General features: G+C 30.4%; 8 protein-coding genes, 1 long non-coding RNA gene and 1 pseudogene across 18 annotated transcripts; 6 read left to right on the forward strand and 4 right to left on the reverse strand.

The window, feature by feature from the left end:
- Positions 1-121: 121 nt before the first annotated feature.
- On the reverse strand, positions 122-11,440 carry LOC111032928. 3 transcript variants are annotated; one of them, XM_022313413.1, is made up of 11 exons: positions 4,131-4,284; positions 3,835-4,010; positions 3,094-3,234; positions 2,939-3,028; positions 2,791-2,867; positions 1,828-2,717; positions 1,314-1,494; positions 1,108-1,244; positions 918-1,042; positions 667-855; positions 122-465 (listed from the first exon to the last, which is right to left on the reverse strand). In XM_022313413.1, exons 1-11 carry the CDS (start codon positions 4,267-4,269, stop codon positions 145-147), a joined length of 2,466 nt encoding a protein of 821 aa, XP_022169105.1. In that variant the 5' UTR covers positions 4,270-4,284; the 3' UTR covers positions 122-144. The 3 variants fall into 3 exon arrangements, with proteins under 3 accessions (XP_022169105.1, XP_022169106.1, XP_022169107.1); XM_022313414.1 differs by lacking the exon at positions 4,131-4,284 and adding an exon at positions 11,041-11,440 and having other exon boundaries at positions 123-465; XM_022313415.1 differs by lacking the exon at positions 4,131-4,284 and adding an exon at positions 9,804-10,165 and having other exon boundaries at positions 123-465.
- Positions 11,441-24,300: 12,860 nt separating this feature from the next.
- Positions 24,301-27,604, forward strand: LOC111032929 (importin subunit beta). The gene has a single exon (XM_022313416.1). The coding sequence runs from the start codon at positions 24,536-24,538 to the stop codon at positions 27,107-27,109; it is 2,574 nt and encodes an 857-aa protein (XP_022169108.1). The 5' UTR covers positions 24,301-24,535; the 3' UTR covers positions 27,110-27,604.
- A 2,061-nt stretch (positions 27,605-29,665) lies between these two features.
- Positions 29,666-37,506, forward strand: LOC111032931 (zinc finger protein 43-like). Of its 8 annotated transcripts, none has more exons than XM_022313421.1 (9): positions 29,666-29,987; positions 30,801-30,944; positions 32,807-32,996; positions 33,074-33,247; positions 34,006-34,293; positions 34,358-35,104; positions 35,217-35,468; positions 36,792-36,944; positions 37,034-37,506. In XM_022313421.1, the coding sequence occupies exons 2-9, from the start codon at positions 30,899-30,901 to the stop codon at positions 37,413-37,415; spliced, it is 2,232 nt and encodes a 743-aa protein (XP_022169113.1). In that variant the 5' UTR covers positions 29,666-29,987; positions 30,801-30,898; the 3' UTR covers positions 37,416-37,506. The 8 variants fall into 8 exon arrangements, with proteins under 8 accessions (XP_022169113.1, XP_022169111.1, XP_022169112.1 ...); XM_022313419.1 differs by having other exon boundaries at positions 29,667-29,987; positions 32,826-32,996; positions 37,034-37,415; XM_022313420.1 differs by lacking the exon at positions 29,666-29,987 and adding an exon at positions 30,164-30,715.
- Positions 37,507-38,501: 995 nt separating this feature from the next.
- Positions 38,502-43,236, forward strand: LOC111032932 (probable ATP-dependent RNA helicase DDX52). The gene is made up of 11 exons (XM_022313426.1): positions 38,502-38,820; positions 38,900-39,088; positions 39,162-39,313; positions 39,397-39,500; positions 40,075-40,147; positions 40,223-40,423; positions 41,157-41,247; positions 41,326-41,448; positions 41,513-41,739; positions 41,805-41,951; positions 42,938-43,236. The coding sequence occupies exons 1-11, from the start codon at positions 38,740-38,742 to the stop codon at positions 43,134-43,136; spliced, it is 1,587 nt and encodes a 528-aa protein (XP_022169118.1). The 5' UTR covers positions 38,502-38,739; the 3' UTR covers positions 43,137-43,236.
- Positions 43,237-82,644: 39,408 nt separating this feature from the next.
- LOC111032921 (peroxidase) lies at positions 82,645-115,940 on the forward strand. The gene is made up of 13 exons (XM_022313405.1): positions 82,645-82,803; positions 110,551-110,662; positions 110,816-110,942; positions 111,030-111,202; positions 111,336-111,512; positions 112,985-113,178; positions 113,534-113,729; positions 113,815-114,160; positions 114,241-114,397; positions 114,472-114,642; positions 114,739-114,937; positions 115,008-115,113; positions 115,208-115,940. Exons 2-13 carry the CDS (start codon positions 110,551-110,553, stop codon positions 115,332-115,334), a joined length of 2,085 nt encoding a protein of 694 aa, XP_022169097.1. The 5' UTR covers positions 82,645-82,803; the 3' UTR covers positions 115,335-115,940.
- On the forward strand, positions 111,519-112,490 carry LOC111032923. The gene is made up of 2 exons (XR_002604351.1): positions 111,519-112,157; positions 112,240-112,490. It is a non-coding gene; the product is annotated as an uncharacterized LOC111032923 (long non-coding RNA).
- A 4,002-nt stretch (positions 115,941-119,942) lies between the features above and the next one.
- Positions 119,943-121,793, reverse strand: LOC111032933 (annotated as a pseudogene).
- Positions 121,794-125,129: 3,336 nt separating this feature from the next.
- LOC111032934 (hydroxyacid oxidase 1) lies at positions 125,130-127,742 on the reverse strand. The gene is made up of 9 exons (XM_022313427.1): positions 127,242-127,742; positions 127,023-127,174; positions 126,463-126,583; positions 126,224-126,358; positions 126,037-126,159; positions 125,808-125,940; positions 125,616-125,732; positions 125,378-125,489; positions 125,130-125,306 (listed from the first exon to the last, which is right to left on the reverse strand). The coding sequence occupies exons 1-9, from the start codon at positions 127,376-127,378 to the stop codon at positions 125,239-125,241; spliced, it is 1,098 nt and encodes a 365-aa protein (XP_022169119.1). The 5' UTR covers positions 127,379-127,742; the 3' UTR covers positions 125,130-125,238.
- A 121-nt stretch (positions 127,743-127,863) lies between these two features.
- LOC111032936 (60S acidic ribosomal protein P1) lies at positions 127,864-130,531 on the reverse strand. The gene is made up of 4 exons (XM_022313429.1): positions 130,302-130,531; positions 129,339-129,495; positions 129,175-129,264; positions 127,864-127,997 (listed from the first exon to the last, which is right to left on the reverse strand). The coding sequence occupies exons 1-4, from the start codon at positions 130,374-130,376 to the stop codon at positions 127,984-127,986; spliced, it is 336 nt and encodes a 111-aa protein (XP_022169121.1). The 5' UTR covers positions 130,377-130,531; the 3' UTR covers positions 127,864-127,983.
- A 417-nt stretch (positions 130,532-130,948) lies between these two features.
- LOC111032935 (protein archease-like) lies at positions 130,949-134,552 on the forward strand. Its single transcript, XM_022313428.1, has 4 exons — positions 130,949-131,236; positions 133,454-133,478; positions 133,643-133,847; positions 134,096-134,552. The coding sequence occupies exons 1-4, from the start codon at positions 131,185-131,187 to the stop codon at positions 134,273-134,275; spliced, it is 462 nt and encodes a 153-aa protein (XP_022169120.1). The 5' UTR covers positions 130,949-131,184; the 3' UTR covers positions 134,276-134,552.
- Positions 134,553-144,179: the final 9,627 nt, after the last annotated feature.

Genomic DNA, 144,179 nt, shown 5'->3' on the forward strand with positions numbered 1-144,179 from the left:
ACGCATTATAACAAAAATAAATTAGAATCAAAAAAATATTCATAACTCTTAATTTGAACGGTAACAAATGATTAATTATAATGTTAAATTATTGTGTTTCAATAAAAGTGTATTAATGTGTTTAATTTCATAATCAAGATCATGTTATGTTACCTCATATCCTAATTTTTTGAGAAACAGTCTTAAAAGTGGAGGCTCGTCGCCGAAAAATTTAGTTAGCTTCTTCACTTTATTCGGACTCGAGTTGGTCTGTTCCGGACAGAGAGATTGAAGAACTCGAGGAACAGAATGTGAACGTATAGATAACATGTTCGTCTGTGTCCTTAAGGCGGAAAGTTCATTTCGAATTACTTCCATTTCTTGAATCATAAGATGTTGAGTTCTCATTTCAGATGAAAGGTGTGCGACACTTCTCGCCAGGGTGACTACATGCGATTCCAAACGTTGAAAACGTTTATTAATGCCCTGAAAATGATTTTTTATTGTTATTTATTTGTATAAGGTTATTGGTACAATACACTTTTTATTTTAATTGATTGATATTTACTTTTAAGAAAAAAAAATGATTACTATATTATATTATTCTATTCACATTATGTACATCATTGACATAATATAATACAATTCACATTATTATATTTTTGAAGTTTGATGTCAAAAACTTACTTTAATGTCCTTGACAGATTTCTTCCGATCGTCTGTTGACCTGCGGTGTCTCTCGCGGTAAGGCCTACTGCTTACCGATGATGGAATTGAAGACATACTACCATACATTCGTCGTCGGTTAACTCTAGGGTCCGACGGCTGATATCTAGGACCACCGCCAGATTTACGAACCCCAAGTAATTTGAGTACCTGTACACGTGGTTTGTGGTTTTAATATCAAATAGGGTGAAAATGAATATTAAATTACTAACCTCTGAATACATAGTTTCTAGTCCTTCTAACTGTTTCCGTATTGTGCGTACATCACTGTTGACAGTTTCGTCGTCACTGCTTGCTTCTTCGTCAAACATTGAGTCCATATCACCAACACTGCTTGCTATGATAATTATATTTTATTTTATTAATTAAACTATTTTTATACTTTGATTATCAAATTCTTACATTGAAGTATTCTTTTTAAATCTGGTCTCTTAATAGTACTTGTTTGTCTATGGGATTTTTCTTTTGGTACCCTGTTTGACCAGGGCGTTCTTTGGTTTGAAGCTTGGCCTCGAGATTTCACTGAATACTCGGTTCGGCTATAAATGATAAAATTTCATATATTAATTGCGAATGAAATTTGAAAATAAATTAATAATAAATCTTACTGTTTGTGTATGGGTGTTTGCATATCATCAGATGACCCATCAGGAGATAGTGGTGGTAATGGTGGAGTTACAGAAGATACACTATCGCTTAATGTTGATTGTACACTAACTTTAGACGGATCGAGAATCTGACGTAATTCGGTATCTACGTAATCCATCCATTCACTTTGACCTTTTTTTCCTATAAAACATTAACTTTTTTGATAAGTTTTAAAGTTATATTAATTTATTTAGAAGTGGATTACATATGTATAAAACCTAACATTTAACAAAACAAAAATCTTTTTTATCCTAAAGCTTAAAAATATAACTACCTATTACTTGTAGTATTACTTTTTTTACCTAGATAAATATTTAAAATATATATATACTTATTATTTATATTATTGCAAAAACAACTGAGTATAAAAATTGACAAATTCGAAATTAAAAAAAAAAATTTAATTAAATCATAATATTATGATGCCTCATATATAATTATGCAGAATAAATAAAAATATATTCACTTGCGTACCTTGGTTTGTCGGTAATTCGGATGATGATTCAGGACTAGTTGCAGAATTTTGGGCTTTGCCACTACTATACACCGTACTACCGCGTCCAGAATCAGATTGTCCTCCGCCACCCAATCTCCCATCTGAGCTAGCCCCGCTAATTGGGCCACTGGCAGCCCTTTGTTCTTCCAGTTTATCGACGTCATCCAATGAACTTGGTTGGGACTTGAAATCGTCACGTTTAGAAATTTTTCGGGCAAGGTACCTGTCACTCGAATATTGCACATTGGTTTGGCCGTTCGGTTCAACAAGATTATCGTTTGACTTTGATCTCGAAAAAGGCACCGACGTGTCTTGACCTTTAACCGGCAACGGAGTCTTAAAACATTCTTGAGTTTGTGTAGGAACTGGGAGTCTTTTTTTTACGTATAAAGGACTTTGGTTAATCTGTCCATAGTTAGATTGGACTCTGACTTCGTAATTATTTCTGTTGACATCGCTATAAGTTACAGGATCTGGTTTCCTCATGTCAATTACTCTGTTAGTTTGTATAGTATGCGGTCTATCATACGTTCTCGATGGACCGGAATTTGTTCTGCATTGGTCTGGTGTTTGATATACGTTTTGATTAGGCACGCTTATGGCTAAATTTTGCATTTGATTATTAACTGCTAAATACACCCCATGCTGAATTAGTTGACTGTGAGGGCTCAGCGCCGGATCGTCTAACTTCGCTGGAGTTGGCATTGGTGCTTCTGCATTATTCAAGTTTGTCTCTGATACTTGTTCATTTTTAGACTTTGAAAATCTTGTTGTTATCATATCTTTAATGCGAGATGAAAATTTCTTAGTGTTATTTGGATCTTCGGGTGTAGAATGTGATGGTCCAGCTGTATAAGTATCGACACGTCTAAAAAATAATTTAATAATTCACAGTTTATGTACGAACTATTAATAATATTGTTTAAACAATTTAATCTTACTGTGGAAATCCATTAGAGTCATCTCTAAATATCGGAGATAATTCTGTTGGAGGATCCAAAGACTTTATAGGTTCAGCCTGAAAAAAAATATCATAATAATATTATTCACGAATAATCAAGTCATTACGAATTTAAATGTCGTACTCACCTTGTAAACATACTGTTGATTTACATTGTCCTTTGTCATAGCATAATGATGTGGTGTATGATATTGATGGTTATTTTGAGGAACATTGTTCTAAAATAGATATTAATTGTTTAGTTGAAATCATTTTAATCTTAAATTAATTTCAGTAAACATACTACGTTTGAAGATTGCTCTGACCATGCAATTTGTACATTCGGCGTGTCAGGTGCAACAGATTTTGGTCTTTTTTTGTACTCATTTAAAATAGGTATTTTTAAATTCTTGTCTACGTTACTCAGGACTACTTCCCTTTCAATCTGAAAGAAAAATATATCTGCGTTTAGTTTTCATTCTAAGATTTAATAGCTTACAATAGATTTTCTTTTAATTAAAAACAAGATCATATTTTTTTATATATAATAATATATAAGACGAAGTATGTCAACCTTCATTACTGTTATTTAATTGGTTGTTCTGCTTTTAAAAAATTCTAACGTAATAAATGCTTCAAGACTGTTCAACTTATTAACGTTTACTATATTTGTAATGCATTTTTTTTTTTGACACGTTCTCAGAAATTGCAGTATTTGTACATCAAACAAACACGGAAACACCGCACAAATATGACCTAAGCACTATTGTCACTTTTAAATTCTTTAATAGTATAAATACATTTAAACTTATCTTACTGACACGTAACTTTTTACGAAATTTTACATTCGCATATCAATAATAGTATATCTTGGTCACGTCAACGTTCACATGTTCTAATCTCTCACCAATCATACGCAATGATATTGCACAGCAACTTTCCCCAAACGGCCTGGGAATAATTCCCACGCATTATGTCCGTGTTCCCATGGCGAAAGAAGAAATAAACCGTTGGTGTTAAAATTAAGGTACATTGTTTAGCTCACCGGAAATTTACTGGAATGCGTATGGATCTTGTTACTAGATCCCGGCAATGGCGTCGACTCGTTGTACAGCGGATACGGAGGCATCCTATACGGTGGTGGCCCAGGCGTTTGTTGATAATTCTGTGGACTCTTCGCCGGTTTTGGTGGAGGTACCGGCTTGGTTAGTCCTGTAACCCCTGTGAACACACATTAATAATATATATAGATCAGTATTAGTACCAAATCTGAACTCCGAGTTGTCACTCGTGTGTGTGTGTGTGTGTGTGTGTTTTTGTAATAGAAATAATATTTTATACATGGCGGGTACAAGAGGGTTTCCAGCAAGGGATCGGAAACCGACTTCCTATCCCGACTTAGCCGTTTCACTTGTCGGACCGTAGTCCTACCCGGGCCTGGCCGAGCGGTTGCGGCGGACGGGTTGGCGCAAGTGCACATCGCCGGGCGGACAAGCGTACGGATCGACTATTCGGCGCATAATGTGTAGCATATGATATCTTATGTCACAGACCACGAGTTTTAACATAATATACAACGAAATAAGTGGCCCGTGCCGCGTGTACAAATTTAATAGTGCCGTATTCTTGTTATCACCGTTGCGAGACCGATTTAATTATGCACATCCGTTAAGAAAGGATTCAGCAAAATCCGAGCAAGCCCAGCATACCTAGTCCATATTGTTCTACATTTTTTTTATCCTTGTTTTATTTAAAAAAATATTATGTGACCAATGCCTTATGCAAGAAATTAAAAGAACATCGAGGAAAAAATTATAACTCCATACAACAGCCGTTTAAATTGACTCGTTGTTAATTGGCTCGGCCTTAAAAAACCACCTGCTTGCGTAGTGATGATCGTTATAAAAAACTGTTATTCATACACATTTTTTCCACAGAAAACCGTTGAAAGCGCTGCCACCTCTCTCTCTCTCTCTCTCTCTAAGAAGTAGAAAAATAGTAATTATTATATAAACGTTTATACAAAAATCACATCAGAATAATATCTACTGTTAATAATAAACAAACCACAATAAGTGCATATAGATATGTGTATGAAACGGTGCATGACGGATTTGTCGGAACGAACGTAAGGATTTTTAGCGGAAGTTCATTAGTTCCACACGCTACTATACGCTGCAGTATTATGTACCTATAAAATATTATAGGAACTCACGCAACCAGAAATCCGGAGGAGGGCTTGTATAGAGCTTTCTTGCAGCCCAGTACTATACGCCGCATGCGTGCACACCTGTTGAATGTCGCGCATACATTATATTTTTTATAATGTTATATTATTATTATAACCACTCTGAACGTTAACGGTCTCATATTATAATAAACATTATAATATTCAATTGAACGTAGGTATGCTGTGCATCACCGTGGACTGCAATATTATAATGATGTATATACTGCAGCAGTAACCGAGTTCGCCGGCATTAGAGAGAGGGCTAGGATATCCTCTGCACTTGGAAATACACAGAATCGATTTGTTATGAATTATAATCTTTATATCGACGATTGACAAGAATACATCAGTCGATGAATGGCGTTAGAGTATATTATAAATTATAATATAACATACCACAAAAACGTATCATTAAAACGGTTCTATACAAATATACATCGCGATCACGTACAACGGCCAGAGTCCATAGTGGTATTGTATATTATATAGTACGATAAATTAGACATGGCTCGTTGATCGGGACCGCGATGATGTGTCGAAAGTCGAAACGTTACCTATACCCGCCTATTTTTTCTTTATATTATGTACGGAACGTAAATGTATTATTATTTATCACCGTATAATTTATACACACTTGTTATTCCATTTTAGTTCGATCTTTATATTATTGTCTAGTATTTAGTGCTCTATTTCCGCAATGATTACATGAACTTTTGCAAAAAGAAACAAAAAAATATCAAAAACATATTAAACGCCATTTTCATAAATACACTGTTGGCATTGGCATATACAGTGGTGGCACAGTGCGACTGGCTAAGAATCCAAAGAATGGTATTTTTTAATACACACATTTCTCCCTATACTTTTATACTAAGATTCATTAATTGCAAAAAAACCACCTGTTTCAGTGTTTGAAAAAAATGACACCATGTTTCAAACGACGATGGGGTGATTACGGATTCTCAACGGCTTGAGAAAACCCGCTGGCAGACGTCTAATTGTCTATTGTACACGTAACCCCTCGACTTCCGGAACGATATATATTATTTTTTACTTCATAAAGAACAATATAAAATAATAATAAAAAATATAATTCGTGTTACAGGTGTGCCAACCGTCCGGTCAGCCACCTGCAGTTGTGTGAGTGTATATATATACATCTATATATTTATATGTTTGATCAAAACAAGGTCTGTTTAACTGTTATTTAACGATTATATACATATATAATTGTATATATATTATATATAAACACACACACGTACACATATTATTATATATTATGGTGCATGTTCACGAAAAGGATAAGGTGTGGAAGCAGAGTAGGAATTGGTTATTCTGTAGTGGTTTCAAGGTGAGCAAATACCTTAGCGGCCACCACCGCTGTCTCTCTCATTCGGTTCGCTCGAGGCGTTTCTTCCCCACCGTCATTTTTTTATATTTCCATTACCATCGCACACACACACACACACACACATATATATACATATGCATTTTTATTGTAGTTTGATTACACACACGTCCGATATGATAAATCGCATTGTGTGCTTGTCGAGAAGTGAAATTCATCAAAACACGCACAATACCGCACCACCGTCGGGCGCCTTTCACCGGTATACGACAACGTAGGTATACGTACTATATGGGAGCAGATCGATTTAAAAAAAAACACTTATTATTGATAGCATCGAGTATGATCGGTAGCGTCACTATTGGCTTATCCATGGACGAAAACTCGTTGCTGTTACGATTTTATAACAAGTGTAAATCGGGTTTTTAAAAAGACGAATATGTACATACATGTATATGAAACTACTCTACGTGCAGGCCTTTTCGTCATCATAATATGATCCAAACAGTTTTGTCGATATTATACTCATACCTACACAATACAGTGAGCTGTAGAACTGTAGTATCTGTGATTTCTCAAAGATCAATTTATTTATGATTTCCATAAAAACAAAATCAATAGGTTAGGTACCTACTGATTAATTATTCCTCTAATTACATAGAAGTATAAATATTTTAATTATGCAATTAACTAAAAGAACACAAGATTCTCCTTGAGGTTAATCAACTTAGGTTTACTTTTCAAAATATTTTACATAAATATCTTGTAGAGAAATATGCATAAAATCGTTTAAAAGCTATGCGTGTTTCGTTGGGTCGTGACCATTTTTTAAATAATAATAGCTTTATAGTCTCTAATTAGAAATCATTTTTAAACTAGTTTCGATTTCCCTTTAATTTAAGACTCATAGGTATCTTCAAATAATAACATCGGTTGGAGTTTGGACAGCAAACAGCTTTAAATGGTTTTTATAATCGCCAAAAATAATATAACTCTATTTCAAGTTTCAACCTACACTCAGCTTGGTAAAGCATAACAATAAATGTTATTTTTTTAACATTATACACAATTATATATGTGTATTATACATTTGGGCTGAAATGTTTAATTGTATGAGTATAACTATCTACTTGTACATATTATTATAATTTATTATGTAAAAACCGTACCATACTTATTATACCATAATACATTTTACGGTGTAATACAGAGCTACAGAGAATCCCACAATGGGATTGAAGCCACGATATTCCGAGTTTTTTATTTACTGTTATAAATGCTTCAATTGTAATTTGGGGATACGGGAATAACACAATGACCTACAGATATTTGAAGAATTGCAAAATAATTTGATTTTAAACATTATCTCATTCAACTATTGCTGTATTATATTATTCTCACAAACCTATAGTAAGTCTTATGCGGGTTACTTATAATTTGATTTAATAGTCAATTGAAAATCACAAGGTAATAATATTTAAAGACTCTATAGTTCATTCCGTTGTACGTTTAAAATTATTATATTGTCAGTATCTTTGATATTACCTACACCTAAATTAAATTAGGCATGCGTTGAGTTAAACAAACTAACGTGTATAATACGAGGAGTCCAATAGATTTTAAGTGTATTAAATTACATATTAAACATTATTTTTGTTCCACAGACGCCAGTCAGTGTTATTATTATGAACATTCTCTTTTTACATTATGATCGACGGTCACGCAACTTTTAAAATATGTTTTTTGAAAAAGAAAATGATAATTGCCGGTTTAGGGATAGAGGTACAACATCTGCGTATAGATTCTCATCGTGCTAGCTATCTAATAGCTATAATTACAATCCCGTGGAAAACTTGTACATTTGATGAGGCTTATAGAAATTGTGCAACAGTCTATATTACACGATGGTATTGAGACTTTGGAACGGAGAACAATAACATGTTATATGGGAACACAATTAAAAATTGGCAGGATTTCGAAAGCTAGTTGCACGAAGGCGTTTTACTATTTTGGGTATGAGCAAGGGAATACTGTTTCTACATGTACCTACGAAGATTTTTGAGATAAATAATTTTGTTGATGGTAAAAAATCGAACGAAAGGTGAAAGTTATATCTTTTGGCGTTCTTACGTGGGTGTTACCGAGTCATTAAAATTGGTTTTATTTACAATAAAGTGCAATTGTAAATTTTATTTGGCCAAAAAATATATAAGTAACATTAAAATATTGTTGTAAGAAACGTACGCTATCAATACCTAATTAAATAATGTGATACTTATATATGCTAATTACTACTTACCTGACTGTGGTTTAAAAATCAAAACAAATCAAATAAGAAATTTTTTAATAATTAAAATAATCCATAAATTTGTGGTCAAATACACAGATGTATGAGATGATTGTTTTCATCGTTCGATATATTTTTATAAGTATAATATATAGTATAATATTGTATTTCTTAAGTATAATCTATTTATCATACATTTAAAATAAATTTGAATTATTCCAATTAACCACATCAAACATATAAAATATAATCAATGCCTTAGTTTGAAACGTTGAATGTCCTAAACATTTAAAACATTTAATTGACTTAAATTGAAAATTACCATCAATTATAAATTAATTCTACATTCGTTTGAAGAAGGAAAGTTACCAATTATTACTTATTTGTGAATACGGTACCTAGATCGAGAACGATAAAAATAAATGTTTTGATAAATACTACACAATATATTTTATAGTTCACTAGCCAATTGAAATATTGATAGTATAGATACAGATATTAAATACGTGTAATAGGTGAAATAATGAGTAATTTATTCCCGAACATAAAATAAATATTTAAAAAATTCAAAAAGAGGCCTCGAGTACAGCAGTGGTTATGGGTCAAAATTCGGGGATGTTACATATTAAATTGTACATATTCTATTTATTATTATGACTATTATGAGTTCATGAAAATATAAGTAATAACATTAAAATATAAAAATATAAAAGTATAAAAATTACAATTGTTTTTTTCAAAATAGTATTGTTAATTTTTGATTTAATCGCTGGATGGTACACTCTTCGTATTTTATCACTGTTAATTTGTATTATATTATATTATATTAAACTTTAATCATCATATTTGCTTATTGTACTGAACCATAGATTGTAAATATTATTATTATTATTTGTAAACAAATAATCTTGTACAGGTGCATAACTTTTTATACTTAACGTATTAATCATGTTTAATGTTAAAATTAATTTTTTTCAATAATGTTTATAATATTATTTTTCATTTTTTAATTAAATATTATATTGGATCTAATCTAAATAGTTTGACAATGTTATGATGAGTCATGAATTGAGTATTTTCGATTATAAATATTGCCACCATATACGATTCAGTATAAAAATAAAATATATATTTTTGTTAACATACCTTTTTAACAAACTGTATTCAGATACCTTTTAACAACGGAACGAAGTAACAAACGACCAATGTCCACGTCATAAACGAATTGTCCGTTTACTACACTTGTTAAGATGACACTGGCCATGGAAAAGGGTTACATTTTTATTGTCTGCGAACAATGTCCTACAGGGTTTTGTGAACCCTGAACACGCGTGGAGAGTGTTTCAAAGATTTATGGTGTGAATAATCGTAAAACCATAGCTCCACACTCAAAAACTGTTCAATATTCATCGCTGACGAATGTAGCAACAGACGAGAATATTAAACAAGAGCGCATGCTGACTGTTGGCATTGGTCACTAACAAAAGAGCATTGTTCACAAAATAAAACAAATTAATGAGTCAAAAGATTGAATATTTTAATTTAAAAACCCCAAACATAAACATTGTAACAATATAGAATAGCGGTAAAATACAAAAATGCAGATTATAATGTACGATCCATGTATGTCTTACATATTAAATCGTAAATTCGTAAAAATATATAATTTAAATTATGATATAAAAATGTGAATCTTATACCTGCATACGGCATACGATATTATACGATGATAAAAACATGTAAATAAAAGTCAACCTTAATATTGAGATAGTATAATAAAAGTAAGTTGCACAACACTTAGAAAATACTGGTTTGCCGCTATAATTTGTGACCAAATCACGTAGCTACCTATACTGTTTTTTATGCGCGATGGAATTCTGTGTAATAATATTTAACGAGAACTGTATCTGGGCATGTAATTCATTACATACGGCATTAACCTGCGAGGAGCTCATTTTATTTGCAGAAACACAGGACTGTGTGCAAAATGTTTATATTATATACTATAGGCACGTTATTACTTATTAGTTATTCTATAGAACGGAAATAATGACTGCTGCAGAGATGTGCACTCCAGATAACTGGAAACGTCGAACGATTTATACCCGTCGGATGTTTATTACTGTATAAAAGATACACACATTAAATTATAATACGTGTACCTATAGCCGAGTATGAACAATATAATATTATAAATTTATAAATAAACATATATCGTGTACATATATCCCTAATGTCCTAAGGTCCTAATGCCTGTTTGTCGGCGAGTCACTATCGGTAAACATAATCGGGTTTCGCGGATTTATGGAATAATTGTATGCTTATAAATGGTGTGTTTATTTATTTGGGCACATGAGTTTTAAAAATATTACGTAGGACTCACCTATGTCTATGTGGCTACCCTCCAGTTTTGGATTGATCGGTTATCCAATTCATGAACATAACCACGGGCAAGACCAAACGTTAAATGTCTAACGCGATCGTGAAACGATTTTCGTTCGCATGCAGCACTATAATAATAATATACAATATTACTATCCACTCCGAGTCTAACGACGGTTTCGTTCTATTTTCCGATAATAACAATAATACGCTAGCCGAAAACGAACGAGAAATTCTTTAAAGAAAAAACCAACTCGGCACATCCACCGGGATCTCCACTGATGTGTTATGAACACCGAACTGTCCACCTGTTACACACGGCTGCGGTGGCGCGCAACAACGTTGTATTATAGCCGGGGCCGCGTTTCCACTATCGTTGTCGGCAACGACCGTAAAGATACTGACACTACGGCATCGTCTGGCGTGGGGGGACGGACTACTATATAACATGTCTATATACTATATACATTACTAGACGTCTATGTATAATATATATACCTATATATTATACCGTACACATATGCGTGTACGGTGTATAACCGTTTTACCTGTTGACCGGCGAGCACATAATATATAATACATAATATTATATACATATACGCACACAGGTGTCTGACAACGTAATAATATAATAACGACGACCCTGATCAACGGTTTAGTGTACACCCCTTTTTCGTATTATTATCAGATACAACCTGTGGTCATGGGAGAGCGGCCAATTTTATTTTAATAGAATTATCGTCGTTATACATTTATACAACATATAGGTAGGTAATTAATTTGTATTTTTAACGGTCAAATTGTTCGACTATGTACGCTTAAGCTATAATGAAAAGAGTTTTTGTTGTTGATTTTGTTGTTATTGACTAATGACTTTAGACTTCAACCAAATAAACCTTTTTGATCTACACGAGCTTAAGTTTATACACAGAAGGTCGGAAACAGTTTCGCTCGATTTATATATGCGGAAAAAACTGGAACGTCTCGTATATAGCCATATACTCATATTCTCGAGCACCGAGAAACGTATTACGTACATATAAGTATGGATAATATATTAATATTAGTAGGTATATTGCGTAAAATTATGGCATGTGTATATATAATATACACTATCAACGGACTGGAAACAACGATAACACATTCGTCATTCGTGTTTAAATTATTATACCAGAAGTATTCCAATTTCAACTCGGAGTTCTGAAGTCAGTTTAAAAACATTTTAACACCAATTATTGGAAAAAATAGAAAACAATTCGCACGTTAGATACATCGGTGTTTGAGGTGAGCACCGAAGCCTGCAGATACCTAGTGTTCAGTGTTGGAGAGTAACTTAACCTAAGATGTGAGTGTAGTAAAATTACTTATTAAGTACATATTTTGATAGTAATTTAGTTAAGCACATTTCATTGTAAATAATTTAAGATACTTTTTTAAAGTGCCTGTAATTACTAAATTACCCTTACTTTAATTTTTTTTAAATACATGAAAAAAATTGATTAATAATGTGTATATTTAAACAATAAATATATCATATAAATATGATTTTCTGACAGCAGAATTTTTGTAATGACTATATGACGAAAAAAACGTATTTTTAAATTAGTAATATTTGTGAAATGCATTGTTGTTTAAAATAAATAGTAAATTGTGTTAAACAATAATTATTTTCTTTGGTTCTTATATATAAATTTTATATAATTTTATATTGTTGATTATCATTACTAAGTTAGTATAACGAAAACATTATAATTAAGCTCCAGTGATATTTTTGAAGATAAAAACAAAATGGAACTTTAATTGTGATGAAGTTACTCAAAAGTTATATAAATTTATCAAATAAAAAAGTAATTTAAGCATAATGTAATTACAATTTTATACAATAATTACAAATTAGTAATGCAATTTAATTACTAAGAAAATTTAACTTACCAAACACTGCTGGTTGTCATAAATCCTGCACAACATTATGATTAATTATTTATCGAGAATCGTATACACATTCCTTGTTAAAAATAACAAATTATTTCAAAGAGATTAAATAAAGTATGGGTGTAACTAAGAGGTCCCTTAAAAATATCAGCGTACTATTTGTTTTTTCTTTCTAACCCACGTAAAACATAGCAAATTGTGAGCTTAGTAGAACCAACCTTATGTTATAACTTTTAAAATTACAGTGAATTTACCCATCATCGTGTTTCCCTACGTTGGCTATTTCATGATAATTTAATTTTTATGTAAGTTATTAGCCTGTAATTTAATACAACTTAAAAATGCTTATTAAATGTATAAAAATTAAAATATCGTAAAAAAGCCAAAATAAGAGCACACGTAATGTTCTTAGCTTAAAGTTTTATAAGGTGAATTCACTCTAATATTAAAAGTAATAACACAGAGGGTTGGTTCTATTAAACATAAATTTGGCACGTTGCGTATGTGTCAGAGAGAGAAATCAAATGGACATCCTCATAAGAAGTCATGTAAGACTTGTGTGCTTATCCTTGATATTATTTCATTAAGTAGATAGGTATATTAATATTTATACAACTTGATAAAACCTATATGCCTTTATAACTTTATGCAACTTTTTATTATTACCATAATTCATAATATGATTGCTTCGTTATAAATAGACAATAGTACCTATATTTAATAAATTAAATTGCATAACTCGATGATTTGAAGTATAAAATAAATAATAATATCAATCATACATAATATTATACTGTATGTGTGTTCACATAGTGTTTAAATTTGAGTAGGTAAAAATGTTCAGTCATTTACGTCAAACACTTATGTATGATATATTAACATCTATACAATTAATATTAAAGATTATCAACCAACACACTTTTATAATCAACATGACTAAAAAACAATAATAACAAAATTATTGCTCCATTTAATCACCTAAAAGTCAAATTTTTCAAGGTATTTTTATATTACATAGTTACCTAAAGACCTAAATAAAATATAAATTTGTATTTTTAAGATGTTACTATAGTATTCTATCTTAAATCTTAATGTAAGTTATTTTTTATGACGCGAGTACGAGACCTATTGTTTCGCGTCTTCAAATTATATTATATTTATCTTTTATTTCAATCAATATTTGAATAATAAAAAATCTAGACAGTCAGCTCATCTACATGCTGTCTTAGGTAGGATGAATTTGAACTGTTTTATTTTTTGTTTTACTTGTATTCTTTGTTCCAATAAACTTTTAATATTAGTATATTATTGCCAATAGCTATAACCAGATACCAACAATAATACACTCATTACAGAATAAAACTATAATTATTACTATATTGACAAAATGGTTTCATTGAAAAATAATTTTTTTTCTGTAATATAGCAAGAAGTTTATAAAATAAATGTTGTTGTATAAAAGGAAAGTCCAAGGATGAAATATTGTCTTATCGAATAATACATGTATAAACCTCATTTCAGTGTAATGCTCGATAAAATAAATATCATGAGGTATTTATTTGCAATTTGCATATTGTATTTACTATAAATAGTCTATAAATGTTATTATAGAAGTCTATAATTGTTTTATAACACAACACTGTCCAATTGTGCAATTATTGACGTTGAGAAAAAGATAAATTTCTAAGATGCATGATCTTTTTTTAGTGCTTTCTTATTATTTATCATGCATACATCATATCAAAATTATATAAGACTAGTTTTCAACTTCAACCTTGTACTAATGTCCCCAACACGAATACAATTTTGTTTGGGATTCTTATAGAAATATTTAATTTTGTTTTAACAAATAATAGCTATTACTAGAACGCAAATTTTAACTCAAATTACATTTTTTCTGAATGTCCTAGGTTCTAGTTCTAGAACCTTTTGCTTAACAACCACAAAATTTGTTTTATATTTTGAATATACATTATACATATTAAAACAACTTAATTTTGCATTTTTAAAACTATTTATTTTAAGAGTATTAATTGTAATTATCAGTACATTGTTGCTACATTTTATACGAATGGATAAAATACCGTAGACTACACCACTAAAAGAAAAAATAAATTAAATTGGTATTGTTTATTTTACTTCGTCTTATTTTTTTAATAATATATTATTATTTATGTATAGGTACTGGAAAATAAATTGCTGTCTTAATGGTTAACCAACCTACATTTTCATGGGAGATAATGCATATACAATATATATATACAAGTACCTACATAGTATTTGTAGATAGGTTGCACAATTTTTAATTTTTATCAATCACAATAACATCAAATTACGTAAATTTAAATAATACAAATACATTTTTGTTTATACATTTTAATTTAACAAAATGTTAAAAACAATTTTTTAGATAATTTTTTTAAGTGTTGTACCTAATGCTATAAGTTCATTAAGTAGAATTTTAGATTCGGAGCGGAGCGATTAATGTATTGATTTTAGAATGATTTGTGTTTTTATATTTATTTATTTATTATTTTTTTTTTGTATCACGGTTTCTTGCAGTAAAAGTGCTTAGATTTTCTTCTACAGCAACTTTTCTGATAGGAAAGTGAATCTAGTTGGTGCAATCGGCAGGTCAAAATCTAAGATTCCCAAAAGTTTTCAAAAGCAACATTAAAAACAAACAAAAAATTAAGGAAAACGGAAATTTTTAAGCAGAACCATTTTTCGAAAAAATTGATTTTGGTTTTTAATGTACCTCTAACAAAAATGACCGTAGACACATGACATTTGCACTGAATATTTGTGTAAGCATTTTCTATACACCATACTATTTTCAAAATATTTTGATTTGTGTTGAACTATTTATAGGCATATGAAATTTTCGATTATTATTTGTTTTTTTTAAACTCTAGTCGATAAAAAAATGTTTGTTCTGTCAAAAACCTTGATAATGTAATACAAGGTTCCTTGTAATTTGTTTTTAATGGAAATTAAAAAAAAAGTTAAGGGTAAATCCGTAATAATTTTTAATGAGCGTTTAAAATTAGAATTTTGTCAAAATTCATAGAAATCACGAAAATTCACTTATTATATTTAGTTAGGAATTCATAAAAAATTTTCTATTTATATCTAAGATTTAAAAATGTAATAAAAGATTCTTTACAAGTTTGTCACCTTTATCAAAAATAAATTTCTACCGGAATATTACTGTAGACACTTGAAATCTACACCAAATGTTTATTTCATCAATTCATATACTTGATAAAATTTTAAAAATATTTTGACTCGTTTTAAGCTGTTGACGGACATTTTCAATTTTCATTTTTTTCATTTTTTTTTTTTTTCTATAAATGTCAATAAAATTGTATTGGTTGGGTAAAAAAGCAAGAAAATTTAATACAATACTCTTGATAACTTGTTACAATAACTGTTGAAAAATATTAAAAATACATAGGAACAATTTTTTTTATGTAAACATTTAAAGTTCAAATGTTGACAATATTTATCAAATTGAAAATTGAAAATTATTTTATAGTTAGAAATGCATAAAATTTTCAATTTTTACAACTAAGAATTGAAAATTTAAAACAAGGTTTCACTTAAGCAGTTTTTTCCATAACTAAGGAATCTAAAAAATATATGAATACTGTTATTATTTAAAAACTTTTTAAGTTCAAATTTGGACAAAATTACATAATAACACAATAATAACGTTTATCATTTTGTCGTTATTATCGGTTGCAAAACAGCCCAATTTTACTAGGTATATTTAATATTCTTCCAGCATCACTGATAATTCAAGAATAATACTAATTCAACTTACCGGCTACCATATTAATAATAAGAAATAACAATATAAAATATCCTAAACTGATTTATCGTCTCCGCTCAGAATCGTTTTTCGTATACAATGATTTGATAACATTGAATTCAAATTTAACACAGTGACCTCTTATAGACACCTAATATACAGCAGAGTGACATCCACTAACCCGCTTTTTTAAACTCATTTTTATTGTTCTTCAAAATACATACCCTATTGATGAATAACGAAATAATTAAATATATTTAATATAATACATCAATAAATTGTAAATAAAAAATATGATAAATGTACCAACTAATTCTTTGAAGTTATAGTTGAGTGTATAATTTCAATAAATAGATATTTTAAACACTGCACCAAAATTAAAATATTAAAATATCAATCGTAATAAACATTGTGTGTATTTTAAATAAATGTATAAAATTACATGTAAGTACACGATCTACAATGTGGTTAAGATTATTTCACACTTCAACGCAAATGTAGGTACTTACTCATCTGTTGAACAATTACACCGTCTAACTGACAACTGTTTAACGAATCCTGTATAATAAAAGAGCAGTCATGGTCAATGAACAGTATAATGTCAAAGGTAAAAATAAACGTTTTATATTTCACTAGGTACCTCTTATAATATAATATTACGATGTGAAACTGGCTACTGAATTGGTGTATATGATATGTCGATATACCTACCTGGCTACCTACGTCTACGTGTGTAGTTTATTTATGGTGTTGCCTAGTACTGGTGTATAATTTATTACCTACTAATTAGTATATTTATATCATTTTATAATTAATCATTATTATTGATAATATATACATGAGGTTTATTGACGCGTAGGCCCAGATTGGATTGACGAACTATAAATGAAATCTCGGTGATGGATTGCATAAAACGTATACGAAAATAATGTGTTACAATAATAAACCTACACAATAAGTACCTAAACTAAATTCAGTAACTCCATACGGCATTGAGGCAGTTGAAAATTGATTGGTTACTTCATTGTACAAATATTAATTATTATTAAAGTATTTATTTTAAAGTATTTAAATCTTCTCTCGACACTATTTTAAGATGGAAGATTGATTAAAACTTTATTCGATTTCTTCTTTCATCGTGCAATATTTTCCTAGACTTAATAACCTTCCCTACTAACAGCAACAGCAAAAAAAATGAAAATACTCAAAAACTGTGACGATATTTATTTTATACTACAACGAATTTCCACTCAATCAAAATTCTTGAACATTTAATACAAGATACATTTTAAGTTCTTATTAAAACTATTTTAAAATATTAAAGGTACCTACATAGGCCCTATTTTTTTTTTATATTCATTTAAAGGAAAATCACTCACTTTTCTACGTTCTATCCCATCAAACCACGTGTGGACGGTAAGTCGGTAACAATCCATAAAAGGCTTCGCTAGCAAAATACATTATTTTAATATTATTTAATGTAGTATTTCTACTTCATGTGTTTATGATTATAAACTATAATTACTCTATTATATAAACTGTTTCACTTAATTTATTTTATTATGTTGCCTATTTACACCACAAACCTATACCGGATGATACTTTTAATAATAACAATTCCTCACTAACGGAAATAAATTCCAATTACAAATAATTCAGTTATTTATTTGTTTAAAATACAGTTTTAATTTTTAAATATAATAAAATATAGTAACGATAAGTGGGCAATAATAATAGATAGGCTTATAAGAACAAAAATATAATACCAGAATTATGAAATCATTCTTAAAATATGTATAAAATCTTATGAAGTTATTTTGTTTGAATATTCTTTCCGTGAAAACAAATTGAATGCCAAATAAGTATTAGGGCGGATCCAGGGGGGTGGCACTGGGGGCAAGTGCCACCCCTGTTGGAAAAAATAATATTAAAAATTTTAGTATTGAAATCTACGTATCGTCGTTAATCTATAAAATAAATGTTTGTAAACACTATGAATGCGAACATGCGACCTTGCGATCAATGTTCATTATCTAAGGTTCGATTCTTGGTAGTCGGTATACATATGCGTTATCGTAATTCTGTTCGTTATTACTAAATCTAATTGACCGATGCGGGCTTACGGAAATACACAAGAGTCCCCCCGTCTCCGTCACAGCAAGTTATTGTATGAGATTGTCATACGAATATACGAGCCAAATTTGGCAAAGTCGAAGAAATGAGCAAACGAATTTTGAACGAAGAAGATTTAATAATTAAATTAAAAGGAGAATTACAGGGATGGAACCAACAGTGGCAAGATAAAAATTCTGACATACCAAATTCAGCTTTAGAGTCTCTAATAAAATGTGATAAAAAAATATTTCCACTAATTAATATACTTCTCACAGTTTTGGCTACTCTACCAGTAAGTGTTGCTTCGGCAGAGAGGAGTTTTTCGTCATTTAGAAGGATTAAGAATGAGACCTAACTACCTAAGACATGGATGCGTTGTAGGATGTCAAAAGACAGAATATCAGATTTTGCTGTTATTCATGCACACAAAACAGAAGATATAGACATAGATACTGTGATTGACAGATTATCGAAAACAAAGAATAGAAAATTAGATTTTATTTTATAAATGTAATAAAAGCATTAAGTTGAGTTCCATTTATAGATAAATTATAAAAAATAAAATAATATTTTATAAGATATAAAAATAAATATTAAAAACATACATTTTTATCATATTGTTTTTTTTTTGTGGGGGGGGGGCTTTATCTTTATTACATAATTTTTCCTATAAAGTGCCCCTACCGTAAATACAAGCTAGATCCGCCCTTAAAGTAGTGCAAAATCAAAATGAGAAATTGAGAACGAACTCAGTTTTATACAAAGACAATATTGTAGTAACTAAGATTGTACCAGATAAAAAAAATATTAATTTTTTTCAATAACTACTATATTAAATATAATTGCAACTTACCAGTCATCACATCAACGTTTTTAAAGCAACAGGTGTTGTATTATTTCACAAGTCTTCCCAAACTTCGCCAAACTATGTCCTAACTCCTAATTTTCGGACAAACTTCAATTAATAACTCACAATGTAAACCTACAATTTGTGGTAATATTTCGCTATATTTAACTGTACCTTGTATGTTTTTTGTAACTAAAATAAACTATAATATAACTCTATATCAAAAAAGAAAAAACCTTAACTTGTGCACCCCTTTGCAAATGTGTCTAGAAATAACCCTGCCTGGCTCCCTTCCACCAACACAGCAGCTGCTACACTGGCAAGTGGCAACAACGATCTATAAGATTACTAGTTACTACCTTGATTGACTTTATTTTAATCAAAGGTTAGGTTAGGCTTCGAGTCGTTATCCCTTGGTATCCGTTTTCCAGCTTTTAGGTCGGATAATAAGTGCTGGCAATGATATATTTTTATATTCGGTCAACGCGTTCTGACGTTAATGGTGGCGCTATCTGCTGTTCAGAACTTTCCAACGTGTCCATGAAGAACCGATCATGATTACACTCATTTTAGCCGCTGAATGGTACTGCCGTATCCAATTTTTTTTTGTATACAAATCTTTAAATACAAACTCATTTTAAACTTTAATTTAATATTTATTAGATACCATATACATGATTTACGCCATACTAGGGAAGCTCCTGGAGCTTAGCCACTCCCCCTAAAAGTCAAAACTTGTAATAGCTCCACGAAATAAATTATTATTTGAAATATTAATAAACCTTTTAAAATTCAGCTGTAATTCTTATCATTTTTTTTTTTTTGAAAACAAATTGAATTACCTATTTCATTTGTATTCAAAGGTTATAATTATTTTGTATTGCCTATCTTAAATAATAAATAACATTAGTTGTATGCCTGTATTCGTTTTTAAGGAAATAATTTATTCCGATTACTTTGATACGATTATAATACATAATTTTACAGTAAAAGCACAGACAGGACCTATATTATTATTGTGAAAAATGAAACTTGAATAAATAAATATTTGTTTTTTTTATAATTTTTGTTTATTTATAAATGAGTATATGGGGAACTCCTCATGAACCACAATCACCTCATCTCCCAATAACTGGCCTCAAAAACACTTCCAGACAGCCCCACAAGACGTCTCAAACGCAACTGGTGCAGAGATCTGCTTAACCTTTAAAATACATTTATATAAGTCATAAAATTTTTTTTTTATTTAACTCTTTGTAAAAGGTGACACGACTGCGAGTCTTCCTTCATGCCACTCAGTCATTTTATATTATTCTTATATCATATTTACTTATTGTATATAATATATACGGATTGTAAATTTTCAATAAACGCCATTTAATTAAAAAAAAAAAGAGTATATATGGGGGATCCGGGATATAGGCATGACGCACCCACGGGTTACCTCTCGTGTAATATCAGGTGAATACTAGAACCCACTCCCAACATTTTAGCCCTAGTTGCGAGACTATGGTATTGCTTATATCATTCCTATGATTTGATAATCTACCATAGTTTATACTTTATAATATTACATTTAAATCCATAATTATTGCATTAGTGTTTTTGCTTGATTTATAATTGGCTTTTTTTAAAATCATAATAAGTTCATAAAAAAAATTGTTATGTGTTGTACATTACCATCGAAATTCGTCATGTATTTTATCAATTTCCGAAATTATACTACTCGTACCTGCCACTGAACTAAATGTATTTCAGACTTCAGTGCTACAGGCAGGAGTGCAGGACCGTATTTAAAATTGTTTAGCCTGGGGGGAGGAGGCACTTACCACTCTTTTTTTTCAAAATATATTAGGTTCTTTTGGTTATAAATTTATAAACTTAAGGGGGTTCACAGCTCGCCGTGTCGTGTAGATTTGAATATACTTATTAAATTTGTAGGTATAACGTGTGGTCAGCATTTTGTTGCCTATGTATTAAATATACCGAACATTAAAAGACACAACGAAGTGTAAATCCATATTTGTAAAATGATTGCAACGTTTTTTAAAAATTTTAAGTCATAAAAATCATTTTGAAGGTAATAGCTGAGTGCTGAGATGTCACTTTGATACCCGGTATCCAAATTAGAATTCTGAATTTCCATGTAAGTTCCAAGATAAATATTGTGGTTTAACCATGAACTAAGATAATTATTATCTTAGTTTATATTGTCCTAACGTCTAGCACTATCGTTAAAGCTATGCGATGGGCAAGGTGTATATATTTATACATCCACCTTGGCGATGGGCTATGGCCTATGAGTGATTACTAAGTAGACATTATCAATACATCTATTTTTGAGAAAGTTTCCAATACCTCATAATAGCGGTGACTGATGAGCTAATGAGTGATGACTACAACATCATCATATAATATCGTAATTGCCTAGGATGTTTGCTTTGACTAAAATTCTAAAAACTTACTCTATCTCGTCTCACGTTTTTTTAATGATATTTTAGTTATCTTAAAGTAAAATAACCTAAAACAAAAATCATAGAGTTAATATCACAGATTAAATAAAACGTTTTATTTAATCTGTGCTAATATTTTTAAAGGTTTGACATATAGATATAATTTTAATTTTTTATTATTATTTGATTTTAAAATTAAAAACAATTATAAACTTAAATTGATAGCCATTTATTTGTTTTGAGACAATATTTAGCAAGACAAATCGTTTATGAGCCTCATAAGTATTATTTTCTATAATTTTTGTTATGGGTAATTTTACTCTAAAATAACCTAAAAACAAAAAAAATATTTTGTGAATGAGGTTTTAGACTCCCTGCAGGGGCGCAATTTCAATAAAAAAAGGTGGGTGTGCTGAAGCCCCTTTATTTTTTTTCATATTATCTTATGGTTGTGGATGCCTGCATAATGACTATTAAAATGAAAATAAATATGAAAAATATTGAGGGTGCTCAGCACCCCCCCAAATTTAGCCTATGTTTTAGAGATGTCAGAAAATTATAGAATTAAACCTCGTTAAAAAGTACCTATACTAATTACCAAGTGCTAAATCCAATCTATGACTTGCGGTTATACCCATCCAGGTTAAATTATTTTACAAAGCTAGGTAAACTGACATCGATTTGTCCATGAACTGAGGTACACTAAAACTGAGTTACACTCTAAATGAGATACACCTATATAGCCTATTTTTAATATAGGTAATATATTAATATGTAGGATTTGGCACAAAAATATAGTTGTACTCAGACGAAGCCTGGATGTTCAGCTACCTACTAACCTACCTAGTTATTACATAATATTGTAAGCAATGTATTTGGGAATAATTATATCTTAGGTTAAATACTTAAATTTAATATTGTCTGTGGTGTTGTCCTAATACCTACAAAATAATAGTATTTATTTTAATTATCACATTGTTCAAGCAGGCATTAGTATTTAGTATACAACAAAATATTATGTTGTCATGGTAATTTTTATTACCTATTATTATTTTTTTAGTTATAGATATATAGTTATTTCAATATCACGATGATTATTTTTTATATTTTAAAATACTTCAATATACGTAAAATACAAGTTTCAAGTCACCAGTGTGGTATCCATAGACATGGAAAACAATTATGTAATACATACAACAATTATTACAGTAAATCGTTTAAAATGTCATGACTGTACCATTTAAGAATTTAGTATAACCATTGATTATAGAATAATCTTAATTTATAAGTTTATACTAAATATTAAACTAATTATAAACTAATTAAGTAATAAACTTATTTAGTATTAATTTAAATGTATTCTATATTTATTCTATAATCAATGGTACAACGTTTGTGTGTCGGGTGTCCTATTCCTATGTCTCACTGACTCCCTGAGCCTCGGTCTCCCTTCTTCGTTTTCATATTTTGTTTTAGTAAAAATATTAGGTAATTGATTAAAAGCTTGCAAAAGTAGGTAGACATTTTAATAGCTTTTAACATTCGTTATTGTATATAGGTAGTCATTGTAGTTTTTCAAATTATGTACCTATGATAAAATGTTTATTTCTGAGAAAAAAGCTTAACAGTTTAAAACAATGTTCTTGATTAGTTGTTTTTTAATATCTATGGTTATAAGATTATAAGCTATAAGTTATAACTTATAACAAATACGAAGTACTATAAATCACAGTACATGACACTCGCGGTCAAAAGCACGAGACACTATCTCGCCCCTCAAAAACCAAATGATTGCCTATGAGTATGGGCTACGGTGGTTTTGACGGTTTTGTATATGAATTACTTCGACACTTTTTGTAATATATGTGTTTAGTGTACTTAATCTGTTCCAAATCTGTAACCTAACCAGCATTGCGCGTGCGTCACAGGCCACAGTCGTCAGTCTCGTCGTCGGTGGTCCGCGGCAGTAATCCCGCCTTCTGCCAAAGCCGGCCGTCGAGATGATAACATGATATCATGGTTTATTGGTCCATGGTTTATACCCACTGATAATAGTTGAAAACTTCTGTTTGTTTTAGCATTTTGAGGTTATACCAATACCGCAGTGCTTCAATAAATGGCCATGACTTTATTAAATAATTGTGGACAATAATATTTTGTGAACGCACTCCATGGTTTAACGTCCGACACTTTAACGTATTCTGTATTTCTGCGGTAACATTAAGCTTTTGCCGTTTGTCGTTTACTCGTTTAGTTTTGCGCCGGACGCTAAAATAGTCGTAGTGTATCATTTTTGCAAACACATCGCACCCGCTTGTCAAGGACGTTCGCCAACATGAGTGATGAAGAAGTTGTTCAAATTACCAGCCTTTTGGAGCGCACGATTTCCACCGATAAAGAAGAATTAATTCAAATACAGAAATTCTTGGAGCATGCAGCCCAAACGAATCTCCCAGGTTTCCTCAAAACTTTATCCAATGTCTTACTTTATTCTGTCAACAACCCTGTCGCTCGCATCGCCGCCGGCCTTCAAATTAAAAACCACATTACATCGAAAGATGAAGCAGTTAAGGTTCAGATGAAACAGCGTTGGTTGTCTTTCACTGAACAAGACCGTCTTTTTATTAAAGAAAATATATTTAAAGCTCTCGGCACGGAAAGTCGGCCTAGTTCTGCGGCTCAGTGCGTCGCAAATGTAGCTATTATTGAATTACCATTAAACCTCTGGCCTGGTCTTATTGCTTCGTTAGCAGCAAATGTCACTGATCCAAACTCGTCTGATGTTCTCAGAGAGTCTTCTCTAGAAACTATCGGGTACATATGTGCTGAGACAGACCGGGACGTATTAAAGGCTGAGTCTAATACTGTTCTGACAGCTATTGTTCATGGAATGACCCAACCAAATAGCCATGTTTGTTTGGCAGCTACTACTGCTCTTTATAATTCTTTGGAATTTACAAAAGGAAATTTCGAAAAGAAAAATGAACGTGATTATATAATGGAAGTTGTATGTAAAGCTACCCAATCAACTGAAACTCAAATTAAGGTCGCTGCACTTCAATGTCTTGTTAAAATTGTTTCTTTATATTATGAATACATGGAACTGTATATGACAACATTATTTCCAATTACATTGCATGCTATTAAATCAGATTTGGACGAAGAAGCACTTCAGGGTATTGAATTTTGGTCTAGTATAGCCGAAGAAGAGGCTGAAATTGTATATGAAAGACAGTGTCAAGAACAACCCAATGACAAAAAACTTATGCTATACGCTGAAGGTGCGTTGGAATTCATAATACCTGTTTTAATGGAAAAACTTACCAAACAAGAAGAAGGTGACGATGATGATGATTGGAATCCTTGTAAATCAGCTGGTGTTTGTATAATGTTGCTAGCTACTTGTTGTCAAAGCAATATTGTTGCACATGTAATTCCATTCATAAATTCTAATATCAGCAATCCAGATTGGCGTTTTAGAGATGCTTCAGTGATGACACTAGGATCAATACTTGGTGGTCTAGACCAGATTGCATTAAAAAGTCTATTAGAACCTAATATTCCTGTTCTTATACATTTGATGTATGATTCTAGTGTGGCAGTTCAAGATACATCTGCATGGACATTTGGCCGCATTTTTGAGTTTGTACCTGATTTAATCATTAATTCTCCTTGTTTAAATGATGTACTTGGAGTGTTTATAAAAGGTCTTAAATCTGAACCCCGTGTAGCCACAAACATTTGTTGGGCTTTTAGTAGTCTTGCGCAAGCCACTGGAGAAGATATGAATGTCTTGACACCATATTTTGATTACATTGTTCAAGGCCTACTTGAAACCACTGAAAGGGGTGATGGTATGAGATCTAATTTGAGGTCTGCGGCATACGAAGCTCTTATGGATATGATCAAGTGTGCACCTGCTGATTGTTATGAAACTGTTAAAAGTACAACGTTAATCGTTCTTAGTCGGTTGAACCAAATTATCAATTTACAATCCATGAATGAAGATTGTTTGGACATGCAAGGATTATTATGCGCAACATTACAAAGTGTTATAAGAAAAATGAGTGGCGAAGATGTAGAAAAAATTGCTGATGCCATTATGAATGCTCTTCTGGTAATGTTGAGTACTAGCAAAGATAGTGGTTTACAAGAAGATGCATTAATGGCTATAAGTCCTCTGATAGAAAATATTGGAAAAGGATTCAATAAGTATATGGAATATTTCAAAACATACTTATTTATTGGCTTACAGAATAATATGGAATTCCAAGTTTGTTTAGCTGCCATTGGTTTGGTAGGTGATTTATCACGAGCTCTTCGTGAAGATTTAGCTCCGTATTGCGATCAAATTTTTGCTTTACTTTTTGAAACATTGAGCAATAATACTGTTAACCGGAACTTAAAACCACAAATTCTGTCGTCATTTGGAGATATAGCTCTTGGCATTGGTTCAGAATTCAAGAAGTACCTAGATCATGTTTTGAATGCTTTGGTTCAAGTAGCACAACTTCAGTTAGATCCCAACGATGCAGAAATTGTTGATTACTTGAATGAACTGCGTGAAGGTGTTTTGGCTGCTTACATTGGTATTGTACAAGGACTGAAAGGTGAAGGATATACACCCAATCAAGATGTTTACTTACTAGAAGCACACTTGCCGTTCATGGTTCAATATATGATTTCTATTTGCTCTGATCCTAATGCACATCCAGGCATATTGAAGAGTTGCTGTGGTCTTGTCGGAGACTTGTGCACAGCTTTTGGTGCTAAAGCATGTCCGGTTTTAGATAACGGAGAAGTACATGAGCTTTTATACAAAGGACGTCAATCCACAGATGTTACTGCCAAAAGTCTAGCCCGTTGGTCTGCGAAAGAACTTCAAAAAATCAAGACCTTTGCAATGTAAAAAATATATGATTTTAAACGTGAGGCTCTATTGATCGTTTGTCTTCTCGTATGATTGTCTTTATTTAGTGCCTATGTAATTTTTATGGTATAAATGGAACCAAAACGTGTCTGTGATTTTGTATAACTGTATGAGTAAATGTGCTACTCTGTATTCGTATTCCTACTAGTGTACGGATTTTAAAGTTAAGTGAGAAATTTTTTTTTTATTTATATTAGTATACATCGATTGAGCTCATTTACTCGGCTCGTATGACTGACTGATTATCAAATAATATTTGTTAAATATTTAACTTGTATATAATATTTGTTTATAATATGAAAAATCTTAAAGTTGTTTCCGAGTGTCCGTTTTGTTCCGAGTGCGTATTTTTGTATGAATGCAATATTATTTATTTATATATTAGGTATCTTGTATTTGTTTTTACTGCCTGTCCGTCTGTCATTGAGAATAGTGTTTAAACATTAATTAAATAGAATCTTTCATGAAAAAAAATAAAGAGTTATTATTTATTACTGTAATTAAAAATGAAGTCTTTTTTGTATTAATAGTATTTTTTTTCTCTAACATTTAATTTATTTTAATTCATTGCTAATAATTTTAAATGTTTTTACTTAAATTGCAATTTTTTTTCAATTTACAGTTTGGTTGTTTGTTTATTTTATTATTGATAAACACCAATTGATCGTTTCATTTGGAATTAAATTGACTACAAATTATGTGTAACACTACATGAGAATATATATTATATTAAATTAATACAAAATGTACAAAATGTTTTTTTTTTCAAACTAATAGTACAAAATAATAATATAGACAATAGATTGTTTTTTCTTAATCATCTATTAGAGATCAAAATGTATGAAAAAGTTCTTTGTAATCCTTAATAATATGCACATGAAAAAAAAATATATAATATCATATTATATTGTCTCCAATTGTGCATTTGTCTTATACTATATAATCATTTTTGAAAGTCTAAACACAAATACAATTATACAAACTATTAAACTGTGTTGAAAAATGCAGTTCAAACCAAGCTGTAAAGATATACCTTTCTATTTTTGTTAAAACATAGTTGTAGAGTACAACATAACAATATTACAAATTTATTTGTGTTTAGTTGACGTGTTGGAGAGGGCTCTTCAATATTGACGCTTTCACAAAATAGATAAAATTTATCCTGTAGTGCTTATATGCGTACAATAATTCACAATAATTAATTATATAATATAATCTAACATAAACTATAACATTATTACTATATGAAAGAGCTATTATTGAGGCCATAGACATAGGCAAATCTGTGTCTCAGGCCGGTTGAGCCATGGCCTAACTTAATAGTGACTGTATAACATACTGACTTAATACAATTTTAAATTTTAATAAATAATAATACATTTTTTTTCATATTTATCATTTAGGTATCTTAATAAAATTTCCTAGTTTCACCTATGGCCATAGATTTCGAACCACAATAATATTACGTCAAAACCACTCAGTTACGCTGCCAACTTTTTTCTCGCGGAAAATATATCTATTTTTGAATAATGTGGTTCGACAGACTCAATCCTGCTGAGTACTGATCTTGTCTTGTACTCTTGTCTCTGTTCACAGGCGAGTAAAAATTAAGTAATAATACAGATTAGAAAGTTTTATTTAATCTGTGGTAATAACTAATAAGCGTTATTAATTCATAAGATTATTTTATTATTAAATTTTTTGTCTGTTCATTCATAGCCAAAGACATATTAAGACGTTGACAACTCACGACTAATAACTAAATAGTACCTAATAATTATTTTACTATTTACAAAATTTCATGAACATTAGTTATAACTCTAATGTAGTGATACACATGCATCGTTTATTAAGTCTAATACTCTAATGTCTTTTAATTTACAAGTTATAAATTATAATACGATGTAATTGTAGTTATCAGCTAATGTTAATTATAGACAACAGTGAATAGTTAATAGTTATGCTTATGACTTAAGTCTAATAGTCTATAGTGTATGACATATCACATATGACATAATATGCCTAAAGCCTATGGCGCTCTTATCCTTGGGCCCCCGCCACCAAGGCTATTCATGATCACGACCGCGACGACGTGTTTAATTATTTGGCTACTATAATAAAAAAAAACGGTATCATCACGCCAACTGAATGGTAAAATGTTTGTTGGATACACTGTGATGTTTAGTTTCTATTGTTATAAAATATATCTTAACTATTATATGTTCGTGATCAGCTTAACTAACTACTCTTAAGAGGGCGCAATAGTAAAAGTAAAACATAACCAACGCTCCAAGTTAATATCACTAATACATTCTTACTCTATGGTTAATATAAACTATTACCACGATTAAAAAATAAAGATATCTTAGTGGTTATTTCTTACTATATAGTGATGGGGCGATTATTGAAAGTGAATCGATTTAAATCGGAATGAATAAAATCGATTTAGAAAAAATTGTTACCAAGAAAATCGATTCACGATAAACATCTGAAATGAAACAAATATTAATATTCGAAATGTAGTTTTTTTTTAGTCATGAGATGGCGTGCTTTGATGTGTTATAGCTCTACGCCTCTACCATGTGATGGTAGATACCATGATAGAAATAATAAATACGTGACATTGGCACCCGGATGTTTGAAATTCAACTCAAAATCAGCAACAGTATTTTACACAATTTGTACACATTTTTAATCACAATTCCAAAATTTGAACCCCCCTCCCCATAAAACCCAAAATCAATTTGCCCATATTGATGTAAATGGCCTATCGACTCGACAACCACATCAGTAATAGTTGTTATACGATGTGTACAACATTTTGAAAATCCGGGTGCCACCTTCATGCACCGGCTTGGTAAGGCTCATCAATCATAACTCATAACGATTAATTTATACAGATTACATTAATAATTTTTTATGAATTATTTGAATTAGTTTTATAAATTGAACCGAATCGTCCATCCAAAAATCGGTTCAAAACATCGATTTTTGGATTAGAAAAAATCGATTCGTTTAGCATATCACTATTAGTTATTACAATAATTTACAATATTACTTAACAGTTATCGTTACCATGATCGTTACGTTAATACTTATTACAAATGTCAAATCTCAAATAGTACTTTAGTGTTTAGTGTTTAATCTCACGGCTATAGTAACAGTAGGCAGTAGCCGTGTTTCTACAGCTAATGCCAAGTACTGTGGATAGTATTTGTTTTTAGCCTGTACTCTTACTTCTTAGTTTATACTTAACTCTATTGTGGATTAATAGACATAACTTATAATATTATTTCTTTTTTTTTTTAAATTGAAATTCCAAAATCGCAATTTACTTGAAGAATGTTGTTAAGAACTACCTATTTAAATATTAATGAATTTTGTTGGTCTTCAAAATATTTTACTCAATACAAAAAGTTTTTAAATATTTTGTATATTGATGATAATAATATATTAATATGATGTGGGTGATAGGTATTTTGTTGTTGTAAATCCGTCATAAACAATTCATTTCATTTATCAAATATATACCTGCTTTATACATCCAAAATAAATATATTATTTAACTTATATTGAAAATAAAAGGTAATGTAGTACAGTTTTAGGTAGTGATTGCAGTTAGATTTTTGTGTTAATATTCAATCTTTTGATTTATGAATTATCTATATAGAATCAGTGTAATTGATGTTTTGAAAATGACGGAGGTCAACTATCGGTACATAGCGTTTGAAAATGATCACACGTATTTGAAAACTAATAATTTTAGCGATGACAATTTTCAATTATTGCAGACCAGCATTTCTACAATTGATGAGTAAGTTTTAAATCTTTGATGTATGTGACTTAGAAAATTAACAAATTGCATAATTAATGTACCTAGTTTAATATCTATTCTTTAAATTGTGATATAGGTAGCTAATCAAACCTAGGTATAATATCTACATTAAAAGCAGGAACCCTATTTATAATATTTCATTGTCTTAAGATAAATGGCCCATACACAAATTTAAATATAATAAATTAGTAGAACCAAACATAAACCCAGAACACAGATTCTAAAAACACAGTCTGATTTTACATAGTAATATCATCTTATTATTTTTCCACTATTACTGATAAGTGATAAGTTAAGAATATTCAAATGCAATGTTTTTAGTACAAATTAATGAAACCTAACTTAAGACTAAGAGCAACCTAATTATGATAAAAAATATATCATAGACTGCAGGCTGTCTCCACTCAGAACCTTTAATCATATAAAATGATAACTATATCATTGAATTCAAATGTAACTCTTTCATTACCCAACATGACCAAGTCAATGGCATCATTTGGTGGGAGAGGGCTGAAGGTGGGCAAATACCCCTATATGATTATAAAATAACTCCAATGTTGGACTGATTGTTGGTGAAATAATATAACTATAATTTTTCTAATTTTGAGGAAATATATTGTGTAAACACTGGACAACTATATTGTCACAATCACTCTTGAAGTTATCCATGCTTTCAAAAAAAAACTTCTATAATAGGAGGTATCTATTTAAAATGTTAAGATTTTTTGATTACATTTCAGCAGTTTACTTTCATATTGTAATTTAATTAGTTCTATCACTCTAGAAAATTATAAATTTATACCACAGAGGTAGGTACTATAATTAATTAGCACCTCCATATCTTTTTTATTATAAAATTAGGTGATTTTTGCCTCAGATACGTATAAAGTTATATAAGGTGAGAATTGTATTGAGATAAAAATGTAAGTAGAAATTTGTACTTTGTACTATTATATGATACATAAAGTATTTAAGTATATATTATGTTAATATAAGTACATATTATATAGTGTTATAAAGTTTGATGACATTGAAACATTATTTTTTTTTTTAATTTTATACTGAAAAGTAAATAAAAAATGTTTATAATATAAATAAGTCAATATAATGAAAACAGTTTCTTTTAATTTACAGGTTAAGTAACAACCAAACATTCATTGGTGCTAATTGGTAATATTATACTATTATATTACCAAATTAGATGTACTAAATGGTGTTTAAACTTAATATGATTTTTAATATAATTGGTCACGACTTCAGACTTGATTAGATTATCCTATACTTTATGTATAAATTATATAATAGTACAAAGTGTTTGCAAAACTAAAGTTTGGCCCGACTATACAAAGTGTCCACATTCTGCAATCTTATTTTTAACCTACTGTTCAAAGTGACCTAGAACCTTTCAGATATGTGGGCTAGTCAAAACATTTGTCTCTTCCTATTCAAAATTGAAATGAATATGGTGTCACTGAACCCAGTCAATGATGAGCTACACTCCAGGCCTACAATACAGCAGAGTGGTTACCTACTTGCCCACTTTCTTAATTATTGTAGTTAATTTATTAATTTGAAGTGATACCTATAATATATATTTGATAGCACTATGGTGTATTTATCTGGGATCTGGTATCCTTTAAATTAGAATATTATAAAAGGCCTACAAGAGATTAGAGATCTTGTTTTTAAATTCAATAATTGTCAATTCAATTAAATAATGGAACCTAGAAACTCACATCAGTTATTCAGAATTTTGTGTGTTCTACTCATTAAGATATTGTTCATATTCTTGGAAAAAGATTAAATGTTTTATTGAATACAAGGTACCTACTTATTATTAGAATTTATTTTTATTTTTAGACCCGAAAATGATGGAACTGTGTCATCAAAAACTTCACCTACTAGAAAACAACAAATTAAAGCTTGTAAAAATAAAACTAATCCAATAAAAATTAATATGGATCTACAAAAATCAACATCATTTTATTTTCATAACACTTTACATTTTCCATTATCTACAGACTTTAAGATGCAAGTATTAATATCTTAAATATTATAATTTATATTAACATTGAAATTTGTACTAATGTATAGGTTATTATTTTTAGATCACAAAATACATTACCTATTCAAAAAATGATTACTGGTAGCAGTTCAAGTGCAAGGCCTATACAACCAAAAGTATCAAATACTTCAAATATTGTTCCTGTTACACAAACACAATCAAATGCACTACTTATTCCATCACAAATTAATTTTTTAAAAACAAAATTACAAAATATGTGAGTAAATTGTAATATTATTTCATATTTTAAATGGCTGTTGAAGATAAAAAAAAAAATTATTATTGTTAAATTACTCGCACATCTTAGGTGCTCATGTTCATAAAATATATAGTGGTTTTGACTTTTTTTAAAAAATATTTGATAAATCTTAAGTATTTATTTATAATTCTACATTCATGTTATGCCAAATTTATTAGAAATATATATGATATATGTTCATGCATTGCCAGCGATGTATATTAAAATTCATATTTATGCAATTTGTCAGAGATATATAATAAGAATCTTTCAATGCTAAGATTGTTAAATTGAGTATTTTTACAATCATTTTAATAGATCAGCTTTATTGAATGTATAGAGTCATAAAATTAGAGGCCGTAGAATGGGCAGGCCTCGTGTGTATGAAACAAAACAACATTAAAAAAGAAAATCCTCTAGAATACTCTAAACTAAGACTGCATTAGAAAAGATTTTTTATATAAATCACCGTTGAAGATTATGGAAACCAAGACTATAAGGAAGTAGCAGAAAATAGAGACAAGTAGTAAAGGATACTTTAATAAGACCTGTTTTAACTCTAAATTATATAAATTTATATGCTGCAACAGTAATCCTGCAATATTTTATATTATAGCCTAAATAGGTTGTAATAAATAAACACTAATAGTAAATGTCATATCGTACATTGAATTATGAAGGCATCAAATATCAAAAACATATTTCAATTGTCTATATATTTATAAATTTATTTTCAGAACATCCGAAAATACACTTGTGAAACCTACATTGCCACTGATACCACAGTTGAAACCTTTTATTAAGCCTATTAAGTCAATAAAAAACAAAATTGTTTATGATTATAAAAACAATACATGCACAATTGAATTAGCTACAAATTTATGTCAGCGCTTATTGAGTGGAGAAAATATGTTCATGTGTAAGAAATGTGATAAAGTTTACACAGAACATAGAGATTTGTTGGATCATTATATGATTCATGGTAAATGTGAAACAAACCCAATAGTTCAAGAGAAAGATAAAAGGTAGTATTGAATAATATTCTATCAATATTTAAATATTTAAACTGACAATAATTGTTATTTTCAGAGAGAACATACCAATCACTAATGTAAAGAAAGAAAACAGAAATGTTAGTAAAACAATTATTAATAGTGATAAAAATGTTGCCAAACAAACTATACCAGTTATTAAATCTACATTAAACTCTAAAAAAAATAAAGTTGTTTTTCAAGGAGAGTGCATTATGTGTCATTCAGTATTTCCTGATCTTGGAGAACATATAAGAACTGTTCACCAAAATGACTTAGCTAAAAATAAAGTTAATACATTTTGTTGTACAACATGTGGAATAGAGTTTGATATTAAACAACAACTACGTGCTCATGAGTTATCTGCGCATAAATCTGCTAACGTATATACTTGTGAACATTGTCTTAAACTCTTCTCGTGTAAAGAAGACTTAGATACACATATTGAAACACATTATAGTGACATTATGAAGTATTTATGTCCATATTGTGATGCTGGTTTTCCTAATTCAAATGGATTAAGAACTCATCTCATTAATCATATTGGTTACGATAGTCCTGAATACTCAACTTCAGAAACACCAGTCTATCAAATTGAATATAGCCCAACAAGACCACCTGAAAAACTTGATCAGTTAATTTCTGAATTAGATAATGTTCCAGAAGATATCGATGATGTTTATATAGAACAAGTTGATGACGATAATTATCAAGTCAGTTTTAGAAAGGGTGATGAAGATAATGCATCATCACAAATAAACTTGCTTATTGACGATAAGCATGAAGTTGATACAGAACTAAACAAGTGAGCATTATTTTTTTTGAAGAAAAACTTTAATTTTACTATTGATTTGTAATATGTTGTTACATACTTTGATGTTAATAATTTCTTATTATTTTTTAAAATGTTTGTTTAGTTCAACTTCAGAAGATAATAAAAAAATTATCATTAATGAACACCAAACATCATTGTTAAATAAAAAGCGAATAAGTTATACAGTGTGTAGAATATGCATGATTATTGTAAGTTATTCAAGAATTGGTAGACATATGAAGAAAAAACACAATAATGCTGCTCCCTACCAATGTGAAATATGTCACGCTGAGTTTAATCGAAAGCACATCATGGATGACCATAGAAGAAAACACACAAATAATAAACCTCACAAGTAATAATATAAAAATCATTCTAATGTACCTACCATAATGTTAATCGCATAAATATTGATAAAATATAAATTTTTAAAAACGTTTCACAATAGAAGGTTTGTTTAATAAATACCCAGACAAAATGTATTAAAAATTATATAACAAACTATTTAAATGGACAACCTTCAAAATAGTGTCCTTAAGCTTCAATACAATGCTCTCATGGCCTTGCCATTTTTAAAATAATGGTACAAAAACCGCAACTTAGATTTCCATGTTTCTAGCCTTTTCAGCGTACTTTCTCTTAATCTTTCTAGTTCTTGGTTATTGAATACTTGATTTACTGTCTGGCCTGTAGGTACAAACTCATTATGAACTAAACTAAAAAAATACCATGAGCATTATTTTGATGTTTGACCGTATCCTATGACATTTTTTTGGCCGAGGTCAATTTGCCTCTAAATTTTGACCTTTAGTGAAATTTGCTGTCTTCCATTGTGATGATTGAACTTTGGTTTTGGAATATTATTGATATACCCATGTTTCATCAACCAAAATAATTGAATTTATATAACTTAAGCCATAAGACACCCAATTTTTTAGTTAAAAATATACTTCAATGCGATGTCCCATTTGTTCCCCGGTCAACAATTTTGGCACTAATTTTGCAGGCACTTTTCATACTTAATTCATCTGATAAGTTCGAATGACTAGTGCCGATTAATATGCCGACTTCATTGGTTATTTCTCCAAACAATAATGGTTAATCGTCTAATTATAATTAAATAAATATCTAATTTTGTTTTGAACAATAGTAATGGTATCATTTTGTTTTTGATGCTAATGAACGCCCAGGACGATGGTTTACATCAATGGATATCTGACCTCCTTTAAAATGTTTAAACCAGTCCAAAGTTGAACAACGGCTTAGTAAAACATCTCCAAAAGCCAATTTAATCAATTCAAACGTTTCTGTAGCATTTTTACCAATTAAACAAAATTGAATTCAAGCGTGTTGTTCTGCAATATTATCCATTGTAAAATTGGTATTTTTACAAAACGTCTAACTTTGAATGCGCACTGTTAATGACAGATTAGAGATATTAATTATTATTATATACTGGAATAATGGTCATTAACTTTTCTCTCAAGTTTATTTAGGCATAACAACATACCGATGACATTAAAAGTTTCTCTGTAATAATTTTAGTCTGGGTATTTATTAAAAATACCTCGAGTAAAAATTTCTTTCTTGTAAAACATCTAGGGAATCTGCTAGGGATATCATTATATAAACAAACTATTGAAGTTTACCATTATAAATAACATGATTTATTTTTTAGGTGCACAGAATGTTCTAAATGTTTTACCTACAAACACCACCTAAATCGGCACATGATGATAGTTCACAATTCTGGCACATTAGAAAAACTATTCAAATGTTCTGTATGTGATAAAGCATTTTCATTTAAGGAGTATTTGACACTACATGTAAAGTATGTTTATCTGATGAAATATACTTAAATATTACATATGTCATATTTAATAAACAATATATTTGATGTGTGTATATTATATTCAATAGTAGCCGCCATAAGGGTAAACATTATATGTGCCAAGTTTGTGGAAAAAGTTTTTCTACCAATGCTGCATTGAATAAACACCAGTTGTGTCATACAGACGAACGACCATTCATGTGTGAACATTGTGGACGGACATTTAAATGTAAAACTCATTGTGACACTCACAAAAAAAATATGCATCCTGGGGATCCACAACTAACAGCCCCACCAGAAAAATTTGAATGTGAACTTTGTAAAAAACTATTTAGCACAAAAGTATACCGCGATATGCACCTTAAGCGACATAATGGTCAAGGTCATCAATGTGATATATGCTATAAACTGTTTGTTTCCAAGGCACACATGCAAAGGCATATTAAAATAATGCATCGAAATACATTGTGAATCGTTATTAGTTATAGTTTTATTTTTGTTTAATGTTTGTTTTGTAAACATTTGTATTACTTCTTAAATACATTTGACTATTTCAATTTTATTTGAATTTAAATAATTATAAATGTTTATAACAAAAAGTAATTATACTCTGTCCAGGGACAGAATATGCTGATTCTGTGCATCCTCACTGGACATCCTGCAATCGAGAAGGATTTCACTATGGTAGTGTGTTGTGTGAGAGTGCACGGAAGAATCAATACTTGTTAGACTACTGCGTGTTCTTTTGTTTGACAGGATATAGTGTCAAATGTTATTGTTATATGCTATCCTATGTCCTGATCCATTTATTTTTTCTATTTTTCTCATCATTAATTATGTATAGTAACATAATCATTAATTAATCTACATAAGAGATTTTCTGAATTTTTATATAATTTGTCATTATAAGTCAAATTGTATTATTTTACATAATTAATAACCATATTAAGCAAATAGGTGAATTTTAAACAATACAAATTAATAATTCTACAATTAATAGAAGTCACTGGCTGCCAATTTATCAAAATACCTGTAAAAATAATTGAGTGTTTTTAAAACTATAGTGTCAAAGATCCTAATATATGTATGCCTCCCGGGTAGGTAACGAACTCGATCTAGGTCGCCTAGGATTGGGGGACATGGCGTCTACAATAATTATTTTCATCGTTTGCCCCATTATATTGTCTTACATAGACACTTAGTATTTGTTCATATACAGGCCTATAATATGTGTACCTATATTTAGACATTTAGTTACATTACATATTTTAGTTATGCTAATTAAATTTTTTATAATTTTTATTATAATATGCATAAGTGTATTGTTTTGGAGCCAGCCTCGGATTTGACCACCACGCAATCTAATGGAGAAATTAGTGTGCTATGTTATAGAACCAATTTTTGTGCTCTTTTATCTCTAGCCTTCATGTGGTGTTACCCCATGGCTTAAATATTTAAGCCATGTGTTACCCTATGGGTAATATTACTCTATGGTGATAACAGCCTGCTGATACAGTTTTGTGGTTATGATAAACGATTTTATGATAATATTATTATTTAAACGTGCCTGAAGCGTGAAACGCGTTTATAGCCTGGCAGTTGAGAGTTAAATTTATATAATAGGTTGGTTGATAGTTGAAATGTGTTAATTATTATACTAGTATAGTGAATAGTGATATACCGAATTTCTCAAATCTTGAAATTTCCTTTGGTTGTCCGTCAATCACTTGCAAATTGCTCGTAACTCGTGGGCCAATCTCATGGACCAGTGACAGCGGTTAACAAACATTGAGCGATGGACTCTTTCGATATATTCAAAAAGCTGTCCGTTGGCGCAAAATTCAAAAAGCCAGAAAAGATTGCGATTAACCCCGAGGTAATCTATAGATAATTTGCAAATGACCATGTTCACATTTTTAACCTAATGTCTTCTTTCCTTTATCCATATCACAAAGGATGATAAATCCAGCTCAAAACAAGTTAAAGTTAAAACAGTTGGTGAACGTGTTCCTGAAGCGCTTTCAACTTTTGACATGATGAAAAAAACTTATTCTTTGAGTCCAGTGTTGATGGAAAATCTTAACAAGTCTGGTTACACTGTGCCAACGCCTATTCAAACTCAGGCTATACCAGTTATGATGCAGGTGAGTTACAAGTAACTGAAATCTGGAGGGTTTTATGAACATAGGCACATGAATTAATTTCTTGTTTTATTAGAAAAGGCAAATATTTGCCTGTGCCCCAACTGGTTCTGGAAAAACTGCAGCATTCTTAGTACCTATCATTCATCATTTGAATAAACCAATAAATAAAGGATTCAGAGCCTTAATTGTAAGTCCTACAAGAGAGTTGGCTAAACAAACATTAAGGTATGTACAATAACGTTAGGAAAATTAGTAGGTACAACCTGTGTATTTATTACCTAATATTTTGATTTTTTTGTTTTATTCAGAGAATGTACAAGATTGTGTGAAGGAATTGGACTACGAGCACATACATTCACTAAGATTAATAAAGACAAAGAAAAGTTTAACCCAAAATTAGCTCAAAAATTTGGTAATGATTATATTAAATACTTCAAATTTTAAACATTTTATTGGTACTATTTTTGTATGTGGTCTACCAAATGTTTTGTTATTTAATTATAAAATCAATAGATGCATAAATGTAAAAAAAATAATGTAGGCACCTATTAAATATAAAAAATAATTTTATTTAATATAACATTACTTAATAATACACAAATGTATAAGTCTCACTTTTTCATATATACTTACCTACATATACAAAATAAATCCAATATCAATATTTTACAACTTTTATTAATTAAAAGAAAATTATTTTATCGATTTTATACCTCAGAGCCTAAATGCTCTAACCTTTCAATCCATCCACAGTATTACAGAGTATTCTCAAATCAGTAATTTCATATTTTAAATGTAACATATATCTGTGTTCAAACAATGTTTACAGTTTAACAAGTACAGTCTGATTCTAATATATTGTCTTAGGGTTTTCGTTAGAGTTCTACTTAAATGCACTTAATCTAGTGGTAGACAAATGTACTGTATATCTAAGTTTGAGTTATTAAAAGCTATACTATTTGTATTTTTGATATTAAATATTATAGATATCCTCATAGCAACACCTAATCGACTTGTGTTTCTACTGGAACAAGAACCACCAGCTGTTGAACTTAACAAGTAATGTTGACTGTACATTTTTTGCTACGTTAAATAAAAAAATAAATATTTTAATAATGATATTTCACGTAATAGCATTGAGTGGTTAATAATAGACGAATCAGACAAATTGTTTGAGACTGGAGTTCGTGGTTTTAGAGATCAATTAGCAATAATTTATAAGGCTTGTGGTCCTAATGCTAAACGTGCTATGTTCAGTGCTACGTATACAGTAGAAGTGGCAAAATGGTCAAAGAAAAATCTTGATGGTCTTATAGCAGTAACAGTTGGTAATAGGTATGTTCAACCAATTTATTTATATGATTAATATATTTCTGTAGTGGAATTATGACTATAATTTTTAAAGTATAAAACATTTCCATGCTATGACTACCTTTGTTATATTTCTTCTTTCAGAAGCAATTCAAATTTAAGAGTGATTTAGTAATAGTACCAACCAATTTTCAAATAACTAGGAATTTTCAGATTACCTTTCTTAAATATATCGTAGGCTCAAATTGTGTCATATAGGATGTTATCCAATTGTGCATGGTTAAACAAATTATAGCTTGTTCATATTTCATGTTCATTTGAAGTTTTCCATGTATCCATACATTATAGTTTGGTGTTTATCTATTTTACCATATCATTAACAGAAAATTAGATAGTTATAATTATGATGTTGGTTATAAAATATCATTTTGGAAAGTTCATTACAATAATGTTCTAATATTTATTTAAAAATCCAAAGAATTCTATAATACCCAAGAAAATAATAAACTAAATTCAAAAATAATAATTTCTCTTAAATATTATACTTATGAGATCATTGGAATTTTATAGAATTATTAATTTTAAATGTTATGATTTTTATTATGACTTTAAATTAAAATATATATTAATCATTTATACTTAAGTGTTATTACTGTTATATAAATGTAAATTGTCCTTGTCACAATAATTTGTTTTCGTCTATATAAAGTATGCATTTAGTTGTTTTAAATGTTTAATGATTATTGTTATTGTACAGGAACACTGCTACCACAACGGTCGAACAAGAACTGGTATTTGTTGGCAAAGAAGAGGGCAAATTAATTGCGATGAGAGATTTAGTGAAAAAAGTAAATGTCATAACTTATAAGTCAAAAAACACTTATCAATGATTTTTATGCCTTATATGTTTTTGAATTATGTTTCAGGGTCTATCACCTCCAGTTTTGATATTTTTACAATCTAAAGAACGTGCAAAAGAGCTTTTTAGTGAACTAATTTATGATGGAATTAATGTAGATGCTATACATTCTGATAGAACTCAACAACAAGTGAGTTATAATAATTAACAATATATGTATACATTTTGAATAATTTAAAATAACCTATTTTTAGAGAGACAATACTGTAAAGGCGTTTCGGGAAGGAAAAATTTGGGTCTTAATTTGTACAGAGCTTATGGGTCGAGGTATTGATTTCAAAGGTGTAAATTTGGTAATAAATTATGACTTTCCATCTTCGGCTATCTCATATATTCATAGAATTGGTAGGACAGGACGAGCAGGGCGTTCTGGTAAGGCTGTTACATTTTTTACAAATGATGACAAACCAATGTTGAGAAGGTAAATTTGTTTGTTTTTATGTAAAAGACTTAGCTTATTACATAAATAATTTGTTTTTCCTACAGTATTGCTACCGTAATGAGGGATTCAGGATGCCCAGTACCAGACTATATGTTAGAAATGAAACGATTGCATAAAAACACTAGAAGAAAATTAGAAAAACAGTCTATTAATAGGAATGAAATTAGAGCAAAACCACATAGATATCATAAGTAACTAAAAATTGATTAACTATAAAACTAAAATTAATATTTTCTCATGCCAATTGCGGATTTAAGGGGTTAACTATAGTTGAAAAATCCATAAGAGAAGTCTCATACAGAATGTATCAGTAGTATACCTACCTACAACTGTTTTTTTTTTTATTAACCTTATTTAACAATAGTAAATTATATTGCAATTTTCAATATAAAATTTTTAAATTTAAAATTTCATTTTTTGAGGTAAAATTAAAAACAAAATGAACACTATAATTTAGGTGGGCAGCTCCAATATACATATTAAGAGAAGCTTTCTGTCAGGATTTGCCAATTAAACAACCTTTAAATCCGCCACTGTGTAAGGAGGAATTTTGGCAGTATAACAACCTCCTTTAGTCTTGTTATATTGATTTTTTCTTTTAAACCTTGTAGTAGACCACACTTCTGCTCCAGTACAGTAAACTAGTAACACGGTTTCACACTGATCCATTTTTATCTGATTAAGTCATAACATGATTGAGCACCAAATGATGTACATTATATTATGTAATAAACATACAATTTCAAAATTGTTAGCATAAAAATGTATGATTAGTTCCTAAATTCCCTTTTAAATCTGGGGCTCATGACTGATAACGAATTATCATGGTGGTTTTGGTTTAAAATTGTTATTCGCTTTTCAAAACCAAAAATAATCTCTTTTTTTAATAGTAAGTTGTGGTGTACTTAATATCATTATTTAATATTCATTATAAAAAAAAAATTGTTAACAAATAATTAAAAATCAAGCCATCTCAATATTATGTTCATATAATCTTGCAATGGTTTTATCAAGTTATATAGGGTCGGTGTGCAATTATAGTACTCATTTAGTGCAAAATTGTGCTGTTCCCCTTTTTCCGGAGGATAAATTACAAATGTTCTAGTTATATTGCTAAATCGAAACACTTGAATTTAATTTCTATATATTACAAATTATTAAAATTTTTTGTTTTTAGACCTAATGCAGATATAAAAGATCCAGCATCATCTAAATCAAAGAAAGAATCAAAAGATAAAAGTAATAATGTAAAAGTTAAAAAAAATTTAGTGTCAATTATTCATGTTGATCAGAATTCAAAAGTAGACAAGAAACGAAAATTAAATGTTTCCAAAGAACGTAAAGTTGTGAAAAAAATTAAAAAGTCATCTGTATAAACAATTATATATATATTTTTAATAAATAACCTTACATTTTATTTGCATGCTGTGATTAAGTTATTATTTGTGAATTATTAATAAAAGATTATTATAGCAGATTCAATCCATTACTTGATGTTAAATCGTCAAAATATTAAGTTATGATTTAGTGAATGTATCATATAATGTGTTATATATGGTTTTAAAACACATTACTACATTTTCCCAAAAAAATGCTTATTAAATGTTCATTTAGAATTAAAAATAATACAATATACTAAATACATTTTTTTATTTGCAAGCACTATTAATTTTTTGAATAAATGTATTTGCGCAAATGCATTATCTATTTAAGTATTTATAAAATAAATAGTATTTGGATAAAACATTATCATATACTAGTTACACAGAGCTTTTGTTTCAGAAAATCCAAAACTTGAATTTTAACTTATAACACCATCCCCATTTATAACACTATAATAGTACACTATGTGTCTACATCAGTATCTATTTGAAATAAATGCAGGGTGGGTCCAAGGAGGTCATTGGGGCACACCCTCTCACCCCACAAGTTCCTAAAAATAAGTTTGTATTATGTATAACATATTAACAAATAGCATGTATGTAACATATTGGAACTAATTTTTTCCTTTTATATACTTCTATTATGTATTATGTTACAATCTTGGCAGCCCCCCTTCCCTAGAAACCTTTGATCCGCCTCAAAATAAATGTTATAAATAAGAATAAAAACATTTAAATTATTTAGAAAATTACAATTCCATTTCTACTTAATTTTCTAAGCGTCTTTTGGAGGATTTCGAGAATATAATTTAATACTTACTACTTATTATTTATTTTAAAGGAAGTTTTAAAGCTAAATTTGAATTATTACTCTCAGAATTATGGGTGTCATTAATGGTCGCGGAGCTATTTTATTTTATAATGCACTCGGATATTTGTTTATGAAGTGTTTAATAATGATAAAAATGTTAAACTATATTGGTATATATCCATATCCACACAAATTATCAATATTATTTCGAATAAATAATAAATCATAAAGAATACCTAGTTTTAAACATTAAAAAATATGTATTGTAATGTGAAAGTTAAAACATTTGCAAATTAATAGGATGTACAGTTTCAGTTTATTATAATTTAGAATTTGATAGTCAGGTACATATTTAGTACTTAAAAATCGACGAATTTATGCATTGATTATTTCAGATCTTGTTCACCGATTTACTGCAAATAAGTAATAATACGAATATAATAATGTTTGATAAAATATAGCCGAAAACAATCTTTTAGGTAAATATCTAAGGGGTCATCATCTCGTGCCACAAAACTATACACAAAATTATAAGTAGAAATTAAGAAATTATAATACTATTATGTAATAAGTTCTTCGTTATGTAATTTCCATCATTTTATTTAACAACATATTTTAAATGACCCTGTTTTGATGTGTGTGTGCACCAACTGTGTATACTATTACTACAGTATTTCTATAAATTAAAATTAACTAGATAGGTACCTACCTACCTATATTTTATAATATTATAAAAGTTTATTAACGGCGATCGTAATAAAACAATCACGATACAAGATCACGAATTTTTACTATTATTATTAATATTAATAGAATGGAATAGGTAGGTATAATATAATATGAAAGTAATAAAGAGCGAAATTGTATTTTCATTTTAAAAGATGTTGTGTTATAGAAATTATATTATTATGTTTTGCCCTAAATTAATATACGGTCTTAGCGAAATTGATGAAGGTATTGCTGCAGGTTTCCACATTAATATATTAAATCGATATCAAAATTTTTAAGTAAAAAACTCCTTATTATATTTTAAGCACGAAAAAAATTAAATAAATAGAAAGTACCGAATTGAAATAATTAGGTACCTATACCTACACCTACAAATGTACAATGTTTTAATAATATTATATATCTACGATGTACCGATGATCACCTACGGATAGGTGCCCCCCCCTTCTTCAGCTTTTTTATTAAAAAAAATATTTTAATATATGCTTCAGTTCATCAGGCAATTAATTCAAAAAAATATGTTGTCACATGGTTCTAAATTTCATTTAATATTCATATATGATATTATTTAGATAGGTATTTATTTATTATGATTATGAAGATTGATTAGGTATTTAGGTACCTACTATTATAATACTACAACTGTCTACAACGAATTATACTGTAAGCACCTCTTAGGCACCACCATTCTTAATATTTGCTAATTATTCATATTACTGATTACACATAATATTAGGTGCGAGTAATGAGAGAAGCATATAATATTAATGATTGATAATAGTTTAAAAAAGAGCAAGTGGTAATAGGCCGTAGGCGTAAAGGCTTATAAAGTTATAAACCTAAAACGGTGTTTTTAAAAAGTAGTTTTGAATTATTAGATTTTAGTAAAAGTTGTCAAATAGTATTAAATACTATTTAATACGATTATTATAAACGGTTCGGTAATAGTTATAATTATATTATGACAGCTTGTCAAACTCGCGATCGCGAACAATCATAAAAATATATTATAACAGTAAAGTTGTCAACAAGGTCAAAGCAGGGCGAGATTAACGTTACTATAATTAATAGGTAAATATTTGTTGTTAAATAAAACTATAATATATTAATATTATGATGGATGAATTACATTTTTTAGCTAGTACCTACAGTTTTCATTAAAAATGTTAACTATAAAAAATTACTGAAGTAGGTATAATGTATGACCGTACCAATCTGGAGACTGGACCACTGGAGTCATCCCACTTCGACCACTGTAACGAGTAGGTACATACCTGCATAAGCACATTGCACCTATATCTACGGCTATACATAAAAAAAATAATTATATAAACTATATTAGATTTTGTACACTTTGAAAGTCACAAACGACTACGTTTGACTAAACATTATCAGAAAATAATTATTATGTAAGTATATTATGCGGGGTTGCGCAAGCGAAAAAGCACCTGTTAAATAACATAATAATACTTATTTTTTTTACGTTCTTTATAACACGCTGTACGCATGTAAAGTATATCAATTCAGGTTAACTTTTAAATATGTAGGTAAAGTCATTACTCATTACTCATATTAGTCATTAATAATTATTACCAGTGTTCGAATTGGGAACAATTACGTAGAGGTGCTAAATCCAAATATTTTGAAACTGCATTCCAAGCGAAAAAATTATTTAACACAGATTCATGGAGGGATTTAGTGTTTGGGACACCCTCCAGACCTCCCGATTTTTTAAATATTTATTATACTTACTAAGCACACAGTACATTTCTAAGTTTTATAAATTAAGAATTTAAATCATGATGGTGAACATAGTCACATAGTCACATATATATTATATGTATTTTTATGTTCATCTAAATATTCACCTATCCAATTTAGTTGTCAACAAATATCATTAAACTGACGGAGTGGGCAGTCTTTAGAATTTAGATCACATACCATAGTGTATGATCTAAATGGCTGCCACAACCACACCGGCGTGACTATATACATATATAGGAATAGTAGAAGACGTGTTATTAAATAGATTCACATACTGGCCTGAACTAAAATTAAAAAAATCTAAATTTATAAGAAGTAGATATTACATTTTTCAATTAATCTATTAACCATCATTGATAATCAAAGATTTTAATACCTACACATTTGATAAAAAATTAATTCGGACTTAGGTTGTGGAGTCTCCAAAAATTGATTCCGTTTCCAGTAAAAAATAATAGTTGGGGCACTCAAACATATTAATTGTTTAGAGGTGCTCCTTAGCCTCCGTTCCCCTGAGCTGCACCCTCTCAATTAGAGCACTTACAAAACAATGAATAACGATAAACGAAGTATAATGGGCACCCACTGCGTAATATTATAGTCTGCAGACAAGTATAGGCAACAATTCAATACATATCCATTTTATTTTGCATGACAATTTTTGCACACTTGGTAAAATCGCATATATTAATAACTGTAAACGTTCAGATTTAAAAATATATTATTTCTTATCGCGTATGTAATAATATTGCTATAATAATAACAATAATAACGGAGCTGCAACTCATGTTCAGGATCATAGGAATTAGGATTATATGAAACTTAATTTGAATTAGACACGTGCAATTTCCGAGCGCGGCAGTGACGCCTACCACCTGCAAGCAGGGGAGTGGGTCGAGGAGTACGCGCCGCACGCACAATAAGTCAGTTTAAATTGCTACTGTTTTGAGTGCGTTTTATGTAACAAAAATTAGGTAGGTACCGTTATCTTTCTCCAATCGGCGCTGTAACGAAGCAATATGAGTTCTGAAAGTATGTACTGGAGAACGGATAATCCATACCTACACACACATATTATAATATATACAATATAATGTAGGACTGTAGAATGTAGTATTGTTTTTAATGGGACGAAATTTAGGAAAACGAATTTCAAATATTTCAATCTTATTATTACTACGTATTTAGCAGTGAGGTATCTACCAACCTAGCTCATTATTAGTCAAGTAATCGACAGGTGTGGATAAAAGAGGCTAAGAACTTTACCCCCCCCTTGGACTTCATATCTATTAATAAATTATATTATGTAACATAATTATACATATATGAATTTTATTGACAAATAAATGTAGACCTTCATTTAAGATGTCTAGATCCACGTCTGGTAGTCGGTGACCAGGCTAGGTAACACAAAGTACTTCAAGCCTGAATAAAAACCAATTAGGTGTATTTTTAAATTCACAAGAATTTTTACACAGTTACCGTGGCATTTTACCAATTGCGCCTAAAATTACACTTTTTATGTGCCAATGGCGCTCTACACATTTCATTGTCGATAGACCAATCGCGCTCAAAACATTTTACACTAGGTACCTAAGGAAAATGTATTAGTTAGTTATAGTTATTGAATAATAAATGAAAACAATAACCGATTTTTTGTGAGTATTAATACATAATATAATATAATATAATATAAATAAATCATTTTTTTTTTAAATTCAAGTTACAATTAAAATTTGTTTAGCATAATAATAACACACTGATTTTAAAAATTCTTTCCTGGTAATCTCCCCAGATTTGTATTTCTCAATAATAGAACTGATTATTAATTTTTTTGTTAAATATGCTTTATAGTTTATTTTAAATATATTTATCATGTTCTGTACTATGTATTGCAATGTACGTAGGTACTTGTCTGTGTTTCAATGATTGCTTTTACGAAGACAAACTTATTTCGATGGAAAGAATAAAAGTTTGAAGAAAGTGAAGAGTGAAAAGCTTCACGCGCGTTAGTTGTTCGTTCAGAACTTATTGTATTAGACGCCCACAGGAGGGAAAGGTTTAGTAAAGACTAAAGGTTATACAAGCGCAATTGGTATACTGACCCTAATTAAAAATTTTATGTTAGGCGCAATTGGTCCATGCCCGTTACGCCACATCGGGATCGCAATATGAGGGTAGAATAAATAGATTACATTGTAACAAAAATTATTTCGATAAGGAAGGTGTCAAATATCAATGTATAAATATGCTTTTAGCGATCGTTTTGAAAATTGATGAATACTTAATATGCATACCTAATAAATGCTATAAAGGACGATTCACTCGGGATGCTTCCCCTTTTATACTCATTTAATAACAAGTGCTTGAATCTTGCATATCTACTTTATTTACATACCTTTCTATTATACCTTAACAAAAATATCGACAGCGGACAATAATTTGTTCTATGTGTCCATAGTAATATGTGTAATGTTTCAATGTTTGGTCACCCACTCAAGCTAACAAGGGAACCAGATATTTATTATATTTTTAACAACATCTGACATCTGTGAATATGAACTGAAACGCCCTTAATAATAAATATTTAACCATTATTACTAAATAAATATACATATTATTACATACGACATGCATTATAATGCACCAAACCATACAGGCCACATGATGATTTACTAATGCTTGGTGCATGCTGCTCACCACCATATTTTTCTTATAAAAATGAAATAATTCAAATCTTTGAAGTAAATATACTTTGAAGTATCATACTTTTGAATTTTTTGTAGGTACTACTCGAGTGTCCTGTGGTGATCAAACGTCTGTTTTTCAAATGAGAACTTTCTCCACCTTAATTTACTAAATTATTAGGTGGATAATTTTTTTTGAAAACTTTGATGTACTTAATCAAAAATTGGAACTAGTAGTTTCTCAGTTATTAAAATGTTTATTCTAAGCAAGATTATGGTTCTTACAAATGGTTTTATAAAAATATAAAAAGTATGCAATATTGGAACTAGTGTTTATTATACTTGGACAATTTATACAAATTATTGATGATAATACATTAAAATAAATGTTTAAAATGTTTAAACCACCATAACATTCATATCGTCCAAACCCATTATCTTTGACCAAATATTCTCAGTACACGAAGTTAAAAAATTATTTACAGTGGAAAACCCTGTGGACTCTCCGACTTAATCTATAGGGGTGAATGCAAAATCAGTATTTGATCATTTGATCATAGCAATGAAAGGTTGATAATTATTCAAAACAAAAATAATAATAATAATACCTAATAGAGAAAAAGTAATAATAAACAGACTCCACATCGGACACACTCAACTAACGCATGGATACCTCATGCCAAAGAATGAAAAACCTATGTGCACTACTTGTGGTACCAAATTATCAGTCAACCATATTCTCACAGAATGCCTCCAGTACACAGAGGAACTCGAAAAACTCAACATCCCCAACACTCTTGACGCAGAACTCGAATCGAACGCAGAAACCACCTACCAAATTTTAACTTTTTTTAAGAAAATCTGAATTGTTCGATATGATTTAAAATACTATATGATTATTTAGAATAAGCATTAGAAAAAATAATGATTTTAATTAATATAACGACATCAACCGATGGCCGTTGTCGCCGATGTCTTGTTTGGACCAATAATAATAAAAAAAAATGGTAATATTGTTGTATGCATTATGCAAAATAATACCTAAGTACCGAAAAAGCAATATGTTTATATTATGTAAATTATGTAATACATTTTTTCTCGTAAGTTTAACATTTTTAAAATCCTTTTATTTCGTCTGTTTGACCGAAAAAAGCGGAACAGTAATAACGTCACATAATACATAATCATATGATTATCTTTAGATGCTATTACGAAAAAATGACAAGAAAAAAAACGGCCATAATACCATAATACCTTGTCACACTATACTGCAACTGTGATGACTGTAGCATAATGTGTGGCGTGATGTAGCAGTTGGATTATTATATTTTATATATAGGTAGGTAATGGACCTAAATCTGAGTGAGGAAAAAATTGCCACACACATGTCCAAGGCCTCTGGATTTTTGGAAAATGTGTGCTAAAAGGATTGATGCGATTATAATAGTATATGATTTACGACATCGCGAACAATAGATAGTTTCCAAAAAAGAGATTTATGTAGATACGCGCCCATTATTCTGCAGCGGATCACCGAAGTCGACAATGACCACTGAAGATGATATCGATATGATTTTTGGAAAAAAAGGGAAATTGACTTATAATTGATCAGTAATATACATTATATTCATTGAGCAAGTGGGTGACCCTTTTATCCTTTGAAGCTTTAACTACCTATGTATTTATTAAAATTCTGAGTTTCGGGGATTTTGTTTTTTAAGTAAATACCTATACTTAAAGTTCATATCATTATTTTCAGATACTTGGGTTTGTTACAGCATTTCGCATTTAAAGAGTATATTTTGGTGATACAAATTATTGTTTATCAGATGATTTAAAAAAAATAAATGTTGATGAATGTCAATCGCAATTATTTTGAATATACATGGAACTTCAGTACATTTAAGAGTTCTAAGAATCATACTTTAATCAAAATCATTATTAAATGAATAACGAGCATGCTTAATGATTCAGAAATCACTCTATACATTTAATATATTATGATATTTATAGCTTCACTTCCATCCTAGATGGTGTAACAACATTATTAGTGTCGGTCGTTAACCCAAACTATATAATATATATGAAATAAATAATAACCGTGAAAAAAATGGTACCAAATTTTGGTAGTTACCTACCTACCTAATAAACAAAATCCTTTTTATCATATTACGATTATATTTTGTACTGTACCTACTTAACCCAGATTAAGAGGATAATAAGACCAACGTCTTATGTCCCCGAAATGTTCTCCGACTTATTTATTTTGAACATAACTTAATGTAAAATTACAAAATGCCAATACATCGTAGTATTATATTTGAAATGGTTTTAATGTTAACAGTTTTCCAGAAACGTTTTCAAATAATTGTGGAGAATGCTTTCTTTTGATCGCTATGATCTACATTATCATTGAATTGTCAAACGATTTTAAATATGATTTGCCCTCTTTACCTAAAAGTTCAAGTGCGAACATACATTTTTTTGTCTTACAAAGTTCTTAAATGTATTATTTAGGATAACAAACTTAATTAATTACCTACCCAATCAATATGATATTTTATTTCAGATAGATATACAGGTTTCTTCCTTCTTTTTACTCACTAAATAAACAATTTGGAGCTAATCCACCTCATACTTATTATACCTGATTGCATTGCAGAACAGTGTTGCTCAATACCTTAATATTATGTTTGAACGTTAATTTCCTGCGATTATCACTGAACAAATTGTTGTGTGTTGAAAAACTTCGCTTGACTGCGTCAACTGTATTTAACGGGGAACGGGGCGTATTTCATACATGCAATATCACTTGCATTTAAATCTTCTGGTTGTTAATTGTTGACATTCACTTCTCCTTCATCAAAAACGTTTGATATTGACAGAGTACGCATTATTTGTAAACAATAATTTACAAGGAAATCGGATATATTTTATTATTTTATAGCCTCCAAATATATATAAAATAATATGTTTTCGACTTTTATCCATTTAAACTGTGTCCTATCTTTAGAGCTTAATACTATTAAGAACGATGATTATTAAAAATGTCCTATGGTTTTTTTACATTTATTTGAAGACCGTCTGTCCTACTTTCATATTGTGACTGCTATTGCAATATTCATTGGGGCCATTTGAACACTTAAAATGTAAACCGTTTTAGCGAGCCAATTTTTTATCATAATAAAGAACTCAAACATTGAAACATTTTTGAAATTTGAAAATATCAGTGACTGATCAAATGTCTAGTGTATATGCCACTATAATATTATTATACTCAATTATAGTGATTGGATCGTATTTTGCATTAACTGCTATCGAAACTCCTCAAATATTGAAATGTTAATAATTGCACATAAGTACATAGGTAACTAGGTAAGTACACAGTGATTTAGGGCTATAATAGGTTTAAGTATATAACTACTATTGATTAAATTATTACATAAATATTATATTTAATCAATAGCACAATACAATACATGGCTACGTCGATGGTCATTGAATTTGCTTCAATTTTTTCCCCTTGATAATTAGCTGAGTCTGCGAATCTCGGTAGAAATGACCTTTGGAATGAATACGCAACTATACGCAAGTAGGAACGAATACTAGCAAGGTAGTTGGTATAATTAATAGTATGTCAATAAATCGGAAATGGCATTCAGAAAAAGTATATTACACCCTGACATCAAACAATTAATACCTATAGGCAGTAAAAAAAAACCAACGGCCAAAAGATGTAACTAATAACCTAAATAAAGAAACATGGCCCCCTGTATTATATGAAAAATATTATATAATTTGTCGTAGGTTTCATAATAGGCATAGTTTTTTTTATAAGCATTATTGTTCAAATTTTGACAAAATTCATCAAAATCTCTCAAATGTGCAAATTATTTTGTAAAAATATGTAAACGCAGTTTTTTTTAAATAGATATTTAGGTCCAAATGATGACGAAATTAGATATTTAAACTGAGAATAATGATTTTATTTTTTCGGTAATTTAAAAATATTAATCGTGGCTACTTGGCATTTTAAAATCTTATTATTGTATTGAATACACACAATGTCGTCTTAAAATACAATATATTTGGCTGGTAATTTGTATTACTATCTAATGTCTAGTAGAAGAATAAATTACTTCAATAAAAATAATAACATTAAGTATATACTAAGAAATATTTTTGGCTGACAGACCATTTTCGCTCATTTTCGTATACCTACATCGATTTTATATCATTGAGTTCAAATTTAACTCATCCTTTACAGTAATCCCTCTAGACACAAGACACATAATGTATATACAGCAGAGCTGCACTGACTTAAATATTTGCTTTTTTTAATTGTTGTTTTTTTCCGTGTTATTTTTTCCCCTGGGTAAATAGTTTACAGATTGCCCTTTATAATAAGTCTAAGGGTGTTTCGCCAAAAAAATAAAAATGGCCTACCTTTTTAGTTTTTACAAATAATATAGGCTCGTCGAAAAATAACTGAAAATCCTTAAATCCTCAAACGGCCTATAACATATTATATATTAACTACGATGGTGAAAAACAATAAATGTGTAATATGACATTTTTGAGACAAAAACAATTTCTACACGTATTCGAACGATCCCAAACAATTTACATAATCCTAATTATGAATATTACCTATATTTTTTATGATTTTAAATTCTGAAATCAGAAGTAATAACTTCTAACAATTCTTAATATACAAATCAAACTATTTGTATAATAAAACAACAGTTTTAATAGAAATGAAAATCGCACTCCATGAGCTCTAATAAATTATTCTATGTTTTTAGTCCTCGTAGAGTTTGTGTTGTGATGTACCAGATCCATTTGGATCTAAATTCAATTATATATAAACCAGACAATTACCTACTGGAGCCAAGAAAATAATGGGTAGTTTTGTTACTAAACATACACTGCATCAGCATCACATTTGTTAAACATCAATATAATTTTTATTTTAAATTACATATATTACTACAACATATGTTTAAAACATACCTAACGTCCCAACACTATTTCTACATTTCATAGTACTTACACAGCTACACATTAGACATAACCCTTCATGCCAAAAAATTGCATGAAATATTAATATCTAAAAAAATTTCCCCTTTTATAATAGGAAAATATTTAAAAAAAAACCGAATACATAACAATAAAGAAACTATATATTGACATAAAAACAATAGTATACATATAATTATTTATTTCAATATTTTTTTAAGGTATAGGTAAGTACCTACGTATTTAAAATACGGCCTTGAAGCGTGAGACATAATTCGTCTTAATAATGGTCGTTTTTTGTAATATGAAGATTATGATTTTATTAAATCGGCTATATTTTTTATACAATACAGTAACTGTTTATCAATAGTCAGACAAAAATATATTCAAATTTCATTAATTTTGATTATACGGACGTTGTACATAGGCAAGACAGCATACAGCAAGGAAAGAGAAATCACTTTTAAGGCGTACAAAAACAATAGGTATTGTTCATAACAAAAGCACTTATTAAATGGTAAGTATATTATTTTTTTGTTTATAAAATTAAAATACATACATGATTACTATAATTTATAATTCATATGTCTCTATTTGTTGTAGGTTTAAAAATTGTGTGTTCAATTGAAATGATATGACAAAACTGTTGTCTATTAAAAATTCAAGTCCTGAAACCTTCAATTACAAATTTTATCGAAATAAATCTAAAAACAATATCGTAATAAATATTTTGGTGGTCGTTTTCCTATGTAATTACATATTATATATTATGTTAACGTGGGCCACTTTAAATAATAATAATAGTTTATTTATATACTTAAACAAGTGAAACATTTAATATCTCACCGCGAGAAAGTTTCTCTGTGGGATGAAATTGTCCAGTAGGTACTACTTTATGGAAACTTACTACAGAGTAGGCTGCACAGGAAAGGTATTGCAATACCAATAACAGTACCTAGTACTCACTTGTATAATACGAGTGGTGAGTGCTGTACTGCTGTATTATTAATTTAAACATTTTATTTGGGCACTTAGTTATTTATTCAACCGTTGTAATATTTATAGTTAAGTTATGGGAATAGGTATTTTTCGAAACAACGTGATATATACAAGTATATTGAACTGATTTACTACAATTCTAAACAGAAATCCAAAAAATACCGACCGTCGAGTCTTATCACAGTGCTCACATGAGCCGATTTAATATGAGTATATGAGTAGACGAGTACAAACTCAATAACCGCCGTTTTTTAGTGCATAAAATAACGATAAACGAATTTCGGAAAAAAATCCATTATGAATCATGGTTAAACTTTCGGCAATTTAAACAAAGTATATACTCTAAATAAACACGAAATAAATTTAACTCCAACTGACCAATTATAGTTTTTATTTGATCGTCAGTTGCCCGAAAAATGCAATAATGTACCTGCAGAATTACACAGAGAAGTGTATTTGGAGCTGACTATTTGAAATAATCGAGGGTACAACGACTTTATAATGACCCTACTAAGCCGAATATAATAAACCATATTACTATAGAAGATAAGTGTAATATGTTGTATGTAGAATGTAGTTGTAGTTAGTGGTTTATTTAATTCAAATTTAAAACATTTGTTAGTTTACAATGTTCTATCTCTCGTACTAAATATTATACCAGTTGACCCAATGAACATGGCTCATTATATCAAAAACCATTAACATTTTTATAAAAAATAGAAAAATAAATTCAAAGCAATGAAATTAGTGGCGATGTCTTCCGAAAATCAATCGCTCATAGCATTAGAAAGCACTGTAATAACTAATATAATCATCACTAATATTTTTTTCATTTTACTTAATTTTATACAACATTTATAATGAGGATTTTTTTCCAACTAATACGAAAGACCACTGCACTCATCATCTCTATAGTTGGGTATTATAGTAAAGCATTAATCCAATTTATAGAAAAATTAACTGTTGTCGAATCAGGTTAATGTAAGTGAAAATAAACTCCCGCATCCAAGTCGAGAATAATATGAATGGTGCAAAGGAAGACTATACCTAGTCGGAAATACATCTCTATACAAAAACATCGTGCTGTTTTCAGAATATTTCCGGCTTTTGAAAGTGAACTTTTCCTGGACTTTGCCTGCACATATAGAAGGCGAGCGCGAAATAGTTCAAAGGACAAGATGATTGGGTACGATCGCAATGTTTGGATGTCAAATATATAACTATATGTGCACAGCAGTTCAGAAGGGACTATTATATTAATAGTAGAACTATAGGACCTAAAAAGTAACAATCTAACATACGAAAAACGACTTTGTCACAAGTAGCGGCAGGTACCTATACCTACAAGTATACGACACATCTGGAACAACCGCAGAGTTACATGTCGAAACACATCGGTCGATGACTCAACTGCATCATTCTAGCTGGTCGCACGTTATATGGTATAGGTAATAGCCAATAGGTACCAGGCTTACGTTATATAGCAGGCTCAGTTAGTGGGAATAATAATAATTTATAATTTATACGCAGCAAATCGCTGGACGAATGAAGTTTGACTGCGCCTACGGCACTCAAGTGTACTGCAGTTTCACTGCTATACGGCGAAGATTTCCGCCAAACGGTATAATTATCATATTATGCAGCCGAAACGTTAAACGGCTGTACTAGTCGTATACGCAGCCAGCTGATGATACGTATTATATTATTCACTGCGAGTATTGCTAGCTGCTGCGAGTGAACCCGCGAATCGTCTGAAAAAAATTAGAAAACTACTATACATGTAAAAACTGTTTTTATACCGTATTATGTACATATTTAAATATATTATTATACAGTTGTGTCGACTATCGGCCACTTGGAGTTTAAGAGAAATAAAAAATCTAATCTTCGATATTTACATATTCAATGGGTCGCATAAATATTAGCCAAATGGTTCGATTCTGTTCTGCAGTTATATCATATTATTATTATTTATTTTTAACAAAAAAAAAGGTACATAATAATTATAAATTACATATTGTAGCCTGTAGGCTGTGGGTATGTACTAGATTTCTATATTATGTTAAGTATTTATATACTCTTTTTGTACTTTGAATGTATTTGAAATATCTACATTATGAACGGTTAGTTGATTCCCAGCACACACATAAATGATTCCCAAACTTCAGTCTATTACCGTTACCCAGGAAACAACACCGAGAAGATACCTGGCAAGTCTCCCAAAATCTTTTTTTTAATCATTCAATTCGCTCAATATTGTTATATTTTAATGCATTATGCAATCATAACTATTTTAAAGTAGGTTAAACTTTTTTTGATTTAGAAATTGTCAAACTGTTTTCGTAGTTGGCTCTTTTCATAAAGGGAATATTGAGGGGGGGGGGGGGGGTAACAGTTTGAAACACATCACTTCCGAAAATTTGTATCTACCAATAAGGTTATGCACTTATACCAGTGCATCATGTCATCATTATTAATTTCCCTCATAAACAAGTAGATACTTATTTTTTCTCATACTCCACTGATATACAACAAAAAAGGAATCTACTCATACATACGACATACCTCTTAATTGCTACTGAATCAATTCACCGGTCTGAATTTAGGTAAACAGGTATACGGGAATCAACTAGTATGTAACAGTTATGAAAAAGTGAAAAAAATACTTACTTATACAAATTCCGGTCATGAAGAGTTCTCATAATTAAGTATTTAAAGGTATTTTAAAATATAATTAAATAATTTTTAATTTAAGTATCCAAGATTCTAAATACGTATTTGAAATACAATTCAAGAGAGTTTTTAATAAGATGGGGGGGGGGGGAGACATGGTAGTGTATATAATATATGACTATATATGAGGCGTATAATTAATTTCAGCCATTATTTATTTAAATATATTAAACATTTTTGTTTCTTATTTCCGTGGAGTTTTTTCCGGCATTCCCTAAACTAATTATTTAGACTCGTAATGAATCGTAGTAATCCATATAAATAATACCTTTGAAGTTTGTAAGTTTGTAGCAGAATATGGTTTACAGCAGCGACGTGATCGAAATAAGCATAATATGAATCAACGTGCCTTCCTTTAGAAAGTTGTTCGTGCCATGACTAATTGGTTGATTTTCGATGCTGAGTGGTGCGAGGGTATTTTGACTATTACATTCATCCTCCATAATATAGTCTTAATTATTTAATATCATGTTAAAATAAAACTGCCAATAATAATTTAATGCCCTTTAAAATCGTCTATTTTTCGGTCATTTTAAAATTTCAAAGAGAATCCAGGAAAAGGCAAATAGAAATAAACAATTAACTTACATTAGATACTTCAATGAAAGTAACATTTTTAGGTTTAATTCATGTAATCGTCGAGAGTATTGTAGAGTTTGATTAGAGCCAAGATCAAGGGTGCCTGGAATGAGTTTCTCCCACTTCCATCGATCTTTTCATACGGTTTTCACTGATTATTAGGGACACAGGCCAATGGTCATAATAATTGTAAAATATTACCATATACGACATAAATAGATTAGTATCCAAATCAATATTAAATTTAATAATATTTTTGTTAAAAAAGGTGGGTTATTAGAATTAGACAAGGTTGCAGACAGTGAGAACCGATTGCGTTGCCACTTGACGTATAGTTGTGAAATAAAACAGCTAACTGAGTTTAAAATTATTTTAGTTGTTTTTTATTGATTTATTTATATGATTAAACATTTATCTAATAAAATCACAATATATGGTGAATTCATTAATATAATTTATTAGGTTAGGCACTCATTATTTAAAAAATATTTTTTTTTCACTTTATTTTAAGTCGATAAATAAAATTGTTTAATATTTTCTTGCTGTCACCATTTATTTAATTTTACTTTTTTCAGAGACGACATGAATTTTTAATTCCTTAATAAATGCAGAATATTTTTTTGGAGAGCTTCGTTGTATTAAAACCGAATTTTTTAAGAGTTTTTTATGAGTCATAATTATTTAAAGTTTCATAGTGGTACAGAGGTATGGACGCCTCATAGTGTTGATTCACTATTTAGCTATTCTATTTATCAGCCTAAACATTAAATCCTTATAAAGCTATAACTAATAAACTATCAATATGTCCAAAATTTGATTTTTATAGATTAAAATACTCTGAATGCTCTGAATACTCTGAATAAGAATCTGTTTCGGAATATGAAATTGAACATATTGTATGCTGTCACTCAAAAGAGTAAAAACATTAAAATAATGATTTTTTTCTCAAAATTGTTGTTTTGTAACGACTTAAAATTATGTGAAAAAACGTTTTTTTAAACAATGAATCTTAAATGGATAAAATATGTTTAATACATTGGTATATTATGATTTGTACAATGGACAATTATTTCCCCCTCTATAAAAATGTCTGCGGCCGCCCTTGATCAAAACCATTTGTTTAGTAAATTTTACTATATACGTATGTTAGTGATTTTTTTCAATCATTATGCGCTATTTAAGTATCAGAGCACTATTTGATTTCCCTCTTTGACTCTCGTTCTTACAACATGCCAACTTTGTTCACGAAAAACTTTTTTTATCGAGTATAATAGTAAAATAAATGCGTCGATTTTAAACAATTATATTTAATATTATTTTTGAGGACTTGACATTTCTTTTTGTCTATATTATTTTATAGACTTAAAAATATTTACATTCATTTAAATGTATAAAATGTATTGTTTGTTTATAAAGTCGAACATAAAGTTAATTAGTGAATTAAGTATAAACCCGAAAAATATTATTCTGTATAACTTTAGTTAAAAGTGATTTTCTTCTAATATTACTTGGGTAGGTACTTAAAATCTATTTAAAAAACGATTTTATGCGTGGGTCAAAGAAAGAAAGAAAACAAACAGTGTGCTCAGGCCACTGACATCCTCTTGCGAGATTATATTGCAAAGATTATAAATTACAATATGGTATCCGGTCAAGCGTACCAACGTTAATAGCTACGTATACATTTAAAAAATAAATGAATGAAAGATACATCCAACAAATTGCCAAAGTTCGTCCTGTAATGGGATCTATTTACTATAAAATTAAAGTAACATAGGACCATTCAAATCCATCCATTGTTCAAAATATATTTATCAGACTGTAAAAATAAAACAATAACTGGTATAGAAATTATGGTGGGTAGTATGCTGTTTTGTAAAAATACTTTTAAAATTATATTTGAATACAGGTATAAATACATCTATTCAGAAGGTATTTAAAATACATTTTAGTTTCATCTAAGAAAAAGTATTTAATACTTAAGAATACACGCAAATAATTTTTAAATTTTACTTAGGTATTTAATTGAATAGTATGTATTTAAAAACACATTGTTATTACAATATTTGTAAAAATTAATATTGTAATATCACTTCATTTATCATTAGAATTTTGTTCTACCTACGTCCTACTTCATATTATATACTGAATAATAGCAATAAATACAAATTTGTTATATTTTAATTTCGAAATACTTAATATATTAGTTGAACAATCAACGGTTGTTCATGAAATATAAAATAAATATTCATATAAATAGTTGATCATTTTATTAAAATTATAAAATATAAAATGATTATTTAAAAAACAATCAGAAATGTGATGAATATTTCTTTTGAATTTCGAAAAGTATTTAAAATTTTCAAATACAAATAAGTCCGAGGCAGTGTTCTAATTACTGTCATAAAATTCTATATTTTATAAGTTATAGTTACTTATTAGTAACTCTTATTAGTAACTCTTATAATATTCTATACTATAGTAATGTAAAATCTTAATCTTTGAGTGTTTACTCAAATACTTTACAAATTGGACTAGTATGGCTGTATGTGTGTATTATGTGTATAACTTGTAAATCTACCTAATGTATTCAGTAATTAAATACCTATACACATTAATTACAGTAATAATTTGTTGAATAAATTAACGAAGCATTCTTTAAACAAAATTACGTTAATATATTATACTTATATATAGTTATTAGTTTCACTTTGTGGATGTTCAAATGACGGAACGAGTTCTGCAATGTGTTCAGTTTGGATGTACTTTTCGCAAAATGTAATCCAGATCGTGAAATTTTACGACGCGGAGAAAACAATACTGTTCCATTTCGCGAAATACTGAAATGAATGTAGACGGGTTAATTATACCCTATACTGGCTATACTACTCCACAGTCCTCATTAGTCACAATACATAAATTATAAGCAGTTTTAAAATATTAACCTTGGAATAATGACTTTAAAATAGGGTTGTCAACCGTCTAGCTCTAGAGTCTCAAGTCTGTCTCCATGAATAATGTACGACCTACATAAAAACAATTAGAGAATTACTATACTTATAAATAAGCTGATAAAATGTGGGCGTATTAAAATGTTTTACTATATCCTTAATCGATGACGTTGTCGCTAAAACGGATGTCCGTAATTTATAAAAAAATTATTAAATTAATTTTGTTGCAGTCCCACCACAAAATGCATATTTTTTGAAACGTATAAGAACCTACCACGGTCAATGTCTAGTCATACCAGATTTAATGTCTGCTGAAAAAAATTGTCATAGTGTAGGAGTTGTAAAGGACGAAATTTTGTTTGGTAATCATTTTCATGCCATGAATTTCACAAATTTTTGAAAATAGATTTTATATTACAGCCGACTTTAATTGTCCTACTCCTACGTTTATAAATTTTGAGTATACATAAGTCTTCACCTTAATTTAAAACTACAATTAATTTTCGTTGAACAATCTAGAGTCTAGATAAACTAGTCAGTAATTTTAGTTACTTCTCATTAATTTTCAGTATCAAGTTCCAAGCCACTGTCATCGATACAATTAGGCATGCCATGTGTACAACTGAATTATATCTGTGACTGCAAACTCATAAAATATAACACACAATATAATTGACACAGCACTAACTATTTTATAAAAAAAGAAAATTACTAAAAAACCACGAAAGTTGTGTATAAAAGGTAAATGCTAGTTTTCTTACTGTTTCAAGTATATAAAATGCAGGTGCCCGCCTAAAACAACGACATCAATAAATTATGTTTAAGCATTTATGAAATTGTACACCTACTGTTTAAGAAAACGTAGGAAGATACCTACTAAGTTTTTTCAACGTTGTTGTGTTACATTACATTATAATAGTTAATAAATTGGATTGCTATACCTAGACCTCTTTAAATATTCAAATTAAATTATCGATATTAGGTTTAATTCGATTTATATAAATTTAGAAAATATTTATTATTTAACTAATTATTTTAAGGTTTCAAGCATATAATAATACCGTAGATTAAATATTTTTGTATCTATACCACCATATACCTATTTATAATATTATATGCATTTATTTTCAAACCATTATTTTGGCATTGATCACATTTGTAAAAATATTGTGATAGTTTTTTTATGGTATCATGGAGGATCTAAATGTTTGTGTTTAATGAATATAAATTATCACGTACCACATGTTTTTAATACATAATTTATAAATTGTACGTAATCAAACAAAAATAAAATTATAGATTATAATTTCCAAATTCACATTATAAAAAAAGTGTTTTAATATAAAAACAATGGCATTCTTATCACTCGCCCTTGATCTTCCTAATGGTTGTTCAACCGAAGCGCATTTTGATAATAATGTAACATAGAATATACAATATAAAAAAAAAACATAATAAAATACTAAAATAAATCATGGTTTTATTGTTGAAGGTACTTGTGTTCATTATTATTTTTTGAATCACAAGAGAAAACAATAATAGGCACCTAAACGTTTTGACACTTTACTAATAGGTTCTTAAAATTCCAAAAATATTCTTAAAATCCGTTAGATTGTGTTTATCAAATATAAAATATGATAAATTATCGATCACATTGACATGAATATCAGAGGATGACATGTGAAACTAATTTTAAGTACTGTTGTAAATTTATAATAGATACAGGCATAATAAATATGAATTTATTGTAAAATAATTCACAACATATAATGTACATAATATTATACTAGTCAATAACGACTAGCGAGTATTATTCAACAAATTGGTACCTACTAGTTTCGGCATCAATTATTTGTATACATTAAAGCACACGATGTATAATGATATTTTTTTGTGTGAGATTATTCTAATTTAACGTTGTTTGAAAAGAAAAATGGTAAGTTACAGAAAAAAAACTATTTCGCCATTCTGAGATGTAATCTGAATTGAAAAATATATCTGTCAAAAACAAAACCTCTTGCAATTTATATTAATAAATTATTAGTTATATAAACGACTCTAATGACTGTTTACGGTTAAACAAAACCGAGTTTTTGACACGGACATACAGAACACATACGTGTATAGTGTACACTGTTCATAAATCATTATTTATTGTTACTGAGTGCTGACTGGGTTAAGGTCACGCTGCAAAGGTTAAGAAATCAGTGCAAGTCGATTTTATTACGTATTATAAATTTCTAATTCAATTCAAGTCCTCGTACCTGCTATTCCAATATATTGTTTTAATTTAAAACACGAATGATGACTTTACCGATGTCGGCTTTGGTACTCGATGTTGGGCTGTCAATTGTCACTTGTCAAACATTATCACTGACATGCGTAGGTAGGAAGGTAGGTTAGGACAATCTTGGTATCTATGTATACATAATATATATATACACAATACACCTATGTATTATGTCCAATCGAATATAATAACTTTAATTGGGTTATAATTGAATATTGTTATGCTTTTGATCTTCAATCCTTGACTATGTTTGTTCTCCAGCATTACCATATGCCTACTTTTTTCCACTTAAGACAGTTTTTACAAAGAGTGAAGAATATACCTAATATAAATTAATATATTTTATACTTCACTCAAATAGCTATCTCGCCTTAATGTTTAAAACGTATAAACTATAAATTGGTCTAGTATAATCGGCGCCTATAGATATTTAGGTTCATGTAAATCAAAATCTATAAGAAAAAATATCGTACAAAATAAAAAAGGGAATGTTTGCAGTTTGAAAATCACGAGTTAATCATGTTTGGATACATTGCAAGAGATCGAGAGAAATTTTTTTAAAAAATCTGACCAAAAGAAGCATTATTAATGAATGCAAGGACAAAACAATAATAACCCAATTAAAACATAATAATTAGTCATGAATCACCTTGTACATATTGATATATATATGATATGAAGTTAAGTTTGTATAGATACTATACTTATTATTTTTGAACTGGGTTATTCACAAAACGAGTACAAAACTTTAAATATACGTTAAGTATTAAAATATGCACAAAAAATAGCACTAGAATATGGTCCAAGTCACAGCGGCATGCAAAATTATGCTAAACTTTAATTTAGATGGATTGTGTCATGCGGATGTAATCATAATGGTTTATGTAATGGCCCCATTGTTCCGATGAAAGTTGTCCGAAAAAACGCATTCCTTGTGTGCTTTCGATAACAAATCAAGCTCACCCAGGGATTACGACATGTAGTCCAACGTCGAAAAAAAATAAAAACAAAAAATAAAAAGAATATAATTCAAGGCCGTTGTCTCGAATATATACCTACGTCATGGCATCACGAACCTCCGTGGTTTACCGCTACGGAATTCATGAACCTATATACATAATGTGCTTCGCGTTTCCAATTAACGACAAGACAGAAAACACCGAAACTATCAAAAATATAATACACCTACCAGCCGTTTACTATCCGCCAACAATCGTGGGTCTCAAAGCTCTTTTTTTCGTAAAAATAATTGAATCGTGAGAGGTGCGAGTACGACAATAATAATAATTATAATTCCCCGAGCCTTGGGTCAAGGCGGGTTACAGTTGCATTGCATTACACTAGATTTATTTGATCGGTGACTATAATGGCGATCATGTCTTGTGACCTGTATCGCGTTAATTTGTGCAACATGCATAAAAATGCTGTAGATATATACATTGGTAGTTGCTACTATCGTATCATGATATAGTTGTTATAATATTATGTATTGTATACGCACCAAACCTTTCCTATACATATATGAGTGTGTACAGGTATTATGTATACACACATATACACATACACACGCATAATATTAAAGCCTTCGGGCACAATATTTCGCGTCGACGTGAATATGTTTTTTTTTTTGTACATAATATAATATTTTTTTATTATTTGTATATATATAACAACCTACCTAGTTGTTACGATAAAAAAAAAAAATCCAATATCGATTGTAAATAATTATTTCGTTCGTTTACAGGTAGGTATGTCCCGTACATACACACGACAATCATTAAATAATTGCCCAACTTTTCGAGCTGACCAGTGCCGCATAGTGCGCATAGCTATTATTATAATACCGTCGATTTTTATCTCGTAAAAAGCACATTAATGTTTTCGCGAAAAAACAATTTAAATCGACGTTAATCATGATGTTTAAGCGACCCAGCTTTGACCATGCGGTAGATGTATATTATCTTTACATAACTGCCGGGCGTGCGAAATGAGTGTATGTGACACATGCGGTGCAGTTGATTTATACGAAATGATTAGTTATGTTATAGTAGGTATGTTACAGGTCCTGCCATGGTGTACTATTATTCATTGAGAAATTCCAGCCAATTATATTGTGCGTATATCTACAACTATAATATAGAAACCATAAAACAAACAATATATTATTTGACGAAAAAATAACTATCTCTTTTGGGTTTTAGCCGATTTAGGTTCCCACCAATTAGCGCAGAAAAGTTACAGGAACTAAGTGCATGCAATTAAATTCACAAAATATACATGAAGTTAATATTGCTAAAATGGAATTTTAGTTTTTAAAATATACAGAGTGATTCACCAAAAATACTCATATCCTCCCGCTAATATCTATTAATAATGTATTTATTTAAATTCCAAATTTTGAAATTTTTAAGTTAATAAAAAAGTTAATTTTTAAGTTAATTAATTAATAAATAAATATATTGATATTAATATTTTATTAATATTTTACTTACCACTAATATGGCTTTAAACTTTAAAGCCGTATTTTAAAATATTTAAAATATCATATCATTAAAAGTGCAATATCCTGTGAAAGTAAAAACTTGAAATTAATTATTAATAACTTTGATTTTTTTCAAATTGGAACCCCCCATTTTAATTAAAATTTTTAGTTATATGATTTTTTAGAAAACTGAGGTGCACTATAATCGAAATTTGAATGAGCAGTTTTATTACTCAGAAACTAATAGTTTGAATTTTTATGCACCAACATCTTTAAAAAATCATCTTTTTAGCAATTTAAAGTAAAAAGGGTGGTTTTCGTTCGAAAAAAATAAGTTTACAACGCCACCGAACACTCCTTAAATTGCTAAAATTGTATAGCATTGGAAATATGCGTGGTCTTTGTATACTTGAAAATAACGGAAATCATTGTTGCAATAAATTGATTACTATAAGAAAGTTGGGAATGTATGAGTATGATTAGAGAATCACCTAAAATTAAAGATTAAAACAAAATCAAGGTTTTTAAATTCAACAAACTCGTCACCTCAAACTTTATTAGGAAGTAGTAAAATTGTTTAATTGGTATTAGTATATTGATTGGTAATTGATACTTTATTATAGCAAGTGTTTCTTCAAAAATCAAAAATCGATGATGTTAAAGGTTGTTAGGTTTATTCTTAATCTATGTGGGCAATGGTATAGGTAGTAATTACCAATTAGGATAAAAACATTGCATATTTTATTTTAAGTTGTTTGAACTTTGAAATTTTTTATTCATCATGGTAGTATAATACACAGATCATGCACATATTACACAATTAAGCATTTTATTCAATTGAGTGTTGACAATTTAAAGTGAAAATTACAAGTAACAAAGAATAATAGTTAACAAAGCGACGCCAACGATTTTTTTTTATGTCTCGAAACCAATAGATTTTGTATACAGAAAGCAATTTTATTTTTATATTACAAATTAATAATACAGTAGGTAAGCCTACCTATGTATTTACAAGTGATTTTTTATCAGGAGTCTAAGATAGTAATATTATAGACCAATACCTACGATAGAATAATGGTTTAAACATTTAGGTTGAATTAGCCTAATGCAATTGATGAAATATGGTATTTAATTAAACGTCAATACTGTATAGTCATAATAAACAATAATGTCCCCAATTTTTATATTTTGTTGTATAATATTGTAATATTTTAATATTTTAATATTTATAATAACATAATCAGTGCCGAACGCACGGGGGAATATGGCGGTCATATCTTCCCCCGGAGACAAAGCTTTGTAAAAAACACAACATGTATATAATACTATGAATATATGTATGTACTGAATATGTCTATTAAAATCTTTAAGTCACCATGTGTAAAAATCCTGAATATGCTACTGAGTACTAAAGATAGCTAAAGATATCTTATAGCACATCGTATCTATATTTTCAAAAGTATTTTTTAATAAGTACTTATGCAATCAGTAATCACAGAAAAAGTTGTACTTAACGTTGCAATAAAAATTAAATTTAAAACTAAAATTACAAAGCTAAACAGTCAGACGTCAGTACTGTTTATTATTTGTTATTAGTTTATTACTTTATACACAAACTATGACAAACTATGTTATTGTAACTGTTGTGAATGTTACGATATGTCTTATAGCTATGTATAGGAACTTATATAGTTACCTATTAAAAAAGTGCGTGTGATTTATCACTCATAGATCATATACCTACTGCAAATGTCAAATATGATTCATCTACCCAAGCAACGCAATAACTCTTAGAAACCAATTTTCGAAACGTATATTTACTATTTGAATTAAATATTAAAACACAGTTATGTCAATAGGTGGACGATGAAAATAAACTAAAATGTTTTTATTTGACTGCTCCGCAAATGGATTTCTTCGGCTTATTGTTTCAGTTTTTCGACAGTAATCATAAAGAAATGTAGGATACAGTTTTGTCTATCTATACACGCGTAATAATCAATTCTGTGAAAAGATGCGTATCATTAAGAAATTTCATCAGCCGAGGATTACAATAATAACAATAATAATAATAATAATAATAATAATAATAATAATAATAATAATATAACAGTAAGGCGTTGAACAAAAAGCGCGCTACTGAATGATTTACGACATAAACACGTTAAAGACGTTTGTGATTATGTGTTCGATTATTGGCGAAATATACAATTAAAATAAAATTGAAATCTTGTGTGCATTGTGTTGTGGCATAGAGTTTTTATTTTCATAGGTAGGCAAGTTATTGTTGGATGGAATTCATATACGTAGGTATATTATACGTTTTTGAGTACAATAATAAAACCCCTACTTTTATGTATGCATGTTGCAAATAATATATATATGTAGGTAGGTACTGGGTGATACATTTATCGAAGAATACCGGTTATTTCAAAAACTATCAGCGATAATATACAATAATAATATAATAATAAACTTATGATAATATTATTTTTTCAATTATTTTAAATTTTAAAAAAGTACATTTTTTAAAAAAAAATTCACTATTTTTTATTGTTATTGTTTTGGGTTTCTAAGAAATAGTTTAGAACACCTTATATCCCCGCTGTGTCCATCTGTCCATTAGTTAACAGTACATATTTACGATTGTTGATGTTATTATGATTGGCTTTAGAATTAATTAAATAATTTTATACGATTCTATTAAAAGAAAATTCACACTAGCTAGCATTGAAAAATAGGTATCGAAATATGAGTCATCAATATAAGTTCATATTAGTCAATCATAAAAAAATCAGTACCAAAATATAAATACTTAATGTCTTTATTTACGAATTAAGATATTTAATTTATGTAGCTTTTTATTTCTACATATAATCATATTCAAGTTATAAAATTAATTTTAAATCTGACTTATATATGGAATTATAGTTAAGTAAATACCTATACTACTAATACTTTTAGAAATCTGAAATTTAGTGCTCTAGCAGAGTGAGCTTTTTCTAGCTTGTTTTTTGAGTATTACCGCTTTTATAATGACAACCTATATTTATGAGATTACCACGATTTGATTCTTTATTTCAAACAACAATATTTTTAAGAGTACTTATTTCGATGTTTAAATATCAAAGTTTAAACGAGTAGATTATGAGTTACAAGTACTCATCTATTTCAAGTTAAATAATTGATCTCAGAAAAATGTTGGTCCACTACTCCACTCGTCAAAATTTTAAATACTTACTTAATACTTATAACTTATCAACTAGGTACTTGCCCTATAGTATTTTGGTTTTTCTATACATAAATACTCAATAATATTTTACTTTGGAACATGAAATTTAAATTCTATGTTGTTGTTCAAAAAAGTAAAAAAACATAAGAATTATAAAAATCATTTTTTTTTTTTAATGTTCTGAAACGACGTAGAAAAAGTATTTTCAAACGTTTTTGTATACTAGATAAATGTTTTTGTAGGTTCGCAATATTGTATAGCTATAACATAATAATAAAATACTGTGATCAAAATAAATCAGACGGACTTGCACTGATGTAGAACGCCGACTTCAAATCCACGGTGACGAGAAGTATTGTGCAAGCCACATAATATTATAATGATTATGAATAATAATAAATTATGTAAAATAATAATATCGTATAGGTAAAGTGATACAAAATTACCGAAACGTTTGACGTTATATTGGCCACTTAGATTTGCAGATTTGCACGAGTAAATTATACATTGTACAATGTAAAGTTTAAAATGGATACATCATAATATTTTATATAATAATACAGTTACAATCGCTTGTCACCCATCAAACGCGTACTATCATATTACTAGTATAATATAATATATTAATAATATTTATGACACATTATGTCTATTATAAATATTATATTAATATGTTTTGTAACTTGTAAGACGTTGATAAGGTCAGTAAGTACCTACCGCGTACATGATGGATTCCAACTTCGCCGTACGACCGAAATGTCAAACTATGTATAATATAAAAAGATTTTATATTACGGCTCTCAATCGACTGGTGTACTTATTTTAATATAATCGCGCAACGAGTAAGTATACTTACTTTCGTTTGGGTTTTTTTTTCAAATTTACATAAACACTTCAAAAATGTCATTACGATATAATAGAGCTTTAAAATTATTATGTAATATATTTGATACATCGCCGACGCATTCCTACGCTGGACACGAATGTAGTTCTTAATTTATATTTATAAACATTAACCAACAAGTACGTGAATGTAAATTTATTATTTGTATGGATTTAACTTTTAAAATTTAAAATTTCTTCACGGGTTGTAACGATTCGTTAGATGTAATAATTATAGAAATAGCTTATGAGCCATTACAATTAAGCTAGAAATATAAACTATTTAAGAGAATGGAATAAAAACCATTATTCCAGAAATTTAGTTTCAAATAACATTAATTGTCTAATGAATTTTGATACAAAACAAACTATTTTGAACAACTTTCTAAGAGAAATTTTGCAATAACTATATGATTACTCAATATGGAGTGTAAAATATTATGTGATTTAATTCTACATAGATCATTATCATAAATAAGTTGCCTACACATTACAGTTTTTATGAGTTCTGTTATCCTACATAATATCAGTACATAATAAAAAATTACTATCGAACTTAAATTTCGTGTTGTTGATTATTATATTGATCCTTAAAAACCGGTTAAAACTTAACAAAGATTAAATTAAATTTGAAATATTTTTTAATACTTACGGAACTTGATGAAATCTGTTAGAATAATTTTATCGAATCTATAAGCTTGCCCGATACTAACAATTTTAACAATGTGAAATACTTAAAATAAATTTGATAAATAATTATTTCAATTTTGTATCTAGTAAAAATTATATTAAAAAAAAATATTTTTAGAGTTCTAGAATAAGATACTCGATTAAACTGCTTGCGTCTTAAAAAATTACTAGGATTGTACAATAAAATTTTAAAAAAAAATGTCTTTATACCACTATTGTTGGTAAAGTAGGTTTACATATAGCCAAATAGGTAAACCTATAGTTTATTATAGGTAATATAGCTGATATAATATATTTTATTTATATTACACAACGAACAATGATAGTATTCGAAATATTTTAAGAATACCTACGTAAGGTTAAATGTGTACAGCTAACAGGTGTATGTTGAAACTTCAAACTGTATAGTACCCATTTAGTATATAGGTGGGTAATAGTCAAAAGTGGTCCTGGATTTGACAGTATCTATATAGGCAGTATAATGATATCAAGTACCTATTTTATTACTTCCAATGTAATACAGTATGAAGGTTCTTAGACCTATAAACTGTATCATTTCTTGTACCCACCATAAACGGCGACTATATAATTTAATACACATAATAATAATATTTTATAATGTCACATTAAAAAAGAAATAAAATTCGTTTAATGAGCGATCAAAATAATATATATTGATACAAATTAAACTGACCGCACGATTAGTGAGAAAAAAATTAGATATTATGTCAATAAAACAGACAACCTATGTGCATTTTTAGTCGGAACGTGTTTTTTTATGTAATTATTTTGAAAAAATAAGGAGTGTTCATTTATTTCGTAAATCGCACTTACCGTTTCAAAGTGTCATAAGTTGGATGTATTATGTTGGACGTTTATTCAAACTCCGTGTAAACATTTTACTCTAATAATCCTCTTCTTAAAAACATATTATTTATATCCTAACATACTTTTGTCTGGTAAAATAATTAGAGATGTATTATTAATATTTCATTTTAATTTATTACAATTATGTAAAACTGTGGTAATTTTGTTGTGGTAAATATATGTACTTATAAAAACAAAACGTTGTTTTAAAGTACAATAATTATTGTGCATGATGCATAAATAAGAATGATTTATTATGTATTCGTTGCACCATTAAACAAAACACATTAAGAGTTTCCTTTATAATACATTAATGTATAAAGCATACCTAATATTTAACAAAGTCTGAGCTTTACCTGAATCCATACTTTTGATTTAAATTATGGGTTCTATATGTTTATTGAAAACAGGTTTTTATTTTCTATTTTTATCACGAAATCAATATTTATGGGCAATACAAACCTGTATTTTTGACTCGAATTACAGTTATTAAAAAAAATGATATAATATATTATATATAATTGTATTCGAAGTTCTCGATCGATTTATATAATTTGAAATTAATGTTTTTTTTTTTTTTTAACAAAACCGACTTTAAAAATCACTAATTAATATTCACGACGAAAATATATCACTCTATATTACAGGATTTACTTGTTATTGAATTATTTAAATAAAAACTTGTATATAATTTTTAAGGCGTTTTCTCTGAAAAAGTATATCATAATATGACCGAATTAAACCTCCTAATGTCAATAGTTTCCAATTTATTTGGAAAGTCATCGCTTACATAATTTTCTATGTGCGGGAATGCGAGAATAAAAGACGAATTTTTAAAATTGGGAAGGTAATGCTTATCCTAGGTTTGAAACGGACAGAGCAAACATGGCATTACCTCAAAAGTTGTACAGATTAATAAGACAAAAAAAAATACAAAAGTTTTTGGATTAATGAACATTCTGTGTCCACATTTAGCCTCGAAGTAAAATGAGATAGGTAATCCCCATCTTCTTAACACAAATAGGTGAAAACATTAGAAACATTTTTTTTTTAATTGGTTCATTAATCATTATCATGTATGATTTATATGGATTATATTTTATTCAAAATATTTATGCATTTATTGTTACTATTTATTTATAGCGATTCAATATAACAATACACAAAATGATTACATTTTTCACCTTTTTCCGAGGAACTTTTTTACCGGGAACCCTTTACCCGGAGTCATTTTTACAGAGAATTTCTTCCGGAATTAAAATTATGTATGTATATTGTATATTATAAGTTGTAACTTTAAAATATGCAAAAAAATAATTCGTTTTTCGTGGAGATGAGAATATTCTTTCAGACAAAAATCTCTATACTAACATTCTTTGATCACACCTTTAGAGCTGTATAAAATGTAAGTATAAATGTTCAACAAATATATTGTAATATTGTTTTAGTATACAAGTTATGTTATCGTAGTTGACTGTGTGTGTAGTGTGTACGTATTGCTAAAGACGTTTATCTTGTAGGCTTGGGGAACATAACTGAGTTAATACGGTAGCTCCATCTGTGCTAAGCATGATTTAAGATAGCACTATTTTAAATCATAGTGCTGATTTAAGTACTGTAAAATGTTATTGTAACTAATAAGTAACATAATATAACTATTAAAAAAAAAAAATACATTATATTTATATAGGTGTCTGGTGTACGTTTACTTGGGCCACCTGTGCGTGAAAATAATAACTATAGTAATAATATGTATGTCTAATACATGCTTCGGGAAAAAATGATTGTAATTAAACTTTTGATATTATAGTTGTTATAATACTTATTATATAATAATAATTTTGAGGCCGCGAATAACACACACACACACAACATGTACATTCGTTATATGTATATTTTAAGCGAATCGCCTTGGTAATAAGTAATAACTAATAATAATATGTAATGGACAATTTTAATATACTTTTGAAACTAGTTCAATATTGCTTCACGGCGGTTAATATATTAAACACTCCACAAAAATATTTTTAATACCTATCGGCTATCGAATGTATGATACAGTATGACGGATATGTTATTTTTTTGTTGATTATGACGTGCACCATATAAAAAAGCGTGTGCGGTTTGTGCACGCGTTGTGAAAGTTCATGTTGTAAATGATAAATAAATACACAATACACCGCACTATTTGATTTCGAAAAATACCGCAAAAATCGGTATTCACATTATATACTGTTAGTTTTGTACGAGTCTTCCTCTACAAGCGGCAGTGTTAAGAATTTGAATAAAAAAAAATACCTATAATCATACACACGTGTTCATCATCCAAAATCTTCTCCGGCCGATACGAGTCACTGCATCATTTCTCATTATAGTCATTAGTCATTATATACGATGTATTGCAGGTGCGTTGAGTTAATGCGTTATTTGAGTGGAACATTCATTATTATTATCATTACGTCTTATTACTCAGCTATTAGGCACGGCGAGCTCTGCTGTTTATTGGTTTCCAAATTATAACACCGTTATACGGACTATACGAGTAGGACCTTATACCACCTATAGAGTCGGTGGTGGACAGAAGTATTTTTAGAGTAGGAACGTGCGGTTAAAAAAAGTCACCCACCTACTCATTTAATGATTAAATAAATCAGTACCAACTCACTTATTGTCAAGCACTGTAGCTCACAGAAAATAATTAATACGGACTAAAGTTAATATTATAAATGCATAAACTTCCCTGTGACCTGTGACACCAGTAATTTACACCCACCTCCCTCGAGAGCACATGCAGTTGCAGTACTTGCCAACCTGTCTGCAGGACGTCACCGCATAGAGCTGCATATGATATATATATATATATATTAGACATTAGTTATTGTAAAACTATAAAAACCGTACACGTATGCGACAATACAGAACAAATATGTAGACAAAACTATGTAAATAACATCTATAAATCGCTGTATTGAGTATAAAAAAATAGTTATAATATCAAAATGTGAATGAATATTTGTTTAACAATACGTGTAGTCTTACTGCCTAGTACTTACTGTACTAAGGATAAAATTCCTTAATACCTAATTATTGTATAAAATATGCGTGATATTTAGTCAATTAGACAAATTTTACAAGTTATAAAATATTATCAGGTTAATTATATTTGTTTCTATTTTATCATTAAACACATATTATCATGAAATATTATCGTTAGTACATAAAGTTCAATAATTCAGAAATTACTCGTATGGATTTTGAATAATATAAATCAAAATTTAAAAAAAATAAATAAACAAAGGATGGTTTTCATTTGAATGCAATTTGTTTTGATATAGTCCAATCATAAATTTAAATAAATGCATTATTCAAGCGATAATGGGTGCGAGCATGTTTGGGTAATCACTCTGTATAATTGTATAGATGGATTGTTTTTCCTCGTCGATGGCTGCATTTTTCGTTTTTGATAATTTTAATAATAACTGTATTCAAATATAATTAAAACATACTGCTAGACTGTTATTTCCTACTCTCGGTAGTAGTTTTTTTTACATTTTTTTTATAATTCAACATTGAAATCAAGGGCGTGTAATCGAATATTTTTCGAGGGGATCTTAACGAAAACTGCAGATTAATAGGTACTTTAGTGTAACGAATATAGAAATATTTCGGGAAGGGGTTCAAGTACCAAAGCCCTCCAGCGTTTGCCCTTGATATAAATAATCGCATATATTTATTTACATTTTAAAACAACACGTACAAACATAACCTGAGGTGTTACACCCTAGACATGAAATCGCTCATTGCATACGACAAGAAGTAGACTAACGATAAATTCTGTACAACTCGTGAATTGTGAAATTGCTGGTCTAGTAAGTACCTACCTGTACCACGCATGACCAGATGACCTAATGATTGACAACGAATTTTAACTTTTGTGTATATGCATGCTGCGGTTTTAAAGCATACCTACCAAAAAATCAAAAACAGTTTTTCCACTTCACGACTGAAAGTGGGGTATACAAATAGGTAATATTATATATTTAATTAAACACTAATCGAGACACGGCTACACATTCTACATAGTGAAATGTATAAAAACACACGCATAAACTATAAACATATCAATAATTTCACTTATCTATTTATGTATTATACGGCTGTTGAAGTTTCCCGTCTATTGCCTAGGTATTTATTATACTAGATTGGGACCGGAAACGTATATATATGTATAGGCAGCAACTAACAACAGATGAAAGTAGTTTGTTTTAGTGGATTTTAAACTTCGCGCGAGTGCACATAACATAATGGGAAGACAAGAATAATAATTATTGGTTTCAGTTATATATGATATAATAATTATGGGAGGTTTACGAGCATTTATATATACAATAAGAACGATAATATATGAAATGGAAAACGAGTACCTAGTGAAAAATATCGAATATTATATGGTCACAAATGGAGTCATCACGATGTAATCCAGTCCGAGCCCACTATGAGGCTATTAGAATCCGGTCCGTCCGTAATATGGTATATCTATATGACTATATTAGTAATTTATAACAATTATAATCATATTGTTGCCCGGTCCAGTTTCTAAAATGCAAATCGTGTATGCTCAAGGGTACGACAGTTACATACTATAATAATATCATATACGCACGGGATAATTGGAAATACAGAAGAACGAACTTATGTTTTTTTTTTAACGGAAACGCACAGAGCACAATAACAAAACGTTGTCTATTTAATTTTGCCGAAATCCACAACATAATAATAATTATCATTACAGCGGAACGATTTACATATATTATGCGGGGGCGATCGTGCGCACAACACTCGTAAATATAATATTATGGATTACGTCTGCTTAAACATTTATTATACTTTAATATACATTGGAGGTTTAGAGATCTGCCCTACGTATTATATTTTTATACATCGTAATTTTAAAGAATATTATACGTTTTCCTGTTATAAAATAAAAAAAACGAAAGCCTCGGCGATCAGTAGACTAGGAACGCACTAAAATTATTGTATTTAATATACGCTACCATATGACATAAACTTCTTAAGATATGCTCTATGATATAATATGCTTTAAAAAGTAAAAACAACAAAAATATGAATAAAAAAAGGTATTTAAAAACATTTTATGTTTATTATTTTTAAGTGATTTATATAATATAATAAAGTGAAGTCAATAATTTATAAATGAAACATAAAAAAATTCAAATCAAGTTGAATGAACACACAATTCAAAGACATTCAATGCAATGTGGTAATCTTTCTTAATTATATTCACGAACATTTTTTTCTACTGTTTTCATTCAAATTACAAAATTAGTTTGAAACGCAAACTTAATCAAACCCAAGCTTTGTAATAAATAGCAACAAAACTGAGAAAATAGTACTATTTATTATATAATTAATTATAGTACTAAAAATCTAAAGTTAAAAAAAATATGTTATAAAAGACGTTTTACTTTGAATCCTTACTATAGTTACTACAGAAGACATATAACTCTAACGTATAGTTATTGTTCTGCTACTTGTATCTGTTTTCTACTATTCAAATAAAAAGTGACAAAATATGTTGTAGAGCCTGATTACTATCGATCAGCATTATAATGTATTATCATAGGACGTGTTATTTAAAATACAAAAAATCCAATTGGTTTCATATCAGATGCGACCATAGTACTCAAAAAGGGGACGATATGTCGCAATGTTATATCAGAGTGCTTATTACTAATGTTATTAAAATGTCAAGTCACGTGCCCGAATTGGCGCTTGTATAGGGCTCGGGATTGTATGCAGATGGACGGCGGTAGATAGCGAGCAGTTTTCTTTGGACCGACGGAAGACAGTGTGAAATGAGTGATATAATCATATTATACATTATAATATTACGTAAGTATATCTTTAATCCTACTGGGTGTGTTATTTCTTAGCAAACTCTGACAATGTCTTGTCGTGAGCACATTGTACATGATTTTATTTTTATATTTTCAGAAAATTACCACACTAAAAAAAAAAAATGTCATAGGTACTTATAGAAACATAGAACACTTTTCTTGAATGCCCTAGAAATAAATTAAATATGACTCCTGATGCCCTGAAGTTTGCATCCAAGAACCACTCACATATATGATTTCGACTCTAAAAATATCGATAAACAAAAACCCGCACACTTTATAGGCTCATTTTATAGAAAAATACAGTACACTATTTTTAATCTTTAGAGCTTTGGCAGAAGCACTAAATTTTGTTTTTAATTAAGGTCTTTTTATCATCCAGTTTTTTGGATTCAGCGGCGCGTGGTCTTAGAATACAAGACATTAACGCGTCGGTCCGTTTAAAATAAAACTTACCCTGTACACAACATTTCACCCACGCACATATTACTGCAAAGTGTATACGTAGTTTATAATATTATTGTCATATTGTATATTATCATATTATTATATGACAAGGGGGTCGAAGAGTCACGTCAAATCACGTCTGGAAAATCATCACACAGAGAAACCACAGTTCATCGTATAATATTATGTTCCTAAGTACTTCAAAGCTGTAGCGCATTATATACATAAGCATATTATAGCGATAATATGTTATGTATATGTGTGCCTGAGCGATTTCATTCGGATAACAAAACGAAATCGTCGAGACTAAAATATGTTAACACCGTTCCCGAGAGTACGCGACAGTGTCGTATGGTGACGTAGTGTTGACGTGTTGTAGTACCTAGTATATGGTACAGTGTTGTTACATTTTATTTTTTTTTTGTTAACACTAGTCTTTGAATGCGGTTTAACATCTCTCAGCGCCGTTAAAATATTATATAATGTTATAATATGCAAGGTGATTCACCAAGCAATCTATAATAATACATAATATAATACATCCCTTTTATCCTTTGATAATGCAATGTTGTTCAAATCAGAATTTTTTTTTGGTGTACAATTTACATAAAAACTTATATTGTTTTTAGATACTTAGATCTTTCATACTATTTAAGGACAGTCAAATTTATTTATTTTTTTAACGAGAGATGGGTTTTTAATGTAAATTGTTAGACAGATGATTTTTTGAAAATGTTGAAATAGGTATTTAAATTTTAAATACAAATTTAAACAAATAGTTTTTGAGTTTTCAAACTTCCTATATGACATTTACTGAGTATAATAATTCTTAACCATATCTTTAGATCGATTAAAACTAGATTTGATATTTAGACTAGTAAGTACTTTTTAAGTATTAATTTTCTTACTAACTGTAAAATGCTAATAATATATGATTAACAATTAGCTACTATTATTGTAAAATCCCCATAGCCTCCATGTCTTTAAACCCATTATTGTGGACAGAAACATCTCGTTTGAATTTCCATTAAAAAAATGTGAAATACAATTTACACTTACAGTAAAAAAAGATTCTTGTTCGAAAAAATGAAGTTTGCATCACCACAAGGGATTCCATTAAAATTGGTATAAAAAGTGTAAGTGTTTTAAAATTTGGTCCTTAAATAAACAAAATTTTTTCAAAAATCAGGAATTTTATACTTTATTATTGAAGGAAAAAATTGAGCTGATAGCATTTCAAGTAGGAATCATCCTGTATATATAATATGCATAGATACTTGCTTACGGGTTATTATATCCACGGACAGGGCCACAATAAAAAATATATATAAAAATACTATGTTCAATCATAATGGAGCTTAAATTACGCAAGAACCGATGAGTATAATACAAATATGTCTCCGTTGATCTTCAACGTACGATTTAACAGAACGTTTGCATCATTCTTCTTCACTCTGCGAGCACCGTCGTATTTAACTTGGACCCATGAGAATGACTTCCATGCAACCGAATCAGACAAAAATTTCACACTTGATAATATATATTATATATTATACATTTTTATATAAATATAAACTGTTTACCCCTGAAAAACAGTGTGTAAATTACGACCCATATAATATTATATTATGTTTAAATTATTTCAAGGCTAAATGTAGGCATTGACGAGTCTTAAAATAAAATCAAGTTAAAATTTGAACTGATATTATATGACGCTTTACTATTCAGTTTAGTGATCTATATAAATATTATAATTTATAAAATGTATTGAGTGGTATACTATATATAGCCAAACCAGATATATTATATGAGTGTTTTTTTCAGTATTCACTAAAGTTACCTAACGCTCTTACAGGACAGGCGTATATATTGTAACTCGATTCCTTCCTGTATAAGTAAATCAGAATTTCGAACATTTACCTACAAAATAGAAATAAAAATTATAACAACATATTTTGAGAAAACAAATAGTACTATAGTTTAAGTTAGTTAATCCTATTAAACTTTCAACACAACCCAATTATCGGCATAATATTTAATTGGCTTAAATTATAGTTTTTTAAATTATTTTTATATACTTGAATAGACTAATAAATATGAATAATTAACTGGACCAGCCTTGTATTACTTTTCAATCTCGTATGATGGTGTTAACGTAATAAATTATATTATGTGGGTTATAAGCGACGCATTTAAAAATGTATTATTTTTACTTTACAATTTCACGAAGATCGTTAAAATAACATACAAATTGCAAATTACGTAATAGTTGTACTACAATAGTCATATGGATATTATTTTTACTTTTGTTCATTACCACTACGACTATTCCTGCAGGTAACGAACACCTAACTCTCAGTCCTCGATGACATTCCAGCGAGTTCTTCAAGTGTATGATCAAGGACGTGCGTATATGCGAGTATAATTACTATACTACAGACTATAGAGATAACATTGACGTACTAAGCATACCTGAGCGACAAAGTTCGAAATTATATGAGCCGGGCGTATTATTTTGTAGGTAGGTATCTGCCTACGTATAACATTACACCGTGTTTGGTTTGGCTAAGGTTAATAGTTATAGGGTGAGATAAAATAACAATATTATATTTTACGTGTGGAATCGCATTTTAATGAAGCAACAGCAGTATATCTCTGTAAGAAAAATCCATTAAAATAAAATAAATATCTTTAAGCGCACTTGGAGGGGTTAAAAACATATTCGCCCATCTAATTTAGCCTTAAATAGTGCTCTCAGAGCATATCGATGATACCGTCTTAATAATAACGATAAGGACGAATATTTAACTGTTATCCATGTAGTACGAAATAAAATAATTGAATATGTTATCCTCATGTATTTATAACTAAAACTGTTGTCATAAACATAATTGCAGTTAAAGCGTTAAAACAGTTGTTAATTTGTCACTTATGGCTATAATAATACATTTTCCATACAAATGAATTGCGTCGTCAACAATTGAAAAAATGTAATAAAACATAAATATAACTTCGGACTTTGGGTTGGCACATACATGCCCATTCTATATAATATAATACTTAGATTCATACTAAAAAGTACGATACTTAAAAAAAGTGTTTGATTATATTTTTAACTGTTATATTAATCTTAGTTAGAATGTGAGGTGAGTTAATGCACTATGGACATTTTTTTTACGGGAAATCAGCAATAAATTGAGACAAAGATAATAAAAATATTACAATTTATTACTGCACGCATACATAATATGTCATAATCCTTTTTAGAATGTAGAAATTTTGTAAATAGTCCAGGCTATTGTTAGTCTGTTAAAATTCAAAAATGTTTAGGTATGTTGTATGTATTTAATGGTTAGTGATCTATTTTTTTAATATTATTTATTATGACATATTATTTTCAATTTATAATAACAAGTTTACCACCAAAAAGACCTTGTTGTTATAAATAAATAAAAATTATTAGTTAAAATTATTTTTTCTTTGGATACATTATAAGTAATAGACTTGTTATTTTTTTTTTAGTTAATAATTTAAATAATGATATCATTAAAAAAGTAAAATAATTACAAATTTAAATAGTAATGAAATTTCTTGTTACAATTTAATATAACCATAAATATTATATTGATTGCTGTAATGCGTATTATATTTCACTGTCTATTATTATAAGTAGGTACCGCAGCGGCACCTAAACCACTTTTGTATTAAATAAATTAAAAATGTATATACTATAATCGTTTTATGAAAACCAAATTTCCCAATGAGTCTAACTTCCATCGATTACTAATCCTAATATAATATGAATGCTTACACTCAGCTGGGTCTTTGAGAAAAAAATTTAAAAATTAAAATTTGCTAGGCATTAAAAAAAAAAAAAAAGTAAATACCTAATACTCAAACGGCCTTTATGACATAATATTATATTAAAGGTACTATTGACAACAACGAGTATACGACTTTATACAAACGCTACAAACGTTTCATGCGACTTTGATATTTTGCTGTAGAAAATTATTATGTTGAAGTTATTTTTATAATTCTTACATAGGTACCTATATGTATGATATACTTATTATAATATTATTTCAAATATTGATACTTATAAATAATACAAATTATACAATAATATTGTATTAATATGCACACATATTATATTAATATTAGACGCACACATACACACAAGTGCGCGCGCTCGTTCGATGTCTATTACGCGATGTCAAGAGGACAAGGTGTGTCGATCGAGTGTATAAACCGCATAGTTGAGCAGGACCTCCACGGGAAAAAATGCACACCAAAAATCGAACTGAGAACCGAGCAGCTGACCCTGCGAGATGAGAGAAAAAAACACACCACCAAAACGGCGTCACATTCACCTTGGTACTTTCACAAAACTGATATTATATGAACAGAATCGCGAATCCCAAGAGGTCCATTCGTTCCCGAACCGGTGTTGTGGTTAGGTTACGACGCGCGCCGAACGTTATAGTAAACAAGACGCGTGAGGAGTAGGTATAGTATTATATTGTGCACCGATCTTTTTGCCGAACACTCCGACGACGATCAGCGCCCAATTGCATTAAGGTAGGCAAATCTTATTGCTAAGTCCGAGTGATGTTACGTTTTATTATTGCTATTATAATATTTATGAATGATAAAAAAAAAAAAAAATAGAAAAAATTAATACGAGTAATTTATCGCGTTTAGTGTTACGACTTAACCGTTTAATAATAACGAGTTGGGATAATTTTATAGTACGAGGTACGTATGTAATTTTTGATCAACGTTTACTATATTTTACAATTGAACCAATTCCGTATTTTTTTCTTCTATTTTTTTTTTTTATACTAATTCTAAGACGTTCGAAACCTTACAAGTTACCAAAAAAAATTATTTGTGTTTTCCGATTACGTTTATGAGCTGAATATACAAATAGTACAGGGCTATTTCGTTTATTTAATTCTTTGTAAAAAAATAAAAAATTTGATTAATTATGGCTTATGTACTAATTAACTGTAAAAAGCTTTTAAGAAAGATCTCAATGTGATTCATTCAGTCCTTTTTATCTTTATTATTTTTTATTGGTTTATTTTGTACATCCCTTATAAGCCATTAAAAATATCATTTAATGGTTCATAATAAATCAGTTTTTCTAACTAAGTGGTTTCGAACTTTTTAGTATAAAGAATGTTATGTTAATAAATCACCAGCATAGAGCACAGAAATGTGTAGGAAAAAAATATGATAGTGTATTAAAGGTATATTATTAGGTCCCCATATATAATAATATGATAGATGTAGACTGTTAATATAAAATTACAATTATTGGAATGTGAGCTTTTACGTGAAATATTTTATTATGTTATAAAAAAAATTCGATTAATACATTTAAATTTTAAATCGTTGAGAAAATGGTCATTTTCTAAAAATATGATATTTTGTTGGTCTTATAAATCAGTGTCCTAATGATTGCAGCGAATAAAAATTGATTTTTTTTATTATTGGACTAAAAAATTCTCACGCACTTACATAACATAATAATGATATTATATTATTTAGTTCGATATAACTATAGGATTTAGATTGGTCTAAAGAAAGAAATTGAAATCTTGTCTTATCACTCCTATTATTGAATGTCAATCACATATTATATTGTTATAGTGCATTAGTGAACCTATCACCTATAACCTTTTCTCTAGTCAATTTCTAACGTTACCATAATATGGTTTGAAATGTTATTAAATGAAAGACATGACTATATAAGTGTGTGTAAAGCGATTTCGGAGTCGAGTAAGAGTTGAACGATCATATTATTAAAAAAATTTTTTTTTTCGTGAACTAATAGCAATTAGAACGCATTAATATTGGAAAAATTCTCACAACAATTCTTGGTTTTGATGAATTTAATTGTTAAACGTGCATAATATGATATATATAGGCACTAGTAATTGGTAATAAAAGTAACAGCCGAAGTGTCAGCTGAAGTGTATATTCAAATGATTTATATGACGTTAAAAAAAACTTATGCAAAAATACCTACTTAAAAATTAAAATAAAAACTTTCACACGATTTAAGACTATCAAATAATACCAATCGTCTTTCGATGCTATTTGATATTTTACCCATAAAAATCATCCGAAGTTTTATTACTAAAAAAAATTTCATAGTTTCTATAGATGCCGCATTTTTGAACACTATATAATTATAAAATTTCAGTTTTAATAACACGGCATAGGAAAAATAATATTCTATGTATTTTAATAGGTACTTATACTTATTCACTTGTATATTATTTTAGTTGCACGCACCTACGTAAATAACTCCTTTTTACAACGTATAGGTAATTATTCTTAGAAGATTGAATCTTTACGAAAACTTTAAAGATATAACTATAAAGACTATTTGTATAATTACTTATTAGAAATAGAAAAGTTAAAAATTTAAAAAAAGAAAAATATGAGGGACATTTAAAGATTCTCGCAAACCGTTACGGATTTTGTAATCACCGTTTTAAACGTATAATATAACAAACACGTGCCATAATATAGCTATTATTGCTCACACTTCTATGTAATCATTTATCAAATATTGGGCCATTAAGACGACGAAAAAAATAAGATGTAAATACGTTTTCGAAACTTATAATAAAAACGCGCAGTTTATGGCAGGAAAGAGTAAACGCGTATCGACCAGTAAAATATTATATTATATTATAATATATTATTATGTGCCCAGCAGCCATATTTCACATTTTTGTTATGAACGCGTGCGCGCATACGTACAAAATATACCGTAGGTACAGTCGCGGATGAAGTCATATCGGTGAAAAACTGGACTTTCACTATTTACGTACATTTCGACGTTTTAATAATAATATATTATACTATTTATATACCTACACACATAATATTATACGTACACCACTGAAAATTTGGGACTGCTTGTTAAAGTACGCTCGCATAATACATTATTTCGTGTTCGACGATGGGAACCTCCGAATAATATTGTTGTCGGCGCGTTTACTCGAAATATAATAATATCATGTTGTACCGTACGCTAAACGATGGAAGATGGGGTCACGGGAGGGCATATTCCAGAAGTTTCCTTCAAAATTACCTTTTTTTTTTTACACCGATTCTCTCCAAATTACCCATGGAGCAAGATACACCAGTTTGCCCACATCTGACGTAAAATAGGGGAGGTCAATATATGACGGCACGAGGAAAACTCTCAATACCCTCTCGAACATGTGAATTAATAATAGGTGTAAGTGCGAACCCGTGTACGCATTGTCACATCACACATCGCATCGTATCGTGGTGGACACAATATAATATTATTTACATTATTATAATAACATCGTAATGCGGTCGAAAAAAATTGAATACCCATGTACGAGACGGGTGTATAATTTTGTAACGTAAACAACTATAGGTGCCCATTATAAGTGCGTTTGAATCGAAAATGGTATGCGCCGACTGAGTATAGGTAGGTTTTGTATGGTACTTGATATTATAGGCACTTGTCTTTAATATTATGATCTGACCATGCCTGGTTAGTGGTTAAAATAATACGTACATATGTCATTATTGTTAAAAAGATTTATAACGATCTCTACCGTACCTATATTATAATATAAGGTGATCCATTTATAATGGGTAACTCCATCACTAATTATTTTGAAAAGCATTAACTTTTTTTCAAATAATTCCATGTCTATATAAAACAATTGAGTTTCTGGAAAAGTGTTTCTTATCGTAAAGCCTTTTAAAGCTTTTGCGTTTTTACTTGTAACTCTAATTATTATTTAATTTAACATCCATGCACAGAATATTCGATTTTTAAAAACAGAATTTTGAACGGAAAATAACTTAAAACATTATAACTATAAAAATATTATTTTTAATGGCTTTAAACTATGTAAAAACGATCAACTACTAGTGACTTTCAAACATTAAATACAGTTTAAAAGAGAGAGCAAATTTAGTAAAAAAAAATCATTGTTTTCGAAATATAATTTTCATTACCCATGGTTAATATTATTTTGTAAAAATAAAAATTTTACACAATTAATATAAACCTCATGTAAATGTATTTATTTTTCTACGACTTACTATAAAAACACACTCGGCTTTATTTTGGGTCACGACCCCGAGTTGGGGACCACTGGCATAGATAATCTGAGCTTGGCTATAATATTATACATAATATACGATCGTTGCACCGTATAGGTAACAAACGCCGATATAGGTACGCACCTGTACGTCAATCGACGATCCTTGAATTTCGATCTATATGGCTATATACGATATCGTGTTATGTAGTGCAGTGGTCGCGGGGTCGAGTCAATGTCGTCTGATATCGGGTCAGCAGACACGATTTAATATCGTTCATGTCTCCGCGCGTGGACGACCTTTATTTTTCCATCTACATACTATATGTTACAATCGTGTTTGAAATCGTTTCATGTCCCGAGTTTATGGACTTGTCGTACTAATGCACTCAAAACACGAATTCAGTCGGCGAATATTATAAAATTTCAACAATTAATAAATACGATATACAAACATATCGGACATATTATTATTATGGATGCTCGACAGAATCGTAAAGAGAATCCAAAATGCTCGGTTGGTGGACGTATCATTCCAATTTTTGAAAAGAAAATTAAACGGCATATAGATACGTAAGTCACGATTCCCGTACCATTTCGGGGTTTTCACCGATTCGGCAAATCTATACAATATAGCACGCCAGTTAGCCCCGAAAAACGCGTTGGATGTGTTTATATTAAGTTTTTACATTCGAGGACGTTATCGTATACCTATACCCGTAACACACACACGCGTGCAAATAGCATAATAATTAATATGTATATGTTGTATATAATATTATGGTGGGCTATTATGATTTTGGATTTTGGCCGTCGGGGATTCGCTCCGGTTATTGTTGACGAAATCGCTACTAATCGAATATTGTTATGTTTGTTTATCTAAGCATCTGTGTAGCCATTAGCCTCGGGCGCCGTGGCCTGTGAAATTGCAAAATTAACCTTTCGCTCGTTCGGACAGACCTATATAAAATATATTATTATAGGTAGGTATGTGGCGATGCTGTGTGTGCATATACACAGATATTTAAACAAAAATCCCACACAAAATCCGATCTAATCCGGGCGTATAGTGTTTCATAGTATATCTATATATTGGACACCAAAATATCGTTGAAACGCTAAATAATAATAATAATAATAGTAATAGTATTCAATAACGACGCTATAATAATATATTCTATTGTTTGAGTAGAGATTTAGTTGTCTTTCTTAATCTCGTACCCGTGAGCTCACACAATCACGTATAATCGTATAACGGGTAATAATTTATTAAGATATATTACGTCTATATTATACCACATCGCCGTGAAGACGAGATAATTGAATCGATTATCCGCGAAGAAATTAAAATCAACCATCGTCAAAATGTTCATAATATATTGTTCTACGCTGTCATATCGTGTGCGTGTATTTTATTTCAGTTATTTTATTATATAGATATCGTTCTGACGTCGAATACAATTTATAAAAATATTTATTCATTTTTACAATTACGCCTTTTCCGTTCACATAATAGACATATTACACATACACACATGTTTGTATATAATATATATATATATATATATATGTGAGTGTGTAATATATATTTGCAATTAACACGAGGGGGGCCAAATTGATTTTTATTAAAACTTTGCCGAACACGCACGGTTAAGTAACGTGCATTGATTAGGTTTTTAATTGGAAATTTCATAATGTTTTCAAACGTGTTATTAAAATAATTTAGAAATTTTAAATTATTCCATTATACACAGTTCCAAACGGATGTGTGATCATCGAATTTTCAGAGACTACTCACTGTGAATCCCTCGAGAACTACGCACGCGTGCAAGATCCGGGGACGACATTGAAAAAAAAAATATATAAGTATAATGTTTGGCAGTCGTTTCACAGTCATTCGTCTAAATTGACAGTCGCTGTTGGGAAATACACTGAACCGAATAATTACACAGGTCATCGTGGCAGCTATTGTTCCTCGGGTTATAAGGATGACTTGAGGACACGATATAGCTAAGCGGTGTTACGTCATGTTCATATACATTTTCTATATACTTAAAATATATATATATATATAGATTATTTGTGTACACATAGTAACTACCTACCGTAAATCGCAATAATTATGTCCCGACAAATTGTAAATCTGTAATAACTAATCACCGAGCGTATAATGCACTATTTCACTGTTATCCTGCGGACCATGCAGGATGTAGGATTTCTATACATTGTTAGACACGAGCAATATATATATAGTACAGGAGTTGATCTAAACAAACAAATAACAGTCGCATCATCGCTTGGTCCATTAAAAGAGCTGAAAAAATAGAAGTTTAATAATAAATCGGATTTCTCGGAAATATGTTATTCACCATCAACACCTCATCTATACACGCGCATTTCAGATAGTAGAGGCACCCACACGCACTCATTATACAACTCGTCGCATAATATTTTTTATTTTTCCCACAACAGATAGTTTCACTCAATCGTTGTCATTATATCTATGTTACCCAAAGGTATATTTTATATTGCACACTACTTACGGTTATGGCAAACGCTCCGAATTGTTTGCACAGTCGTGTTGTTGTAAGCCTGTAACTCTCGTGTTATTAAAGGACGCTTATTGTTTACAAGACAAAAATAAATCAGGAAAATGACGTGAAAACAAGTTCCCAGAATCGCGAGCACATTTTTTTGGAAAAAGAGAAACTGTTGAATCAGTTTTTTAGCCCACTGCTACTTGATGATGTCGGAACGACGACGTATACATCACATTAGGTATTATAGTTTAGAACGCGCTGTTGGGTTAACCTATAACCCAACCTAACCTAACCCGACTTGCATCCGAACTGCGCGACCCATTTAACGCATAATATACTCACACACACACACATCGCTGTATACCTAGGGCGATACGCGGGTTTGTAAAAACAATCGCCATGCTCGGATCGCTCTGTTAATGTACATAATACACATATATATATATATATACAATGTACCACGATAATCCGGGGGACGGACTATACCTACAGTAAAATATGTATAACTGTTCACTGTTCAGTATCTCAGCGTGTTATTTACTGCAGTGCAGGTATGTGTATAATATGTTATGCGTGAAGTAGCCACTAGCCGCGTGTAGGAGAATTTTTTTCCAACCGGGTCATCATCAATCAAACGCCGACCGGCTGATTGCGATCCACATACACTGGGTACACATAATATTATATAAACACGTAATATGGAGGTACCTACTACTGCAGCACGGTCACACAGCCTCCGGTCCTGGGGCGTGGCAAATGTCGAAACGGATTATTTCTTGAAAACCCAATGTGAACTATGTACCTACATCGATGCATCCATCAGCAACAGCAATGCAATAGCTACAAAAAAAAACCCAGAGGAGACGACTCCTATTGATCGGCGCAATAAAAAGTTAATCTCGAAGTGTCTACCGACAAATGGTCGGCACTCAGGTACCTACGAAAGCATTATCTGCGGAACGCAAACTACTTGGCGACCAAACTATGCCGCGTACGATACGAGTTAATGAGACGTGCTACAATCTCTGTTTGGTCCATCTCGACAACACAACATCGTCATTGTTACTTCGTCGATCGTCGTAGTCCGGAGCGTATGGGCGTGTGGAAAGAGAGGACCGCACTGGAGCTGGATGGGACTTAACACATTGCGTGGCGTACTTCTTAATATTATAACACACGATCGCTGAGATAATAATATGTATTCATATTACAATATCGTTACTGCCGTCGCTGTCATACACAAAGCCCCTGCCGAGTGAAAGGACGTGAGATATGATATTACAACTCGGAGGCATGGATGTGATAATATGAGCTGTGTAGCTGCACAAAATATGCACAATGCAGGGCATTAAATTCGGCCGGAGAACCATCGAAATGTCACGAATATTTTACACCCGTTTTTTTAAATAGTTAATAATAATTATGATTTCTGTGTACTCCACACAGCACGGACGATAACGCCAGAACGAAACACACTATGTAACACACTCAATATATGTATACAGATTATCATTATACGTCATGATGATTATATCATACCGACAGACGCACAGAGTCCTATAGTGCAGTTAGTATATATACGCCACAGACCTATAACTCGGTCCATGGTATACATACATGTATAGGTATTATAATACCATATAATAATATGATAAATGACGCGTCTTGTGCAGTCATATGTACACCGTATAATATTATATAGGAGGTACATCGAATACTCGAAAAACACAACAAGGCGCCCGTCGTATAATATTATATCATACGCTATCATAATAATCTATTCACCTTATACAGCGCCAGTCACGTTTTGCTGGGTTCGTTATCATTTAACGCCATTGTTTTGGATCCAACCTGCGAACAAGCGCCGAACTGTGCGTACTACACAGTATACATACCGTTGTCCGCCTAGTGCTGTGTACCAAAATATATTTAAACGTCTACCTATATGAATATAATAATATGATATAATATCATATTGTATAGTGGGCGTTTAAATAAGGCATCAAGTCGGGCGAGAGCGAAAACAGTTACCGACAATATATTTTAATTTTAAGTGCGCGCTCTCTCTCTCTCTCTGTCTCTCATATGAGAGGAGAAGTTTTGCTGGTTTTCTCAAGAGTGTTCGCTGGGAGAGCGGTTCGATGATCGTCATTGTTATAACCGTTTTGACGGATACACTAACGCCAAAGAAGAAAACACCAATTCAAAGATAAAAATATATTATATAATTACTATGACGTATAAAAAAGCGTCGTCAAAGCAAATTTTCCGAGATAGCTCAACCGTACGTTTTTCTACCAAGGCGATCGTTTGTTGTACAGTAGCGACAACTACAATCCGAATCACACAAAAAATCTATTATAAACTAATTTTTCCAATAACAATATTAAAAAATACTCAATCCGTTTTTTTGTACCCATTATATTATTATAATCATTACGTGATCATTGGTCTGCCCGAGGTCGCACTTATTGTTGCGGGTGAGTACGAAAAAGGAAAAAAAATCGTCAATTAGTCATTATCAGCGCCACAGCTGCCATCGTGCTGATAATTATAATATTATTAGCATTGTACGTTTTTACATTATTATAATTATTTTGAGTGATAGTAGATAATACGCAAATTATTACTATAATGTCCGACGACGACGACGAGAAGGTTTATTTATTAAATGTACAGCGGGTGGACGATGAAATGTACATTGTACATATTATTATATTACCATCTTTTTCAGAATTCCCATGAATTCCTGTGCCACATCATATAATACTATGTGTATTTTTGGGAAATCTTCGGGAATTTCCGAGTGCACATCACACATTCTCACACTCATATACGATGTATGCCTATATATTATTATAACGGTAATTCGACACGCACGAAAATCAGTGAAATCACTACATACGAATACATAGACGTGCACAATAACTAAGTGCAGCACGAGTGTATAAATAAATAATTATCAAAAACCAATTTCAGCGATCGGACTTCCGAAAACGTGTTCATCGATAGTACACAGCAACATGCATGTGCTTGCATATACCTTATAATATACCTTAACTTTATACGCAGTGAAGTATTTATGGATGGGTGCATTTTATTCCTCTGCGCTGTGCCGTGTACAATTGTTTAGCGGAGAAGTCTTTTCAGTTCTATGAAGAAATAAATGTAAGATCTACAGTGACTGAAGACATTTGAACTGTTCGGTAATTTTAAAAATTGAGACAGATTTTATCAATATATCGAATACTGTGAAATTGTGACCAATGTAGCTATAGCTCCTATATGAGCTCGTCGTAAGGTATTTTGATCTAAGAGTTACATAAATTATTTTATTTGTTTATATTCATTTATATGTCTTACTCTTGATTATAAACACCGACATGCGATGAAAGATATTTTTCAATAATAATATTGTAGGTTCATCCTGAACGTGATTGTCGATTGATCGATGAAGACGATATGGGACTTATTGTATATTATACTAAATATACGCGGGTCAGGCGAAAAAGAAAAAGTTAAACGCGCTGCATACCTATACATACAACGTATAATAATAATAATATTGCAATAACACATCTATACACTATAATATATGTATAGGTACGTCAATTAATATAATACTTCTTGTCCGTATACCACGCAGTGTGTGTGAGTGTGTGTTTTGTTTGTGAGCAAATGAAATCGAATATTTGATACGTGCTGTAAAGCTCTCGCGCAGAGGTGATCGATACGAGATGTACACGATGCGAGTGCGGTTGAAAACGATTCGTCTGAGAGTTGTACGGATGAACGACGACGACTGTAATGTGATTAGGTGCTGAAAAGTATAAATTGCTTTCGGAAATCGGATTTACGTTTTATTTTTCAACGATTCCACTCTATAGCGTACATGACTCGACGTCATATCAACAATAATGTTTTTGTTCTGGAAATTACTGGCCGACGGAATTTTATTAGAAATGCATGCGGACTGGACATTTTTTAATGGAACTTTCCTACTGACATCGCTATATACGGATTGCACTTGTAGTGCTACAAAACTATAGGTAGACCTACGCTCATCTATACGTCATTATATTACAATAGTTTGTGTATTGAGATGTCGTCGTCGCCAACGACGGCCCAGAGCAAAACTCCACGACAATAACAATAAACACCCGCGTTAATATATACATATGTCGCAGTCGTTTGGGCGGACGCATAACATTTGCATGTGATTATAAATATTCGAGCGTCTGTGTGTGTGTGTGTGTGTGTGTGTGTGCTCACGAGGAAAGCGTCGTGTTTTGCTGTATGTATAGGTGTACTGCACCGCACACGTATTATAATAATATGACGCAAGTAGGTATAGACTATAGGTACACGTGAACCGAATATTATGCGCACACGCTGCATTGGACAATTGCGAGCAGCGCGTCGTAAATCCGCAGCATTCATCACAAAAAATATTGTGTACACGACAATATGTATATAATATATTATATTATACCGTATGTATGTATATAATGTGTAGTTGACCTCATTTTGCGCAATATATAGACGAATAACATGCTAAAGTATACACTACGTCACCTGCGAACAGCACACGACAAATAACGTATGAGGCTCCACGGGTTCCTGTACGTAATATAATGTTATAATAATAATGATCACGACTAACCCGGTCTTTAATATTGGGCGACACCATTTATCGGAGACTTATATATTATTACTATAGCACTAGCACAGAGTGTTTATCAGCACCGTGTCATCAGGAAACGTGAAAAGTTTTTGAGGTGGCCCCGCGAATCAGAACAATTTGCCAGCCCGTTAAATTTGGCACACTTTTAGTATACGATATTACATACAAATCGAAACAGCGCCAGCAACATTTATGGTCGACCGATCTAAATAAATATATAATTATAAGGAGTAAGGACGTATAATTATTGATTATCGTCATAAATCGTAATATTATAAAACGTTTATGCATACGATAATAATTTATTGCAGTGATGATCCCACAAAAGTGCTTTGAAAGTATATAATCTACTATGCTGTCAGAGTGTCTGACCGCTTGGATGGTTTATATTTTATACCGATGACGAGATTTCGACGATCACGAACACAATTCAAACTACGGTGTTTTTAAACATCTATGCGAAATTGTTTTTAAGACCGATGGATTAAGTATAAATAGGCAATATATTATATAATGTGATCCTCAAACAAGCCAATAATAGAGATTCGTTCTATTATTTCTACGGTAGCCATAATCATTTCAAGTTCCAACCCATTCACGGAGTTCAGACGCAAGATTCGTAATTATTATCGACCGTCATTAATTCGGTGGGAAACACTGCAAGCTGAATCTGCCTCCTGTTAAAGAGTTATTTTTTCGTCCGATAATAATTATTTTGATCCTTCAACAAAATATCGAGAGCACTCGGCGTATAATATATGATATGCATAGTATACCTATATTATATTATTATACTCCATGGCAAGTGGGAACACAGGCGCATATACAATTGCGATAATACGGCGTACAAGTGCACAACAATAATAATATGTAATAATAACATTTCGATATAGAGCTCCGAGTACGTTATCTAACTCTTCGTGTGATGCATTTCGACGAGATTTCGAGCTCGACAGCCGGAAAGCAATACGTTAGATACCTATATATTATATGTACTTACGTCGTTTGTCTAATGAGATTTTCGGGGGGAAACGAACGAGTACGTTATATATGTGGCTTTCCCGTGCGAAGTTACCACCGCGTAAGAGCTGTATACATACCTATATCGCAATATTATTATAAACGCAACCCGAGTCTCTGAATAACAACAATAATAATAATAATAATAATATGATTTATTCTCTTTTTCTGATCGGCAAATCCATCGTCCGAGCACATATAGATCGTTATGAATACGCGTATACGGACACGATTTTATTCGACGATTTCGTGTACGATAATACAATTATGGGCGTACGTATAATATATACGTTGCACCCATTACATATGCAGCATACATTATTATATTGATCGGATGACGTATCGGATTAACGAGGAGAAATTAGGAGCTCATTAAAACGGATTGTTGGCACTTGTGCGCGCGTTTCCCAATCACAATGTACCATGTACCCATAAATACGTTTATATACATATAAAAATTCATTATATTCTGGACCACGCGAATTGTTGTACATATTTTAATTATAATATATGAAAAAAAATATATAGGTATATAAGTATATCGTTACGCGTTTATTTCGGTATGTAGGAATACTATCGGCGTGTGTGTGTATACGGTTGAAAAGTTAATTAAATCCGTTGTGTAACAAAATATATAATATTATAAGAGTACGAGAAATATTGACGAAAGCTATATGTAGTAAGTACACGTGTACTAACTGTTCGGTCTGTGCACCTCATCGACGCACAATATGTGCAGTGCGGTCGTGAGAACGACTCTTCGGCGGCGAAACGCGTTGGCCAATTTAAATACCAATACATAATAAAACGTATTGAAATAACATCATAACCGATCGTTTTTCGCGAACACATTGCCGATGCTATAGTCGACGGCGGCATTCCGAAGGACTCGTTACAAAATCAAATATTAAGAAAAAAAATCCGATCGGCGGTCGCGATACGCGAAAATTGTGTTTTCGATTCCGTGCGGTTTTCACGACCCGTCCTTGGGCCCGAAGACTTGTAGGTACCTATGTGTTCTGCAGTACAGTGTATTGTACAGTCGATAAATATATACAAACAAGACCTACGAAAAAAAAAATATAATATATCTAATAATATCGTTGTGATTATCTGTGCAAACCCGCCGAGTATATTATGCAACGTCTGTTTGAATATACACATCGGTAGCTGATTTTCACGTTGTCACGTTCTGCAGACCATACACTATATATTATAAACACAGCACCGAGATCTCATGAAGTATATATGTATATATTTGTTGTAACTTTTTTTATATCCATCATGTCTTCGCGATAGTATAGATATATACCATTTATGATCTAGTTTAAACTCGCTCGTCGGTGCGAAGATGACACACATCGCACCTGCATATTAAATATTCAATATGTAGATACTTACTTTAATCTACATATATATATATAATGTGTTGTACGTCATGTGTGTGTAATATATTATGTTGTCGTGTGTGTTTTTTGCGGTGCAGGATATATGCATAGTATATTAATATAAAAACTATAAAATATTACAAAATGGGCGAACACGCATTGAAATATTAGGTACCTATATGTATACGTGCGGGCGCGTTATTACAATAATATTATCATAATGTACAATATAAAATGTTATAATGTGCTATGTGCGCCGCTATATTATGATGAAACCGGCGTGGATTTCTTATGGTGTACAGCTCGGACACGATCTTATAAGATAATACACCAATGTAAATATATAACTGAGGCTGCAGCGGCGGATTTCGATCCCGGCAACGACCGTGCCCGCTCGGCCGTCGATATCTTATAGCCACAGTACTTGCGTGCATTAAGCTCCGGGGTCGTTACGTTCACCGCCGGACGACATTCCTCATGAGGATAATGGATATCACATAATATTATATTTATATAGCTCGGTACACCATACTATAGGTACACACACACACACACACACACACACACACACACACACACATACACTTGTAAAATCGTAATATACATATAAGCGCGGCATCGACGTCACCGTTCATTACCGCACACATATATAGATACCTTCCTATGTATATATTTCTATTCACGATACAGACGGTTTTTTCATTTCACGGTCGAGTTGGGCGTGCGAGATTTTTTCCGATGACAATATATTATCTTACACGTGCTATAATATTACATATATTTGTAGAACGCACCTCGTGCTGATGACTAGAATTTCGCAACAAACAGGAGAACAGAGTAACAGACCGCGCGTACCGTGGAACGACGAGGGACGAAACATACAATAATATTGTCTCATTATATATTATTAAGACATGGTCACTGCAGCGTGGCAGTATACCTATATGTTTAGAGGTATACAGTGTGAGTTCAGTGTAAAATCCTCTAGATATACCATCATATAAGGTATTTTGTTAGCAAGCTCAACAATTAATGCTATCGTAGAATAAGGGTTCTATAAGAGTACGAATCTAGTCGAGACGTTTCGCTGCAGAAACGTTATATATTTTTGGGTCCCTTTTTTTAGAACAAAAGTAATTACGTATCTATTCAATTCAAATAATATATACGACATAATAGTTGCACTCAACGATTACATATTATAACGCATACGCTAGTTTCACGGAACCCACTTGTCACGCCGTCCTGTGCCCGTATTATACATCATCGCGGTATTATAATAATAGCAGTTTATAATATGATATAACAGTCGCCGCGGAGACTTCAACGCTAGTCTCGTTTTTGTCACGACGACCGCGACGTTGCGGCACACGCACGCCGAAGTTGCAGCAGCGCGATAAACACAATCAATCATCTCGTCGTAGACCACATATTATTATTATTATTATTATTATTATTATTATTATTGTTATTACTATTACTGCACTCGTCTAATTTGCAACGCTGCGTTGCGTAACGGGTATTGTCAACGGGCGCACATTGTAAGGTACCTATATATATTATGTATGCCCACACGTAGGTAGGTTGGGTTGGCGGGCACGTGAAACGTTTCGTATATGGGCCTAGCTCCCTCCGCCGCCGCGGTCATCGTAATCCGTGGCCCGATTGACGGACATAATGTTATTGTGATTTATGATGTATTTCTGCATAATATTATCTGCGGTAGTGAGGTGCTGTGGGGTAAAAGCCAACGCCGTGTAGGGCTGCAGTACGGTAAGGAGACCAAAAGTCCCACATTCGAGCATATTATTTAAAACTATTGGAAAATCGAGTGACCCTCTTTTTACCAGAGGTTTCTGAGGTCTTAAGCCACGCACGTGCAGATATCTCAGGCCAATCCACTGCTAAATAATTACGATATATACCAATACCTATACATGTCTACCTGAGCTAAGGTTGCTGCAAAGTGCGTGTCACCATATACTTCACGGTGATCCGGAATATATTGACCGTAAGAAATCGAAATTTATCATTGTAATATATTCATGGACCATAATCGCTATTTAATGTATAATAACTATCATTATATAGAGTATAATAGATAAACACTATATTATATTCCTACTATTAAATAATAATAAATACGAAAAACCGGACTTTCATTGTTAAATGAAAGTGTAAACGAAAACCGGTCCCGGCAAATAGTTGTTTGATCAATGCCCTCTTGTTTATTTTATTATGGAATTGTTTTAGCAAAGTGATCCGATTGTATAATATCCAGGTGATAGTAAAACCGATTGTGAAAAACTATACCTTGGGATCTGTTTAGGTCCTGTTCTGTGTATACCACACACACACACTTGCACCATTCTGATGTAAATCTGATATTAAACACTCTCGACTTACCTATAATATTGAACGTATAATATTGTATGACATGTATAAAATGTAATACGTACACTTCCATTACTCTAACAGCTCTAAGGGTATTAGTTATATTGGTTTTACTTATTGTTATTAATATAATAATAACATAATGATATGATGCGTGTACATTTTATTTTCTAAAGATATAGTATATCAACGTCTACCCATGTATTGTATGTATACAGTATTATATGTTATAGTATCTAGACAAATATCTCTTTCCCATATGCCTACATGATCTACAAAGGGTTAGGTTTCCATTGGTCGATAAATTACATTGAAAAATAATCACATATAAATAGTATGCGTATAAGGATAAGGTGCCTAACCTACTCGCATTATAACGTAATGATCGATATACATAATAATAATATATTAATGACCTTATTCGTGTTCCATTTATTATTATTTTCAATAATTTGGTACTTAAATATTATCACCACATACCAATAATAAATTACATACTTTAGATATATATATATATATACGTATATACAAAATACATAGATCTAATCTAAACAGTAAGCATTTAAGTCTTAAGGACATTATATTGTAAGGACGCATATAATATTATGTATGATTTTTTTTTTTGTTGTATAATTACCGATATCACCCTCATAATATAATCTTATTTACACAATGACTTTGTTATAAGAGTGACCTTATAGAGCAAAACTACCAGTAAAATAATTTTTTACGGTACCATATAATAATATTTTTTTCTAGTTTTCTATTAAAAAGGTACAACATATTATAATATAATATAACGAGTACCTACCTATTGGTATTATACGAATCACGAGGTTTGATATATTCTAATGAAAGCATATTTTCAATACTGTTATATGGATTTAAAACTAGAAATTATGTATGCATAATTCATATAGGTTTTTTTTTTGCTGCACCTTTTTACAAATTATTTTATTAGTGATATGTAAACAGATCAACTTGTACCAATTTAAATAAATCTATTTTATATTTAGCATATTTTAGTTATGTATTATTGCATATTTAAACTAAATAGAAACACCATAAGTCCAAAAATGCATATGATTTGACGTTTTATGGTATACAATCTTATTAATTTATAGCTCAAAGTATTAAATCGGGACAATTTACTTTACGATTATTTAGATTTTAAATAATATGTAATGACCAATATACATAATAATTATAAAATATATAAAAAATACTGTGGTTGCGTGCGCGTAAAGGGCGTTTCAGTGTCGTTTTTTTTATTTATACTGCAACTAATAATATGTGATCGTGTGATCACAAATTATTAAGTAGTGAAATTATTGTTTAATAATTTCATTGAAAAACTAACCACTCCCGGAAATTGATACCCCGTGGGTATATAATATTTACTTTGCGGTTGTACCAGTTGTACCTGTCTAACACAAATAGATAATTGGACGGAATTCCATTGTGATAATTAATATTCGACCGGCAAAATATTTAAAGGATTTATATGCGGAGCCATTAATAATTATTGACAAACCTACCTCGCGACAAGGTCATAGAAATAAATTGTATCGAGGTCAAAAAAAAAAAAAAAATAATATATGTGTAACAACTACTACTGTTCTGTTGTAATTAATTTCAAAACAAAACGATTTAATCTACGTCAATTATATTGTATAATAATATATACGAACTCCTGCAGCAGGAGGTACCGGCCAAGACATAGCTCACCTTGTCTGTTGTGACCCATAACCGAACTCGTTTATTTTCTCGTACGGTAGTCCTAGGGCATTTTTTCCGCATGATTTACACATTATAAACTGTCACTTACGTATATCTATTATTATTATAATGCGACGTGTGTACGCGTGAATAAAAGTTGTGCGCTCCGAGCATGACATTATGTTATTATGTTCCCTCTATATTTATATGTGCACAATATATGCGTGTGCGTCGTGTGTGTGTGTTTCTACGGGCATTAGGGAACATTATAAAAAAGAAAATAAAATACTATTATACCGTCTGTTGTCGTGTGTCGTAAAAAATAACGACAATATAATCCTCTTGTTAGTAAACGTTTTTGCGTGTTCATAAGCATCACAATATATACTTATAAGTACAGGTACCTACATAACATTATATTTTTTTAAGTAAATATAGGGCAATCCAATGAGTGATTGATTTATTAAGATGAATGACGAACTAGCGTTTTTTAATTAAGTCTGATCAATATCAGATTATGTCATAGTATACTCGTATTATTTATATTACCGATTATATAATAGTCAGATATATAGAAATGTAGAATTTACACGCCATGTAAATAGAAAAGTATTTATTTAATTAAGTTAATATATGGAATAAAAAATTATAAAATATACAATGAAATAACCAATAATTTCGCAACTATCACCAATCATCATATTAAGTGAAAGTTACTCTTTAATATGTGAACTAAATCATTAGTATTAGGTACTCTCAAATAAATCTATAGCATTTTTAATAGATATAATTTTTTCCTTCTAATACTATAGTATTATAGGGTGTCGTCTTTTTTCTAAATTTCCAATAAATATTATTTATGATATCGTACTATGGTTTGGATTAGAATGTATAATATTATCGCTTGCAAGACATCAAGCAGGTACCTATTTTCTGTTACTTGATCAATGATCTCAATGAACCGGCAGGACAACAAAAGCAGTGATTCGCAAGGGGTTATAGATTTAAACGTCCATTATATAATAAAGTAACTGGCATTGATCGCGGGCGCGTTGTTAATAACTGTTTTTAGCGATTTTGATCGATAATTCGGGTAACACTCGTTTGATATAACCTTAGTACACAAACGTGGGGAGAACCAAAATTATTGCCTTGGGCTGGTCAGACGAAAGTCGGTCCAATGCCGTGAACCTCTGGGGGTTATTCAGTTATTGTAATACATTAACGCAATATATACCAGACACCAGCATGTACATAAAATATATTAAAACATACTCACATACATGATATACATGAGTATTTCGTAAAAAAACATTAATAATTATAAATTATAATATAAAAATTCACGTAAGGCGTAGTCAATTTTTAATTATTACATCGGTCGGTATAGGTATATATATATATATATATCATATAATGAGCATTATATACAAGTTACGATTTACGATGCTTATGTATTATAATATATAGCGGGACTTTATTGCTTTATACAAGTTATATTTGATGAAACGTTGGGCAACGCGGTCGTCCCATTAACCATTATATGTACGGAAACAAAAATAATGTAATGTGGACATTATTATGAAACAGTAACACATCAATCATGAGAATGCCTACAGGTAATAACTATTATGCATATTGAATAATTGGTATGCCTAAAAAATGGGTACCAGAGTGATTTCTCACTAATAAAAAATGAATGCCTTTTTACCAAGCCCGAATACCTATAACTATTACATTCCCGTCTCCATGGGTCATCGTACCTCTACAGTATATGCGCGTAAAATTAATATAAAAGCCGGTCCGACGAGGCTGTTAATCTGGCAAGGATACAGTACTCGGTACAGCGCGTTAAATGGCGTTTTTCGTCAATAAGAAGGCGAAAGCGAATCTCCCGCGGCACGTGTACGTCATCGATGCGTTTCCCTCTCGAATTCTGATAACACTTTTTCTGATATCCGATATTCCGATATATATTGCCGACATACAACCTATATTTTATTTCCTTGAATCCGTGAAGCTATGTGAAAACCGATATATTTTTACAAATTCCATGTGACTCATGTGACATATCAAAACATATTAGATTTCTGTAAGGACAATACTTTTAATTGATTATAGTGAATATTTAAAAATTCATATTCTAGTAGAAAACTTAAATATTATTTTAGTTAAATCAGTTGACAAAAAATAATGCACTATGAAAGTCGATAATAATAAAATATAATTAAATTATTACTTAATAATATTTCATAGTAATAATAATTTAATGTACATTTTCGTTTTAAATAATAACAATACAGTAAATTATCTTATTAACCTTATAAATTATTTAAACAAAAAACAAAAATAATAGTAATATCATTGTTTTGTAAATTCCATGTTACCTCTATTGTAATTTTTGGGATATTTTGATTAATCAATCAAATCCTAACCTTGTTAAACAGAGCAACAGACACATCATTATTGTTTTACAAGTTCAAGATGCTGGATACACGAAGTTAAATTTAAACGTGCGATTGAGTTCTATTTATCGGTCCAGCCTAAAAAAGACGATAGCTGCACCTAATAATATTATAAAAACATAAACAACAATCATAATTACTATATCATTGTAACAAATAATAACGAACACTCGGTCTTAACCACGAAGATAGACCTTAAATCGCGGTTTGACGACCAGAGTTCCGCCGGTTAATCGATCGTTCACCGAGCATCGCATTTTCACCGTGACGATGACGACGCGCGTATAACAACTGCTGGCGCGGGCTAGACAGTGTCAAGTTGAAGGCCGACTGCCGTTAAGACGCGTGTCGATTATCCTTCCATAACGTACAATATTATATTATTGTTATTATTATAACACACACACACACACACACACAAACGTAACGTCCCGTGCCCACTCACGCCTACTCACACGTTACGTACCGTATTTATGCGCGTAACGGCAGATTCCGTTAAACGATTGGAAACGACGACGTATTATGACCCTCGTCGCGGCGGGTTGCGCAACCCTAAAAATCCGATGGTCACGTGAAATTTTCGCCGTCACATATAATGATAATGAAACCTTAGATTTTACTTAGCTATTAAGTGAGCAGCAAATTAGTTTTAACTGTCAACGCCTCTGAAGGCTTCATATCGTACATTCAAATGTTTGGAGTTTTCCAACCATTTTCTTAAAATTGATGGACCATTATGGGGGCGTAATAGACATCATGATAATAGAATTATGAAGATAGTCAAACGAATAGTCGTCGTTTCGGGGCGGAAAAGATGCAAAAACAAACCACGGAACGCGTTAAAATCATGATTTGGCAGAAGAAGAGACTGAAGAGGAACATTTCGCTTTGGGCCTGCTCGGGCCAGTGTCGTACTCGAAAGTCGCCGACCACTGCTAACACACGACACGTCCCTTCGAAAATGCGTACACACTCAATATTGGCGCACATAATATGTGTACGCATAATCAAAGACCGTGTAGGTACGTGCGCATACCATGCGAGCGCCTCTTTCGGCTGTATTGTACGTATTATGACGTGCATCGACCGATTTCGATCTCGCTGGAGCCCCGCGGGTCACACGCGTGTCTGAACGTGTTATTGCTCGCGACAACAATGAATTTATTATCGTAACGTCTCGTCATGGCGCGATTATCGCGATTGCGACACATCAACTGGGTCGATTTTCGAAAAAAAAAAAAAAAAACCAAACAGCCTCGACTCATGCACCGCGGCGCGCACGATCTCGGACCGAAAATGGCGAAAATCTGCCGTCTACGAAAGTCTGCGTCTCTTGTGATATTGATTTTCGTCGACCATCTCTATTGCATGTGACCCACGAGATTTCGAGCGTTTCGCAAGTGCCCCGCTACAGAGGCAGGCAAGCACGCTGCAAGCGGGGTTAAAGATCTGAGCATGCTGCGTATGATGCGGCACCCATCACATAATGTTATATCATTACTATTATTATTTATTACTGTGTTTACTCGTCAAATTAAAGTGACCGGGTGTGTTACTGATGGTATATACCATGCGCGTATACCTACCACTGACCGAAATAATATATAACAACCTATATACCTAACCCACTAATCTTCGCTATTTCGTCAACCTTTTTTTATATAATATAAGCAACCTGTACGCTTATTTAGAACGTTATTTAGTAATTTAGATTTTATTACAATAAATAATCTGAACGTTGATTAACAACAATAACTAGTCAATTATTTTCAATCATGACCCATGCTCGTGCAATCACATTTAAGTTTGCACTCGGCGAGGAGTTTTGACTGCAGATGTATAACATTAATATATTATTGTGTTACGTTAAATGACGTTATATTTTCCTGTTATTTACCAAACAATAACAATTGAAAAATGATAGAGATATTTTTTAAAACCCGTAATTCTAACCATTTTTCTTCCCAAGCAACTTTTTCTTGGATTGATTCTGTGGCTTTTTTTTCATTTTCAAGTAATTTTGTAGTAATATTGATAAGTCAAATATAGATACACGGGCAATAGTGAAGAGATCTGTCACCAAATTTGAATTCGACCATAGGGGTTATGGCCTATATGGTCAATGATCATAATTTCGTCAAAATCTTCACCGTGGCCGAAATCCATGGCTATTTTCGATCTAAATATTTGTGTTAATCTCGTGTAGCCGTGTGTGTAGGCACTAATAGAACCGATGGTATTACAACTGAAAACAACATTTCACTTTTGTGTGTACGAAATCTTTACTTTTTTTAAGCCTTTCTGACAGTCTAAATCCGGTCCCATCATATACGCCTACTTTCGTCGCCACTATTAGGAGTTATGCACTATACATAATAGCATATACACTTATACCTAGCTATACCTATGCGATCGACACAGTCGAAACTATGAAATCGTAAAAGTGACGAAAGTTATTTATATATAGTTATTTAAGTTATTACATCGGCTGCTCCGCCAACTAAAGTGGTTTTTTTTTATCCATATTATGTGTACGACTGAGTACACGTACAGGTATTATAGCAACGGATGATGAGGAAGTCGTGGAATTATAATTGCCAGTGTCCACGTGCGCAGCCGTCGTACCTTATTTATTATAATACTCGTAAATTATACACAGCACTGATTGTTGGCTCATTTCGAGTTCAGAACTGGTTAAACGAAAGGTTTCCTAGTCGGACTAGCCGTGATATAATTCCGTCTTCCCCGAGGATACGAACGCTATGATAATATAACAATATTTTTTTGCATTTAATCACGATTTTCCGGCAACATGGCAGTCATTATGGGGTCTTTCCAATCCGTATTAAAGTTGATAAATATGCGTATACACGACTAACTATAGCAACTAGTATTATACTCGTAAAACACTAATCATATACCACAGCTGCGTTATAATATACCACCGCGAGCATTATATTAGCTATATTATAGGCGTTTTGAAGTCGTGGGTTAAGTGACGTTCAATAACATACAATACGAATGCATATAATATATATAGGTAGGTAATACAGAGCATTAGAGCTAACCAACAAAGCGCGTTCTTCGCTGACCCGCTTTGTCGGCCTTAGAGAGGACGTGGTATTCGCAAATGTTTTGTCTCCCTGTCTTACACAAAAGTAACATAACAATATTAATCTATTTATCGGATTCTCAGCGCACAGCCGTACAGGTTATTTATTGCAGATTATAATTATAGTTAATATATTATAGAAAAATGAGCATTGATATGCCCATAATATCGGTAGGTAAGTAGGTGGTATACGAGATCACTGCTGCTGAAGTCGAGAAGTTATATTTTTCGCCATACACTTACACTGCACCCTGCAACCAATACAACCGCAAACCGTCGGTATTCGATAATATTACACACAATTATATTATTTCGAGTAAACCACCCGGCAACGTTTTATTCTTCAAAACACTTTATCTCGTTCCCTATCGTTTACGGGTCATCGGGTCCCGTCGAACAGATGAGAGGTTGATCGTGTATAGGCTGTTATTGTTTCACCCGCGGAGTTGTATAAATATTTTATTATAAATTATAATTATTATATTGTGAGGTTCGCCACTTCGCCAGATCGATTACGAAACGATTTGGTCGTCGCGGACCGAAACCTTGACACTGCGTCACTTCTAACCCACAACCTCCGGCTGAGATTTTTGCTGGAAACACGCCACCGCGCACTTATCGCGTACGGTAATCGCGGATAATGAATTATTGGTCATAGTCTAAATTGCGCGCTTTTTGTTACATGTATATACATAATATTATGCGTGTATTGCCTGCATAGGTATTAACATCACACGGCGTAAACATGCACGAGTATCTAGGTATGTGAGTAATATTATTATATATAATATAATAGTGACCAATTAGCATAAACACGTAAGCGGCGTTTTGTAACAGCGGCGAAACTCGTTACGAGTATAGATATATATGTACCAAATCGTCGTATATAGTGTGACATAACTAGGTTACCGCCGTTTTTGAGGTGAACGTGTTAATAATAACTATAAAATTATTATTGTCGTACATCAAGACAAACGCCGACACACGAGGTGCACTCGTATGCTTGCGTGTGATGGCTTTGGGCGATCAACACTTTCGGTTGTCGCGAGTAATAAATTCGCTCGATTGCGCCGAGCACTCGGAAAACGAATAATAGTCATGATAAATATCATGATATTGAGTCACGCTTTTGCGAAATCGACGACGATACCGTTTTTCTTTTATTACGGTTTTATTTATGCGCGTTTACTGCGTCTTCATTCGCTTTTATCGATTATGGCTGTGTGAATTCTGTATTTAGCCCGTGTGTGTTTCCTGCTGTTCGATTCACATGATAAATTCCATCCTGATCCCCGTTTGTATTGACGCAGCAACTTTTTTCGCGACATAGTCGTCGTCTAATATAATACCTAGGTGCCTATATAATATGTTATGTACAAAAAATATTGTATTATTTTATCTTAAATTTCTCGTGGCCTAGATTCCCGCGACTAGGAGACACACAGTCAAGGACGGAAGGCGCGCGACTTACCGTTTTTGTTTTTTTTTTCGGTTCCGTTCACAATTCGTTCGTTGAGAAGGTCTGCTCGGACGAATACGGTTAATGCGTATTTAAAATCGTTTTCAGCGTTATAATTATATACGCGTCTACGATATTGTATTAGTGTAATATTATGGACCGTGGTGAACTGGTTTCTCCAAACTTTGTTTTTCCGAAACTCGGTTGCTGCTACTCGATATTTTAAACTGATATTAATATTATGATGAGTCTGTAGTATAACTTGAAGTATGATAAAATATAATATTTGGTAACTTGATACCCATACGAATTACGGAAGTCGATGATATTAATATATAGTAGAACTGTTAAACGCTGGTTCTAAAATAACGAATTTTACTTTCTAAAGTATTTAATTACGACAATGCTAGTTACATGCAATCACAACAATATGTCGCACTAGAAAGCAAAAACGTCTGTAATTGTATACATACCATACACAAATAATAATAATAATATTAACTTATCGTTTGATGCTAAATCGGACTATTGTAGGTATATTATTACGACCGAAGAAGTAAAAAACCAAAAGTTTTCTTTAAGGTATTATAATTCGAAAAATTGATACTTTTTATTCTCCCTTGAACGACTTTATCGAATACATTGTCATTATAAAAAATATATTCAACGTTCGTTTTAAATAAAATTCACTGTGGTTCATACCAATTTCATTCGAAACCAGATCGATATTTATTACGCTATGAATGATGCGTACTACCAATATTAATACGTTAATATATTTTATGCAATAATCCATTTGCAATACTATGCAGCGATGCTGTGTCCAAAATTACCGACCTATCTACTGGTAAAAAAAAAAATGAAATGGAGCGACTATATTATGTATGATATACTGGTCCGGGTGCTTTATAATATCAAATGTAGTTTATTTATTTCGAATACCTTTACTAAGAAGATTTTTTTCGATCTACAAGATTGTGTAATTATTTTACTTTTAACCGTAATATATATTATGACATAACTCGTATAAATTGCAAAGTGATTTTTTAATTGCATTAAACATAATTTACTAACCATTTAATTTACTCGATACATATAATAAAACAGCTGCAAGATTAATGACTACACACATCATGTTATAATATTATACATAAGTACATAACACATGCGCCATGTCTCCCGTTCGTCGAACCCTCAAAACTCGTACAAGTATATACACCCATTATGCAGAATAACAGAATATAACATATATCATATGGATACACACTGCAGGGCTTTATATTTAAAGCTAATATTATAGGGGCCCGGATCGTGGTTCATTTGAAAATATAAATTTTCACAATACTAACTACTTATGAAACCATCGCATACAATGTAACTACGTGGTTTTAAAATGATACATATTTCATTATATGTTATAAATACATTTACATGATACGTGCATAATACAGTGCATGTAGGCCTACGTATGTACCTACATAACAATCAATTTGTCTTTGTCTTTATTATTTAAAATAAAAACCTTGCGTAGGCATAGGCAGGTGTAATATAATATATTAACTTCAAAATGTTGAAAATCGTATTGTAGAACAATAATTAATGTCCTGAAAAGTATGAAAAATATCATTTTTGTTTTACACAATCATTATTATGACGTATCGGAGTGTGGAACCCTGAGGCAAAGCAACTGTCTCCTTCCCTCTCTTAGCGTAGAAAAATAATTTTGATCGGTTAAATCGAGAAGTCATCGCGTTGAAACCGAAAAGTGCAACGTGAGCTTCATTACAGTACAATGCAAAAATAAATGATATTATGATAATGATCATCATTGATCATTGAAACGATACGAAGTCGACAACGCACATAATGTAATAATACACGGGGCAGAAGTCGTATAATATATATTAGGACTTGTGGTTCTATAGGTTTATTACCTATAGGTATGTGTAGCACATTCCAACGTAGATACCTACGCAAAACATGGTCGGTGGGGAGGGGGTCGATCAACGCACGGCCCCGGCAATAGCAACGATGACAATAATAATAATTATTATCATTATTATTATAGAACACCGTGTTAAAAAAAAATATAAAAACACACACACCCAAATCGCAGGTTAATCGCCCTTGACACGATTATTAATAGTCGCACGATATTATTATATATTATATTATATATTTAGTTTCGTGTATATTTGCAGATCACTGGGCGTGATTCATATTGTTATTGTTGTTCTCTGACATACGAAATATTATTTTTTTCTAGTAGTTACACTACCCTCTGTAACGATCAAAATCGTGAGATTCCACATAAGAAAAAATCTATTATTATAATATTATATGGTCGTTTGACATCATGTCTTATACAAAAGACGATGTGGACGACGAAATGAGCGAAAGTAAAATATTATATCTCGAACAAGCGATTGATATCGTTCAACAGATTTTTGCAAAATCGACGATCTTTATCACCTTTTGTTATATTTTTTTTTGTGCTTGCCTATTACGGTATCTTATTTATGTATAAGTCGTATATATTACGAGATTGTTACATTACGGGTGATCGAGTAATGACGTGGGTCATATCGCATGATCATGTGACTATGTGAGTGCGCAATACCCGGAGAAATTCGGAAATCTATTAGAAAAAAAACAGTATTTAAAAACTGGGTCCCCTCAGATATATATGGAGATGTATCTTGGCTAGTGGTACCTATATACAGAATGATTATTAACCAAGCATATTCGACCGCTTACACTTCCTCGTTAGATCTTTTTACAATTATTCAAATTCTGATTATTGGTATTTTAATGTGTATAAACTTATAAAGACTATAATCATATTTTCAAATATCCACAGTTGTAGTACCATTATGAAGTTTTCTGTAGCTATACAAACTCCTTTTATTCGATTGAGAAACACCATTTTTTATTACAAATTGTTAATCAAATTAATTATTTTGAGTAGATAATATACGTATACCCATAATATATATTATTTAATAAGTACCTACTAGGTTCTTGTATCTATATAAGGTCTATAAACTGATACTATTCTTTCGAATTTTGATTTATGTACATCAATATTTTCCAAAAATGTACTTTAAAAAATAGTGGTGATAATTTCTCGAAATTTCTATCACTAGAGTCTACAGGACACTCCTTACATCAAATTACATAAATAATATTAGTAGGTATTTGAAAATACGGACCTCAGTAGATCAAAAACTTAAAGGAAAATGGGGTTACATGTATGGTTGGTGAACCACATTGTATAGAGTTATAACTTTAGACCACTTCCACATCGGATAAATATAATGTAATATATTAAAAAATTATAATATGCACTGTGGTTAACATTTTATTTAAAAAATAAATGTAAAATTTGTTTGGCTTAGAAAATAAGCTCATACTATATTGTTGGTTTCACTTACAGATGACGCTGAACAAAATGGTCGTCTTGTTGACGGCGAGCCTGTTCTGTTCGGCTGCAGCCATATTCCACCAGCAACCGTACTACCCGGCCCCGGAACAGTACAATTACACCGGTAAGTTGCAATACCCACTAAAGAATTCATTTTACACTAAAAAATGCACGTAGACGGCTGCATATTTAATGAATTATTTGTAGGACTGTAGTAGTATATATTATGTTTGAAACGCGTAAGATTAATAATAATTTTTGTATTATGTGATTCGAGGTTATTTGCCACAAGAATCGTATGGACAACCCCTAGTCGCTTTGCCGTACCAGGCACCACAGCCAGGTTTCGGTTTCGGACCGTCACCCGCCGCTGCCGGTCTAGGACCCCGTCCCGGACCCAACAAGTGAGTGTTAAAATAATATAGTCATGACCCTAGTGTTTTTTGCTGACCATTGTCAAACTTTTCACGCTCTTACGCTAACTTTTATAGTTTCGGTGAGATACCCACAGCCCCACAAGGTGCCGGATGTCAGCCACCTGTTGGCCCATGCCCCAACAACAAATACAGGACCATTGATGGATCCTGTAACAATCTCAGGTACACCAACTGGGGTATTCCCAACTCCAAGTACGCCAGACTCTTGCCACCCAAGTATTCTGACGGTAAGTTCAAATATATAGTGTTGTAAGTGCCTTTGTTTATCAAAAGACACTATAATGGAATTTGTAAAATCGTTTTGACGATAGTTAAAACATTTTTGTACGTTTTTAATCATGAAATATATTAATCGTGCAGGCATCCACGCTCCACCCACGTCTGTCAGCGGCGAACCACTGCCCGGTTCCCGTCTCATCAGTATTGTCATGTTCCCGGATGTCCCAATCCCTGATCCAGTATGGACTCTCATCACCATGACCTGGGGCCAAATCGTAACTCATGATATGTCCATGTCCATGGGTACAACACAAGCAAGTAAGTGTACACTACAACGGTAAACGTGTAATTCATATAACCTTATAAGTTATAAGGTATCCGGTATTCAGGTATCTATTCTATATATAACACACATTGTTACGATTGAATTTGCAGAATTACTCCGCAGAGTAAAACGCCTTTTAGTTTTTTTTTCTCGACACGCGATCGAACTTAACGACGAGTGGGTGGATATTATATTATTATATTATACATATATTTTTTTTCAATTATAATATTGAGCTTCTAGCGGAGAAAGTGATTATTTGACACGTACCATATACACTGCGCTGTATTACGGAGATATTATGCACATTACAGATAGATGAGCGTGCGATAAATGATTTAAATTTATATTTTGCCCAAAAACGGCCTCAGGGCTGGTAGATACATATTGCAAAACCGAACCGGTCGTTTTTTTGCTTCCTAGTTGAAAGCTAAGTTAAAATGTAGGACGTTTAAACGTTTGTCGAATTCTCAGAATCAGCTACCTATAAAGATACAGATTACAATATCAACTCATACACACTATGCTATGTCCTAATGGATTCGTTAACATCTTGAAATTGACTTGGCATATCAACGAAGCACCCGAGAGTTAATATAATGGCGTAATGCACATGACCAACAATAAATTAATATTAGGTACCTTATTTTTTTTTCCTTAAACATGAATCTTCGAAGAGACAAGTGTTGTTTTGCTTAACTCGTTTTTCACAATAATTAGCGTCTTCTCCTCGTCACGCTGCAATTACAGAGCGAGTGGATTAAACAACAGCATACAAACATGACACGCGAGTGATACTTAATTTGCATAGCAATATTGATTTCGTGACGGCTGAATTTTCACAGCAATATGACGTTAAACTGGAACTAAAACGAATCTAAGCTATATATTATATAACAGTCATCTTGGGTGTACATCCTGCAAGTGATTATATAGAGTAGTATAGTATTATATATATATATAGAAATAAGTGATGAACCTGTTTATAAAGTACCTATGAACTACCTATTAAGTATTATAGCTGTAGCTGAACGATCGTTAGAACATGCCGAAGCGCAAGTGAACCATGTCGGATATTCACTCGGATCATTAACGGCGGGAAATCAAATTCCAATTAATCCTATGTCCATCGACAACTGTAACGATAATCGATATGCCAGCCTAGACAACATTTAGAAAACGATAGTATATTCTTAAACTATTTTATAAAATACTATCATTATTCAAAATGTTATGTGAGGGTAGTTGGGAAATAATTATAAGACATAGTATTAAATATTATCCATACAAATAACATAAGATGTAGGTGCCATCATATAGATATTCATCAGGCGGTCGTCAACCGCACTTTCATTGCAGACGTTCGGTGGATTAGATTTTAATATCATACTAATAATACATGTTGACTGGTAGTCTTGGTATTGAAATTGAAACATATTGAAACTCACACATATTTTGTTCATAGAACGTCACTCAATCAGATGTTGCGACGACAACGGCCGTTTGTTGAGCAACAACCCAGATGTGCACTGTTTCCCGATTACGATCCCCGAAGATGACCCAGTATTCTCTAAGTTCCACAGGGAATGCATGAACTTTGTCCGTTCCACCACTGATCAGGAAACCGGATGCAACGCTGGAAACAAGCCTGCAGAACAAGTAAATAATATATTATTAATCTCGTTCACATTTTTCAATTTGATCACCTCTGTATATATAATAATCAGTATATCTACCTGTATATATGCTTGAAAACAAAGGTCGAGTAAAATTAATTACATTTTTGGACAACTTAAAAAAAACTATTTTCACGACTTACCGGTCCGAAGCCTATCATTAATAAGTTTGACTTATAAGTGAATACGTTTTTAGCACCTAAAGTTTAAGCCATAACAAATTGTAATAACAATTTTGCCCGTATAGAATATTAGACAGGTACCGAAATAGCGATGCTGTTTGTGGCACGCAAAAATTATGAGTAAATTATAATATTGCTTTTGGGTGTTATCTACAGTTAGTTGTCGTCTCGCACTGGATGGACGCTTCTTTCGTGTACGGTTCTAACCAACGATTAGCCGATACTCTCCGTGAAGGAATTGGTGGTAGGTTGAGAGTTGAGTTCAGAGACGGAAGACCATGGCCCCCAGCAGCGGCCAACAAGAGTGCCGTGTGCGATCAGCAAACAGAAGAAGAACCGTGTTACCAATTCGGTCAGTATTTTTGACGTTTGAGCGATGTTGGGTAAAAAATAAAAACTGTTTTTATAACACAAACCTGTGTGTCTCATCGTTTCAGGTGACCGAAGAGCCAACCAGAACCCACAGCTGACCGTTTTACAGATCCTGTTCCTCAGAGAGCACAACCGCATCGCCACGGTGCTGTCACACATCAACCCCCACTGGGATGACGAAACCCTGTACCAAGAATCCAGACGAGTACTGATCGCCGAATTCCAACACATCAATTACCACGAATGGCTGCCCATTATCTTAGGAACAGACAACATGTTGAAATACGGTCTGCTGTACAAGACTAAAGGATACACTAATGATTACAAAGAGAACGTCGACCCAAGTGTCATAAACGCTCACGCTCACGCCGCTTTCAGATACTTCCATTCGTCCATCCAAGGACAATTCCAGTAGGTTTTCCTTATCACACGCTCGTCAACCACGAGAACCGAATCTATTAAACACAAGCATTTTTTATTTATTTATATAGCTTGATCGGCGAAGACCGTAATCTATTGAGTGCTGTCAGATTATCGGACTACTTCAACAGGCCGACAATCATTGAAAAGGGATACAACTTCGATCACTTGTCGAGAGGTTTGACGACTCAGAGCCAAGAAGAAGTCGACCCGTTCTTCACCAGCGAAGTAATTATTAGACACTTTAAGACTAGTTACAATACCTTATACTGTGTGATTACTAATAACCGTTATGTTCATAGATTACAGACTTCTTGTTCAGAGCAGGCCGTCCATTCGGTCGTGACTTGAGAGCTATTGACGTACAAAGAGGCCGAGACCACGGTCTTGCATCTTACAACGATTACAGAGAATTTTGTGGTCTGCCAAGAGCACACAAATTTGAAGACTTTTCCGACTACATCGATGTTGAAGTGAGTACCGATTGTTGTTGTATCTATATTCAATATACCAATATACGTTTACAACTTGCACATTCTTAACAAATTAATGTTATTTTCTCATTTTAGCGCATTGAAAAACTCGCTCTCCTCTACAACCACCCAGATGATGTTGATCTTTCCGTCGGTGGTTCTTTGGAAGCTCATGTACCAAACACATTGGCTGGACCAACATTCTTGTGTCTTTTGACTGAACAATTTTACAGAACTAAAGTTTCTGATAGATACTTCTACGAATTGGGAGGACAAGTTGGATCCTTCACACCAGGTGATAAAATACACAATTATTATAAATTGTTAAACATTGTTAAACAATAACATTTTTGTTTTAAATTTAGAACAACTTAACGAAATCCGTAAGTCTAGTGTTTCAAGAATATTCTGTGATAACAGCGATGATTTACACACAATCCAATCTCAAGGCTTCTTGAAGATTTCTGAAAAGTGAGTAGTCGATATAAATAATAATAATAATAACATAATATAATATAATATACCTAACATTATCATTCCTCATTGTGTTCATTACTATTAATAGGAATCCTTTGGTGAGTTGCAATGATTACGATAGAATTCCATCGATCGACCTCAACTTCTGGAAAGAAGAATCATACAGTCACGCAGCCCCGCAATATGGTTACCAAGAAGATTACAAGAAGAAATAAATTAAACCAAACAACCAGTATTTGTAAATAATATACATTTTCTTCTATAAGGTTTCTTTAATTTTCTTTCTTCTATTCTCATCTTTAGATTCTTAACTTTCTTTAAAAATTCTTTGAAGATTCATCATATTGTTTTTTAACGCTCAAACCATATTTTTACGTATATTAATTATTATTTAATTGTTTGATTTTACATTATACGATTATTATGTATGTAAGTATTTTTATACTTATGTCATTAGTTTGTATTACATATTGTTTATTTGTATGGACAAATCAGCAATCTTAAGCATTGTTACCACAACCTCTATGATATTATATAAGTACCATAATGTAATTAAATCATACAAAATATTTTTATATATATCATATATATAAAGACTCAGAATTAATAACAATGTATAATAATAAAATTATATTTTTTTTCGTCATAAAATCAATTTTAAACCAGTTTAAGTGCCAGTAAATATCCAATGTCCACACCGCATATTCTTGTAAAGAGCATTTTTCAAAATTAGTTGTTTGAATGTAGATAACTACAGTTATTATGTAATTATAAAATTTAAACTAAGAATATTTTATTTAAATTATACACAATTTATTGAATTTGAAACATTTATCTGTATTATACATTATTAGACAAAAATATAAATGTAATAAAGTATACATTATACATCTTACGTCTTTATTTGTTCTTTATTTATATTATTAACGAATAATTGGTCAGCTAATAATGGTTTGTAGACTAAATCTGTTATAATATATTTATTGCTCATCAGTTTTTCTAGGATTGGCTCTTAAGTATACATCCGTACATCGTACTATTCGTATACTTATTCATAATTCATATTCTTCATTTTCTGTTTTCATACTTGTAAAGTTGTAACAAATAATTGTTAAGTATTTCCAGCAAAATAAACGATTTTCTCCACACATTTATTCGCAACATATCCCTTAAATAAACACTAGGTACAAGGTACCTATCTCCCCTAAATATCATCATCGGCTTGTATTTTTCCAGTAGCAGTTGATATAGAAAATTTTTATCTAGTTTCACAATACAGCAGATCATTAAATGGTGATCACGAAAAATGGTTATGTTTTTAGTTTTATTGTTGGTAATTTTAGATTCAAAGTGTTGAACGAATTGAGTTTAAGACTTTAAAATGATGTGTGTTTATTTTTTTAACCAAAAAATCTAAATATTTAGTGGTGGTACAGTATCCAGTTGCCCATATTTTTTAGTTTTATTAAAAAAACTCAATTTCTTATCACTTACCAAGCCTGGGCATGTTAATGATAGTTTAATTTGGTAGAAAACATTTTAAAAACTTTAAAGTTAAAAGTTATTCTAATTTTTTTTTTTTAACTCAGTTAAGTTAAAAGTTATTTGCAAACTTACAGTTAACTTAAGTAACCTATATATATATTTTTTTTAATATATAAGGACTAAGGAGCCAGTTATATAATGTAAAAATGTAAAATGATATACCTAAAGTAATTGTCAAATATGACAATTGTTATGCAATATATATCATCATTCATCAATAATGATTATATTATTATTTTATTATTTATAAATCAAAAAAATTGTATTTAATAAATGTAACTCGTTATTTATTTAGCTTATATCAACAAAAATATGTTAAGTTAAAAATTAAGTTAATGAAAATTAAATTTAAAAAGTTAAAATTAACTTAACTTAAATTTTTTAATTTGTTTATGCCCAGGCTTGTCACGTCTAGTAGGTATGGTCGTATTGACTACAATTTAAATTAATTTTTTTTTATTGATCTCAAAACATAAAAACCTGGCCAGGGTCTGTGGACATTAGTGTTATATAATTAGGTATTTTACAGTTATTTACAAATTACCTAATTTATATGTCAATTTTACATATATGTGTTTACAAGAATCTTTAAAATAATACACAATTGTCAATTACAATATAAGCAGATTGCAGATACAATACAACACAATACGATGCAATACAATACAACTGTCTTTTAAAGAACTAGTATCGAGTAAAAAGAACAAACATATTAAAATACATTTAAACTACTTTTTAATCACTCAAAACTCAAAAAATACTGTTGCTGGAGCTGTAATAACTGTTTTCCACCATGGTTGGAAACAAATATACCATCCCTCCCATGTCAGTGACAATTTTTGCATCAGCTGCACTCAAAATACCTTTTACTAAAATTGGCAGGTTTGTAATGCTGAATAATAAAATATATATTTTTTGTATTTGTTTCAGTATTATTATGGAGGCATAAATACCTAGTATATATATGCATAATTATAGTATAATATTAATATTATGGAGCCTACCTATAGTAGGTATAGCTATTTGATGTCATCCCATAACAAACGATCAACAAAAAGACTCATTAGGTACACATTTCTCCAAGCTCAAACTATTAATTTGGTTTATTTCCGACAGCAAAGTTCTTCAGAGAAAATCTTAAACCAAAAAATTAATAATTTTAATAACAACAATAAATTATTGGTTTCATTTTAAAATGTTTCACTTCATCCAACTAGGTAAACCGAAGTTATGTTTTATGTTTTTGCACCGGATACTAAACATTTGAATTTTTTAACTTTGTCATTGTCATATAAATTTGCAACTTGTCATTTATATTTTATGATCAAATTTATATTCTATTCAACTCAAGTAATTCAGGGGTGAGTGAAGATTAGTTTTCATCTGGCAACACCCTTTTCCCCACTCTGTGTTTACTTCTTATGTTGAAAATAGAGTTAAAAATGATCTTGTTGAAGTATAAATGTATAATAATAATCCTTTTTATGATGTAATTAAAACCATATAAAAACACCATAATATTATCATCTTAAATAATTATAATGAACGTTTAACAAAGCAAGTGATTGAGATTTACAAATAATTATCAATGTTTAACCTATGTTTATAGACAAAGAGTTGGAACCACTGTAATAACTTATTCCATACAGAACTTTGACATTATTCAAACAATACAAATAAATCATTTTTATTATTAAATATATTAAAACAGTTACCTTGGATAATGGATATAGGTATAATTTATTGTGGTGCTATACCAAAACTTCTTTATGAACGAAGTCTTATCTACGTTTTTCCAAATGTATACATCTCATTATGATTAAATCTAACAGTAACTTTAAGTCTTAACAAATTGTGAAGCAGAAAGCTCCTTTTTAAAGCTGGCTCTGATCTAAAGTCGACTGCGATAGGGGAAATAAACCATTATGTTTATCGAAAGTTACATGTGTCAACAACTCTCTTTCATGGACATTCTTAACACTGTCAAACCAGCGTCAAACTTTTTTTTACTAGTTGGGCAAATAGCTGGGGAATATATTTTTCTAGATCAATGAATCTAAATAACATATTTTTGCTATCCCTCAATTTAATTTGATTAAGATTATAAGAAACAAATTTAACCATACAACCAGCATTTAAAAATAATATTCATTTTCTTTTCTAAGGTTTCTTTAATTTTCTATTCTCTTTTCATCTTTAGATACTTAACGTTTTTTAAAATTGAACATGTTGTTTTTTAACACACAAAACATTTTAGTATGGATATTAATTGTTTGATTTTACATTACACGAGTACAATGTTTAATTATTTTTATACTCATGCCATTAATTTATACTACTTATTGTTTATTTATACAGAGAAACCGGTGCTTTGGCATTGATACCACAACCTATGTGATATTAATAAATTATACACATAATATTTTGTTATATATAGAGTAACATTTGTTAAATAGTCCTGTTTCACGTTATATATGTACCATAATGAAAACAAATAATATAAAATATTTTTAATATACAGTCAAAACTCTTTATAACGAATCTGAAGGGACCAACAGATTTCTTTCGTTATAGAGAGTTTTCGTAATAGAGAGGGTTTAAAAAAAAAAAAATTTTAATTATTTATGTATAAAGGTATGTGTACCTATGTAATATTAAATATCAAACACATCATTATTTTTACATTATTTTATATATATTTACGTATTACATTAAATTATTATTATTATTATACATACTTATTAAATATAATTTAATTTTTATACTATACATATTTATACTTTATTTAAAATAGTCTGTTATCTTAGTTTGGACTTTTTTATTCGGCATTATTACCGATTATTTTTATAGTTTATATATGTAATGGATACGATAACACGTAAATTGTATTATGAAACATAAAATATTGTTTCGTTATTGAGAGTGACTAATACGTTATAGAGAATGAATTGTCTAATGGGTTATATAGCAAACCAACCATTATTATGTAAAGTTTACGTTATATAGAGTTTTTCGTTGTAAAGAGTTTCGTTATAAAGAGTTTTGACTATAATATATTATTTTTTATAAATACTCGGAGATAAAAATGTATGATAAAACTTTTTTTTTCATCAAAAACAATTTTAAACTTATTTATGTACCAGCAAATATCCAATGTCCACGCAACATATTTTTGAAGAGTATCTTTCAAAATTAGTTGTTTGAATGTAGATAACTTCAATTAGTATGCAATAATTATGGAACTACAACTGAGAGTATTTCATTTGAATTAAACATAATTGAATTTGAAACATATCTATATTATACATTATTTGACAAAAATAAAAATTTTACATTTTACGTCTCTGTTTGTTCTCTATTTATATTATTAACTACTAATTGGTCTGCAAATGATTCGTAGACTGAATCCGTTGCAATATATTTACTAGTCATCAGTTCTTCTAATAATGGTTTAAGCAAGGCACATGATTCTCTAACCACTGTTTCTCCAGTATTCATCTAGGAATAATAATAAAATATAGTCATAACATTAATAGTAAAACCTAATAAATTGCTAAAAAGTTATTTTAATTACTTCATAATCACAAAAACGGATTCCAGTGCAATATGATCTAGATGCCCTACCAAGAACTGCTGTCATGGCATAAATATGTACGATTACTGTTGACAACCTTTCCATAAGCATTTGATTATCGGTGCTCAGTTGACCAGCAGCATGGCATTGGTTAATTATAAATTGAAATTTCAATACATCATACTCAAGAAATTTCGCGGCATGCTGAAATAGAAAAAAAATTAGTTCTGCCACAAATAACATAGATCATTAATCTTAATAATATTATACTATATACCTTAAGTGCGGGATGAAGGAATTGTTGAAGACCATATTTTAAGCTTGGCTCATTTCTTTTCATCATTATATTTCTATAAGCTGTAGTCAGAAATGAAACATTTTCTTCATAATCAGATTAATTGAAAAACTCAACACCTCGACTACTAATAAAATTAGCTAATTTCATACTTCCTTCCAAACTTTCAACTAAATCTTCCACCTCATTGCATAAATTTAAAAATGGTTCTTTTAATGAATTTCTTCCATTTACCATTTTTAAATCCATCAATATGGTGTCAACTGTTTGACGGGCAAATAGCTGTATGGAAGCCGACTCTAGCTCAATGTCTGGATCATCAAATCCATCAGTCATCCATGTGGTCAGATATATCATACTTTCGAGTGTATAGATGTTTATTAACGATTTTGCAATTATTTTCAGAACAGAATCATACTCTCTCAATTTTAGATTTAACCTTGTTTTTGGTATTATATTCTGAACGGTTGCTTGAACAACTCTCTTCAATGACGTAGCCAATGAGGAACACATGTATAATTTACCCCTGTACATAATTTTTGTTAAATTAACATTCTCCATTACATCATCTGGTGTTACGACTACCTTTCTCAATTCTAAATTTTCCCCATTGACAAAAGTTTTATCTTTTTCAACTATGAACGCATTACTTCCAATAACAAATAACAAGAATACATCTGCTGAATTTTTCACAGAGCCTGTGAGTTCCCAGCTCTCATTGGGCAGTTGTGTACCCATTACAGTATCAACTTGTAATGTGCATAAAGCACCTGACGCAAGTAATGGTAAATATTTTGATTTTTGACTAGGCTTACCAAAAGTTTTGATTATGTCGACGCTGAGTGTGTGATCAAACACAGACTTAAATGTGTTGGAATCAAAGAATTCAAATACACGAGCTATTTCAGTGTCAGATAAGTTGAGGCCTGAACTTGGGTATGGAGCACTCATGCCAAACAGTCCTAGTTGCCGGACAGTGTCCATTTTCGTACAATTGTGCTGGACTTGTTGTACTCGGGATTCCAGGTCTTTATACCTCTCCAGATTAAGTGTTTCTGGATATGTAAGGACTTCGATATCATACTGACCAGCGTATATTGATTTCAAAAACGGTAAGCGACGTGGTTTTCTCACTATATCCGGAACAGGTATTGGTTTTATTTTATCTAGTCCATATGAATCGTTTGTGGACATGCAACGAATAATAATTTTTTGATCAAGTTTCCTGAAGAATACACGGCGATTCATAACATTCCACATTGTAATTTCTAAATGAACGACTTACAACTATATAACATATACATAAGTGAATTTTATATCAATACACAGTTAAAATTAAAAATTTACAGTAAAAACATGGATATTTAAACAATTAAATTAAACATTTAAACGTATGTTTACGTATCTGTGACTAAAAAGTAAGAAATTTAATATTTTTTCAAAAAAACTTATCACTTACAGTGTCCGGCAGTGATAAGATCAATATTATGATAATTATCCATGAAGTTATGTTTTTACCACAGATTAATATAATATAATAATATATTATATTATAATCTGTGTTTTTACCATTGCCATGAATTGTTAATAATTAACCAGATATCACGTTGTGAATAATAATCCAGAACCTACCTGAACTGTGAAGAATACTGACTGCCTATAGCCTATTACACATTAAAATAGGAGAAGTCAAATTCAAATTTATAATTATTAATCTATAAATGTTTTTAAAATGTTTACCTGTTTCAAAATGAATTACGTCATCTGAACTGTTACACAATTAAACTACGCCTGTCTATAACTATACTGTATACACGTCTATAGTATATTTTAATAAGCTAGAGGAACTCCTATGCACAGACCTATAAACTAAGTTAGTTTCTAGGTCAATGCTCCTATGTGGCGAGAGCATTTACATAATATAATAATAATTATTATGTTAAAATATATAATTATGTCAATGGGCGAGAGTAGTTATGGAAATTAGTAATTACAATTTTATTAGACTTAATACAGATACTTTAAACTAACTCGTAACTGGTTTGAGTAAATCATAGATAGGGAAAGAGCCCTACATGGGTATAGAACAATGGTGATCCATATAGTTGAGTGATGGATAAGGAAAAGGGATAATTTTTGATTGTTGATTTGATACAATTGGTTTTTGAATCATCCAATTGGAATACCTATTTACCAATTTCAATTTATTAGCATATCAAACGTATATAGGTAATCATCTAGATTCTCAATCTTTTTATTATTATAAAAAGTAACTTTTTTCAATTATAGTGGATTAGATGTTTGTACATAAGTCATTAAATTATGGCCTTTGGCTTATAGTTTATACATGGCGACAGTATAGTATTAATACACAGTAAGAATAATCGTTATATATATTAGGTATGGTATAATGTTATCATACTTAAGTGCATTCTGGATATAAGGCATAAAATGTTATAAATGAGAAATAGTCAACTTCAAAAGTTTTTTTATTATTTAAAACAAAAGTATGTTTATTATTTTTTATATTATTTTATACATTAAGTAAATTTGGTAGCTTTAAATAAACTTGTAGATGGATCCCCCCCCCCCCCAAGTGTGGAAACACTCTGATTTGGGGGGAGAGGGGGTATTTTTATTTAAAATTCGAGATGGGATTTGATAGATTTCGATAGCAATGTCTTTTTAGTTGACATAATGACATTTTTTTTTTTTAATATTTATTAGAAATAAACAATCTATACAAGAAATGTACAATAAGCTTATGTGTTAAGAGAATACATGGCATGAAAAATTGAGTAAGAAGCCACCCACTGGCAACACTTAGCATGACTTATTTATATTTATGTTTTGTTTTTTTTTTCTCATGTTGAGATTAAAATGAATATATACATGCATGAACAAAGTAAATTTTAAACTTATAATTGTAGTAGGTTACGACACCATTTCCTTTTTAGCCAGCGCCTTGGATTCCCTGGGAGGGTTAGAGAGGAGAGGTTTTTAATAAGAGGATTTTGGTGGGATAGAAGTCGTGTGCGGAAGCGCAAGTAAAATGATTGAGCTTCTTCATTGATGGTTTTTAAGTGAAAATCATTATGCAATGTTAGGTTAGAGACGTATGGTGGTGCATTGGACGGACGACGAAGAGCTAAATTTGGAATACTTGGATTTTATTGGTATTGGATTTTTTTGCTGTGCCCCAGAGCTGAATGCCATAAGTCCAAATAGGTTTTAGGAGGGTTTTGTAAATTAGAAGTTTGGTTTTCAGATTTGTTTTATTATTTCTCGTTGTAAGAGGGTTGAGGATGCGCATTCGGGCGTTAAGAGTCAGTCTTTTGGTTCTTATATGATTTTTCCATGTTAGTCGTTTGTCAAAATTGAGTCCCAGGTATTTTATTGTGTCCGATGTGGGAATTGGGATGTTATTTAATGAGACAGTTGGACAAATGCCCTTCTTGAGAGTAAATGTAGTGTGACTTAATTTGTTTTGGTTTATTGTGATATGCCATTTATCGTACCAGTTAGACATTAGGCGGAGGTGGAGTTGCAGGTTTGATAAGGCGGCTACTGGATTTTCACTAATTGACAAGATTACTTCATAGTTCATCGTCAGTATAATCAGCCACCATGGTTTGAGGCGTGGTGGGTTGATCGGCGACATATATATTGAATAGAGTTGGAGATAGGATGCCCCCTTGTAGGACTCCAGCATTGATTTTGGTTATTTCTGAGTATGCAGAGCGATAATTTACTTGAAAGTGACGATCGGTTAAGTAAGATTTGATTAGAAGGAAGAGCGGGTGGGGAAGAAAACTTTTGAGTTTGTACAGTAATCCGTCATGCCAAACCCTGTCAAACGCTTGAGATACATCAAGAAAGACGCAGGTGCAGTTAAGTTTTTTTACCAACGAGAAAGATATTGCATCGACAATCCTATGAGCTTGATGAATGGTACTCTGTGAGGGTCTGAATTCAAACTGAGTGTTCGGAAGAATATTGTTCGTGACAATATATGGAGTCATTCGTTTGAGGATAAGTCTTTCGAAAATTTTCGATAAGAAGGGCAAGAGACTTATCGGCCTGTATGAGGATGTGGGTCGTCCAAGGGTTTATCAGGTTTAGGAAATAATATAATTTTTGAGAATTTCCAAAGGATCGGAAAGTAGGAGAGTCTCAGGCATGCATTAAATATATATGTTACCAGTACTATTGCTTTTTTGGGGAGGCATCTAGCTACTTCTGCCGTTAATAGGTCGTAACCCGGCGATTTTTTTAAGGAGTATTTTAGGATAGCCTGTTTGATTTCATTGGGCGTGAAATGTTTTTCAAGATGATTAGAGGTTGAGGGAAGGTCCAAGCCAGCCTTTACCTCATCAAAAAATTGAGGTATGAATATGTTATGATGTGGTTGGAAGGTTTCTTGAACATAATGACATGTGTGGCTATCTGAGATGAATTCGCTGTTTAGGGTGCTGGGTGAGGTAGTACTGAATATTATTGGATTTGTATGGCATTTTTAGTAGTAGCTTTTAGTAGAGGTACAAAGGTTTCAATGTTTAGGGCTTTGTGCAATGATAGATTTAAGACATACCTAGGTACTGTGAACTTTATAAGTTAAAAATATTTATTAGCATATTTATATACTTATGATATTTTAGTAAGTCTATTCATGTAAAAATGAAGTATAAGTAATGTTACAATACATTTAAAGTTTAGAATATACTGATTTGTGTACCACCATTTCCTTCTCAATTTGATCCAGTGATGCACAACCTGAAATCATCATGTACTTTAGTTGAAACTCAATGTGATTTAATATTATGTATAATTGAATAAGTAATTACCCGCTAAAGCCATGGCGTTATCAAATTCATTAACAACAATACCAAAAACGTCTTCTGCACCCTTTTGACCATCATATGTCAAGCCCCATAATATAGGCTGAGCTAAAAACACCTAGAAATAAAATAACATTTTGTACAAACAAATATTACAACATCACAACTTATATGTAAATTTAAAGTTTTAAAAGCAATTAAAGCATATGATTCAAGCAGTAAATATTGTAAATTTGGAAAGTACCATTTTAGCTCCAAGAGCTAAAGCTTTGAACACATCAGTTCCATGCCTTATGCCACAATCGAGATAAATGTCAACACGATGTCCAACTTCTCGTGCAATGCTTGGCAAAGCCTCAATCTAAAATAAATTGTATATTATTTAAAGTAATGAAGGAGAAAATACTTTTTAATCACTCAAAACTTAAAACCATACTGTTGCTGGAGCTGTGTCTAACTGTCTTCCACCGTGGTTGGAAACAAATACACCATCACATCCCAAGTCGGCAGCAATTTTTGCATCAGCTGCACTCAAAATACCTTTTACTATAATTGGTAGGTTTGTAATGCTAAACAATAAAATATATTCATATTTTTATTTGCATCAGTATTATCATGTAGTCACAAGACATAAACAATTTATGCATAATATATAATACAATAACCTTTTCAGCCATTTGATGTCATCCCATACCAAACGATCATCAAAAAGACTCATAACATATTTTGTCAAGCCTGAACCATTAGTTTGGTTCATTAATGATAGTTCTTCAGAGAAATTGCCTAGCCTAAAATACAATAATTTTAATGAAATCATTAAATTATGAGTTTTGGTTTCAATTGTAATCTTACTTCAACGGACTTGGTAAACTAAAGTTATTTTTTATGTCTTTATATCGGATACCAAACACAGGGGCATCGACAGTCAACACGAGTGCTTTGTATCCAGATTTTTCAGCTCTTCGTATTAATGATGTGGTTAAAACCCTATAAATGTACCATATAATCTCTGTATTATTCAGCTTCAATAAATATAATATTTCAATAACGAAGCAAGTATTTGAGATTAGTAATTTGTTATTCATGTTTACCTATCTTTATAGATGTACAGTTGGAACCATTTCACAGTGTTTGGTGCTGCAGTGGCAACTTCTTCTAAACTGCATGTTGACAATGTTGAAAGTATAAAAATTGCACCGTGCTTTCCAGCCGCTATTTAATTTATTTATTATAGGACCATTGATCATAATATGTATTTTATTATAGTTTTTATCAACTATAGTGGTACAATTTACAACAGTGGTATCATTTAGGGATAGGCAAGGTGGGAATTTGCCGTCTGATTTTAAAAGCAACTTGTTGGGCCCTTTTTGTTTAACCATTTTTATATTTAAAAAAAAAATTATATTGTGTACTAAGAAATAATTGTCCTGATTTATAAATTGGTAATTACTAATTAATAGTTGAAATAAATGTACATAAAGACGCATGCAAGTTGGGAGGTATATATGTTATACTGTTATATGAAGGAAAATGAACATAATATAATATATAATTTTGGGCTGGTGAGCGGTTTTTTTTCAGTTACACTTTTGGGTGGGTCATAACATTTGCCCTGACTACTGATTTACATAACTATTAGTTATATTACCTCTAGCAGATGCACATTCTCCATCTTCATGAGCCATTTTATGCATTGCACAAGGAGATATACCTATAGGTACATTCACTCTATCACCTTGAATGATGATGCTTAAATCTCTATTTCGTACATCACGTAGCATCCGTGGTACTATGCGCAATCTTCAAATCATATTGAAAGATTTAATTTTTCATGATGTTAAAAATAAAAAAAAACAAATAAACTTACTTATTAAATGCTTTATTATTAATTGAAAGGGTGTACTCATCGCATGCCCCACTTTGATAATATCCAAGAACAGTCCGTGGCAATGTACCAACAGCATAGTTTTCATAATCTTTGATAGACACAAATTTATTGGACATTTTGTGTTAATGGATGGATTAAGAATATTTAACACTGACTTTTAAATATTCAACTAGTTGTGACTTAGTATTAATCAAAAAATTAAAAATGATTAACCATCGAAATGTGTGTAAGATAAATGCTTCAAAGGTCAAGGACTGATCTAATTCAGATTAATTATTTACGATTAGAACAAAATTATCTTCTTCTAATTAATTTTAGTATTGACCAAATATTTATTATTTACCTGATATTAAAAAATAACATAATTAATAGTTTAAATTATATTGTATTACATAACACATTTTATTCTAACCTACAAACTTTTTATCAGTGTACTGTATAGTAATCCATTGGGTATTAAGTTGTTTACATCTTAATAACCAAATTACTGTTTTCTTCCATTCAAAGTACAAGCCAGAAAAGCAATAAATTAATCAAATATTAACAAAACAGTGTTTCAATATTGGAAAATATAAAGGAATTGAAATAATAATAACATAAATATTAAAACATAACAACATATAATTTAATCTGCATAGTTGTACAAGTTGTTACAAAGTAGAACAAATAAAGTTAATGTTGTTATTTTTGTACGAAGGAAGTCAGTCGATGGAGTAGATTTTTATTCAAATAGACCTGGAAATAAAAAATTAAACATGTTATAAAAAGTGAATAAATGAAATATAATATAATTAATTTTAGATAGAGAAGTGTTAAAAATCAATATTATATTAGAATATTTGATTGAAAGCACTAAACCCAGTGTTTCTTAACGTATTTTAATCCTACACAATAATCTATAACTCCATAAAATATTTTGGTAAGTACCTATTTTTGTGATATTTAAAGTATAATTCATATTAAGTAGCCATATTATGATATTTTTTAATACTGTCTAATTTGAAATCACTTTGAATATAATTGTTAAAAAACTGAATACAAACAATAATTTCAATTATATACAGGTAACTAAAGGACAAACACAGTGTTCTAAACTGAAGTTTAGAAACCTAATGCTAAGGATCAAGTTAAAATTGAAATCATAAAATCTCTATAAATATATTATTTGAGCAATTTCATAAATGTTGTCACATTTATAAGGTGTTAATTTCCTCATATAAATTGTACTCATCAAAGTAGTTATGATAATACATGCCAAATTTGATATTAATCATTGGAAATAGTCCTTATTCCAGTATCTTTGTTAGTATATAGTAAATGTATTACCAGCAAGACCACTTGTTCACTAATCTATCTTTTAAATTAAATTAGGTTACAAAACAATCTCAAAACCCTAGGTAATAAAAAATTGTAGTAATTATATTATGGTATAATAAACAACATAATTAACTACTCTATTTCATAGAAGTTTACCAACCCAACCAAAATAACATGTGACACACCCTCTAAATAAAGTAAGGGTTACCAAGAATAAATAAATAGGTACGATTACAAGAAATCAGTACAGTTGGTACACTCCCTCAAAATCAAAGCAATGTTCAACAATTTTATTAGAATATAATAGAAGTGGAGAACTACGCGATAAGTGAAGGCAAGGGTGGTATGCAACAGTAATACTCATTCCATGTACTTATTTCACTGATAATATGCCATCTAATATTTTGATCATGCCATTCATGTATCATTTAAATCAAATACTGTGTTAGTGATCATTTGTTGCCCACCATCAGCAACCCACTACAAAGACCTTTTGACTAAAGGGGTCCAATGGTTCAATATTAGAGCTTCTATGTGTGGACATAAATGGTATAGAGTAAAATATAAAGAAAATGAGTATAAACAATGTACTAACCAAAGCCCATATCATCATCTTCCTCTTCACTCTCTTCTTCTTTCTTCTCTTCTTTCTTTTCTTCCTTGGCTTCAGCCGCTGGGGCAGCAGCTGCAATTGGTTATTAATTAATACTAACTCTTACTTTCATGAAAAAGATTTCTGTTAAAATAAATTATTAGTACCTGCGGCGCCTGCAGCCGGTACAGCTCCTACTGCTGATCCAATGTTTGAGATTAAATCTTTAACATTAGCGTTTTCTAAAGCCTTGGCAAACAAACCAGGCCAGTATGGTTCAACTTCAACGTTGGCGGCCTTTAGGATTGTTTGGATTTTTTCTCCCTATAATAATATCATAAATCAATTATATGCTATACATAATTAAAACAGCAGCATAAGTTTGTTTTTAGGAAAGAATAATCCTACCTACCTCAGGAATTTACAACAATATTCAGATTGTTGTTGGCGTATAAACAAATCAAATTATAGACAAATAATTAATCTAATGTCAGGATATCTTACACAAAATAGTATGCATTTTACGGTTAGTACCTATACATATGGCATTTGAATTAATGTTAACCATATAAAAACATGCAAATATATCATGTGTGTCTAGATAGTTTGAAAACAATCAACTAATATAATATCGATATTCATAGAACGATGTTATTACAATTGAATCGTAAAAGTTTCCAAACACGCATTAAACTTACATATCGAAACATATTGATATTATACCAAAATAACGTTTTGACAAAAAGGTGGGAACAATATGAAAAAAAGTAAACATAATAATGTAATCGATATATATAGCGAAAGTTAACTTAAGTAGAAGAATCAGTCGGCAATACATTGCTTTGTATATTTTATTTGGTTGATAATGCGGTCGTCGAAATGGCCAACGTGGTCCTGAAGCTTGGGGGGGCATCATCGCGGTAAACCAAAAACGTTGGAAACGATCGTCTAGCGAATTTCCGGCAACGGGACAGAAATGTGCCACTAAATTCGGGATCTCTTACAGGAGGGTAGCAGAAGCAGACCATCGCGCATAGAAGTTAGGAAACCGAAGAGACTTTCCGACATTCTATTTACCACAACATACATAATATAAGTATCGACATTAATGTCGATTGAGGAATATTTACCGTGATATCGATGTCGTCGTCGGCCAAGATCAATGAGGCGTAAACGCAGGCTAATTCGGGTTTGGAGATGGCCATCGTTATTGGATCGAAACGGATGAAAATTCGTTAAACCTGAGAAATCGCAAGTCGCCGTCGGCCTTAGCTCTGCTGAGAACAAGCAATTAACGCGAAAGAAGAGAGGTATCGCTGTTGTGCTCGTGAGTCGTGGTGTTTGAAGTGCGTTCCGGTTGTTGGTACCGGGTCGTGGAGGGGATTTTGGACGAAACGGCGGACGTAAGTGTAGCCAACGTGACGGCGTTGCTTTTGAAAATAATAAATATACATAATATTATAATATTATTTGATGATTCGGTCGATTCATACTCGATTTATTGCATACATCTTACTCATTTGATTTAAATAAAATATTTTGAATATTATACTAAATAAAATCTTTATTTAATTACAAAATACATTAATAACTACTAAATAGTTAATGTGTATTATGTGTTGTTGTTGTAATTTTGTTTATTGTTAAGTTTTTTCACGGTCTTAACCTATCTAATATTATCGTGGTACTAACTTTTATGTTCTATGTTTTTTAATTTTTATCACGTGGTTTTTTTTAAGGAGATAACGGAATGATGATACTGTTGGGTTTTGATAAAAATAATTCTAATTGATTACAATTAAAAATACAAATTTACTATTATTGTGTTCAGTAATTTGTAGAATATACTGCTATTTTTACATTCTCAATTATAGATCTATACATCAATGCCTAACTTAGTTCAAACAACTATTAAAAACGACTTACCTTCAAAATCAAATATTATTTAAAATAATTTGTTTGTTTTTACTTATTTGAAAACAATATTATAAATAATAAATAAAATTTTGAAATATGGGTGACATTAAAGAAGAAGACTGGAATTTACCGGAATGCAAATACGAATGTGAGGCCTGTCAAAAATGTTTAATGTTTATGTATTTTACCTAGTTATGGTTCGATCACAAATGTAAGTTAGTTTGTAAAATTTCTGGTTTATTAATTCTGAAGTAGAACACAAGAAAAATAAATATCAAATAATTAGATATCATATTTTTGTATTATATAGGCAATAGGCATATATTATATTATATTCATTGTTTATTTTTATTTGTCATTAATTTATCTATACGAGATGTACACTGCCTACAGCTCTTTTTAAAATTATAGTTTATTTTATCAAGGATATTGCTAATTAATTAGTTTTGAGTTAAAGTTTCTAAATTTGGGTAAAATTAAGTTTCGTATTTTATACAACAATTCTTGAAAAATAGTGTCTTATTGAAATGCTAATAATTAATAAGTATTAAGTTATATCAAAAAATAAATGAACAGTGAATATCTCTTGTTAAGGTGACTTAACCGTTCTAATTACCATATTGAATACTTTATAAGACAAAAAATCATAACTCTGTTGTTAGTTATTGAAAATTAATTAGTTACCTTACTCATATATACTTTGTCTCAAAAGAGATCAATCACTTATTTCCAGTGTTTGGAACGTTCACTAAAAAAATCAATTTGTACATGTTCACTTTCAGTTATCAAGGAATTTGTTTATGGTCACATGGTTTTTTCAAATGAATGCTTTCATGTTCACTTTCATTGAAAAAATGAATGCATTCTCTCGGTTGTTCATTTAATTTTTTATAAAAGTAATTTTAATAAGAAAATATTATGATATAATATAATGAATCAATATATTTTAAACAAATATTTATTAAATGGCAAATAAATTGAGCGTCTTAAAAATCATTCAATTTCATTAAACATTGTTCACATTCAATTTCAAAAACGAATGATGTTTGTGTATCGTTCACTAAATATAAATCTGATCATGTGTTCATGAACGACATTCTTTTCAAACACTGCTTATTTCGCCTCACGAATGATTGGCGCATCATGATCCACATGATCATGCTAACACCAGCTAACACTTGGTAGGAGATGCACAGCAATGATGAAAATCAGTTGGTCAATAATTGGTTATTCTCTTTTGAGACAGAGTATAATTTTTAAATTGTTTTATTGTCTATACTATATGCTATATTAAGCAATATCAATGTGAAGTAGTTTTGTTACCCAATTTAAAAAAAATTTAAAATCGTTTTTGTTACATTATTTAAAGGCTAATTTTGAATTAATTACCTAATACAAATTAGTTACATTTGTGATAGGATTGTAAATATTTTGATTCTTATCTAAAATTATAAAGACTAAAGGAGTAAAGAGGTATCAGTACATAGAACTAATGTTGCCACGAATTCATTACCACACAATCTACCTTTCCACTCATACCATAACATTATATTACTCTCACACAACATAAACGCTTATTGTATACTATTGAATATGTTCTATTTTAATAAAATACAAAAATCCCTTTGAGTGTTCTGTTAACAATTTCTTCATGAATCATGTCATTTTTTAATGTTTGATGTAGGGGTGTCCAACCTTTTGTGAAGACGGGGCCACATTATGTAGGTAGAAGTTGTTGTGAGCCACATACCTTTTTTAATTATAATACATCCAAATTTAATGATTAAATTATATTCTATAATACAATACATTTTTTTTTTAATTTTACAATAGTGAATAATAAGCAAAAAAAATTTTACAAGTATTAATATTTAATTATAAGTACACAGAAAAAAATATTTATTTATTATAAAAAAAAAAGTTAAAAGTCATTGGTTTTATTTAATGTGAAATTTGAAATTGCTTTTTTTGTGAAAGTAATGAATCAATATCTGGATTGATTGAAATTGTGGCAATCCTTAAGCAGCGATAAAAACTCGGACGTGTGCATCTGCCCTTACAGTTTGGTGGAGGTTTTATATTCTTAAAATAAATTTGTTTTTGTACTATTAATTAATATATTATATATAATTAATTCATGGTTTTTAAATTGAAGTGAAGGCCACATTAAAATCTACCGTTGGACACTCCTAGTTAAATGTTTAAATTTGTCTTGGATTTTTCGATACCTATTATACTGAACTTTTACATGAATTATTTTTATACTATAGGTTGGTTTTTCATGAATCGTTAATACTTTAGAAAACATTTAAAAGTTATAGTATGTTTTAACATTATTTTTTTTTAATTTACCCATTTGTTTCAGATCTGGACCATACAGCAGATATTCAGTAAGTATTTTTTTTTTAAAGAACATCAATACTTATAAGATAATATTTTTAAGTAAGAAGCAACAAATAATAATAACGACTAAATAATGTCTTATTTATTATGTATAATAAAAGAGTAATTGTTAATGAATTTAAGATTTTTAATTTTTTTTTTACTTTTTTAGAATACACGCTTGGGGAAGTACTTTATCTGAAGCATTTGAGCAATGTGCCAATGCTATGTTTCACTATATGACAGAGGTTGATTATATTGAAATGAAAGAGTCATATGACATAGAAGTTGAGGGTCACGATATGATGACTCTTTTGTACAATTTTTTAGATGAATTGTTGTTCATATTCAGTGCTGAACCTAATTATATTGCAAGAGTAAGCTATTCAGTTCATACTTTTCTAAATCTTAAAATACTTTAGTCTGTTGAAGTTAAGAAATTTAGTCATCTGTTAACTTGTGCACAGGGGTGTGTCAATACTGCACGGCAGGTGTAAAAATAATTGACAAATGGGGGTGACAAACAGGTGTGACGCTGTCCAACAAAAAGTGGTCCTAACCTAACGTTTCTTAACTTGAGCAGAGTATGTGCCTTATATAATAATTGTATAATATTTCAATTTAGAAAGTAAAAATAGAAGAATTTGACACAACAACATTTAGAATTAAAGCTAAAGGCTTTGGAGAAGAGTTTAAACTTGGAAAACATCCTCAAGGAACAGAAGTTAAAGCCATAACATTTTCAAATATGCAGATACATGAAAATGAAGGGAAATGTGAAGTGTTTGTAATTTTGGATATTTAATAAATACTTATGTTTTTGTTTATTATTGAGTTTTTGGGTATAAGTATAACCTGTAAGATCACAATAAATTAAATTACTATATTAGAATGTTATTTAAATATATAAATTAATTTAAATTTTGTATTGCAAGTATTAATAATAATGTAAGGGATCTGAGCCCGCAATATGTTCTTTCACATTTCTTCGTAATATTATTTTTGTATCATTAATTATTCTTACATTTTTCTTTGAATGAGTACTATTTGGATAGTAATAAATAGATTTGCTGTTTTCCAAATTTGCAATTTGAATTCTATTTTTTGATATTTTATTAGTATACCTAGTAAGTAAATAGTATTAGTATTATACTATCAAAGTTATAAGTACACAAAAGTAAACTATTTTTACTTTTTAGAGGTTGTTTTTAAGTTAGTGGGTACCAAAAATATTTAAATAAAGAACGAAGAAGAAAAAATAAAGATGGTGTCGTGATCTAAACCAAAATTAATTAATAACTATAAATTAAACTAACTTCTGTTATAAAGTGTTGCTATTGGGTGGCTTCTTTTTTCAAGCGTCGCATGTCAAATAAATGTATATCCGCATACATGCTTATTGTAAATTTAAATTACAGATTGTATGTTTTTAAAATAAATTAAAAAAAAAAAAAAATAAAGAACAACAAATTTACTTGTCAAACAAAGAACATCATAATATTTATTGAATGTTTCATTTAAGCTTTTTTGTTTATAACACCAATTTTGATATAATAATTAATTAAAAATCAATATGAACTAAAAAAATAAAATGAACATTTTTTTAACATCTTCAATAAAATATTGGTTGTTTTTTATTTGTCTCAATAATTTTGTCTGAAGTCCCCCTTTTAATATTTAGTGATTCAATTATTAATATTATTAACCACATCATTTATTATAATAATGTAAATAATACATTTATAAATATGCAAATATATACAGAAATATTATTGCATTTCCAATTGCATAGGTACTGTAGGGTACAAGGCTGATGATAGGACATACATAAGTACATCAAGATAAGATTGATTTAGTAATAAATAATAATAATTTAATTACAATATGATAAAATTAGCGAGGAAAATGATGGGGCATACGTAAACTGCGTCCAAATGACTTTTTTTTTTGTAATCTGCGACCGAATTTTTATCTTAGTTAAAAAGGTATAGTGTAAACTGCGCCCGACTTATTAACTTATTAAATTTTCACCTATCAAAGTCCCTATGTTTGACGATTGTGTACTTTTTCAAGTATATCACAGACATTTTATTTTCCAATTGATGAATATGTATCCACCAGATGTTATTATTTGTAATATTTATATATAATTATTTTAATTTTTAAAATTATATTTTATTTTAATTCCTAATATGTTATAACTTATAACAATATGACGTTATTATTTGTAATATTTGTTCTACTTTGCTTTTTAAAATGATATTTTATTTTTAATTATTCATATTATATGGCTGTAACGAATTAAGTATGAACCGTTTAAATTCCAAAACTCTTAATAAATATAATAGTAGTCAAATTCAAATTGACGAATATGTATCCGCCATATGTAATTATTTGTAATATTTATAACTATTTTAATTTTTAAATTTATATTTTATTTTCAATTATTCAAATTATATTGCTGTAAGTTATTAAGTATTTTACCTGTAATTTTACCCGGGCGCACTTTACATGTCACTTTTTTACTCTTGTTAAAAACTCGGGCGCAGTTCACATGTGTGATTTTGTGTTCACCTGTATTTTGGGCGCAGCTTACAATCGCTGAAATGATGAGTTGTGCCAACTTGAACCAATTTGACACACTATGTTGTTTAAGTCATGAATAAGCTACTATTGTAGTTTAAATAAAAAATCAATTTAGGGTTTCCCGACAGAGCGGCGAACATAACTCAAATAAAATGTAATAGTTTTAGTTAGTAGATAGGTACTGATCAATCACTATTGTCGTATTATCCAGTAAACATGGTAAGAGCATAATATATTAATTTTCTATAGTTACAATATTGGAATATTACATTTTGACGTTAAAGTAAACGAAATTGATATTCGTTAAATTCCTTTTTTTTTATGTTTAATTTGTAAAGTATTCTGTTCATATGTACAACAATTATGGCAGGTATATAGTGTATGCAATTATGGCGTGATTTAGTATTTCGTGAGGCTATTGCTTGATTGCCTCACAAATTATACGACCACTTACAAAAAAGGTAAGGTCAGGTTAGGTTAGTCCTATTTATGATATCAACTATAGAAAAATAAATAAATGGAATTTTTGCTTATTTTTTTTTGGACAAGTTTAAAAAAACTAAGTCTGAAAATATAAATATATATTTACATCGATTTAATAAATGTATTTAATTTTTATATAACGTACATTATTTATATTTATTTTTATAATGTAAATTATTATTTATTAATATTAACAATAAAAATATTTAGTAGGTAGTAAGTATTTTTGTAAATTTTTCGGTTTATAAGCCATATTTTAACATCATAGGTATTTTAGTGATTCCACATATTTGAAGGTTTTTAAGAGTATGAAGTCTCTATCCCTGAAAGTAATTGCTAATACCTGTTTACACAAATTCATTACTTAATGTAAGTATAAAAAATAAAAAATTAGAAAACCCCAACTAATATTTTTATTCGAGTAGGTATAAGATGGCTCACGGAAAACCAAAAAATCGTAGTTTGAAAAAAAATAAGATTTTTAACCTATCACCGTTACCTAAATTATTACGGAAATCTCCTATTCTATAATTCAAAATTTTAATGTAATATGCATTTGAAATGCTCATCTACAGTCATCTTTAAGCGGTTCATTAAAAAGCCATACATTTGGATGATTGATATGGCTTAGTGTTGTAAATGTATTAATCCGACCTTCCAGAATATTATTCGTTTTACCTAGTTTTACCCAGTATTAGTTAGTACTTGTATAAAAAAAACAAATTGATTCAGGGGGAAATGTCCAGCACCGATATCAACGAGGTGCGAGAGAGGAATTCCAAATACCGGTGAGTGTACCATAGGTTTTGTACAAAAATATTATTATTAGCAATTATTTTTGACCAATAATTCAATGACATTGAAGTTGTAAATAAAAAATAGTTCGAATATTGGTGGGTTGTTACGTACCCATTTGCAAGTTATTAAGCATAGACAATTTTAATTTTTGGGACTATGTTTTTATGGGTGGGGGAGGGGGTGGTTGCTGCCTTCACGTTGTTTTTTTTCAGTTTTAAATCAAGTAGTTGATTATTCATTATATTGTTTCAGATTTATTACATTATCTTCCTCCCCCAAGTAATGGATGTATCGTTCCAAAAGTTGTACCAACAATAGTTACTTACCTACGGGCTATTATATAAGAATAAAAAACAAAGCCAAATAATAAGATTAAAGTTTTCATGTAATATATATGTACCTAATTTTGTAGGTTATGCAAGAAATACCAATATAAAATATATTATATAATAGGTAGGTATTTAGGTATTTGTATAGTTGGTAGATCGTGGATTGGAGTGAACGAGGATAAGCAATCGGAATTCTCTGTTTAATATACCTATAGACTATAGGTTATATTATTATGTAGTAGGTAGCCATAAAGGTAATGATGATTGATGACTTCTTTTCTTCAGTAAGATAAGTTTATAAAATGTATAAAATTATAACATAGTACTGTTCACAACTATTTGTTGCTTATTCATGAAAAATATACAGCTGAGGCAGGTATCTAAAAGAGAATAGACATTTTTGTTGTAGTTGTAAAAACACAATCTGTAGGTACACAACGTCTACTTGTCAGTTTTTTATAGTTCGTGTAATTTTCTTTAAAATCGTCCGAAACGTAGTTTCAACGGCACACAATAGTAACTGAAAAAAAATACTTCGAGTAAGTACTTTCTGAGTTGTCAAAAAGTTCTTAAAGACCTACTACAAAATAAATATCAAACAGACAAGCTATACAATTTTGTATTGTTGATCATTTTAATCTCCTTACAAATGTATAAAGGTAACGGTTGACAAATATATTTTAGTAAGTCAATCATTAAATATTAATGTAAATAGTTATTTTATTTATTTGTGATTCACTGGATTCAAAAATCTGATATTGACTGTACCTATCTACTGATTGAAATAGGTACCTATGTTTATTTATAGAGTAGTGTATAATAAAATATATATTATTAGTATATAGTATATTGTAAATATAGTAAAATATAATGAGAAATATATTTGATTTTAACGTAAAATGACAAAAACTTAAGATTGTTAGTAAATATAAATGTAAATAACTCACTGAAGACACCTGTTACTCCATATGTGCAGTTTGTCTAAGTTCTATAACTTATATTAATTAATATGTTAATAATACCTTATACACTTATACAGTATACACGATTGTATTATGTTGGAAACAATAATAATATAGAACGGGAAATAATAAAAATAGTGTTGTTGGTAGAGCGTAGAGGCGTACACAATGGTTTTAAAAAATAACACAGTTTAGTCTACAGAGATTAATAATAATACTTTAGTTTATTCGCAAACATTATTTTGATTACATGCAGGCGTTATCGGTAGGCAAGCGGAGGTACACCACCGCTGACGAGGTCTTAGGTATAATTTTATGTCAGGTTGTACCACACATAATAGTAGTAATAATAATACGGTAATACATAAAATGGTTATAGTAGTAATTAAATAGAATACATCTAAAATATACCGCGTGTACTGTGTCCGCGGAAACAGGGTACATTTTATCAACCATTACTCATTACTCATTACTCCTCAAATATTTTTCAATTCTGTTTGTAATCAATAAGCATGCAACTAATATTATACTATATAATGGATCATAGGTTCCATTGACTTACATATTTTTTATCTCATGTATTTTGTGCATGCGCATTACAACTTAATTCATTTTTTAATGGCAACCCTTTTATTTTGAATATCACACTTTCGGATTGTTCGATCTTTTTCAAGTAATTTTGATTTATCAACCTGTATTTTAAACTCGAAATTTACGATATTAGACCTAGGTATAATTTTTAAAAATTGTATTAAATTGTACGTATCTATTTTTCCTTCTAAGCACTATGATAAATCAAAAATACGATTCATATATTTTCAATTTATGAATTATATTATTTTATTTTAGTATTACACATTATAAACTTACCTACATTATTCATTATAAAAACATGTATTTTCAGAAATAACCCATCACCGGTTATTCGTTCAGCAACTAATTATTACAAGGGTAAGAAAAGGACTTGCAACAAGGAACAAGAACTTGCTCACCCTTGCAACTTGCAAGTTCTTACCACTCCCCCCCTCGCTGTAAGCACTAACTCCGCGTTTAAGGTTCTTGCTCCCTGTTGCAAGTACGTGCCCATGCAATAATTAGTTTATTAACGAATTGCGAGTGATAGGTCTCTTCTGAAAATACATAGTTTTATAGTAAATTATATAATTTCATAATATGTAATGATACAACAAAATAATAATTCATAAATAGTAAATACAAATGTATTACTTCAATAATAATAATTTTGATTGTATTATGGCGTTTAGGAGGAAATAATACGTATATTTAATAATTTTTTTTCAAGTATACCTAGCACTTATTTCATCAATTTTGGGTTTAGAATACAATTTGATAAATTAAAATTACTTGAAAACATCTAAAATTATCTTCAAAATAGGGGTTGTCATTAAAAAAAAAATGAAGTTGTAATGCGCATGCTTAAAATATATGAGTTAAAAAGTCGTAAAAAGAATTTAAGTTAAAAGAATTTAAGAGTCTAGTATAATATTCTATAAATAGAATGAAAAAATATACTGCCTAATAATTGATTAGGTGTGCCCTGTTTTCGCGGACACACGGTATATCTTAAAAATTGATATTATGTAAATAATTTAATCGTAGGTAAGTGCTGATAATAATTTTTAAATATCAAAATAAATATTCATTGGAGGTTAGCCGTACAGGTAAATTTTACCTAGCGGTAGGTAGGTAATAGATTCGACCATAATATATCTCGGTAAAATACGATTGAGAACGTTACGGTTGAGAACGTTATTTTTGGTAACACGATTGAGAACGCTCGATATGTCTTTTTTTTTCCAACGTTGCCAAATGTTATCGAAAGATAATTTGAGCACGATAATCGGCTAGGTATCGAACGATAAAGAACGTTATACCTTTTGGGCTGAACGATTGATGCAGTTGATATTTAATATTTATCGGACGTTTATCGGATCTTATTTATAACTTAGATACCAGATATACGAGAGAATGACTTCGTCGCACTAGTCCTCGCATAAACGTAAGGTTAGGTTATGTTGGATTACGTTATCCCGCAATAACTAATACATAGGTACCTAACTCATTTTTCATTACACTTTTTATACATAAGTATTATATTTTTTACTTTTTTTTTTACATATTTTTATAATACTACATTTTTTTAAAAAATTTTAAACATATTTATATTACATATGATTTTTTTCTAGAATATTTGTTAAATAATAAATAATAAATGATATGGCAACGTTGCACACAAATTCGTTCTCAATCGTATTCTTTTTTGGGTTTTTTTTAGGGTCAGTGGAAAGTTCTTTGTTATTTTTAAGTGTTCTCAATCGTTCGGCCAAAAAGGTATAACGTTCTCAATCGTTCGATAGCCATATATCTTAGTATAGATGTTTGGGTCAAAGTAGTAATTCATTTTTATCCAATAGGTTTACGTGTGACAGAAGATGGGCATACCTAGTGCCATAGTTGCCAAAATGAGGTACTTATTCGGAAACTATTAGAAATTGCTAGGTTAGTAGAAAGCCAGAAAGGAACGCAGTGAATCGAAAATTAATAAGACCATTTGTCTCCAATCGAATTTACAAAAGTCGTGGGCTCATAATTTTTCACAATAGTAACTCAAGCTGTTTTGTCAAAGAAATAATATCATTTTTTAATAAGCCATGGGTGTTCATGTTTCTATACTTTAAAATCGTTCATTGTCATTGGTATTGTACATGGTACATCCCACTCACAAGTATTTCTATTTGACATTTTCAAAACGCTTAAGCTTCCCACGGATTTTTTACAGCTTTTTGTATTAGCTTAATAATGAATTATAAATATGCATGTTGAGTATTAAGTAATTATGTCGCTGACATTATTATTATTTATTATGTACCTATTTAATATACCAGAGAAATTATACGTTGGAGAAATGATTATTGTTACTATACTTACGTTAAGTTTAAAGATATCCCCGCCACCATAGTTGATTTTGGCTAAATCTTCAAAATTGATGAATTTACAAGTTTCAAAAATCAACTTACAATTACTTACAAATTAATCTTTACAAGTTTACAACTTGAAATGTGTCCAACGTGATTTGGAAAAAGATGGGACATAATTTGTTTTTTTATTTAAAATATATTATACATAATACGTATCGTATTATAATCACACCCAAATCTACAGCACCAAATAAGAAGTATTGAGCGTTATCTAGATAATATAGTTAGAGATATTATAAATTCATATAATATTCGAATATACGATTTTCGAACAACAATGGATATTCGACACGTTTTCTATTCCGATAAATTGTACTTACATTTGTACTTGGTCTTTAGATGAGATTGGCACGAAATTACATATAAATATGAAATAAAATCATATTAGGCAATGATAATCCAGGGAAGTCTCTTTGTTGTATTAGATGTTTCGAGTGTAGGTGTATCGTCATTCGTCTTTGTGTAGGTTAGACTTTATTTCTAAGGATATTTGATAATTTATTCATATATAAAATAATATTATTAATACATGATCTATTAGGTTAAATTCAATTAAAAAAAAAAACTAAACAAAATAGAACACTAGGTATGTAGGTACGCAAAATTATCTCATTCAATAGTCTACATGACGTGTTAAACATAATGTTATGAATACGCAGAGTATACGGTTATAATTCCTAACCGTATAATATATCAAAGCATATTAGGATAAGTATACTGAAAACTGAACAAGTTTACTAAAGTTTTATTTTGCCATTGAAGTTATCACAACGAAGTTTGGTGTTACCGTTTGAGATTATTAAGTTTGGAGTTGAAAAGTAAAAGGTACTTACTTATAGTTAAAAATACTGCATTGTAATACATCACTTTGTGATACACTTTATTATACACTTCGTGCATAATAGTTTGTACGTTGCATTTTTTATTTTTGAAAAAAATCGAGGGGATGATTTGAGTCTAACTAACTGTATAATAAACATGACAGCTGCCGAAACGATAAGAAATTTCTTTAATTTTGGTTTTTTATTTTGAGAGTAATGTGTTTAAAATACTATGCTATATTGGCAATTCATTCAAACAAAAAATTTCTAAACTATCTAATACATATTATTGTAGCAGAATAAAAAATAAAGAACCAAACTCAATAAAATAAAAAACAATATAAACTCATAGAAAAATCCTAAACTCAATAGAAAAGAAGAAACCATAATAAACCGCCTCCAAATTGGACACACACACCTAACGCACAGCTACTTGATGAGCAAAGACGATCCTCCACTATGTGACTCATGCAATGTACTTTTAACGGTCAATCGCATCATTACAGAATGTCAAAAATATAACCAGTATCGAAATCAAAACCACATCTCCGAACAAATTTGCCAAGCACTAAGACCAAACCCACAGGACATAAAAAACTTAATTTTATTCTTAAAAAAAACAGAATTGTACAATTTAATTTAATGTAATCATGTAAATACTAAAATACTAACAATGTAACCAAAAAATTCTTGTACTACTAATGGCCTAGTTGTCGATGTATATTTCAGATCAATAAAAAAAAAAAATAAATAAAGAGAGAGAATCTAGACAGGGATGCAATGATTCACGTTAGTTGCCATTTGTAGTAGAATAAAAAATAAGGGGAGTGGTAGCCGGTAGGCAATCTAAATAGAGATGTTGTGCATCGGCTCTTCACGTGGAAAAAACTGTAGTAGAGTCGATTTTGTATGATCCTTCTATAGAGTGATTTGACATAATCCCTTCATAATTGGTGAGTATCGGTTGAACGTAACGTTGAGGTATCACGACGCGTTTATGATTTTATATTCCATCGGGTAACGTAAGTACCGCTAGTAGAGCATTTGTATCGTACTTGGCTGTTGTGAGGGCATTCTTAATGTGTTGCATGTGTCATGTATATGTATATTCAGGGGTTAAAGTGGGGGGGGGGGAGCGCAGAAGGACTTAGTCCTCCTACCTCTGATGGTTGTTAAAAAGCGCCCCCTTTAACAAATTAGGATTTTATACATTAGACATTATTCATAAAATTATACAAGGAACGCTTAAAACTATATGAAGCCCCCCTTTTATGATTAATTATATCTGTTTTTATTTAAGAATAATAATTAAATATTACATTATATACATTTTGATTTGGTATTTTTATAGTTCAATAAAATTATATTTAGTAGAATTTTGCTGATTGTATCATTTCACTACATTTGATTAAGTTATTTATATTTTTGGGGGGACTTGGCAGAAATTTCGCTTTGATTTGCTCCAATGTAAAATTTCATTTTTCTACAGTTATTCTTTCTAAATTAAAACAAATAAACAATGCCAATTTTGTCAAAAACAAGTGTTGCATTAAAAATAATCTAGTTTTTTGATAATTTTTAAAATTAATAAGAAAATTATCATGTATATATACTTTTGACTCCCCCCCAGCTATTTAAATAAATATCTGGAAAAATCACCTAAAAGAGAAAACAATATTAGCCAACTAATACAGTATAAATGCATCTTACTTTAGATTTTAAATCAATATA

Source organism: Myzus persicae, unplaced genomic scaffold (assembly GCF_001856785.1).
Source record: "Myzus persicae strain clone G006 unplaced genomic scaffold, MPER_G0061.0, whole genome shotgun sequence".
NCBI lineage: Eukaryota > Metazoa > Arthropoda > Insecta > Hemiptera > Aphididae > Myzus > Myzus persicae.

Coding starts and splice junctions, on each gene's coding strand:
- LOC111032928 (XM_022313413.1), bottom strand. CDS start 4,269: ATGTGCACTTGCGCCAACCCGTCCGCCGCAACCGCTCGGCCAGGCCCG. Junction 1,495..1,827: donor CGAATTACCGACAAACCAAG/GTACGCAAGTGA, acceptor AATGTTTTATAG/GAAAAAAAGGTCAAAGTGAA. Junction 1,245..1,313: donor CAAACACCCATACACAAACA/GTAAGATTTATT, acceptor TATCATTTATAG/CCGAACCGAGTATTCAGTGA.
- LOC111032929 (XM_022313416.1), top strand. CDS start 24,536: ATGAGTGATGAAGAAGTTGTTCAAATTACCAGCCTTTTGGAGCGCACG.
- LOC111032931 (XM_022313417.1), top strand. CDS start 30,784: ATGAATTATCTATATAGAATCAGTGTAATTGATGTTTTGAAAATGACG. Junction 30,945..32,825: donor AGCATTTCTACAATTGATGA/GTAAGTTTTAAA, acceptor TTTTATTTTTAG/ACCCGAAAATGATGGAACTG. Junction 36,945..37,033: donor TATTTGACACTACATGTAAA/GTATGTTTATCT, acceptor TATATTCAATAG/TAGCCGCCATAAGGGTAAAC.
- LOC111032932 (XM_022313426.1), top strand. CDS start 38,740: ATGGACTCTTTCGATATATTCAAAAAGCTGTCCGTTGGCGCAAAATTC. Junction 40,148..40,222: donor CCAGCTGTTGAACTTAACAA/GTAATGTTGACT, acceptor TTCACGTAATAG/CATTGAGTGGTTAATAATAG. Junction 41,952..42,937: donor AAACCACATAGATATCATAA/GTAACTAAAAAT, acceptor TTTTGTTTTTAG/ACCTAATGCAGATATAAAAG.
- LOC111032921 (XM_022313405.1), top strand. CDS start 110,551: ATGACGCTGAACAAAATGGTCGTCTTGTTGACGGCGAGCCTGTTCTGT. Junction 113,179..113,533: donor GAAACAAGCCTGCAGAACAA/GTAAATAATATA, acceptor TGTTATCTACAG/TTAGTTGTCGTCTCGCACTG. Junction 115,114..115,207: donor TTCTTGAAGATTTCTGAAAA/GTGAGTAGTCGA, acceptor TACTATTAATAG/GAATCCTTTGGTGAGTTGCA.
- LOC111032934 (XM_022313427.1), bottom strand. CDS start 127,378: ATGTCCAATAAATTTGTGTCTATCAAAGATTATGAAAACTATGCTGTT. Junction 126,160..126,223: donor AGTTTACCAAGTCCGTTGAA/GTAAGATTACAA, acceptor ATTGTATTTTAG/GCTAGGCAATTTCTCTGAAG. Junction 125,941..126,036: donor GACATCAAATGGCTGAAAAG/GTTATTGTATTA, acceptor TTTATTGTTTAG/CATTACAAACCTACCAATTA.
- LOC111032936 (XM_022313429.1), bottom strand. CDS start 130,376: ATGGCCATCTCCAAACCCGAATTAGCCTGCGTTTACGCCTCATTGATC. Junction 129,496..130,301: donor ACGACGACATCGATATCACG/GTAAATATTCCT, acceptor ATATTATTATAG/GGAGAAAAAATCCAAACAAT. Junction 129,265..129,338: donor ACCGGCTGCAGGCGCCGCAG/GTACTAATAATT, acceptor AACCAATTGCAG/CTGCTGCCCCAGCGGCTGAA.
- LOC111032935 (XM_022313428.1), top strand. CDS start 131,185: ATGGGTGACATTAAAGAAGAAGACTGGAATTTACCGGAATGCAAATAC. Junction 131,237..133,453: donor ACCGGAATGCAAATACGAAT/GTGAGGCCTGTC, acceptor CATTTGTTTCAG/ATCTGGACCATACAGCAGAT. Junction 133,848..134,095: donor AACCTAATTATATTGCAAGA/GTAAGCTATTCA, acceptor ATTTCAATTTAG/AAAGTAAAAATAGAAGAATT.